This window comes from Engystomops pustulosus, chromosome 3 (genome assembly GCF_040894005.1).
Source record: "Engystomops pustulosus chromosome 3, aEngPut4.maternal, whole genome shotgun sequence".
In the NCBI taxonomy this organism is placed as follows: domain Eukaryota; kingdom Metazoa; phylum Chordata; class Amphibia; order Anura; family Leptodactylidae; genus Engystomops; species Engystomops pustulosus.
In genome coordinates this window covers 25,085,128-25,211,485 of record NC_092413.1, presented here as the reverse complement: position 1 = coordinate 25,211,485, position 126,358 = coordinate 25,085,128, and the positions used below count along the sequence as shown (strand labels likewise).

Here is a 126,358-nt window from a genome sequence, read left to right as displayed (position 1 = left end):
TTCCATTTGCAGTCTTGGAGCTTTTTCTAAATAACATGCTTTGTGATCATTTATGCCTTTAGGGTTATAGCAGGATTTGCACAGATGAAATCTATAGCATTTTATTGTTTTCTCATTATAGCAGGGAGAATTCTGGTCACACTAATCATGAAAAATTGTCTTTGCAGGTTACCTCAATTGGCCGCCTTACACCGCATGTTGATTTCCATTATATCATGTTTGGTGCATAGGTCTGAAAATAATTCCTCGAGCCGAGATCTCTGCTTGTCGAGAGGCAGAAATAAGACTGCAGCAGCTCAGAGCACAGAGGCGTTAGGGCAGTACTAATGCTGCAGAACTTAGCGCTTATTATCTGTGCTTTCAGCTGCTCTCTACTCTTTTATGCTGTGGGATTATGGGAAATTACCTAGAACTGCAGTTGTTTATTATAAGGAATAGATCATCCAAATTTCAAAGTTTAGACTTTTTGTTTGTTTTTTAGCAGTTTTGCTAAATAAAATATACAAAAAGTACTGAATTTTACAACACACAGCAGATGCGTTTAACAAGGTTCCAAATTCCGCTATGAGTGAATTATTTGCTTTGGCATTTGAAAACATGTAGCTGACGTTTAGTTTAAAGAGGACCTGTCACCTATAAAAACAGCACTAAAGTGAGCAGCTCCTATTGCTAAAACGGATGCAGCAGTGTTACACTGCTAGCATTATCGGGACCCTCTGCTACCGCTAACAAAGACTGCTGCGGAGTACAACAGAAATGCCGGGGGGTGGGTTTAGGGGCGGTGACTGCCACTTGATGCCTATGGAGTGGGTGGGGTGTTCCGGGGAAGAGGCAGTGCCTCGGACCACCCCCTTATGAATACGCCGGACCGCTTCCAGCACGGTCCGACATTTCTAGTATACATCGCAGCAGTGTTTTCTAGTGTTAACGGAGGTTTCCGATAACACTATCATTGTAACACTGCTGCAACTGTTTTAGAACTCCTAGTGTCGTTTTTATAGGTGAAATGTCCTATTCAAAGAGGTTTTCGATCTTATCCATAGGATAGGTCCTCAATGTCAAACACTTGAACCTCAACCAATCAGCAAAACACATCTCCCCTCCATTTTGAAAATATAGAGATTAAACAAATCGTCTAAGATTTGATTTGTAGAATCATCTTCAAATTTTTCTAAATATTTGGTTCAGGTCCTAATTGAGTAAGTACGAACCAAGGTTCCCCCAATTATCCTAAACCAAGGGTCCCCCCAATTATCCTGAACCAAGGGTCCCCCCAATCATCTTGAACCAAGGGTCCCCCCAATCAACCTGAACCAAGGGTCTCCCAATTATCCTAAACCAAGGATCCCCCCAATCATTCTGAACCAAGGATCCTCCCAATCATTCTGAACCAAGGGTCCCCCCAATCATCCTGAACCAAGGGTCCCCCCAATCATCCTGAACCAAGGGTCTCCCAATCATCCTGAACCAAGGGTCTCCCAATTATCCTAAACCAAGGGTCTCCCAATTATCCCGAACCAAGTGTCCCCCAATTATATTAATTATATCAATTCTTTGAATTGATTATTCTGGATCAGTTGAATTCTCTTGGCTCTTATTTCTGGTTACCCTGACTTTTGCCTTTTTCCAGACAATTTTTTGCTGATGTTTTACTTCGCCACTATTTTTGTTCTAACCTGGCTAGTTTGACATTGCCTTTGTTCTCACTTCTGACGCTGTGGACTTACCAGTGTAGAAAACACCGTCCAGTTAGGGTTGGCAAGTGGGCAGGGACAAATTTTTCATCCCTGTCGTGGCAAAAAACTACTTTTGTCCCATGAAACATTTTTTTCATACAAATTACCTCTCATATCTCATTTGATACTTTCTTTACAATTTTTTAAATTATCAATCACCTCTCCTAACTCCCTAAACTCTGGGATGAATGTCAGTATTATCGGTAGCCAGCATTTTGAAAGATTAATTCAAAACTGATCACAAAAGACCTGGATTCAATTCAGTATCCTTAAACTGGCTCATCTAATCTATGAGCCAACACTTAGATTCCTGACCCGCCCCCACCCCCCTAAGGCATATTGGACTCTTACTGCACTTGTTACATCTGTGTTCCTGTCTATGTTTTTGATTTTCTTTTTTGTTTGCTACATACCGGAGCTAAGTTCTCCGCAGTTGAACACCACAGGGATGAATAAAAGCTTTATTATCAATTATTGTATTGTAATAATTCCTTTATTTATATAGCGCACACAGATTATGCAGCGCTGTGCAGAGCTTGCCACATCAATCCCTGTCCCCAATGGGGCTCACAATCCAATTAGCCTACCAGTATGTTTTGGAGAGTGTGAGGAAATGGGAGAACCCGGAGGAAACCCACATAAACACGGAGAGAACATACAGACTCTTTGCTGATGTTGACCCTGGGATTGAAACCAAGCATCCCAGCGCTGCAAGACTGTAGTGATCACCACTAAGCCACTGAGATGCCCTGTATTCTAGAGTCTCTCATCTCTACATAGGAAATTTATATGCATAAAATGTTCATACTATTTTGATGATCTTTAAAGCAAATCTACTACTTCATCAAAGTACCAAACACCCACTCACCTGTCCTCCTATTAATCTTGATCCCAGCACAGGTCTTCACGCAGGGATCACTTAGAAAAGAGACTTATAAAAAGCAGGCCAGAGAGCAGGGACAAGATGTCCGAGACTCCAAGCTGCTAATTATGCACGCCTCATGCATGTTGTCACCTCCCTCTCCAACATGGGAGAGGGAGGCATCTATCACGCAGGAGGCGTGAATTCATGCCTTTTATGTGATGGCACCTCCTTCTACCAGCATGGGAGAGGGAGATGCAAGAGGTTTGCATAGTTAGCAGAATTGTGAATTGATTTTTCTAGATCATATGAATTCTCCTCGTTCCTCTTGATACTCTGCTTACTATTTCTGGTTATTGTGACTTTTGCCTGTTTCCAACATTTTTTTCCTTGCTGATTTAATAACTGGAAGGGGAAAATAAAAAACATTAAAAAATGGGAAGTTGTCACGGTTTTTAAAGGGTTAAATTGCTATGTTGAAAACTAAGCCACCAGTCCATAAGGGGTTTTAGTGTCCCAAACACCCTGGCATCTCCCTCTAAAAGTTCTTGTACGGCATTAGAAAAACATGTGCAACATCCCCCACCGGGGCATAGCCTTTTCTTGGAGCCTGGAGACAGCCGGGGCCCGCAGTACCTGAGCGGCTGGCGGTTGCGGCCTAGGCACGCTAGTGTCACGGTACTTGGTATGGGGACCGGAGGGCTGTCCTACAGCCTGGCAGGCCTCCAGCAGGGTGGTGTTGGCAAGAAATGATGAGGGAGAGGCTGCTATGGCGGTTCTCCGTGGGGCAACCCTTTGGGGTCTGGAATATGAGTCCCAGTGTGGTGGATAGGGTGCCTGTGATGATGGCAGCCGTAGTAGCAGGGACCAGACGGAGGCAGAGGTTGAACAAAAATAACTTACAGTTCTTTATTGGAACCGACAGGAACAGTAGCAACGTGCCTTGACAAATGGTAGAACGCTGGAGATGCAGTTGGAGGGAGCCACCGGAGTAGATCATCAGCCTGGATGCAATGGCAGGCTGGGAGATAGCTTGCCATATAACACATGTGATTGGTTGCTGGAATTGCATCACATAAAATACTTAACTCCTGCCTTACCAGGCAGACTCTACCGCTGCAGTGTTCATCTGTGTTATGTAGTGACATGCTGTGGGGTTGATCAGACCCTTCACAGGCTGCAAGCTACATGGTGGGACGTATTCACAACAACCCCTCTGCCTTGCATCGGCGAGGGTGTTGCACATGGCTGCTTTTTTTCTTTGAGGTCATGTGCGGAATTGCACTTGTCCAAAACTGCTTCTTTAGCACTGGACCAGAGTATTTGCGATGCACAAAAGGAAAGATCTACATCCCGACTATATGCAAGTAAGAGCGAGGCAATTATGTGACTTGGCACACGTCGGATGTGTGTAATTTAGGAATTATATCAGGCAACAGCCATTACTTCCAGAACGGATTCCCTTACCTAATGCAGGCCATTCAACCTTGTATGATTTCTTGTTTTACACCATTTCACATTTATCCTGTGCGGAAATTGAACGCTGGTTAACACCCATATCTCCTGTTAATGAGGGAAATAATATGCGACTTATGAAAGCGCCTCACGCCCCCTCACTTATCCGAGCGCCAGGCTAATTTCTATGTAACAAAGCCTGGTTATTACCACATTGTTCATGCCAATCACTTATTGTTTGCTTGATAAAGTGCCTGTTCTTACTTTGATGGCTTTTTTCACTAACTATCGAACATGCACTCGATAAGGCGAGAGAGTGAATACTAAATACGTCGAGAGCATTCCCCAGGCACATTGGTCTCCAAGCAAAATGAAGCTGACAGGGAAGTATGTCCTTCAGATTCCAATTTCCCTCTATCGGTTTGTCAAGCGCCTCTTACTGTAGTAGCTTACTCGTCTTTCCGAACCTGCGGCAGGAAAATACACCGGCTTTGTGCGTGTGTCTGAATATCGGACAACATTAGACATGCCATTACCTCACAGCACATACATAGACGCTACATGGCTTCACAGGTGATACGTTGACATTGACTGGTAAAATCAGCTATAAAATAACGCATAACACGCAGTGGGGTCACTACAGTCTTTTGGGCCCCGGGAAAAAAAAATTGAAAGCGGTGAAACTAGTGAAAAAAACGTGGATTTTACCAGTGGGTGTTTGCTACATTATGCAGCAAAACACCCGACTTGTGTGAAGAGAACTCATCCCGTGCACCCTCTTCATACTCCCTTAACCCCTTCACGCTCCGTGGCGGATATATCCGCCACGGAGAGCAGTGACTTAGCGCTCAGTGGCGGATATATCCCCCACGGCGCTTATGCCGGCTCGGCTCTGGATCAGAGGGTGCCGGCTGTAACTAATAGCCGGCACCCCAGTGTAACACCCGCGATCGGAGTTGTCTCCGTTCGCGGGTGCTTAACCCGTTAAATGCCGCGGTCAGCGCGACCGCGGCATCTAACATGCATCTGGGGGGTCTTCCCCCCACGATCGGCCCCCCCGAACCGTTTTCGGGGGGCGCCGATCGTTGCTATAGCAACTCTGGGGTCCGATCTGGACCCCAGAGTTACTTGCAAGAATTGCCAGTAAGATGGCGTCTGTGACGTCATCTTACTGGCACAGTGCCAGCCTATGCAAGTGTATAGGCTGACACTGATAATACTCTGCAATACATCAGTATTGCAGAATATTATCATGAAGAAGCAATCAGAAGATTGCTTATTCATGTCCCATGGTATAAAAGTGAAAAAGTAAAAAAAAAAAAGTTATTCAATAAAAAAATAAAGTCATAAATCACTAAAAATGCCCCAAACTCCCAAAACATATAAAGAGACATATAACTCAAAAAAAGTCTAAATCATAACATCATAACACAAACCCCACATATATAGTATCACCGCGTCCGTAACAACCCATAGAATAAAAGTAAATCATTATTGAACCCCCACGATAAACGCCGTAAAAAAAAACTGTTATAAACCCTCCAAAAATTATGATTTTTACCTTTTCAATCCCACAAAAAATGCTATAAAATGCGATCAAAAAACCATATGTACTCCGACATGATACTGGTGCAAATTACAACATGTCCCGCAAAAAATAAGCCATCAACCAGCTCCGTAGCCAAAAAAGTAACAATGTTATGCCACTTGGAAGATGGCAATACATAAATGATAGATTTTTCCCCACATTAGGGTTTTGTTTGACAAATTTAGTAAAACGTAAGAAAATATATTCATGTCTGGTATCCCCGTAATCGTATCGACCCATAGAATAAAGATAACATGATTATTAGTCTATACGGTGAACACCAAAAAAAAAAAGAGTAAAAAATCCAGTACAGAATTGATGCTTTTCTACTCCTGCCCTCAAAAAAAGTTCCTAAATTTTCAACAATAGGTGATACCAACCCCAAAATGGTAACAATGGAAAAAGCATCTCATCCCGCAAAAAAAATGCCGTCACATGGCCCCAATAACGAAAAAGCGAAAATTTTATAGCCTTCAAAAGGGGCCAATGAGGAAACTAAAATCCTGGCAGCTGCAGCGCCCTCCTTCCCTTCTGCACCTCGCTGTGCGCCCATAAAACAAGTAACGGCCACATGTGGGGGGTCGCTGCACTCAGGAGAAATTGCAGAACAAATTGTATGGTGGGTTTTCTCTTTTTATATTTTGGAAATGTGTAAATTTTAGTGCTAAATGAACGTATAAGGGAACAATATGACCATTCTAAATTTCACCTCCATTTTGATTCAATTACTATGAAGATCTCAAGGGGTTAACAATCTTCGTAAAAGCTGTTTCTGATAGCTTGAGGGGTGCAGATTTGAAAATGGGTTGGTTATATGGGGGGTTTTGATGCTAAATATGTAAAATTTCATTCAAAACTGTATTTATCCCCAAAATAGTCAATTCTGAAAATCCGGAAAAGCGATATTCTATTTGTAAGCCGCGTGACATCAAAATAAATTATCCAGACATTTCAGAAATTATGAAAATGTAAAGTAGACAAATGGGAAATGTTATTCTGCAACTTATTTAGGTGGTAAATCTATCTGCCTGAAAACGCAATGATTTAGAATTTCGAAAACGGCAAATTTTTCAAAAAATGTATCATATTTTCTTTTTTTTTGTAAATAAACGCAAAACTTATCTGCCAAAATTTACCACTAAAATGAAGCACAACATGTGGGGAAAAAACAATCTCAGAATCATTTTGATAAGTAACAGTGTTCAAAAGTTATAACCATATAAAGCGAAGCAAGTCCGAATCCAAAAAATCGGGCTGAGCCTTAAGCTACAAAATGGCTGCGTCCTTAAGGGGTTAACTGACTTGTATTAAAATCTCACAAGTTGTTAAGGGGTTAAAAAAAATCCCTAATCCCAATTTTGTCACTACTCTTATTTAATGCACCCTCTTTCGCCCCCCCTACTTTATTAATGCCCTTTCTTTTTCCCCATGTTCCAATTCATAGGGGTTCATTTACTAAGGGTCCGAATTGCGTGTTTACGTTGTTTTACAAGAATTTGACCAATTTGCGCCGTTTTTCCCTGAATTGCCCCAGGATTTTTGCGCACGCGATCGGATTGTGGCCGTCGGAAAACTCGTCGGATTCGGAGAAACTGCCGTATTTTTTTTTAAAAATGTGTCGCTGTACACGCGCTTACCTGCACCCGGCCAGGCTTGGTGAAGTTCAGTGCACTCCGAGGGAATTCAACGAAGCAGCGACACCTGGTGGACATCGGGGGAACTGCGTTAGTGAATCCCGGCAGAACCCGAATCCTCCACACAGAACGCGCCACTGGATCGCGAATGGACCGGGTAAGTAAATCTGCCCCATAATACCCCCTCTCATTTTGTCCCTGCTCATTATGTCCTTGCCCTCTCTGATTTTGCCCCCTCTTATTATGCCCCGCTAATTTGCCCCTCTCATTGTGACCCCTTTTATTATGTTCCACTCATTTCCCCCCATTTCTGGTTGTTGTTGCAACTATATGTGTTGAATACAAAAGATTAAAAGCTGATCGATTGTGGCAATCAATTTCTGAGACAATTCTGGTCTTCTTTGCCTTGGCCTTCAACCAATATGGGGGTTTTCAAGATGGCAGCCAGGACATAGCCTAAAATATAGGCCCTCCCCTATTACTTTCTGGGGTATTCAGACCTCTCATTTTCCTGCTCATTTCTGAAATAAAAGGGAGTCCTGGGACTATTCTTTCACGCCGAAGTGTAATTGTGAAATAATTATGGCCACTGAGGCACAAGGCATACCAGCTATAATGGGACCAGTAGGCTCAGGGATCTCTAATACACATTAGAAAGAGTCTGAGGTTAGTGATTTAAATTGATGATGAAATAAAGAGAGGAAAGTGGGTTCAGTTAAAGAAATTTAGCACTGAATTACCTAATGGTCAATGAGTCCAATGAAGAGACACAATGGACAATAGAAAGGTCATAAAAATCACAAATGTTATTTTTTTTACTCATTAAAATTGATGTTAATGACAGCAGTTGTAGTTACGACCAAACACATAACTTAACTCTAAATCTTCTTTTATGTCTGGTAGTCTATGTAACGTAATATCACAGTCTATGGCAGTGATGGCGAACCTTTTAGTGGCCGAGTGCCCAAACTGCAACCCAAAACCCCCCTTATTTATTGTGAGGTGCCAACCAAATATTAAAGCAGTAACTTATTGCTCCCTGTTCTTCAACAACGTTTGATCATATTGACCTCCTGTGGACAAGATGGAAAATTTGCATCATTTAGCTTCTTTCCAGTGTACACAGAATTTTGGGGCCAGCAGAAGGTCTTCCAAAGATAATTCGGCCCTGTCTACTCATTCTCCCTCTTCATACATACCCAAGTAGCAAAGTAAGTATCACTTTAATATATGACTGAAAGCAACATCTTTTAAGTTGCTTGGAACTGCAGGAAGATTCTTTAAATCCTGTCTGGTGTGCTGGGGGGATGGCCCGGGTGCTCACAGGAAGGGCTCTGAGTGCCACCTCTGGCACCCGTGCCATAGGTTCGCCACCACTGGTCTATGGGAATAGTCCATTAGGACTAAAGTCTGTGGACTTCCTGGACCACCGCGGGAGATAAAGATGACAGCCGCAACCCGGGAGCAGAGTCTAAGTGAACTCCTGGTCTTCGCCAGAGCCCGCCGCAAAGCGGGATGGATTTGCTGCGGCGGGGAGCCACCAGGTCGCTCCACGGGTGCGACTAGGCCCGCGGTGGCAGCCAAGGTAGGGACATGGGGCAGGCAGGACCACGGGAAGGCAGGACCACGGGAAGGCAGGACCTGGGAATGCCAGAGCCAATAAGGAGGACGCTGGCCCTTTAAGGCTGGGAGAAGTCCGCGCACGCCCCCTCTAGTGGCAGGAGCACGCAACTGCAGGGAAGAAGCATGCGGCCTACACGCCAGGAGAGGTAAGTGAGGGCAAGGGGAGCGGGGACCGCGGCAGCAGGCATGGGTGCACCCGCGATCCGTACCAGGGATCACGGGTGTAACCGTGACACGTAAATCCTTTCCCTTGCTCTCTGCACTGAGATTTATGATATACAGGCTGCCTTTTTTTTAGACAATGGCACCTGAACCTCACTGCTTTTGCTGCATCAACTGGCCTTATAATGACGCTGAAAGAAAAAAAGCAAATACATTTGAAGCTTCGTCACTGCTTGCCTTAGATTTCATCATGGTAGGATGGTATTCGTAATACAAATGTCCATACGGAGGGACTTATGGATAAATGTGATGGGGCATTGCACCACAATCAGGGTATTCAATGATAAGTTTATGTATATTTTCCACACCTTTACCCAAATATCGAGTCCAAGAATGCACCTTGGTTCTGACAGCAGGTCATGTGTATGACATCTTTGTTCTCCCTCCTCTTTCCTGCCATGCAATACAGAGGAATTGTTAGTGGTCTCCATAAAAAAGCTATACAGCCACCCTCTCAGTAGACCAATGTATAGACTGTGCTAACCTCTGGAGAATCCCTAAAATCCAGCGAGTCAATAGTGAACCTCAATTTATGTGCTATCCTGCAGATATGCACACAGAACATCACAACTTCCCATCGAAGAATGGGATGGCACCAATATTTGACTAATAGACTCGTATCCCGAGGGCACAGAAACATTCTGTCCGCGGCTGGGAACAAACAAAAAGGATTTATTCTCTATTTCCCTAAAGCAAATGTCTCTGGGTCTTTAATGAAGTGTCTGTAGCCAGCTCCAAACAATATTTCCAAATTGACAGATTTTAGCTGACTTTCTTCTTCCGAACCTATGCACTTACTCAAATAAAGAAAAAAAATCATCATCCGTCTTCCAGTGAAATTACAAGGCGGCAGAGAGAATGGGAATGGGATTCTGCTGAATTAGTTCCAATTGCACAAAGCATATGCAACATCCGGGAGGGTATCTCCTTCAGCTACACAGCACAAGAAAGTTGTCACACTTTTTTTTATGGAAGACAAAGTGCAATTTCCATCTATTCTTGCAGGAAAGGTTGGAGGTGTCTGTCTATGTAAGGACAAATTAGTAATAATTAGCATGTGGGTCAATGTGGCTAACAATGAGTTAAAAAAAGGAAGCAATACTTCCCTTTATTAATTCTATTTTGCCCAGTTCCCTTTCTAAAGACCATGGGGGTTATTTATCATTGCTTTTCCTGGGCTTTTTTCGCCGTAAAAAAGTCTCAAAATCAATCTTTTTGAGAATTTCCCCTCTAAAAAGTCTCCTACTTAAGAACATCCGACTTACAGACGACCCCTGGTTACAAACAGAACTCTGGATGTTGGTAACTTACTGTACTTTAGCCTTAGGCTACAATAAACAGCTGTAACAGTTATCAGAGGTGTCTGTAATGAAGCTTTATTGTTATTCCTGGTTCTTATGACAATCCAATATTTTTAAAATCCAATCGTCATAGAGACCAAAAAAATTTTGACTGGGGTTACAATGATAAAATATACAGCTCTGACTTACATTCAAATTCAACTTGCCTGTCCACCTCTTCATTAATCTGGCCTAAAGATAGAACTACTGCCAGTGCAACCCCCCGTGCAAAGCCAGAATTTTAGTGACCAGAGCCAGGCGGCTGCTGCTAAAGCAAATAAAATTATGGGATGTATCAAGAGAGGAATAGATTCTCATGATAAAGACATAGTTTTGCCCTTATACAAATCCCTGGTCAGACCACACATGGAATATTGTGTACAGTTTTGGGCACCAGTGTATAAAAAGAATATAGTAGAGCTGGAACGGGTGCAACCAGGATTATTAGGGGAATGGGGGGATTAGAATACACTGACAGATTACAACATTTGGGATTATTCAGTTTAGAAAAAAAGACGACTGAGGGGAGACCTCATTACAATGTACAAATACCTGAACGGACAGTACAAGGATCTCTCCAAAGATCTTTTTATACCTAGGCCTGTGACCAGGACAAGGGGGCATCCTCTACACCTAGAGGAGAGGCGTTCTACCATCACCATAGACAGGGGGCATCCTCTACACCTAGAGGAGAGGCGATTCTACCATCACCGTAGACAGGGGGCATCCTCTACACCTAGAGGAGAGGCTGTTCTACCATCACCATAGACAGGGGGCATCCTCTACACCTAGAGGAGAGGCGATTCTACCATCACCATAGACAGGGGGCATCCTCTACGCCTAGAGAAGAGGCGATTCTACCATCACCATAGACAAAGGTTCTTTACTGTAAGAGCAGTGAGACTATGGAACTCTCTGCCGCAGGAGGTTGTTATGGCGGACTCTATGTACATGTTCAAGAGAGGCCTGGATGACTTTCTGGAGAGAAAAAATATCACGGGTTATGGGGATAAAACATTTATTTAATTCTTAAAGGTTGGACTTGATGGACTTGCGTCTTTTTCCAGCCTTATATACTATGATACTATGAATCATGACTTGGGACTTTCGCAAAAAGTCTCATAAAGTCTCATTTTCAGACTTTTTTTGGGACTTTTTGAACAGAAAAACCCAGACAAAAAATAGACCATAAGAACATTTAATAAAAGGAAATGAGACCAGCAAACACAGACATACATAGGTACAGTATGTCTGGAAAGCTTATAAAGTGCCCTACACAACGCTGGTTTTACTTGTGTGGTAATTTGGTAGGCGGTAGACTCCCTTTAAGATATTTACCCAGATGTGGAAACGGCATCTAACAAACGTGTAATCTCTCACCACAGTATTTTGGTTGGGATTTTTTAATCTAAAATGATAAACGGGTCGAAACCAAAGAAGAGCAGATCTCTCCGTTACAAATCTTTCTGTAGTTTGTCATGTGGATGAAACCCAAAGTCTACTCCAGCCCTGCTCGTAAGAATACTATAGACCAGTGGTGGCGAACATATGGCACGGGTGCCAGAGGTGGCACTGAGCCCTTTCTGTGGGGACTCAGGCCATTGACCCCAAAATAGAGCTCACCAAACAGGACCAAATCCACCGAATCTTCCTGCAGTCCCAGGAGATGCTACAATCAGCGCTATTTTAAAGTGACACTTCATTGGCTGTTTGGAACTGCGGGAAAAGTGTGAAGGTGCTGATAGAGCTGCATTGTCTTTGTAGGTCACCCTATATTCTTACTGCACAAAGGGACCCTGGTGTGAAGCTACAATGAGAGTCTGAATGTGCCCTCCTTCTTTCAACTGTATTTGTGGCCTCAGGGGGCCGATAGGATTGATAGATGTTGAAGAGCAAGTAGCAATAAGTTACTGCTTAAAATGCAATGTTGGCACTTTGTGGTAAATGAGTGGATTTTGGTTATAGTTTGGGCACTTGGTCTCTAAAAGGTTCGCCATCACTGCTAAAGACCTATAGGTCCTAGGTTGTCCTATAGGTCCATTAGTAATTTTACATCCTCAGCCATGGCCGCAGTTGACTCATCCCCTGGTCATTTTAACCCACATTACATGATATATGAGGTCTTGAACTTTTACAATGTATTTATCTCCTCATAGTTCCCTCTGCCTATACAATAAGGACATTTTCTTATACTAAATGACAGTAAATTAAAATAGACTTTACCCTCGGGGAAGGCAGATCTGCACGTGATGCGATTTTCTCCTTAAGAGTGGGCACAATTTTTTATTTCTGCTAAGCTGTCAGAGCGGACTGTCGGTGACATTCTCGTGGTCTTATTTGTTGCGTTTGACTTCCGCCCAGAGGTTACATGCACCTGTGAGGAGCAGCACCGGGGCGTTTGATGGTTTTATCTAGCTGTCACAATACGGTCTCTTCTCCGCTAATGACTCGCACCTGCTGTTACTAATTGCTTCAAGAACAGGGAAGGACATTTTTAGAATTTCTGTAAAATTAGCGGAAGCCAATGATTCTACGCTGCTGCACACGGGAATGTACACACACGTATACATTATATAGGTTCATAAACAACAGACCGGTTCAAGAGAGTATAAAATGCTGGCGTTGTTAAGATTCCTAGTGGTCTGACCCACTACAGTACCATAGGGTCCTCCAATGGGTCAAGGACCAGTAGTGGAGGCCGAGCTGTAGACAACCCAATTTGAAGGCAATTAAAGTCTCTAAATGGTAATCCAACCAGGTCAATTTTTTCTGTGGGCCCAGAATATTTTTCTTGTTACATAATTACATTAAAGGAGTACTTCAGTCTCATTAAATAATCGCCTATCCAAACGGACCCCCACATTGAGATTGATAAGCATGGTACTAGGCTACTCCCATAGACATTCAATTCGAAGTGAGCTTATGGTTGATTTAGGGGCACAACACAACCGCCTATCTTAGAGATGGTGGTGGGTCAACCATTTGAACCCCCCATACTGTGGAGAAGGAATAATTTATCTTGACTGCAATATCCTTGGCTTTTCCCTTAATAGACATCTATAACTCAGTAGGTAATAGCCTGAAGGTGGGAAGTCAGACTGACAGAACTCCTAGATAAGGGATACTTGTCTATTGTTAGAAACCCCCTATAGGGGTTGTCCTAAATTTTCACGTAATCCACTAGTAAACTGTATAGGGGTCGACTGATTGATGAGGGTTCGACTGCTGGGACCTTCACCAATTATGAGAATGGGGTCTTGTTCTCATTCATGGATGGATTAGCAGGACAAGCATGTGTCGTGCTGCTCCGTTCAATATTATAGGAGTGTCCGCACTTGTCTGTCAATGGGACTTATTTAGGCCTAACAGACACAAACATCTCTGGGGTAAGAGGAAGTCCTTCCCTCTCCATAGGGAGCTGAGCAGCAGGAATAACGCAAAAACGGCAGGAATAGAACCTGCTGTATCTTTTTGAGGCGCTGTCCCATGCCACGATCACAGTGCACCATAAGCCTTATTGGGCCATGACCAGGCTGCAGTTTGTTTACAAAGCCTTAGACAAGGAATGGGAATGCCAGGGATATCCAAATATCGAGTTTGACACATTCTGGTCCTGCTGCTCCAACAATTAGTAAGAAAGAGACCCCCATTATCCAGATCGTTGGGAGTCCCTCAACAGTCAGTTTGTTATCCCCTTATGCTGTGGATAAGGGACAACTTAAAACTTCGGAAAGCCTTAACGTTTGAGTGCAAAAAAAACCACATTGGGGCTCATTTACTAAGGGTCCACGGACCGCACTATCGTGAGGTATTCCAAGCACTTACATGCACCAGGAAGGTGAACTCCGGTGGACCTGATCGGGGAAGCGACACATGCAGAATTTCGGGCGCACGCTGGTAGTGAATTGCGCACAATCCATGATCGTCGGACATTCCGGATCGGGGATCGCAACGTGGACAGGAAAGTAAATGTACCCCATTATTTTAAAGAGAAACTCAACCCACAACTACATTTTCCCATGTGCTTCATTATAGTATCTTATGGTCTTTTCGCTGCTGTTGCCACTTCTATACATCAGGTTGGGAAGGCCCGAGGTATCTCTAGGATAGGGGCGATTTAGAAATATCAACTTTACAATTTCTCAACCAAACTATTTACTATTACGAAAAAGAAGGAATCGGAGACAAATGATGTTTTAGTATTTTTAACATTTTTAAAAGATTTATAGGCAAAGAGAAGATTATGCAAATAAATCACCAAACAATAGGAATTATTGCTGCGTATTTGTGTGATTACGTAAAAATACATGTAAATCATATTATTGCTTTAAGTAGAATGAATGTCATCTAGTTACAAATAATAATATACATCTACTCTGATTCTTCACTGTACAAGGAAGACACAGATGTTGAATGTTTCCTGTATTTTCTGTGTAGGTTGTGCATGGTGGGAGTTATAGTTCATTGCACGGAGCACCTCGGTTTGTTACTTGTTGAGATGTGGGTTATATTTCCATACATGTTTTTACTGTGTCCGGCACTCTTTGCTCTTGTCCATATCTTCTCCATTAGCGGGGATCAATTTTCTATCAATCTCCACCTGTACGGACAAGGAACATATAAGGAGTCAGTATACAGCAGTACATGAGCATTTCTTATATGGCCCGACGTGAATTAGGAAGATTGTCCTCCAGTCAAAGAGAAAAAGAGATAGATAAGTAGATATATGGATAGATAGATAGATAGATAGATAGATAGATAGATAGATAGATATATGATGATAGATAGATAGATAGATAGATAGATATGAGATGATAGATAGATAGATAGATAGATAGATAGATAGATAGATAGATAGATATGATATAGATAGATAGATAGATAGATAGATAGATAGATAGATATGAGATAGATAGATAGATAGATAGATAGATAGATAGATAGATAGATATGAGATGATAGATAGATAGATAGATAGATATGATTGATAGATAGATAGATAGATAGATAGATAGATAGATAGATATGAGATAGATAGATAGATAGATAGATAGATAGATAGATAGATATGAGATGATAGATAGATAGATAGATAGATATGATTGATTGATAGATAGATAGATAGATAGATAGATAGATAGATAGATAGAGAGATAGATAGATATGAGATGATAGATAGATAGATAGATAGATAGATATGATTGATAGATAGATAGATAGATAGATAGATAGATAGATAGAGAGATAGATAGATAGATAGAGAGATAGATAGATATGAGATGATAGATAGATAGATATGATATGATAGATAGATAGATATAGAAGCAAAAAAGTGGCAGCACTCCAAGGAATCGTGGAAAAAAGTGTGAGGTTTATTCCATCTCTAGCAACGTTTCAGCTGTTAATCAGCCTTTGTCAAGCCTGATTAACAGCTGAAACGTTGCTAGAGATGGAATAAACCTCACACTTTTTTCCACGATTCCTTGGAGTGCTGCCACTTTTTTGCTTCTATATCTACACTCTTTGGGTAAGAGTATTGGGATAGCACCCGTCTGAACCTTTTTTTCCTGAAGGCTGTGCTGCTTTGCAATTTTTGTTTGTTTATAGATAGATAGATAGATAGATAGATAGATAGATAGATAGATAGATTGATAGATAGATAGATAACTCCAGAAAAGTAAGCAGCACTCCAAAACAGCAATGGTTAAGTGATGAAAAAAGTGTTTCTTTTATTCCATGCTTCAAAGTACAGTGAAGTACAGCGACGTTTCGGCTCCAAGGAGCCTTTTTCAAAGGAGCCGAAACGTCGCTGTACTTCACTGTACTTTGAAGCATGGAATAAAAGAAACACTTTTTTCATCACTTAACCATTGCTGTTTTGGAGTGCTGCTTACTTTTCTGGAGTTTGCTATTGAAGGACCTGGGGCCTGGTCCCTGTGAGCGTGCACCCACTGCCCCTAGTGGACTTTACTTGAAGTGTGCTGTTTTTTGCATTTCCTGAAGTAGATAGATAGATAGATATGAGATGATAGATAGATATGAGATAGATAGATAGATGGTAGATAGATAGATAGATAGATAGATAGATAGATAGATAGATAGATAGATAGATAGATGATAGATAGATAGATATGAGATGATAGATAGATAGATAGATAGATAGATAGATAGATAGGAGATAGATAGATAGATAGATAGATAGATAGATAGATAGATAGATAGATGAGATACAAAGCCGTTCAAAACCTATCCTAACCCATATAGGTATCTCTGAACTCTGAATAACGACTGACACATATTCTCCATTCCTCACAGGACGGAACTCTCTACTAAAATGTATCAGACTGTACCCCACATTCTAAACCATCAAACGTAACCTGAAAACCCACCTGTTCAGGATCACCTACAACACTCAATAACTGCACTTCTCTGCTCCCTCACCTCGTGTCTCCTTCTAGCCTCACATATAGATTGTGAGTAGAGATGAGCAAACCCCACATTCAAGATTGGGGTCGGCCGAATGTCGGGGTAGATGGCCGAAAAGCAAACTTGAACGTCGATCCGCTCATCTCTAGTTGTGAGCGCACACGGGCAGGGTCCTCCTTCCACTTGTTCCTGATCTCTGTAGTTTTGTACTTGCATTTGTTCTTGCCTCGGTGTAATGTTTGTGAACCCCTTACTGATTGTACAGCATCATAGAATTACTGCTGCTCTATAAATAAATCATAGATAATAATCCAATAATCTTATAACATTCTGGGAGGAATGTTTGAAGAACGCTATTGTTTACACTTGTCATGACACTCCCTTCCCCTGGGACAGCGTTCACTTTATTCATGACCTGGCGCAGGCCTCTTTCCAGTCTACCCCAGCATAGCAGTGGAGTACATTTTACAAGCTTTCATGTCAATGGCAATACCTTCACCATTGGTTTTCTACTTCATAAAGGAGTTTTCTTTTAATATACATTCAAAAAGAAGTGAATATCCATATTTCACGTCCATCTTTATCACATCATTAAACTTTAATTTCTTCTTATCTCTCATATCTTTCTATTTATTTATCTATCTATCCCTTTTCCATCTATAATTTATGATGATAGGAAATATGTCTATATTTATCACTGTTTCAAATCTGTCTCTATCACAAATATATTACTCATATTTGTATCTATTTTTTTTTTTAAAGGAAATCTACGGAGGGATTTGTGGAAGCTTGAGGAATTGGCAGAGAAATGGTTGATGAGGTTTAATGTAGGTAAATGTAAGGTTATGCACCTGGGCCATGGAAACAAAAAGTACAATTATGTTCTAAAGAGTCAATTACTTGGTAAAACTGCGGCTGAAAAAAGTCTGAAAAGGGGGTATTGGTGGATGGTAAACTTAAGTTTAGTGACCAGAGCCAGGCGGCTGCTTAATGGAAGGGGTGCAGTGACACTCAACTCAAAGGGCCACATTTATCACTTTTGTGCGCCTAAGTGTAGTAGTTGCACCTAAATTCTGGCGCACTGTTTTGGCAGAATTATCACAAGCTACAACCATCTGTGATAAGTATATTTCCTGCCTCTTATTAATCACTTTACTTTAAAACAGTTTTGGCGCAATGTTAGATTCGGGCACTGACATGTGATCCTGCTACAAGCTCCTCTCTGCTTCTCCCACAGCCCAGAATGAAGATAACACTCACAGCAGCACCCAGGTGTGTGACACCCTGCACCCAGTGACCTCCTCAGCAGTGGCTTCTCTTGGAGGGGATCCCCCAGTGCTGGTCTCCTGCTGCACCCCTGTAATTCTGCACAGTATCCCCCTCAGACACTGTGCAGAATTACATGGGGGACACTTGTTTGTAGTATCTGCAACATTCTGCAAACTACTGCAAACTTGTGCAAAGTTCTCCTCTCTCTTGCTGTGAGCTCAGCGTTTTGCAGAATATTTTGTAAATAGAAGGTGATGAACTGTAAATAGAGTCTGCAGCTCCTGTCTGCAGTGTATGTAATGTCTGTATTATATTTTCTAGTGTCTGCAGTGTATCTAATGTATCTGTTATATCAGTGATGGCGAACCTTTTAGAGACTGAGTGCCCAAACTACAACCAAGACCCACTTATTTATCGCAAAGTGCCAACACAGAAATTTTATTTGTGATTTATACTCCCTGCTCAGTCACAACACCTTCCCACTCCTCGAGTAGTCCCATGTAGCGCTGTCACTTTTAAATAGCTCTATGCACAGCAAGTACTGGGGTGTCTGGGACTGTAGAAAGATACCTGGAGTCCTCTCTGGTGATGGCCTGAGTGCCCACAGAAAGGGCTCTGAGTGCCACCTCCGGCACCAGTGCCATAGGTTCGCCACCACTGTGTTATATGTTCTAGTGTCTGGCTGAGCTCTGCTGCTAGAAATGAGCTGTTCTGCAAAGGGGCTCAGTTCTTTCTTTTCAGATAATGCCACCTTCGGGCTGGAGTGTTTTTGCGCCTAAATGCAAATGTTGCAAGTGATGAATATCATTAGGCTCAGCAAAACATCTGGATTGGTAAGATAGATGAGGGAAAGGTGGTTATTTTTGCTGTGCGGCTAGTTTGGCGTTTAATCGCAAAAATGGCGCAAAAACGGTGCGCCTGAATGAAAAGGCGCAAAAACAACAGAAAAAACGAGTGATACATGTGGTCCAAAGTTTACAGACTCTGCAGCGCAGTATTATTCTCTAGGGTCCATCCTGCTGTCTTATGTGGCACCACTTCACTTTTAACCCCTGGCACAGCATGTGAGATAGCAGGTCCTCAGTGGCGTAACAACCGCCATAGCAGCCGTAGCGGTTGCTACGGGGCCTGTGAGGTTAAGGGCCCGGGGATGCACGGACTCCGTGTGTCCCCATACTTTCAGTACCTGCCGGATCGTGCACCGGGCCCCTACCTCTGTGTCCACTCACCTTCCGTGAGCTGCCCGTCCCCTCCGTGAGCCGCCCGCCCCTGCACAGGAGAATGCTCACGCTATCACCGCCAACCCCCCCCCCCCCCCCGGCACAGGTGAACACTCGCCCATCCCCCTGTATGCTGGCGCCTAAGCAACTTCCCTCCCCCCCCCCCCGCCCCGGCGGCCGAACTAGGACCCGCCCAAACAACACCCCGCGCTGCCGAACAAGCAGCTGCCCGGCTCCCCCAATACTCTGCGGCTTCCCCCCCTCCGCGGTCGAACAAGCAAAGGCCCTGTCAGGCGGCAGAGCAGGAGGCAGAACGGCACCTGACCCACTCCACCAGATTACACCAACCCCCCCCCCCCTTGGGCGAACTACACTCCGCGCTGCCTAACAAGAAGCTGGCCAACTCTCCCAATACAAGCGCTAACCCCCCCCCCCACCTCCTCCCCCGCGGCCGAAAGTACAAAAGCCCCCCGGGCAGCAGAACAGACAACCGCCCGACCTCCCCCAGAGTGTGGCGCCTCACATAGCGACAAACCCCCCCCCCCCCCCCCCGCGGCTAAAAATGCAAAGGCCCCCCGGGGAGCAGAACAAGCACCCGCCCGACTCCCCCAGAGTGTACGGACCCCCCACAGGCACCCATCCGATCACCCACCTACCCGCCAGAACACCCACCTGCAGCCTCTGAAAAGGTAAGTATATACATGTATTTATCTGTGTATATATTGTGTATTATTGTATAAATGCATCTCCTGTGTATATATGTATATATTGTGTATTATTGTATATATGTATAAACTGTGTATATGTGTATATACTGTGTATATGTGTATATATGTATATATTGTGTATTATTGTATATATGTATAAACTGTGTATATGTGTATATACTGTGTATGTGTATATATTGTGTGTATGTATATATACTGTGTGTATGTGTATATACTGTGTATATGTGTATAAACTGTGTATATGTGTATATACTGTGTATATGTGTATATACTGTGTATATGTGTGTATATGTGTATATACGTGTATATGTGTATATACTGTGTATATGTGTGTGTATATGTGTATATACTGTGTATATGTGTGTATATACTGTGTATGTGTGTATATACTGTGTATGTGTATATACTGTGTGTATGTGTATATACTGTGTATATGTGTATAAACTGTGTATATGTGTATATACTGTGTATATGTGTATATACTGTGTATATGTGTGTATATGTGTATATACTGTGTATATGTGTGTATATGCTGTGTATATGTGTGTATATACTATGTATATGTGTGTATACTGTGTATAATCACAAAAATAGGCAGCACCCCAAGACGTCCAGCATTGGTGAAAAAAATGTTCTTCTTTATTCCATGTTTAAAAAGTACAACAAAGTACAGCGACATTTCGGCTCGTTAGGAGCCTTTTTCAAACATGGAATAAAGAAGAACATTTTTTTCACCTAATGCTGGACGTCATGGAGTGCTGTTTGTATACGTGATTATATATTGTGTGTGCTGTTTGTATTTTCCTTGAGTATATACTTTGTATATCTGTATATACTGTGTATATATGCATCTACTGTATTTATACACGCACATATTTATATAAGCATATATATGTGCACATTTAAATATATGCACATATATGATGTATGTGTGTTTTTGCATATGCTGTGTATATGGTATGTATGTATATGCTCTGTATATATGTATATGCTGATTGTGTGTGTGTATTTCCCATATGTGTGTATATATGCTGTATATACTGAATGTGCGTGTATTTGCTGTATGTGTGTATATTCTGTATGTATATGCAGCATGTGTGTACATGGCGTTTTTATACTGCATGTATGTGTTTATATGGTCAGTGTATACTGTATGTGAGTTTAATATATATAGTATATAATGTGTAAGCAGTATGTGTGATGTTTATATACAGTATGTGTGTATATACTTTATGAGTTTGTATATACAGTGTAACAGAGTGCATAAATGTGTGTATAAGTGTATACTTGTATGTATATAGGTGCGAGTATATGAGTGTAGAAATTTATGTGTGTGTATATAAGTATATAAATGTATGTATATAAGAGTGTAGAAATGTGTCTAATTGTATAAACATGTCTGTATAAGAGTACATTCACAATAACGTGTGAGGGATGTATATCTGTCTGCAAATTTGCTGCCGGATATACTTCCCCCATATGCGTCTATAGCGCCTGGGCTCGGTACAGTGAGCACAGCGAGTACTCACTGTTTCGAGCCGTGGCCGCAAAAGAGATAGAGCCTGAAATATGTATGGCCGTAAGAACGACAATGCGGCTCCATTCTCTGTGGAGAGGGGAGGGGTGAGCCGCTATTACCTCTCCTCCTCTCCAGCGCGCCCGACATGTGCCTGCCACGCTATAGCCGGGCGGGTACACTTTTATGTGAATGCAGCCTAAATATGTATATATTTTTTTTGGGGGGGGGGGCCCATGTAGAAATCTGCTATGGGGCCCAGCCTCTCCAAGTTACGCCACTGCAGGTCTTGCCTCCTTCTCAGCACCCTGGCCCAGCACATAATGAAGGCCTAAGATGATATGGTCCTAGGCAACTGTCGGCTCACCACCCTTCGCCTACGCTTGGGCAATAGGACTAAGGATAGCAGCCTTTACTTACTGATTTGGACTGTGCTGCTCCTTTCTTTTTTGTTTTCTATCTATCTCATATCTTCCTAGATCCCATATATCTGCCTAATATCTACCCGTCCATCTATATATCTGTATTATCAATCACACTGTGTCAATATACAATCCCAAGGACATCTGGAAGTTTCCGCCAAGGAACTTTAATCACCGGTGCCCTAATATTCTCCACTATTCATGCAGTTACGGCATGCAGTGCATAATAAATAATTCATTTCTATACTGTTTGTCATCTTTTATCCCCATTGATAAAGAATGGTCATAAGATATGGATCTGATACTACAAATCGTAAAAAAAAAATCCAAAGTTTTATTGGAGGTTCTACTTTCCTTTTGGTTAGCCACCGAGGGTTAAGCATTAACATTTCATCACATTTTAGGTCATCATTAAGCAGCTTGGGCTGAATACTCCCAACGCCAGCAGTTTTGCTGAATGATATCATCTTTCAAAAACTGATGATTCCAGCAAGTTTCCGGTGAGCGTTTCATTAGGTGAGCCGCGTTTCCTTACTCTCCCACTGTTACATTCTGTCTGGCCGGTCGTTTGCTCAGCTACCAGTCACGGGAGCTTCTATTAATAAAATGTCTTACGTTTACCTTACATGACTCTTATATAGACCTCCTAATGAATCCTATCCTTAGAAAAAGTAGGTGATATCTAGATCAAAGGCAACAGGTACTGGAACAACAGAGGAGACTGTATCTTGTATGGAAATGTAAGTGAAGAATTGCGGGATCAGACTACACTTGGTTTATTAGTAGTCTGTCACTATGGAAACATGTTGGCACAAGAGCTTCCATTAAGAATGTCTCTAATTGTCCACTTTAAAGGGAACCTGTGACCAGGGACATCATTTTTACTAAAGACAGATTGTAGAAGCCCATGACGCCTGCAGAGCAAACATGCCTCTCTGCCTTTTCTAAGCATTTGCATTACAATATAATTGTGTGTTATAACTTACTCTTGCACCCTGACAAAATCCTGGGGTAGTCACAGGGGTTGGGCTTTGGTTTGGATGCATTGCAAAAAACAACATGTGACTGCAGGCTGCCTCCATCTTTGTGCTCCTGTACAGCTCTGTCCCTCCCCCACTGATGTCCTCTCACCAGGTGGTGACCTCTGAGAAGAAGCAGGAGGTGGAGCTGTACAGGAACACAAAGGTGGGGGCTAAGCTCTGAGGAGGGAGTAACACAGACAAGTCACATGTTGTTGTTTTTTTGAAATGCATCCAAACCAAAGTCCAGCCTCTGTGACTACCACAGGATTTTGTCAGGATGCAAGGTAAGTTATAACACACAATTATATTGTAATGCAAATGCTTAGAAAAGGCAGAAAGGCAGATTTGCACTGCAGGTGTAACAAGCTTCTGCAACCCCTCTTTAGTGAAAATGAGGTTCCTGGTGACAGGTTCCCTTTAAGCACATTACAGCAAATAATTGATATTGTTTGTGAAATGAAAAGTTATAAAATTTTCCAATATACTTTCTGTATCAATTCCGCATTTTTTTCTAGATCGCTTATTGCTGTAATCCTATAGGAAACTTCCTATGTTTACTTCCTGTAGATAAACACCGGTCCATGGTCATGTGATGTCACACAGTTTTACGACTCATTAGCATCACAAAGCTGTGATTACACCACGTGTTATTATGAGCTGTGCACCTGTGTGACATCACATGACCATGGAATGGTGTTTTTTTTTTCTACAGGAAGCTTTATTGTTTACTTCCTGTAGATAAACACCGGTCCATAGTCATGTGATGTCACATTGGTGCACAGCTCGTTATAACACGCCATGTAATCAAAGCTTTGTGATACTAATGAGCCATATATCTACAGGAAGTAAACGATGAAGCTTCCTGTTGAATGACAACAAGCAGAGATCTAGGAAACTGTGAAAAATTGATAGAAAAATGTATTGGAAAACTTTTCAATGATCAAAACATATCAATTATTTGTTGGAATGTACTTAAAGTGGACAATTCCTTTAAGCCCATTTCCCACAATCGTGTTCGGTCCGAAAAACTTGCTCTGTGTTCTCGTGGGATTTCTTGGACTGGGCATAGAACCACGTAAATGCTGAGTTCTAGGTTTGGTCCGGGAAATCCTGAGTCTACGGGACTGAACTCTATGGTGGACAACAGGGCTTTACATTTATAGAGACAAACCCACTAATTTCTGCTTGGTCCAATCCAAAAAAAGGGCAGGGCTTCTGTTATGATGAGGGCAGCACTGGAGGAATCGTCAAATTTACCAGATTATGAAATACTTGACTGTGATAAATGACTTAGAAAGCTCTTTACGCACTTGGAATGGTCATACTGACATACGGTCATACAAAAATACTTCCATACTATACTAACAATGCAATACTACAATTTAGGGCGTTTACTAGGAATTTTGGGAAACCCAGAGGAGCCTGTGATAGGGATGGAAAAAAAAGTGTTTACTTTTTGCCTGCCACTGCTTCCGTGTGGCTCTGTTACTCCCATTTTTCATCTGTTACACCCAACCAAGAGTGGCCTCCTCGGACCTTGGATGTGGCTACTCATCGGTTGGGGTAGGTCCCATGATAACGTGCAACTTCATGTCAGGAACAGCAGCCAAAAAAAAAAACGAAGAGCTGGAGAGACGTGGGACCGGAAGCCAGAGCAGGGTCAGTACTCTTTTTTTAAATTTTTTACCACCGATCTCTTGACCCCTCCCCCAGAGCTCCTGGTAAACCCCTTACGTGTTCATTACACATTGATTGAACTATTTAAATGACAAACGCTGTGATCAATTGATTCCCAGTATGTTTGTTAGATTGAAGGTCGCAATTGATGTCAAACAATGTTCTAATGTCAGGAGAACGGTGGTCGGAGTATTCCTGCATACATTAGGCTTATGAGCACATTATGGATGACAGCCTGGTGAGGTTTTTACGGATTTGCTGAACTATAGGTTTTCCTCATGTTTTGAGCACAAAGAAGGCTGACACAACCATTTCAAACAGATGATAAAATGCATCTATTTATGCACGACATAAAGTAGATGGCTCGTGTTTGAGGAGCCTACATGCTCATGTCTGATGGACTCGTTTAGATGTTGCTGTCATTGAATCCCAGATGGATGTAAAATCCGCACAAGCTATAAAGTCCTGCCTCTCCGAATCTAATCAGAATGTGGAAAGTTCCATCAGGTCTTCTTATGTCCTCCGATAACAATTTATATCTAATGTAAACCATTCAACCCAAATGTGGAAATCAATAATACCTGGATGTTGTAGGAAGTCTTCTGGGTGATGTGTTTATGGGGTTGGAGATCATTCTCGACGCCCATTGATTTCACCTCTGCACCAGAGACACATGTAAACGGCATAATAAACTGCACATTGGCCGTTGGATTCCAGTTGCGAGGTATCTCCTGGTCAGAGCCCAGCTCCAGCTTACAGGATAAACTGTGTGGCTGATGAGGACCTTACAAAAGAGAAAAATGGATTACAACCTGGGTATAGGAGACCCATAAATGTTGGAGAAATACCAACTCAAGTGTGAAGTAGTTCCTAAAGTATGATCTATACATATTCCCTGCATAGATACATTGGGGCACATTTACTTACCCGGTCCCTGCACGATCCGTGCGTTGTCCGGCGAGGATGAAGTCAGCCGAAATTCACTAAGATCGTGCACCCAATATCCTGCATGCGGCGCTTTCCCGCTGAGGTCCGACGGAGTTTACCTTCTTCTTCCCGATGTATGTGAGTGCATGTCTTGCGACACAATTTGAATTTTAAATCCCGCGCTCAGTCCGAATCAGTCGAGTTGTCCGATAGCCACGCCCCCGATTTGTGTTAAATGTGGTGTTAAATGAAAATAGTTGGGAAACCCAATGGAAATGCGGTCTGCAGACCCTTAGGAAATGTGCCCCATTGAATTTATACTTAGAATATGTCTTATTCATTGACCTTTTGGGAGGAAAGGAATCCTGGGAAACTCCCTGAGGGGAGGGGGCGGGGGAAAAAACAAAAAGTGAAGTTATTTTGCTCCAGCTTCCAGTTCATTTATCAATCCTGTCTGCGACCAGAAGTATCAGGGATCATGGTACGTACTTTGCCCAATAAGAAATTAATTCCGACTAGAGGTCATCCCTTTCTCTTACCACATGGGTAGAGATGAGTGGACCGCGATTTTAAGTTAGGGTCCAGGATTTGAGTGCGTCCCTAGCAATCCAAGCGTATTTCCAGATTGGCAGCCGTGCAGCCAATCTGGCAAATTGACACCCACACCTACTAGCCATGGCTATGATTGGCCAAAGTTGTCAGCCCTGGCCAATCACAGCCATAGCTAGGAGGCAGAGGCATCAATTTGCCGGATTGGCTCCATGGCAACTAATCCGGCAATATGTCTGGGTCACCTGATGCACCCGAACTTACAAAGAATCCCGCTCATCTCTACACATAAGTGACAACAGGTGGTCGTGTGACATTTGGCACTTCTGGTTAATTGCTAAAGACTGGATTGAAAGTACTTTTTTTTTAATTTTGCCCCCTTCCCTGGCCCCTGTTGGTTTTCTAGGAATTCTGGAAATGCCCTTTAATGGTTATAAATGATCTAAGACCCCCATAGACATTAGATAAAATAATCTCCTCTGCAGATTGGATAGAGTTCGACAGAGTACAGAATACAAGTATTCCACACTTCAACAGCCTTATCCTTTAATTATGGTAAATTAAAGGGATTAACCACTTTAACTCATATTTTTGTAATGTGTGTGTGGGGAGAAAGGATATTAGGTAATTTACCAATATACATCTAGTAATAACTCTGCTCCGCTTTCTTGATATGTAAAGTGAAGTCTCCTGTCTTTTACCTCATCAGCCGGACATTCCTGACCATAAAATGGCCACAGATGGAGGGTCATGTGATCTCTATCTGTCCATGAGCAATCACCCTGCCAGGACCTTGATCTTATTTTCATGAATAATATCACAAGGTCCTGGCAGGGTCATTGTTCATGGACAGTCAGAGATCATATGACCCTCCATCTGCAGCCATTTTATGGACAGGAATGTCTGACTCGTGAGGTAAAAGACAAGAGGCTTCCCTTTAAGTATCAATAAAGCGAATAAGACATTTTAATAGATGTATATTGGTAAATTATCTAATATCCTGCCCCCCACACTTTACAAAAAATATAAGGTAAAGTGGCCATCCCCTTTAAGCTGCATGTAGAGAGGTGCTGGTAGTGGCACAAGTTGGAAGTTACAAGCAATCTCATGTGTATGGGAGCCCTAACCAATAATCTAGAGATGTAGTTGAAACTTACATTATAGGGAAATAAGCTCTGGGTTATACAAGTGACAACGTTTCCACATTCTTGCCAAGCCTGAATGACTAACATTATGGTGTTTCTTTAAAAAAAAAATTCATTAATAACAATATAATGTTAGATCACACTACAAGAACAGAAGCTAAAGAACCATTTTAGGTCATTATATACATTGAAAAATAAAATATTTACTAGAATTTTTATCGGGGAGTCGATCAATCTTCCACACAACGGCCTTGTATGCGTTCTCGTATTTTGCAGTCCCGATAGTCACTTGTATTACTGGCTCCGATTCAATTTCATATCCAGTACTGAGACAAGCTCTCCTGTTCATCTTGGTCTTCAAGGACCTCTGCCTCTGAAGACTTACAGTCCAAAGTGCTTTTACCCATTGTGCAGGAACTGGGAAGTGTATGGTAATATTTTCACAATATTTTCCTGGTGAAGGCCCCGCCATATTACTGGACATGTTTAGGAAAGCCTGGAGCTCCACGTAGGCTCCTTGTACCACAGCCAAGCTCTTTAGTGAAAACGGAAGTTCTGTCACATCACAAGGAACTTTAAACCGCATGAGCTCAAAGCGGCACGCATCCAACGGGGTAAATTTTACTATCCGGTTCTTCTCAAATTCAACGTCCTTAACACATCTGTGGAAATGATAGTCCAAAATACTGATCAGGTTTTTCTCGTTTTTCTTCTCGAAATAATTTAACTTTTTTAGTTCTATGTCGTTCAATGTTAAAAAACACTCCATCCCGCTATTAATAAAGCTTAGACAATACAACTGGCACACCAACGACTTGTCCTTTAACCTCCCATCCTTTGTAACCCGACCCCAAAAATTATCCACTATCTCCACCAACATTTCAGGTTCTTCGTAAGTTTTGGTCTGCTTCGAAACGGGCGAGAGTAACAAGAGTTCCTCCTCCATCGTTACGATGAAGTCCATCAAATCGGAATATTCAGTGGTTCCCAGTTTTAACATTTGTTCGATTTCTGCTTCGTGAACCACTTCAGGTTTCGGATGGTATTTCCTTTTTTCCACATAAGTTACATTTTCGATCTTCACAGTGTGTATTTTATCTGAAACCGCCAAGTTTTCAAGTTTTGGTTCTGAAAGTCTGCAGAATTGATGAAGCTGAAATTCTTTGAATGGTTTTTCAAGGCCCTTTTCATAATACATTTGCAGAATTCCACCAGATACAACTTTCAGGTAAATAGGTCCCCACTGCCTGGAAGACATCATATTCTTTTTTTCTGGTATTCTCAACATGAAAGGCCACCCATCTTTCCTCTGACTTCTAAAGAGGCTTTGTGGAATAAATGATGGGCTTTCACTTTCTGAGCAGGCGGGCTGATGCTTCGAGTTGTCAATCTTTAAATGCTCGAGCCTTTCACACACATAACTGAAGGAGCACTGGTTGAGACTCTTCTGGTTATTAGAGGTTTCATTTTCCGATATGTTGTGTTCCGGCTTTTTTTCCTTAGCGTAAGATTCGGCTGTGGTGCCTGGATCCTTGGAAAAACTTGTGGTATCGTTGCTCCAAAATGGGCTCGAGAAGGCACAATCATTTTGAAAGTGATCTACTTGGAAACCCGAAAAATGGCCAGAACTATTATGAGTCTTGTACGGAGAAGGAGTCTGATTTGTGTCTCGAGATGATGAAGTAGAAGTTGATGAATGATGGTAATTCGGAGGCCTCTCAGCTATAGGGGACAAGTTAGAAAGCCCTTGCTTAGGAGTACATGGTGTCGGTGGACTATCCTTTATAGGGGTACAAAGAGGAGAATTGCTTGGAGGACCAGGACTCAAGAAGAAGTCAATTATCGGAGATGTGTGAGGGGTGGTGGAGTTGGCGGAAGAAATACTCGTGTTCCGTTCATGAGAAAGGCTTAGTCTCAGTTGGCTTGGTTTAGGACTATGTACATTCTCGTGAGGAAACATCGGGGACTTTTGTGGAGACTGAAATGGATTTTCATCATCAAAAGTTACCCAGTTATCAGGATTCGCTGAAAACATCCTCCTTGAATTTTAATTGTCTGGAAAATACAAAAAAAACCCCATTTAATATTGTAGGTTTAATCCATTACCGATCCTGGTAATTTGTAATATTGTTCACATTTTTATTGTTCAATGCTTCATTAACCAAACATTATTATTACAGAATGTTAATTAATGTTCATTATCTCAAATAGAAAGCTCCGTAGATATAGCTTACAAGTAAAACTAGATTTCCAACAGGACAAGGAAAGACGTGAATTTCAACTTTCCCACCATGTCTTAATCTTAAAGACGTTGTTCCTTTCAGCAAATAATTGCTATTGTTTGTGTAATGAAAAGTTGTATAATTTTCCAATATACTTTATGTATTGATTTCTCTAAGTTTTCTATATCTCTGCTTGCTGTCATTCTACAGGAAGCTTCTATTAACTTCCTGTGGATAAACAGTCCAGTGCACGGTTCATTATGTCACACAGTTCTGATTTGTGTAATGGGATTCTTATGTGCACCTGTGTGATATCACATGACCAGGGATATAACGAGCCGTGCACCTTTGTGACATCACATGACCAGGGATATAACGAGCCATGCACCTGTGTGACATCACATGACCAGGGATATAACGAGCCGTGCACCTGTGTGACATCACATGACCAGGGATATAACGAGCCGTGCACCTTTGTGACATCACATGACCAGGGATATAACGAGCAGTGCACCTTTGTGACATCACATGACCAGGGATACAAAGAGCCATGCACCTGTGTGACATCACATGACCAGGGATATAACGAGCCGTGCACCTTTGTGACATCACATGACCAGGGATATATAACGAGCAGTGCACCTTTGTGACATCACATGACCAGGGATATAACGAGCCATGCACCTGTGTGACATCACATGACCAGTGATATAATGAGCCGTGCACCTGTGTGACATCACATGACCAGTGATATAATGAGCCGTGCACCTGTGTGACATCACATGACCAGTGATATAATGAGCCGTGCACCTGTGTGACATCACATGACCAGTGATATAATGAGCCGTGCACCTGTGTGACATCACATGACCAGGGATATAATGAGCCGTGCACCTCTGTGACATAAACAGATTTAAAATCTGTATATATAATGTTATATCTTTATGTTTGAAGCCTGACATGTGGCAAAAGGTAGAAAAGTTCAAGGGGGCCGAATACTTTCACAATGCACTGTATAATACTCAATGGCAATGTGACGATGATAATCTTCTTATGGTTGTTATTCATGGCCTCCTTCCTTTTATAATCAATTTTACAATTATGCAAATGAGCTAGAAGTGCGATAGGGTGTTACCATAGCCCCTCTGTGCCTAAACTTCACAGGCTGATGCACTGTGCAGGAGCAATTCCCCCCTCCCGCTGTGTGCTGCTACCGTGAGATTACAGCAGACAGAGGGGAAAAGTTCCAAGGTAGCCGGGGTAGTGGTGCTCCTGCACAGTGTTACAGCCTGTGAAGCAACAAAACAGTGGTACTCTGGAAACACCCCTGGAGTCTTTCTGACTTAGTATAATTTTAAAAGTTGATTTAAGAAGGAAAATAAAACAAATATAAGAAGATTACCACAGTCACGGTGCCTGGATCTATGAGTAAGGGCCCCTGGGATTTTGATATTTTTTTTAAAATCAGGGCATAACTCTTTCCACCTGGGACAGCAGTAATTTGAGATTAGGTATGAGAACGGCAAAACGGTTGGTTGTTACCCAACTTTCCAAGAAAGGGATATCATATAAAAAAGGATCTTTTACACAGCACTTTTCCAGCCTCTTATCTTTTGCCGCCCCGGATCTTCCCGCCTGAGGCAGTTTTCTCAGTCTGTCTTATTACAGGTTTGCTGCTCAGACAAAATGACTATAGCTGCTAATTTCATGCCATACAATTTAGGGCAAAGGATATCTTTGATTTTTATTGTTAATGAACAATATATTCATCCAGGAAGCCAACATCAAATTCTGTGTATAAAAGCAAATTCCGTGTGTATAGAACGTTGACTATCTCCTCTACATCTACGAGGATGCATATAATTCCCATGTAATTATATGCCTATAGCATTTAAAGGGAAATCACATTTTCTCACCAAGATTTCTCTATAGAAACTCAGAATGTATTTCAGATACAGAAATTCAAGGGAATAATTTTATGGCTCTGCTGGAGAGCGCGATTTTATGTAAACAGGAACGGGAGGGGGAGGGGAAATCCATTTACAAAAAAAAACCCGTTTATCAGTTCTTTGTAATGGAAAAGGAAGAGACACGATAATGAAATGCCCCAGACATCCCGACATCAGAAACAGCCATATGCATAAATATTAACGCAGCTAATGCCTCACCATTAATGGCCTGAAAGCCGTAATATATAATACCAAAGGGTGTCATTACTTCCACATACATAAAGTCATGAAGCTCGAGCAGGAAAGTCGCACTCGCTGCTTTATTTTACTGTTGCAAAGTGAAGCTTTCCTGCATTTATTTTTATATACAAAAATTGTGGGCTGTCAATAATTTAGACTCTTATAAATTTTACAATGACCGAATGAGGGAAGAGAGGGCACCAGGTCCTGCCGCTCGGTGCAGCTTTACACCTCTAAACAGTTTGGGAATGTTCTCCTTCTTCACAATATACATTCCTGCTGTATTATACTTCAATTATAACCATGGACAGATTAATAAAAATAATTCTTTATTTATATAGCGCCTACAGATTATGCAGCGCTGCACAAAGCATGTCAAATTGTTCCCTGTCCCCATGGGGCTCTAATCAACCTACCAGTATGTTTTGGAGTGTGGGAGAAAACCGGAAGACCCAGAGGAAATCCATGCAAACACAGAGAGAACATACAAACTCTTTGCAGATGTTGATCTGTGTGGGATTTGAACCCAGGACCCCAGCGCTGCAAGGCAGAAGTGCTACCCGCTCAGCAACCATGCCGCCCTTTCCATTTCCATGAGGCTTGTAGCATGGTGGCTCAGTGGCTAGCACTACAGCCTTTCAGTGCTGGGGTCCTGGTTCCAGTCCCATCCAGATCAACATCTGCAAAGATTTTGTATATTGTCTCCGTGGTTGGGTGGGTTTCCTCCAGGTCCTCCTGTTTCCTCCCACACTCCAAAACATGCTGGTAGGTTGATTAGATTGTGCGCCCCATGGGTACAGGGACCGATTCGGTAAGCTCTGTGCAGCGCTGCGTAATCTGTGTGCACTATATAAATAAAGGAATTATTATTATTAAAATAGCTTATGATAAAAATTTCTGCAAAGCATATACCTTGCATTGAGCTTGGTCAATTGTATAAAATTTGTGTTGCCTAAGGGGTGTGGCTGTCTTAAAGGGAGGTGTCCGTTTAACCGATAAATTCTATAAATGTATCAGGTTTTGACCTATTAACTCATGACCATGTCACCAGATGTTGACCAGATTTGAACCCAGGACCCCAGTGCTACCCACTAAGCCACCGTGCACCTTAAACCCTATTGTGTATTAAAAAATACATAAAATTCAGTTTCCTTAGTATACTATAAACTAAAGCTATTAATAGGTAGTCATGGACTAAAGTTTCATGACATCCTGTTTCTAGTCTTTAGAAGCCCAACAGCACTTTGATGCCTCCAGAGAACAGTCATAACACAATCTGAGGTCACAGCTAGATGGCAGTGTTGTACAGAATTAGAAGGCAAGGGATGGTTAGAAAACTAAGCAGAAGGTCGGTAACTAGAATCCAGATCATGCAGCATAACACCAACTAACTGGTAGTGAATCGCAGTCTCGAGTAAGCTTTATGCCTGGCTAATGCCCACTCAGGGTTCAAAACCTTGCCTTCCTCTCAGCCAAGTGTAGCCAACAGTAGACATGACACAGACAAGACTATATAGAGAGACACATTACTCTTGGTTTCCAGAGGGGTTGGGTTACATGCTTCCCATGGAAGTCTATAGGGGAGGAGCATGAGGAAGAGAGAATTCCTTGAAGGAATAGCTCAAGTACAACTGAGAATTAGAGAAAGATCCTAGAGAGGTAGCAGCGCAGAGAAGACATGAAGAGGAAGGGGTGCTGTGGTGGAATTGGCCAGTGTGGGTCACCCTGAGGTTTGGGGTGTTGCTCTTAGTGGATAGGGTTAGCGAGACATGCTCCTGCCTCATACTGTATAACATCCTGAGCCATTAATATATCTGATTCCAGCATCCACCACAAGAACACACCCTGAAGTGTCCATCATACATCATCTCAGCCGTATACAGCTGCATCCATCAAGACATCGGCAAAGGTGAGGCAGATAATTCAACTTCTGTCATCCGTACGACAATGGGGGGGCAGGAGCCAAGGAGCGGATGATGGATGACAAGACATGAGTGGATAACGCCATCCTGCGCTGTACAGCGCTATTACCAATCCTTGTGAATATCCACGTCACCTTCATTTAATACACAGTATAGTCGAAGGAGACAACAAAATGTTCCCATGGAAACAAGCACATGAGATATAGATACAGCAAATAATAGGGAGCATTACAATAGGGTGAGACATGCGACAAGCCAGGTGATACACGGCATAGACACAGTGATAACAGCGAGTTATAAAGTCATTTATTAGATACCACCATGTGTGACTGTAGGGATGGTGCCCCCGCCGTGTGACTGTGGGGATGAAGCCACCACCATGTGTGACAGTTGGGATGGTGCCCCCACCATGTGTGACAGTGGGGATGGTGCCCCCACCATGTGTGACAGTGGGGATGGTGCCCCCACCATGTGTGACAGTTGGGATGGTGCCACCACCATGTGTGACAGTTGGGATGGTGCCACCACCATGTGTGACAGTGGGGATGGTGCCCCCACCATGTGTGACAGTGGGGATGGTGCCCCCACCATGTGTGACAGTGGGGATGATGCCCCCACCATGTGTGACAGTTGGGATGGTGCCCTCACCATGTGTGACAGTTGGGATGGTGCCCCCACCGTGTGTGACAGTTGGGATGGTGCCCCCACCTATATAGTGATCCATTTATAGCCACCAGAACGCCCTTCACAAAGTTTCCCATTTCATCGGCGGCACATTACTTCCCATGCAGTAAGACGTTCTGAAAGAATGAACTGTGCTATAACAAATAACACGGCGTTACTCGCAAAGCGCATTAGTATGCACCATCCGCCGCGCTTTAATTGTAAGCCATCAGTGCTGTATAAGAATAAAGTAATAATAAGAAGAATAATTAAATCTAAATATAAAGACCTAAAATGCACAGCAGATGTTGTGACTTTGAAAACTTTGCATACAGCAACTAAAATCACAGCTCAGTGATCTTAAAGCAACAATGCGCGTAAATCAGGTTTATGGAAGAAAGGAAACACTTTACTATGAAAAATGTGATAGTAGAATTGAAAGAAAATATGTGACTTGTCGTATGTGATATGTGACTGTGTATTGACCGATTTTGACCGATATTGATAAAGAAGATACATTTCGCGACCGACCCCTGAGTAGTAGGAGGTGCAGGATGGACATGCTCTGAGCCTCCCCTGTCTATCTCTTTACATATAAAATATCATATTGAACAGTAATCTGTAGCTGTATGCATCACAGCACCTGAACTCCACAACCACCTCCCCATATAAAGCCAAACTATCTTGTTCTTCAAGAACCTTTTCACCTCTACCTCACAGGAAAGATGTGTTATGTAGGGTCAGGAATCAGACCACAAAACACTGGGCCCTGAGACTAAACCCCTTCACAGCTGTCCCTGCCTAATTGCAATTAGGCAGGGACAGCTGAGAAGGGGATTAGTGTTCCCTAAGTGGTAGGTGTCAACTGGTCAACGTTCCCTTCCTGTGCCAACAAGAAACAAGTGCAAACATGGAAGCAATGGCAATTAGGCAGGGACAGCTGAAAAGGGGATTAGTCTACCCTAACTGGAAGGTGTCAACTGGTCAACGTTCCCTTCCTGTGCCAACAAGAAACAAGTGCAAACACGGAAACAAAGGCAATTAGGCAGGGACAGCTGAGAAGGGATTTAGGCGACCCTAAGTGGTGGGTGTCAACGTTCCCTTCCTGTGCCAACAAGAAACAAGTGCAGACACGTTAACAAAGGCAATTAGGCAGGGACAGCTGAGTAGGGGATTAGTCTACCCTAAGTGGTAAGTGTCAACTGGTCAACGTTCCCTTCCTGTGCCAACAGGAAATAAGTGCAAACACGAAAACAAAGACAACACAAACAAAAAAGGAATTATGACCCAAATTTGGGTCACAATCAAGAGGCAAATGAAAAGTCAAGTATATAGCTAAAAGGTCATAGATACCAAAAAAAACAGGAGGAAGAATTAACACTAAAATACAAGACTATGGTAAGCCCATATCAATAGTCCACAAGATCTGTAGCTGTATACAACACAGTACACAGTATCTGAACTCCACAAACACCTCCCCATTTAAAGCCAAACTTTTGGAGAGCTCCCCACCCCACAGGAAAGGTACGTTATGCAGGATCAGGGAATGGAACAAAGACAGTGAGCTATGAGACTAAACCCTTTATCAGATGTCCCTGCCTAATTGCCCTGCTTACCCTAAGCGAAAGGTAACAACTGGTCAACATTCCCTTCCAGTTCCAACAGGAAACAACAGCAAACATGGAAACAAAGACAATACAAACAGAAAGAAATAGTCACCAAATCTGCATCATAACCAAGAGGTAAATGGATATGAACACTAGCTCAGTACAAGACTATAGCAAGTCTTATAAACCTTTTCTAAGATAACTGAGATCCGGTCCAGAAGATGATTGGATCAGTTCTCTGACATCAGACAGGGTCGTAATGCAAGTGGGGAGAGATTCTGTCCATCACAATGAATTAACAGTTAGTGAACCAGAGCAGAGTTCATAGGAGACAAATGGGTGTAATAGAAATCAGTCAAGGCTGTACTTTACAGAAATCCCCATTGTAGTGTTGTGTGAATGAATCATATAATATTATATTGTCCAGCATTTATACGTAGTACATAGTACAGGGAGGGGGAGGAGGAGGAGATAAGCTGTGACATCATCTATTGTCAGTAGTGATGTAATGATGGGTCAGTGTTATCTATATAGAGGTCATTGTACAGGGAGGGGGAGGAGATAAGCTGTGACATCATCTATTGTCAGTAGTGATGTAATGATGGGTCAGTGTTATCTATATAGAGGTCATTGTACAGGAGAGGGAGGAGGTAAGCTATGACATAATCTATTGTCAGTAGTGATGTAATGATGGGTCAGTGTTATCTATATAGAGGTCATTGTACGGGGAGGAGATAAGCTGTGACATCATCTTTTGTCAGTAGTGATGTAATGATGGGTCAGTGTTATCTATATAGAGGTCATTGTACAGGGAGGGGGAGGAGATAAGCTGTGACATCATCTATTGTCAGTAGTGATGTAATGATGGGTCAGTGTTATCTATATAGAGGTCATTGTACAGGGAGGGAGAGGAGATAAGCTGTGACATCATCTATTGTCAGTAGTGATGTAATGATGGGTCAGTGTTTTCTATATAGAGGTCATTGTACAGGGAGGGAGAGGAGATAAGCTGTGACATCATCTATTGTCAGTAGTGATGTAATGATGGGTCAGTGTTATGTATATAGAGGTCATTGTACAGGGAGGAGGAGGAGATAAGCTGTGACATCATCTATTGTCATTAGTGATGTAATGATGGGTCAGTGTTATCTATATAGAGGTCATTGTACAGGGAGGGGGAGGAGATAAGCTGTGACATCATCTATTGTCAGTAGTGATGTAATGATGGGTCAGTGTTATCTATATAGAGGTCATTGTACAGGGAGGAGGAGGAGATAAGCTGTGACATCATCTATTGTCAGTAGTGATGTAATGATGGGTCAGTGTTATCTATATAGAGGTTATTGTACAGGGAGGGGGAGGAGATAAGCTATGACATAATCTATTGTCAGTAGTGATGTAATGATGGGTCAGTGTTATCTATATAGAGGTCATTGTACAGGGACGGGGAGTAGATAAGCTGTAACATCATCTATTGTCAGTAGTGATGTAATGATGGGTCAGTGTTATCAATATAGAAGGCATTGTACAGGGACGGGGAGTAGATAAGCTGTAACATCATCTATTGTCAGTAGTGATGTAATGATGGGTCAGTGTTATCTATATAGAAGGCATTGTACAGGGACGGGGAGTAGATAAGCTGTGACATCATCTATTGTCAGTAGTGATGTAATGATGGGTCAGTGTTATCTATATAGAGGTCATTGTACAGGGAGGGGGAGGAGATAAGCTGTGACATCATCTATTGTCAGTAGTGATGTAATGATGGGTCAGTGTTATCTATATAGAAGTTTTTGTACAGGGAGGGGGAGGAGATAAGCTGTGACATCATCTATTGTCAGTAGTGATGTAATGATGGGTCAGTGTTATCTATATAGAGGTCATTGTACAGGGAGGGGGAGGAGATAAGCTGTGACATCATCTATTGTCAGTAGTGATGTAATGATGGGTCAGTGTTATCTATATAGAAGTTTTTGTACAGGGAGGGGGAGGAGATAAGCTGTGACATCATCTATTGTCAGTAGTGATGTAATGATGGGTCAGTGTTATCTATATAGAGGTCATTGTACAGGGAGGAGGAGGAGATAAGCTGTGACATCATCTATTGTCAGTAGTGATGTTATGATGGGTCAGTGTTATCTATATAGAGGTCATTGTACAGGGAGGGGGAGGAGATAAGCTGTGACATCAACTATTGTCAGTAGTGATGTAATGATGGGTCAGTGTTATCTATATAGAGGTCATTGTACAGGGAGGAGGAGGAGATAAGCTGTGACATCATCTATTGTCAGTAGTGATGTAATGATGGGTTAATGGTGACATCTATACTGAGGTCAATGTGAAGAGGTAATATTCTGACATATGCTTAGTGTTTGATACTGGTATTAAAATGGCAGATTTATACAATGTTATGTATGTTATGTTATATCGGTGCCTACTGATCCAGCGCTGCATCTCATCCACATCAACAACTTACTATGTTCTCCTCCTAATGGAAGAGTCACATAATGACATGATAATCCAAAATCTTATCCTCAAAATGAAGTCGTTTTTCAATATTCTATTCATTTCATTCTGTCATTTTTGTTTTTATTGTTTTATTCTATTTTGTCTTTTGTTTCTTTTTCATCCCGTAGAATTTTAGTGCAGCACTCCACTGCCAGCTAGTGGCCAGAAGAGGAACAACAAGACTTCCTGGCTATACTGTATGTGATGATGATGAAGTCTAAGAATCTGGAGAAATACAAATGCAAGAATAATCCCCAAATATACATTACATTTGGTCTTTTGTATGACATATGTAAGAAGTGCAGGCCACATGGCTCAGCATGAAGAAGGTTGTGACCTCTGCAAAGATGTGAAACACATGTAATAAGGAGCATAACTAGAATTCAATGGTCCCCAGACAGTGTGAGAAGCAGCGGGTGGCGCTGCATGTAGACGATAGAAGCCATGTTTTTCTAGGTTCATACAATCTCTATAACTAATAGACTGCAGAAAGCTGTGATCATAGCAGGCCAGATGTCAGTTGTTAAAGGGGGTCGTCCTAGACTCACATCTCATCACAAAAGCTCAGGATAGGTATCACTTGGGGGTCTATGGTTGGAACCCCCCTTACTAGTTAAAGTGGTAACTGGTCCAAAGAACCCCAATCGAAGGGACGCTCTATTTGACTTCTCCTAATAATCCTATGGACGCTAAATATTTCACAATAATAATTGCATTGAGTTATGAGACGCATATATCACACATGTCAAAAATATACAAGATAGGAAAGACCCTTTAAACGAAATCTAGAATCAAAATCCAGTATGATAAATCAGGGACACTTACTCCATGACAGTGGAAAACTTATTATATTTGTTATCCATGGCTTCCTTCCTTTTAAAATTATGCAAATTCGCCGGAATGGCTTTGGAATGGCGTTACCAGAGCCCCTCCGTGCTGTAGCTCTGCAGGCAGTTACAATGACTCACCCTCCCTTCGGCTCCATCAGCTCTTCCCTCCCTCTCTCTGCTTGCACACACAGTGGGAGGGGAGGAAATGCTTGTGCACAGTGTAACAGCCTGTGAAGCTACAGCACTGAGGAGCTTTGGTTGTGCCCTCAGACCCTTTCAGGCTTATTAGAATATATATAAAAGTTGATTTTAGAAGGAAGAAGACCATGGATAATAAATATAAGAAGATTAGCCTGGATCTATGAGTAAGTGCCCCTGGTTTATCATGATAAATTTGGATGGTAGATTTGGGACAACCAAATGAGCAGCGTATCCTGCTGGGGTTTAGGACCCTAAATCTGGTTATGGCATCTGTTTAACCATCCGGATTCATCTGTGGGGAATTTCCCATTTTCATAGTAGGCAGAAAACCCCTGTAATATTGTATTCTCCATATATTGATCCATTTCCTAGGGAAGCATAGTGTAGTACACATGATAAGCTTTTCAGAAATACCTTTCCCATTTCCCAGTGGATCTGTCTTCTTACAGAAAATGTTTTTTTTAAGCAAATGAGCTTCTCAGTGCACTAGGGGCGGGGCTATTCCTTTAAGTGTCACTTTTTTCACTGAGCACAACAACCCAGTACTGGCCCTTCTTATAATTCTTGAAAAAATCTCATAGAAAGAAGGATAAATTGAGGAAACAGGTGCTTCAGCAGAAAGGACTCCGCCCCTGGTGCACTGGAGAGCTCATTTACATAAATATAAAAACAGAATTTTCTCTAAAATTACAGATTATTGGGAAACTGCAAAGATATGTCTGGAAAGCTCACAATGTGCTTTATGTAGTGCTGATTTTATTTGTGCGGTGGTTTGGGAACCATCAAACACCCTTTAAATTTTATTTTTTTTTGCTCCACAGGCAGAATAAAGGCAGTCCCCGGGTTACGTACAGGACAGGTTCTGTAGGTTTGTTCTTAAGTTGAATTTGTATGTAAGTCGGAACTGTATATTTTATAATTGTAACCTCCAGCCAAAATATTTTTTGGTCTCTGTGACAATTGGATTTTAAAAATGTTGGGTTGTCATAAGAACCAGGATTAACACTAAAGCTTCATTACAGACGCCTGTGATAACTGTTATAGCTGATCATTGTAGCCTAAGGCTAAAGTACAATAAATTAGCAACATCCAGAGATCTGTCTGTAACTAGGGGTCGTCTGTAAGTCGGGTGTTCTTAAGTAGGGGACCGCCTGTCTTTCCAATTATAGTATAAAATAAATTTCTGTGCTGGTTAATGCTTCTCTTCTATAAAATCTGAGGTTTGAGGAGGATTTCAATTAAGACTTTCTATACAGATTGGGAAACTTCATGTGACCCATTCACAACCACATCACATTTTATTATGGACTTTAGGAATTAGTCTGATTTCTGATTAATTTCCTCTGTTTGCACAGCTCCTACACTCCCAGATCAGTTTGATAATTGAAATGTTTCAGAGACTTGTTTATTTCCGGATAATCGCATAAAAGTTGACAAAGAATGTTTTTAAAAATTTTTCTAAAAATACTGACGTCCAGTTCATTAAAGTTCCATTTCTGGGAGATTTACATCTGAAGTTCTGGTCCTGGAGCCTAAATCTTCTCCATGTTCCCATTTTTTACCATCTAATCACAAACATGTGTGGTATTCGGTAGAGAAATGAGGACAGGAAATTCCATTTACTCAGCCCGAGAAAAAAAAATTAAGAAAAAAGAACGTGGTCCCAGAATATATCCAGATCCTATTAATAGGAATGTAAACACATGAAAAATATGGAGACTTCATGGCTTTTCTAGTTCATGAAAAATTGTAATGTCAGAGCTGAGCAGTGTATATAGTGTCCTATCTGCAGGCAGCATGTTATAGAGCAGGAGGGGCTGAACAGATTGTATATAGTGTCTTATTTGCAGACAGCATTTTATAGAGCAAGAGGAGCTGAGCAGATAGGATGCTGCGTACAATCTGCAGGCAGTATGTTATAGAGCAGGAGGAGCTGAGCAGATTGTACATAGTGTCCTATCTGCAGGCAGCATGTTATAGAGCAGGAGGAGCTGAGCAGATTGTACATAGAGTCCTATCTGCAGGCAGCATATTATAGAGCAGGGACAGCTCAACAGGTTGTACATTGTATTCTATCTGCAGGCAGCATGTTATAGAGCAGGAGGAGCTGAGCAGAGTGTATACAGTGTCCTATCTGCGGGCAGCATGTTATAGAGCAGGAGGAGCTGAGCACATTGTACATAGTGTCCTATCTGCAGGCAGCATGTTATAGAGCAGGAGGAGCTGAGCACATTGTACATAGTGTCCTATCTGCAGGCAGCATGTTATAGAGCAGGAGGAGCTGAGCACATTGTATATAGTGTCCTATCTGCAGGCAGCATGTTATAGAGCAGGAGGAGCTGAGCACATTGTACATAGTGTCCTATCTGCAGACAGCATGTTATAGAGCAGGAGGAGCTGAGCACATTGTACATAGTGTACTATCTGCAGGCTGCATGTTATAGAGCAGGAGGAGCTGAGCACATTGTACATAGTGTCCTATCTGCAGGCAGCATGTTATAGAGCACATTCTGCTATAAAACATGCTTCCTGACTTCCCTCCATATGGTTCATAGGTATCTGTTCACTTTAACACCTGAATTAGACAGGTTCTTAAAGTTCTGTCCTGTTTAACACATTCTGAGCTGCACTTTTTTCTGGATTTTGAGCCCTATGGTTACGTTCATACAGACAGTGGGGGGGGGGGGGGGGGGTAAGACCAGATTTTGTCCATCTGTTATATTTAGTACAGTGACACATGAACTAAATTACATGTAGATTCCACTGTTAAAAATGGAAAAGAAGCCCAAAAAAAACATTACAGATCATCCCAGACTCTGAACTAATGATCTGTCCACAGCTAAGAAACTGCACGCAACGCCACAGTCACAGTCCTCTGTCTGTACTGAGTCTCCTACGGGGATCACCCTCCATGACATCCACGTGCCCTAACAGAACCTAAAACTATAGGAGGCAGCTGTGCATTTCCGATGCTCCAATCTAAGATTAAAGCTGTATTCCCACAAAGACAAGATTCTTAAATATACTCAGGATAACAAAATAACACATTCTACAATTCGCTGGTATTAACAAGAATACAGTAATTCACAGATATAATTCCAAACTGTCTCTATCTGTCCTGGTGTTTACAATTTTGGTTGTCCCTGGGTCTAACCATACATTTTTTGACTATGGTCAGATTCTTCTCATGAATAGCTTCTCTTGTCTGCACGATAAAGTGCTCTCTGCCTCCTGCCCCTCCCCCCTGCATTACCAGACTAGCTCAGACACAGGCATTTCCTGCTGGCAAGAAGCAGTGTGCAAAGACTTCCTCTACAAGTTACAGACAAGATAAGGTCAATTTATTCAAGGGGATGGAAGCATAGCAGAGCTGACTGTGTAGGTGAGATATTTGAGCTGGAGTGTGTCATTGGGGCAGATTTACTTACCCGGTCCATTCGCGATCCTTCCGGCGATTCACTACCTCAGTTCCTCCGACGTCCACCAGATGTCGTTGCTGCGCTGAAGAGTATCGGAACGCACTGGAGTACACCGAGCCGTGCTGAGTGAAGGTAAGCGCGTGCCGAGCGACACTTTTTTTTTTTTAAATGCGGCGGTTTTTTCCGAATCCGTCAGGTTTTCGTTCGGCCACGCCCTCCGATTTCCGTCGTGGAAATATTTGGGTAACACGTTGGGAAAACGTGAATCGGGCCCTTAGTAAATGACCCCCAATGTGTTTTATATCCATCTCATGACTCCGATCTGTCTCTTTTTCTATGTGTCAGATACTAGTGAATATTCAGAACCTAAATAAAAGTGTAGATAAACCTTGTACCCTGATAATCTAAGCACATTGTCAGGACACAGAATCTCACAGCACAGAGGAATCATGAAGTGTCTGCTTAGAGAGTCCCCGCTCACACTTTGGAATATTACACTTTTAGTGATAGGAGCTAAAATTAAACTGTTTGGAAATAATGGCCTATGATTGGCTGCTGTATGACATATGTAGCTGAGAAGGGCAGGCACAGTCCATATGGCTCAGCATGAAAAATGTTGTGACCTCTGACCTCTGAGTATTTCCTGAGTGATGTCACTGTCCTCATATGGACAATGAGATCATTGGAGACCTCCCTGAGCGTATGCTCATCGGAGGCTGGGGATGGATGCAATACTTTGCATCCATCCCCCACAGACAAATATGGCCTCAGCTGAGTGTATACATTGCTCAGCATGAGGGAGTCAAAAAGGATGCTTTTCAGGCATTATGCTGAACATATCCTAAAATGTAATGTGAATATACCCTAAAATAGATACTAATATTGCCAAAAAAAGGACCATTAGCATGGAACCAACTAGGTTCAGGCCACATAGAGCCCGTTATTGTCACAAGAGCTGGAGAGGGAAACATATCACCAGTATTACTAATCCATTGTTTTTACTAGAACAAACTCCAATTATTTCACCATTGTTGCATTTCCCCAAATGTTTCCATGTTAATTGGCTATAAAATGACTTAAGCTCTTCGAGGACATTTTGTTGAATCGGTGGGAGTGAAACAAGGAAAGTTTCCATGGTGTTTTGCAGGGTAATTAATGTGTGACGGCCTTTGTTTCGCTAGACACAAGGACCGGCAAAGCCGAACATTCATTGAAATCCCACACAGTGCAAACATTTCTAAATCCACTTGTGTATACAGAAACGTGCGGCCAATTAGCTGCGTCAGCTCAAGTGGGGAGACTTTCACTCTGCATACAATATAATGCTAACAAGTAGGGGGATAAACACCGCGGCTGCACCTAGGTGGAAACCCCTTGTAAGCTGCTAATAGAGATACAGACTCGGGGATCAGGGGCAGTCACATTGGGGCACATTTACTTACCCGTCCCGTCGCGATCCCCGCCGTGCGTTGTCTATCGAGGATTCGGAGCTGCCGCGATTCACTAAGATCGTGCGTCCAATTTCCTGAATCCGTTGCTTTCGCGCCGAGGTCCGACGGAGTTCACCTGCTTATTCCTGGTGCATGTGAGTGCTTGATCTTGCGACACAATTCCTTTTTTAAATTCTGCGGTTTGTCCGAATCCGTCGGGGTGTCCGACGGGCTGCCCCCCCCCCATTTCTGTTGCGTGCATGCCGGCGCCAAAATCAAATCGTGTGTGCCAAAATCCTGGGGCAATTCCGTGCAAAACAAAAATATTCGGGAAACCCGAGGAAAGTGTGGCGTTCAGACCCTTAGTAAATGAGACCCCAATACGACAATGGGGCACATCCGAATAAGATTCGAGTCTCCCGGGATTCCCTAACATCGTGCGCCCGAGTTCCGGCAGGTGTCGCTGCTGCGCCGAGGTCCGCCAGAGTTCACCTTCTTCTTCCCGGTGCATTTGAGTGCTTGATCTTGCAACACAATTCGTTTTTTAAATACCACGTTTTTTCCGAATCCATCGGGTTGTCCGAGGGCCACACACCCCCATTTCTGTCGCGTGCAAGCCGGCACCGACGCGCCACAATGCAATCGCGAGCGCCAAAATCCCGGGGCAATTCGACGCAAAACGAAAAATTTGGGAAACCCAGATGAAAGTGCAGCGTTCGGACCCTTAGTAAATGAGCCCCAATATGTCTGGGTCATGTGGAACGCACACGAACTGAGACTTCTGGTCTGCTCATCTCCAATTCTAATCTTTAAAGGGTATCTACCATCAGGATTATGGATTATAAACCAAATACACTTACATGCTAGAATGTGCCCCCTTTATCAGGATCTGCTCTTCTTTCAAGTTCTTATGCCCTTTATTCTTAAAGAAAAATGCTTTAAAAACTATTTAAATGAGCCTGAGGGGCTCCAGTCTCCATTCTACGGGGAACAGAGTGCTTCAGGCTCATTTGCATAATTTTTTAAGCCTTTTTTTGTTAAAAAAAAAGGCATAAAAAGCTAAAAGTAGAGCGGATCCTGACAAAGGGGCCACACATCAGCATGTAAGTATACTTGGTTTATAATCCATAATCCTGATGGTAGATGTCCTTTAATATGATTTATCTTTAATATGATACCAGAACCATGATTCTAGCGGTTACAGAACCCAAGATATAGGCCTATGAATTGACATCAACCAAAATGATTCATCGAAGACAATCATCTCATTTCCATATGACTTGTGGGGAATTTTTATTGGTAAATGAGCAAGATTTACCATAAGAGGGAATGCTGGAAAGGATATATCATAACTTACCTGAGGGGGGTTGGTAGTTTAGTGGGGTAAGAGTTGGTGACAAAACGTGAACACTATCGACCATTATCACTCATCATCTACAGTCGGCTCCATCTCAACAACATTCCCGTATTGTATAATGGTCAGTAGGTTGTTACTCGCTGTGCCACCAGACTAGGTTCGCCTTGGGACTAATCTGAGTAGTGTTATCTAAGTGACCGTGTTATTGTTCTTCTCATTCCCATACAAGGAACAAGATACTGAGAAAGGAGATAATATCAGAGCAAAGAACCATGGGTTCAGGCTGGGGAAAGGCCAAGGTCAGGAAAGGCGGATATCCAAGAACTCATAGGATTTTAAGTTGCAAAAGTAGACAATTCTTTTTTGGTGGCTTATATGGTGTAACGTTTCGGCCCACTAAAGACCTTTTTCAAACACCAATGCCCCCAATAAGAAAATATGTGTAGATACACATGAATGGGAGTAGAACAATAGTAATATGGTGCCTTCTTTTGGTGAGTGGCACAGGGAGTGAAAAACCAAGGTTTAGGGACAAGCAGCAAGAATCCAAAGGTCATGCTGGGTCGTAAAGGAGAGTCAACAGTCCCGAAACGCGAAGCCAACTTTAAGTGGGGGAAGGTGGTCTTTAGCACCGATAGAGATTATGGGTGCAGAGGGTAACAGGTGCCCAGCAGCAAATCATTGTATATTGTCAATTATGAACTTTACCTACAGATCACCATGGATTATGTCTCCTTCAAAGCCATAATACAGATTTAATGTTTCCTCATAACTCAACATCTCCGACTACATCGCTCATTCCTCATATCGATTCCTCCATTCCCTCTTCCTTCCCTCTTCCTTCTTACTTCACTATTCAATTGACCTTGGCTGAATTAAGAAACTGAACCTGAAAAGATGGTTAAAATCAATTATTTCTTTCCGTCCAGGTTAATTCAGATGGGAAACAAGTGGGGAAATTGAGAGCGGAGCCACGGGGGGTTCCAGGTGAGCGCGGTCTTATGGGCCATAATACTGGATCACATCTGACTATTCAGACATTGAGGTCATGATGTAAATCTATACATGTATCTCCTGCATTGTCAACCTGAGGTGCAGACGTAATGTAGGAGCAGAAAGCGTGAACATGTTTTAATTACTAATAGGAGCAATTGTTCCCTATTGCTTGTAAACTGGGATATAACTGTAATTGGATTACATGGTACAACGCCCGACAAATTGGGTTGATAAAACATACATATAAAAACACCTCGAAGAATAGAAAAGTGATATAAACACAAAGCTCTAAGGCTACATTCTCACGTTGTATGCCCCCCGTACTACATACATCAGCGTCGGGGAGAGGAGGAGGGGAAGAGCGCCGCTACCTGCTCCTCTCCATAGAGTAACATAGGGCCCGGCGCCATATTCTGTCGAAAGATAGGGCATGACCTATCCTTCTACGGGCTACGGAACGGTACGGTGCCACATGTGTGCTGCACCTTACCGCTCCTGTACGGTGCCGTGATGCCATTGCGATGCATATATACAGTACGTTCCCCATACGTTCGTGTGAATCTAACCTAAAGGTGATTATACACACATATATTACCGATATATATGTATAAATATTCTTTGGGTGTATTCACACAAATACTTATTCTCCGCCAAGAGTCAATCCATTTGATTTATTTATCCGTTTATTATCATGGAGTCAAATACTTTCCATAGGTTAATTGGGTCACCTATAGACATGAGCGGACCTGATGTTCCTGTTCGGGTTCGTCCCATGCAACCCGTACTTATCACCGGATTACATGCAACAAATTGATGTCCCTAGCAACTAACCATGGGGTCCCCTGCCTAATCATAGCCATGGGTATTAGCTATGGGCGTCAGACCAGGCCAAACAATAACGGAAACATCAGGTCCGCTCTTCTCTAGTCACCTATCCATGAAAGATTTTCCGACGTTTTCAGGTTTTGCGTGGCGGTGACAGATATTTAACAGGGGATTGTGTTGCACACGATTGGATTGAATCCTATTTTTTTTAATTTTCTAACGTGTCTGTAGGGGGATACAAATAAATAAGGTCATCCTGAGCATCCTGGTTCATCTAAATTACCCTAGAATTACACAACAGTAACACTTTCAGGGTGATGAGATGATTGAGCAGCTTCTAAGCAGAGCATAGTATAGTACAGTACAGGCGGTCCCCTACTTAAGAACACCTGACTTACATACGACCGCTAGTTACAAACGTACCTCTGGATGTTGGTAATTTACTGTACTTTAGCCCCAGGCTACAATGATCAGCTGTAACAGTTATCACAGGCGTCTGTAATAAAGATTTATTGTTATTCCTGGTTCTTCTGACAACCCAACATTTTTAAAATCCAATTGTCACAGAGACCAAAAAAATTTTGACTGGGGTTACAATAAAAAAGTATACGGTTCCGACTTACATACAAACTCAACTTAAGAACAAACCTACAGAACCTATCTTGTACGTATAGGAGACCAAGAAATTTACAGGCAATCTACCACATGGGATGCAGTGTTTCTAAGCCAAGTACACTTACATGCTGGGTTGGTCCTCCTGAAACAAAACAGTTCTTCTTTTTGCTTCTAATGGCTTAGTTTTTGAGAAAACCATCTTTTAAAATTATGCAAATGAGCATCAGGGGCTCTTGAATAGATTACATAAGCCTTGTCTGGCTCCGTCGTCTGTTAATAATTCATGTCTCTTATTCAGCATTTCTGTCTGACTCCTTCCTCTGCACCCAGAGAGAAGGGAGGGGAGAATAATTAGGAGATGACGGAGCCAGAAGAGGTTTCTGTGACATAGTCAGGAGCCCCTGAGGCTCATTTGAATACATTTGAAATATGTTTTTTTTTCCCCAAAAACTAAGCAAACAGAACGGATCCTGTGTCAGGAGGCACACCAGCATGTAAGTGTACTTGGTTAAGAAGCACTGCACCCATGGGAGAGATTCCCTTTAATATTTTTTTTTTATTCTATCCGTATCTGCATATAAATGATTTGCATTCAGAAACTCTTAATGCGACATGGATCACGAACCCAGTTATTAAGCAACCACAACAAACCAGCTGTCAGTCAGCACATTCCTCATTGTCTGGACGAGAGCTGGGAACGTGCTGCCGGGGGAACGTTCCAACAATAGATCCCCAGCCAAATCACATGAGCCGCGGAAATCACATCCTGGCCTTATTAATCACTTCTCCATCTCTATATATTAATATATTATGTAACATATGTGTAAGGAATGACATGATATGATCTGTATGTATGTGCAGATGTGGCTACAGGACTCATGGGATTATGTCCGGGAACAGACACACAGATAAGATAAGAGACAAAATTACTGGAATTCCACAGAAAAGTTACAAGTTACAGGTTGCATTCCACTTTAGGACAAAACCCTTTAACGTTCACCCCTGTCCTCATGAACCGGACGGAATAAGTGAGCATTTACTCAGGACACTCCTCTCCTTATGCTGTGATCATCAATAAGAGGTGCTGCATAGATCAATCCCTATTATAGACATCCAGGTCCCCACTAAATATCCATATATACTTTCCAAAGAAGTCACTGATTGCTGCAAGACCAACACATTTAGGTTCTGCTGCTGCCAGCTCTACCTGTTCGCTTTGATTATCCTGCTACATATTAGTGATGGGTCGTTCGCAAACGAGCCGGCACAAAGAGCCGGCTCATTCGCGTGAACGACGTGAGCCAGTTACCGATGGCTCACTAAACCCCGCCCTATAAGGCTCACCACACCCCCTTTAACCCGATAAAATCAGGTTAAAAGTGGAGTGGTGTGGTGTGGGGTGACTGATTGGCCTGTGGCTCCCTATTATATATTTAATAGGGAGACGTTCAGGAGCCAGAAGAGCCGGCTCTTCTTAGTGAGCGGAGCCTAATGAGCCAGCTCACTAAGAAGAGCCAGAATTCTTATCACTACTACATACTGTGTATCTCCATTCTACTTAACAAGTGCAAACAAGTGATCCGGTCACTTTCTCCTGCTAGATCAACATAGTCTTATGTTACTGTTTTCATCATTCTCATAATAAGAGCTTTACCTGTTCATTTTGATTGTCCTTCTACATACAAACCTATTCTTTCCAATAAGTGATCAGGTCACTTTCTCCTGCTAGATCAACATACTCTTATGCTACTGTTTGCATCATTTCAATAATAACAGCTTTACCTATTCATTTTTATTGTCCTTCTACTTACCTATTCTTCTTAACAAGTGATCAGGTCACTTTCTCCAGCTAGATCAACATACTCCTATGTAACTTTTCCTTATTAACATCCTGACAGATTTCCATCCTCACTTTTTATCATAGTCAAACAAATGATGATGTCGCTTTCTTCTGCTAGATCAACATACTTTTATGTTACTGTTTTTATCATTCACTTACCCAAAGGTTTATCTTCGTAATTTAATCCTCTTGCTCCATATACTGTATATTATGTCCCTATTTTTCCTAATATATTCACATCAAGTCACTTTCTCCTGCAAAATCAACATACTTTTATGTTACTGTTTTTATCATCCACAGATTTATCTTCTTAATTTAATCCTCCTGCTCCAAATATATTAAGTCCCTATTTTCCTAACATATTCACATCAAGTCACTTTCTCCTGCAAAATCAACATACTCTTATATCAATGTTTACATCATTTACAAACAGACTTGTTATAACTTGATCATTACCTGCTCATGTCAATCGTCACATTCTCCCACATCCAGGCCTATTTATATTAGGATAGTAAAAAGGTCACTTTTCCTTGCTAGGTAAACACTCTCCTATTCCGCTGCTTTCATCATTCACATACTGACTAGTCTCAAGCTGTTCTTTACCAGTCATCTTTAACCCCTTCGTGACTGAGGGTCATTGGTGCCTGAACATCCAGGTCAATTTCTGCAGTTCTGTTCTGCGCTTCTTTAAATGATGATATATTTGGAAATTTATCGTCAAATTGGAAATTGTTTTTTCAAGACATGTGAGACTTGTAAGTTGATTGGACAGTTTTATTAATTTATTATTTTCTCTATAAAATTAGCCAATAAATGACAAATGTGAAAAAATAAGCTGTCATTTTGAATATTTTTTAATAAATAGTAAAACGGAATACATTTTTCATGAAAATATGTTATAAATATATAAAGCATCATTCCATCATCTTTTACCCAAATCCAACTTACAGTTTGCAGAATTGCAGAAGTACATGCACCCTCTACATTTGGAGCTAAGTTTGGAAAATGGCAAATTTCAAACACCTATAACTCTGTAATCCTGGCACCTAGAAAAACAATTCTTGTGTCATATTAAACATGAGAATACCTTTAATATAATATAAGAAATGTGTATGGTTGCTACACAGAAGCAGAGATATACACTCTTAAAGTTACAGTCGGAAGTCTCAGAAATAAAAAGCTGTATGTAATTTTTTACTACAACTTTAAGAGTGGATATCACTGTTTCTGTAAAGCAAATATTCCATGAATGGTAGCTTACATATTGGCCATAATAGCCCCACACCTGAATCAGTACATATTTCAACCATCAAGAAAGTGTGTAAAACAACTAGCAAAAATCTATGCCAAAAAGTAATAATACAAAAGTTTATTGGATATGCTTTAAAAAACTCTAAAACAAAGATCCTGTGTGGAGAGATACCCAATTTCACATCATTCATAGGGCAATATTTGGATTCAATCTACAGCTATCTTCACACCTTCCTGACCGCATGACAACATGCACCAAGTGTCAGGCCCCCGCAACGGATCTCTACCATGGTTTATGGGAGTGGTCTAATACACAGCTTTTCTGGGAAGATATCCAGAAACTAGGGGTGGAGATTTGGGGGAGGAAAGACATGAGGGTGTCGGTAGTTTATCTATTACACTATGATCAAGGACAGGAGGGGGAGAAGACTAACACACATGAGATGGGCCTGCCCAAACTGTTTCATACAGTGAGCATAGTGCCAAAAAGATGTCTGTTGCAACGGTGGCTTGACCCCCAGATTCCTACACAAGAGGATTTGGTGACACAAATGAAAAAAATTATTTTATCTTGAAAAACTGGAGGCTAAATGGAGGAAATTCTGTTCAATATGACACAAGGATTGTGTTTCTAGGTGCCAGGGTTCAGGAGATATATAGACGTTTAAAGTTGACTGTCATGATGTTTATCAACGTCCTTTCTGCACGGAGCGTGTGCAAATAGGACGTATATAGCTGTATAGCAGTCATGAAGGGGTTAATCTGCTTACACCAAACCGTTTTTAGATATAGTTAGGTCTGTGGAAAGGCCATTTTTTTACCGAATCAGTCGACTCATATTCTGCTGCTCTGCTCGTTCACATTCTTTGACTTTTCAAAGATGACTTTTTTTACATACCTACTTTATGCAACCTTCACATGTTCCCTTTTTACGGAAATGATGTGGGCGGTCACTGCCCCTTCAAAATCAGTACACTCATCCGCCGCTGTCATCATTTCCATTACATTTTGTAGACAGATCTCATAGGGAAAATATTTTTACAGTCTTTTTCCTGAATTAAGTGGATCCCGAGTTTATGTTTGTCCACCATATATGTGTACTAGACCTCAATGGCCTCTCGTATCATCACAGACGCCCCATCATTCCAGCGGATGAACTTCAAACCTCACAAAATAATTAACTTTAATCAGCAAATATTAATTACCAGACGCCAGGTCATCCTTTCCCTCCCATATGCTAAAGGCCACTAATCCTATTACAGCTCCGAGTTTTCACTAATGAATAGAAAATCGAACAACTGCTGGGACAGACATGAAATAACCAAACACCTGGGAACCTCAGAAAAGGATGGAAACACCACGGAAATGGACAGGAAACAGCAGGGGCAGCATGCATGGATGCCTCTGAGGCTGCTTAATCGCACCATTATGCCAAAATTATGGGCAACAGCATGGCCATGACAGAGTGACAGAATGAAGCTAGATAGCATCTAAAACATGCAATAATTGACCCTGACACTATAGGGGACGGCATGCAGAGGCAGCGGCAGCAGGCTAGAGAGTGGCATGGCGACATACCCTAAATGGACTCAGGCTTCAAACCAATGGGTGGCAGAGAGGAACCAAAGGAGGTGAGCAAGAAGCGCTCAAATAATATCGGTACATGATAAAAGTTTGCCAGTATATTTTGTGGATTACACAGCAGGGTGGCGACAAAGTTAACATGGAAGCCATGAAAACAACCCAAAATTCTGCCTGACACAGCTCGTTTGATAAGGGGACCATGTATGGAGGCAGTGAACTAGTAGTAGATTAAAGGTTCTGCAGTTAAAACTATGTTAGTTGGATCTTGGCATGGAGTTGGCGCTCCGCTGCCAGGCGAGCTTTCGCCAATCCAAGCCCCTGTCTCTAGGCTACTCCCCAAACAGCACTTCTAAGAACCTTTTGTATAAGATCAAGTGTAGTAGCGTTCTTATAAGTTTAGGATATGGCGGGTGAGGGGAATGTAAACAGATGCGCAAGAAGCGCTGAAATAATATTGGTAAATGATAAAAGTTTATTAGTATATTTTGTGGATAACACAGCTGGGTGGCGACAAAGTTAACAACTTTGATGTGGAATCCATGAAAACAACCCAAATTTCTGCCTGACACACCTCGATTGATAAAGGGACGATGTATGGAGGCAGCTATATGGATGACTTTTGGAGGTAGCAATGGAGACAACGTGTGGAGGCTGCTATGGAGACAATTTAATTTGGATAGTGCCTGTATGTGGCAGTCCCAAAAATTTTTCAAACCAGAGGAGCAGGTAGGTGGCCCTCCAGAAAAATAGAATAGATTGAGTGCCTGTATGTGGCAGTCCCAAAAAGTTTTCAAACCAGAGGAGCAGGTAGGTGGCCCTCCAGAAAAATTGAATAGATTGAGTGCCTGTATGTGGCAGTCCCAAAAAGTTTTCAAACCAGAGGAGCAGGTAGGTGGCCCTCCAGAAAAATTGAATAGATTGAGTGCCTGTATGTGGCAGTCCCAAAAAGTTTTCAAACCAGAGGAGCAGGTAGGTGGCCCTCCAGAAAAATAGAATAGATTGAGTGCCTGTATGTGGCAGTCCCAAAAAGTTTTCAAACCAGAGGAGCAGGTAGGTGGCCCTCCAGAAAAATGGAATCGATTGAGTGCCTGTATGTGGCAGTCCCAAAAAGTTTTCAAACCAGAGGAGCAGGTAGGTGGCCCTCCAGAAAAATAGAATAGATTGAGTGCCTGTATGTGGCACTCCCAAAAATTGTTTAAAACAGAGGAACGGGTCGGTGGCCCTCCAGAAAAATTGAATAGATTGAGTGCCTGTATGTGGCACTCCCAAAAATTGTTTAAAACAGAGGACCGGGTCGGTGGCCCTCCAGAAAAATTAAATGCATAAAGTACTATAGCAAGAGCCAGTGGGCCCTGTCAAAAAATAGCCAGTTTCCTCTGCTTTACTGTACAAAGAGGAGGAGAAGGAGGAAAATGAGGAGGAGGAGGAGTGGATCAATTATTCAGGTTGAGCTTCCTTCACCTGGTGGAGATTGGAAATTATGAGAAATCCAGGCTTTATTCATCTTAATAAGCGTCAGCCTGTCAGCGCTGTCAGTCGACAGGCGTGTACGCTTATCGGTGATGATGCCACCAGCTGCACTGAAAACCCGCTCGGACAAGACGCTAGCGGCAGGGCAGGCAAGAACCTCCAAGGCGTACAGCGCCAGTTCGTGCCACATGTCCAGCTTTGAAACCCAGTAGTTGTAGGGAGCTGTGTGATCATTTAGGACGATGGTATGGTCAGCTACGTACTCCCTCACCATCTTTCTGTAAAGATCAGCCCTACTCTGCCGAGACTGGGGACAGGTGACAGTGTCTTGCTGGGGTGACATAAAGCTGGCAAAAGCCTTGTAAAGCGTACCCTTGCCAGTGCTGGACAAGCTGCCTGCTCGCCTACTCTCCCTCGCTACTTGTCCCGCAGAACTACGCACTCTGCCGCTAGCGCTGTCAGAAGGGAAATACTGTTTCAGCTTGTGCACCAGGGCCTGCTGGTATTCATGCATTCTCACACTCCTTTCCTCTGCAGGGATGAGAGTGGAAAGATTTTGCTTGTACCGTGGGTCCAGGAGAGTGAACACCCAGTAATCGGTGCTGGAATAAATTCTTTGAACGCGAGGGTCACGGGATAGGCAGCCTAGCATGAAATCTGCCATATGCGCCAGAGTACCAACGCGTAAGAATTCACTCCCCTCACTGGCCTGACTGTCCATTTCCTCCTCCTCCAACTCCTCCAACTCCTCTTCTTCTGCCCATACACGCTGAACAGTAAAGGACTCAACAATGGTCCCCTCTTGTGTCTCGCCAACATTCTCCTCCTCTTCCTCCTCATCCTCCTCCACCTCCACCTCCTCCGATATGCGCTGAGAAACAGACCTGAGGGTGCTTTGGCTATCAACAAGGGAATCTTCTTCCCCCGTCTCTTGTGACGAGCGCAAAGCTTCCGACTTCATGCTGATCAGAGAGTTTTTCAACAGGCCAAGCAGCGGGATGGTGAGGCTGATGATGGCGGCATCGCCACTGACCATCTGTGTTGACTCCTCAAAGTTACTCAGCACCTGACAGATATCAGACATCCACGTCCACTCCTCATTGTAGACTTGAGGAAGCTGACTGACCTGACTACCAGTTCTGGTGGAAGTTGACATCTGGCAGTCTACAATGGCTCGGCGCTGCTGGTAAACTCTGGATAACATGGTCAGTGTTGAATTCCACCTCGTGGGCACGTCGCACAACAGTCGGTGAGCGGGCAGTTGGAGGCGGCGCTGCGCTGCCCTGAGAGTGGCAGCATCTGTGCTGGACTTCCTGAAATGCGCACAGATGCGGCGCACCTTCGTGAGCAAATCAGACAGATTGGGGTATGTCTTGAGGAAACGCTGAACTATCAGATTTAACACATGGGCCAGGCATGGCACATGTGTCAGTCTGCCGAGTTGCAGAGCCGCCACCAGGTTACGGCCGTTGTCACACACAACCATGCCTGGCTTCAGGTTCAGCGGTGCCAGCCACAGATCAGTCTGCGCCGTGATGCCCTGTTATAGCTCTTGGGCGGTGTGCCTTTTATCGCCTAGGCTCAGCAGTTTGAGCACCGCCTGCTGTCGCTTAGCAACGGCACTGCTGCTGTGCCTAGAGCTACCGACTGATGGCGCCGTGCCCACGGATGGTAGTTCGGAGGAGGAGGTGGAGGAGGGGTGGGAGGAGGAGGAGGCATAGTAGGCCTGAAACACCTGGACCGAGGTAGGCCCCGCAATCCTCGGCGTCGGCAGTATATGACCAGCCCCAGGGTCAGACTCGGTCCCAGCCTCCACCAAGTTAACCCAATGTGCCGTCAGCGATATATAGTGGCCCTGCCCGGCAGCACTCGTCCACGTGTCCGTGGTCAGGTGGACCTTGTCAGAAACGGCGTTGGTCAGGGCACGGGTGATGTTGTCTGACACGTGCTGGTGCAGGGCTGGGACGGCACATCGGGAAAAGTAGTGGCGGCTGGGGACCGAATACCGAGGGGCGGCCGCCGCCATGAGGTTGCGAAAGGCCTCGGTCTCTACTAGCCTATAGGGCAGCATCTCCAGGCTAAGCAATCTGGAGATGTGCACATTAAGGGCTTGGGCGTGCGGGTGGGTTGCACTATATTTGCGTTTCCGCTCCAGCGTCTGGGGTATGGAGAGCTGAACGCTGGTGGATGCTGTGGAGGATCGTGGAGGGCAGGGGGCTGACTATCAGCTGACACAGGGGAAGGAGCAGTGGTGTGCACGGCCGGAGGTGAACGGGCTTGTTGCCACTGAGTGGGGTGTTTAGCATTCATATGCCTGCGCATACTGGTGGTAGTTAAGCTAGTAGTGGTGGAACCCCTGCTGAGCCTGGTTTGGCAAATGTTGCACACCACAGTCCGTCGGTCATCCGGTGTTTCCTTAAAGAACCTCCAGACTTCTGAAGATCTAGCCCTCGCCGCAAGAGCCCTCGCCACGGGAGCTTCACTAGTTGACACATTTGGCGCTGATGCACCAGCTCTGGCCCTGCCTCTCCGTCTGGCCCCACCACTGCCTCTTCCAACCTGTTCTGGTCGAGGACTCTCCTCCGTCTCAGAAGCACTGTGTTCACCCGGCCTCTCAACCCAGCTTGGGTCTGTCACCTCATCATCCTCCGATCCCTCAGTCTGCTCCCCCCTCGGACTTCCTGCCCTGACAACAACTTCCCCACTGTCTGACAACCGTGTCTCCTCATCGTCGGACACCTCTTTACACACTTCCACTACGTCAAGAAGGTCATCATCACCCACAGACTGTGACTGGTGGAAAACCTGGGCATCGGAAAATTGCTCAGCAGCAACCGGACAAGTGGTTTGTGACTGTGGGAAGGGTCCAGAAAACAGTTCCTCAGAGTATGCCGGTTCAAATGCCAAATTTTCCTGGGAGGGGGCAGACTGGGGGGGAGGAGGCTGAGGTGCAGGAGCTGGAGGAGTGGCGATTTCGGTGACATGGGTGGACTGCGTGGAAGACTGACTGGTGGACAAATTGCTCGAAGCATTGTCAGCAATCCACGACATCACCTGTTCGCACTGTTCTGGCCTCAACAGTGCTCTACCACGAGTCCCAGTAACTTCAGACATGAACCTAGGGAGTGTAGCTCTGCGGCGTTCCCCTGCTCCCTCATAAGCAGGTGGTGTCTCACCCCGGCCAGGACCACGGCCTCTGACCCCTGCAGTAGTTGGACGCCCACGTCCCCGCCCTCGTCCTCTACCCCTAGCCCTCGGGTTAAACATTTTTAAAATGAGAGTTATAGCTTTAATTTTTTTTTTACTTTTTTTTGTGTTTTTTTTTTTTTTTTTGTGTTTTTGAGTTTTTAAAACCAAACAATGCTATCCTATTGCTATGGCTATTTTCTAGCCAAGTATGAAAGCACACTACTATGCCAGATGAGATGACACCGAGTTATTAAACAAAATAAATGTAAAATAAAAAAGGACAAATGGCAGACTGTGCCTAATTGAAATCCAACCCCTACTAAATTTTCCCACTTCGGTCTTTGCAATGGATATGTGCGTCACTAAGCGCAAAACACAGCGGTCGCAAGTCTCACTACAAATTGCTCACAATTGGCTAGTAGATGCACTGCAGCAAGTACAGCCACCAGCAGATCAACCAGAAATCAAATATATAGAACGCTACTGTAGGCGTAAGCCGTTTGGATTCTCCTATGGCTATTTTCTAGCCAAGTATGAAAGCACACTACTATGCCAGATGAGATGACGCTGAGTTATTAAACAAAATAAACGTAAAATAAAAAAGGACAAATGGCAGACTGTGCCTAATTGAAATCCAACCCCTACTAAATTTTCCCACTTTGGTGTTTGAGGTGGATATGTGTGCCACTAAGAGCTAAACACAACGGTAGCAAGTCCCCCTGCTAATTCCTCACAAAATGGTACTAGATGCAAATAAAAAAAAAAAAAAGTAGAACGTTATTGTAGCCCTAAGAAGGGCTGTTGGGTTCTTGGAGAATCACTCCTGCCTAACAGTAAGCTAATAGAACACCCTAACGCTTTCCCTGACCAGCAGCAGCTCTCTCCCTAGCGGCATCCAGACACAGAATGATCCGAGCAGCGCGGGCAGCGGCTAGTCTATCCCAGGGTCACCTGATCTGGCCAGCCAACCACTGCTATCGACGTGTAAGGGTACCACGTCATGCTGGGTGGAGTGCAGAGTCTCCTGGCTTGTGATTGGCTCTGTTTCTGGCCGCCAAAAAGCAAAACGGCGGGAGCTGCCATTTTCTCGAGCGGGCGAAGTATTCGTCCGAGCAACGAGCAGTTTCGAGTACGCTAATGCTCGAACGAGCATCAAGCTCGGACGAGCATGTTCGCTCATCTCTAGTTAAGATATGTCTTCTTATCCCGACGCAGAACTATAAGCCACGTCCTGCTCAACCGACCCCGTTTTCTGATCTATCCCTTGTAGGGCCGTGTACATGGCCCCAGCTCCAATACAAAGCATCATACCGCACCTCTATGTGCCGAGAATTATATATAGAAATATTCTCTCATGGAATTATGCAGAATGTGTGATACAAAAAAATCATGATATCTTCTCACATGTACTTTATTACTGATGTATTCTCACCTAAATATATCGCTCCCAGGGAAAAATATGGTGCCGCACTGTGATACCATATGGCAGGAGATGACGTGCCTACTGGACTGTGATAGCGAAACCTGTGTGTCATTTGCTAGGTGTTTGGACCCTAAGGGGCTCAATTGCATTATGGAGTTTTGGCTCCTTCCAGCGCTTGGTACTGGATCAGCTCTGGTCGCTTTTGTCATTTATCCAGTGTGAAAAAGTACAAGAAATAAACTGGTAACAAGTCATTTTTCAGTATCTAATCAACACAAAACTCAGAACCAACCAACCCATAGCATCGACAGAATATCATGACATATATAGGTGTTGTATAGCTACGTTCCCACTGGACGGTACCAACTCAACTCAAGACATACAGTATAACGTCCATGAAGCTTTAGTCTTTGGAACCTATAGGTAGTCTATGTCTGGCATCAGATTGGAGGCTTCAATAATGTAATTTAGCTTCTACACTATACGGCCTGGTTTGGGGTCTGAATTTTGGAGTCTGGTTTCAGGTTTTTCCAGGAATTGTGGGGGAATTTTGCACTTATGCAGCCATTATCTCCTCTGCATATAGAGGCATTTTAAGGGTGAAATTTTAGACCATCTAACCCCTCAAGCTTGGTCAATGATAGGTCTTGCTACATGACATTGATGTTTTGTAATGGCCCAGTCACAGCTGATGCCGTGGATGGCCACCTTCACTTCCACCACAACTGGTGAAGGCGCAAAGGGAGTCAGGAGAGTATTAGAGGGGTAGGTAGGAGCAGCCTGGGGGAACACAGCCATCAGTAATGAGGGGGAGAGGTGGCTAGTGAAGCTAGTGAGACGTCATCAAAGTGGAAAGAGCTGTGGAAGAGGAGACCTCAGCCGGATGGACCTTTCTGTATTTGGCTTGAGAAACTGCTGTTGAGCGCGAAACGGTCTGTCGCCAAGGCTTGCATGAAACACCCCCCCTTCCTGCATGTCTCCCTTATAAATAAAGGACGTTCTTATTTGCTTCATCTAAGTTGGTGAGTGCCGTTACTTTCATCTACAATCTTGCTATTGAGCACTACGTATGGTGACTGAGCACCACCACATAGTCCTATACCGTGGGCATTGGTCTCCTTCTGGATCCATATCCTGTGGTGTCTATGAAGGGATTGCCGGAGTTAGGATAGTGCCCACCAGATTCTTGCTTCCACGTTCCTTTCCGCTTGTAGGTTTCGATGAATCAGACATGGTGAGATAGCAAAAACACAATCTAGAAAGAGGGCCGGTGTCCTGCTGCACTTAGTATTTAAGCTTGCACTCACCCACAATTCTAGCTTTGCCCATAGCTAACTCAGCCCAGAACAAAAAGTGGAGAAGAGGCAAATCCTCTGATTAAAGAGGCCACTCAAAATTTCCATATTCTGACCACTTTGAGCAGAACATTAACTCAACGGTTATACATCTCCGGGCTTTCAAGACCTCAATCCAATGGAAATGCTACGACGGAATGAGAACTGTGCTAATAAACCTCAATGAGCTACATTTTAGAGAAGAGTGGACCAAAATTTTTGAAGTACAATGCTAGAGACTTATTTGTTGTTGATCAAAGCTGGTATTCAGGGTCTGAGCAGAGTACAAGAGGATCCTCCGTCGGGTCGAGGCTCTAACACATTAATGTTTTGAAGGCTACAAAAGTCTATTTTCTCAAGCTGGATAGAAAGTTGGTTCCCACAATTACTTTCTTTGGTGGAAGCCCCAATACAACAAATTTACCTAATTTTGAAACCGAACAGAGCCCAGCAGGTTCTATAACTTGAGGTTTTGCAGAGGGTGCAGTCACATTTAGTTCCAGAAGTCTTCGGAGGCCCAGAAGATTTCTATTCCCCATATAAGGACCCTAGTGCTACAACATGAAATTAAAGTAGGCGGGTTGGTAAAGGTTTTGCATTGGTACTCGGCAGTTTCAAACACCTCTGGGACCTTTTTTTTAATTATGTCCTGATACATAAAACCATGAACTCCAAGAGATTTTTTTTTTTTGGTGGGGGGGGGTGGGGGGTGTTTGATAAATTCACACTACATCTGAGGCAGCAGTCCAATTTTAAGGGGAGGGGGGAGTGCAGAGATTGCATTTGTATCTGGGCTATGAGGAAATTAGGACTATAAGCAATACTTCATAGTTAGGGGTCTGGTACAGATTAGTATTGGGGGCCCAGCAGCTTGAAGTTCTGCTCCCGATCCGTGGTTACTGTTACAGGCAATACTCTTTCTATATACAAGCAGACCCCGGATTACGTACAAGACAGGTTCTGTAGGTTTGTTCTGAAAGAGGACCTATCACCCATAATTTCGCCACTAGGAGCTGCTTACTAAATTAAGCAGCTCCTAGTGCTTGAACAAATGACGGAAACCTCCAGAAACGATATCTAACACTGCGGCGCAGTACAATGTGATCATCGGACCACTCACAAAGCGGTCCGATATATTCATGAGGGGGCGGGGTTAGGGGTAGTGGCTGCCACATGATGCGCGACAGTCACCTCCGGCCTATGGAGCGAGCGGGGCGGTCCAGGGAAGAGGCACCGACGATTACATTGTACTGCGTCGTAGTGTTAGATAGCGTAGGTTTCCGGTAACGCTATCCTTCTAACACTGCGGCGTTTGTTTAAGCACTAGGAGCTGCTTACTCCAGTAAGCAGCTCCTAGTGCCGAAATTATGGGTGACAGGTCCTCTTTAAGTTGAATTTGTATGTAAGTCGGAACTGTATATTTTATAACTGTAACCCCAGCCAAATTTTTTTGGTATCTGTGACAATTGGATTTAAGAAATGTTGGGTTGTCATCAGAACCAGAATTACCAATAAAGCTTCATTACAGACACCTGTGATAACTCCTACAGCGGATTATTGTAGCCTAAGGATAAAGTACAGTAAATTACCAACATCCAGAGGTCCGTTTGTAACTAGGGGTCGTCTGTAAGTCGGGTGTTCTTAAGTAGGGGACTGTCTGTACTGTTCTCATTGTAGGTGTATTCTGGCACATCCTGTAGGATATGTTCAGAATATCTCTGCTGCGGACATGTCCAATCTGCAGAAACAACCCCATTCATATGTATGAGCCGCTCACGGCAGCAGGAAATTAAAAGGTGTCATCATTACACCATTTTCCAATAACAAAATCTGAGTCCGTAGCTCCGGGCATGAGAGGCTATCCTTCACTTTATCTCTGGATATTTTTATTTATATTTTTGTGCTACCAAATTGAACAAAAAGGCAAAAAAGAAAATAACCCACAACAAAAGACTTTTATAACCACCAATAAAACCTTCCGGGCCGATTTCCTAAACAAACCGTAATCCCAAAGTGGATTTCACAGCCATCTGTTTAGGAACTAGGCTTGAAAAATGTTTTGTTTTTTTTAAAATCATTTACACTACAATCTGGAATCCCGTCATCCCTTCTACTCGTTCCAGGTAGGTTGTTATAGTCTATTTATAACATGGGTGACCGAATCGGATGAGGAAACAGCAGTGCTGATTATGATATATTATACCTGGTGATAACTCTTCATAATAGTAACTTAGGGAAAGTGATTTAAAGGGAACCCGTCAGGAGGTTTGAAGTCCTTCATGCAGCTGGGGTTTAAGGTTGTTGACCTTTGTGTGTTAAAGGGATTGGGGGATGGGGGAGTTTGGTGACTTCGGTCCGCTTCAGACCCCCGCACATGTGTACAGAACATAGTGAAGCTTTGGTCAGTATCAACTTATGCCACACAGGTGCACGGCTCATTATATCCCTGCCCATGTGATGTCACATAGGTGCACAGCTCATTATACCCCTGGTCATATGATATCACACAGGTGCACAGCTCATTATATTCCTGCCCATGTGATGTCACACAGGTGCACAGCCATTGCATCCCTGCCCATGTGATGTCACACAGGTGCACGGATCCTTATATTCCTGGTCATATGATGTCACACAGGTCATAGCTTATTATATCCCTGGTCATGTGATGTCACACAGGTGCACGGCTCGTTATATCCCTGGACAAACACAGCTCCGCTATGCCGCAGTTACACAGTAGATTTTTTCTTATTAAGACATCAAAAGGGAATAGTTGTCTAAAATCCTTAACTTTGCTGCATTAAACAAATCCAAGCATCTGATATGAATAAGACATCGGTAAAAACGAGGGAAAAAAAATGGGCTTCCGAACTTACACAAGCATTTAATTTGCATGCACTCACTTCCAGTAAAAATGTTCAGCCCTGTGGATACAAGACTTCGCCAGCTGTGACCGTGAATCACATAAACAGCGCAGCTTCGTAAAATGGCAAAAGGAACAGGAGTTTTATCAGCGAGCTAAATCAGGCAGAAAGGCTGCACCAGTGGGAAGGTCATCTTAGGCCTTGGGGCTATAAAGCACTGCCAGGCGTTAGTGGTGAGCCTCACATTACCCAGTGTGCATGGATTAATCCATGCCTCTCGTTTGCGAGCCATCGACGCTCCCAGTAGATACACACTTCATTAAATCTCTCACTTCTCCAAATCCTTCATATTTATAGTGTTTTCAATACACACAATATGATACCCACAAAAATTAGATAACTGCTCTCAGGCTCTTCACGACCCTGAATTCATTTAACAGCCCCCCCCCCCCCCTCTCAAAATAGCCTTGTGTCCACAACACAAAAAGGCAGTTTTAGAAATTAAATTTTTATCGACTTCAAATAGGAACTTCAACCTCCCAAACGATAAAACCACACATCAGGTTTATCACTATTCTATGTTGAATTGTCGTGCCAAGTTTTCCCGCTCTTGGAGATCCGTTTTAATGTCCTTGACTAGTAATTGTTGTAGCAGTTATGTGCAAAAGAGTTTAACGGGTTTCAAAAATAGAGCAAGATTTTTTTTTTCCATAAATAGCGCCATAGCTGTCCTCTGGTTGTGTGTGGTATTACAGCTCTACTCCTTTTACTTCAATGGAGCTGAATGGCAGTGCCACACATAGCCGATGGACTAGCATCGCAAATGGGTTTCAGATCCTCTAGGCAGCAGGAGGCTTACTGTTAAAAACATTGGGGCTCATTTACTAAGGGTCCGAGGACCGCACAAACGTCGGATATTCCGCCGATTACCGATTTGCACTGCATTTAAAAGGGTATTGTGGCGCACGCGATCGGATTTTAGCACAATCGCACCCGGCTTTCATGCAACACAAATCAGGGGACGTGCCGTCGGGCGACCTGACGGATCCGGACTACGCGCGGGATTTAACATTTAAATTGTGTCACATGACAATGCACTTACATGCACCGAGAAGAAGATGGTGAACTCCGGCAGACCTGATTGGGGAAGCGACACAAGCAGGAAATCAGACGCACGATGTTAGTGAATCGTGCCGGAGTCCGTGATCGTCGGACAACGCACAGCGGGGATCACAACAGGACTGGGTAAGTAAATGTGCCCCAATAACTTTATTAATGATATCACAGTTATTGTGCTCATTAGCATCATTTTAACAGTTGATTTTAGAAGGCAGGAAGCCGTGGATAACAAATATAAGAAGATGACCACAGTCACGGTGCCTGGATCTATGGGTAAGGTCCCTGGTTTATCATGATGGATTTTGATGGTAGGTTTTCTTTAATGCAGATAAATGTACAGTAAGAGGCCAGAAATTCAACATTCGAGTATGTTTAAAACAGTAGATAAAATTTGAAAAATAAAGAAGACTTGGGGATATTTATGGGCAGTAAATTAAGAGGGGTTTTCCCAGATTGCTGGGGGCTGGGACAAGCATACTTTCCTCCCAGTTCCAGCATTATGGTGGTCTCTCGTTCTTACTCAACAGATGGGGCTGGGTTCAGGGGTCCCTGAGATGTCACTCCCTCTATATTACAAATGAAGTCTATGGGCGTTGCTTTGGCCTCTGATTCGCTAAACTGGATCCTACTTTCCTTCCTAACGGAGATGCAGAAGATCAGGTGACCATCCAAAAGTAATCCAAACTTGCATCTCATGCAGTGGCAGATTAAGTGTTCAATGGGCCCCAGGCTGTTCAAATTACTAGGGCCCCCCAAGTGTCCCAACCATCCCCGAGGTGCATTGTCTGACAAGGATGAAGCCCGGCGCAATTCACTAAGATCGTGCGTCCATTTTCCTGCATGTGTCGTTTCCCCGCTGAGGTCCACCGGAGTTCACCTTCTTCTTCCCGGTGCATGTAAGTGCATGGCTTGCGACACAATTTGAATGTTAAATCCTGCGCTCAGTTCGAATCAGTCGGGTTGTCTGACAGCCACACCCCCCGATATGTGTTGCATGAAAGTCGGTGCAATTGCGGCAAAATCCGATCATGTGCGCCCAAAACCCATGTTAAATGCGGCGCAAATCGGAAATAGTCGGGAAACCCAGCGGAAATGTGTCCGCGGACCCTTAGTAAATGTGCCCCTTTATGCTCTATATCCTCTATATACTCTATACGCTTAATTTTGTACTGTTCATAAAAGTAATTTAACAATGAACTACAATCGTGCTCTTATAACCCATCTATTTAGGAAAGCCGATCACAATCACAATCCACCCCGACTGCCGTCCAGACCAGATCTCCCAGTGTCGGAGATGCGGACTCCTACCCCTGGCTGCCCCCCCCCCCCCCTCATACTGTAATCGCTTATAAGCCGAGGCTCCTACTTTTACCACAATAGAAAAAAAAATGGGAGAAGCTATTGGGGCACATTTACTTACCCTGTCCCTGTGCGATCCCCGATCCGGACTGTCTGACGAGGATAAACTCTGCCGCGATTCATGAAGATTTTGCGCCCGATATCCTGCATGTGTCACTTCCCCACTCAGGTCCAACAGAGTTCACCTTCTTCTTCCCGATGCATGTAAGTGCTTGGCTTGCAACACAATTTTTAAGTTAAATCCGTGGTTTATCCGAATCCATTGGATCGTCTGGCGGTCTGCCCCCCGATTTTTGTTGCATGAAAGCCGTCACGATTGCGCCAAAATCTGATCATGTGCGCCAAAAACCCCTTTTAAATCCCTGTCCCAGCGGTGCAAAACAGAAATCGTCGGGATGTCTGATGAAAGTGCGGTCCGCAGGACCCTTAGTAAATAAGCCCCATTGAGGAAATAAGCCCCATTGGGAAATGCAGTCGCTACTCTAATAAAATGTCCAGCTGCAGCCGCACCTGATTAATAAATGTCCACAGAAGAGGCCCCCGTCGCGTCCTTGGCAGCCACTACCATTAATGTGTGCAGCACCGGGGCGAGTCATACCAAGCCTGCCATGCTCTGGTGTGCACATCATGGATGAGAAGCGTAATTTTTAGCGCTTACTGTCGCATGCGCGGTGCACCTGTGGAGCCTGCTGGGAACACCGACTGCAAACTTTCAGACGCACTCTGCATGTAATTTAAATAGAGATACTGAGGGGCGGGGTGGAGGGGCAGGGGTCGATCAAGGCTCAAGGCTTCCAGGGGGCCCATGACTACTTGATCCAATCGCTAAGTGTGATACTGCCCTGTAGACCTAATAAAGACAAAGACCTCCAGTCATGAATTCCTCATGCTTTCAACACATAATTTTACAAGGGTCCATCCAGGAGCTTTGAAGGTCCTCCAAAGGTCCACAAACTGCAGACCTAAAAGTGAACTGAAGGGAGCCCCCTTCTTTTCCCAAGTAAATGCGATTAAAAAGCCAACAATATTTCTACAGCTCAGGGCCCATCATCATCTTAATCCCCCCTGATAAGTACAAGGTGACAGGTTCCCTTTAAGAAAATCCTGTTTGTTTTTTCCGAAGGTTATGGGAATATCCAGTCAGGAATTCTTTTTTTTCTCACTATGTTATTATGCAAAAATGAAGAGATGGCACATCATAAGGTCTAGACACATGACCCTCACTTACATCTCTATCCACAGTGACAGAACTAGGACCCGTACAGACCCATATAACTTTTTACATTAAATAGAAATAGGAACTTCAACCTCCCAAACGATAAAACTACACATCATGTTTATCACTATTCTATGTTGCCCATTTTTCACCTTACTGCCCCTGACTAGTAATAGATACAGGGGATGAATTAGCATCGCCTTATGTGTAAAGGAATTGGAATGGCCTTAAAAATAGAACAAGATTTTCTTCAGAAATAGCGCCACAGCTGTCCTCAGGTTGTGTGTGGTACTACAGCTCTACTTATTTTCCTTTAATGGAGCTGAATGGCAATACCATACACAGAACATGGACAGGGGTGGTGTTGATTTACAAAAGGGTTTCAGATCCCTTAGTCTCACAATTGAAAGGGTTCCTGTCGTCAGTGACCTAATTTTCACTAAAGACAGGTTACAGAAGCCCATTACAGCTGCAGTGCAAATATGTCTTTCTGCCTTTCATAAGCATTTGCATCACACTATTATTGTGTGTTATAACTTATCTTGCATCCTGGCAGAATCCTCTGGGTAGTCCCAGGGGTTGGGGTTTGGTTTGGGTGCATTTCAAAAAACAACATGTGACTTGGCTGTGCTGCAGACTCCTCAGCTCTCGGCCCCCACCTTTGTGCTCCTGTACAGCTCCTCCCTCCTGCTCCTTCACAGAGGTCACAGCCGGGTGAGCTGACATCAGTGGGGGAGGGAGAAGCTGTACAGGAGCACAAAGGTGAGAGTCACATATTTTTTTAAAGCAACCAAACCAAAGCCCAACCCCTGGGACTACACAGAAGATTCATGGTGCAAGGTATGTAATAAAACACAATTATATTGTAATGGTTAAAAAAGGCAGAAAGGCAGATTTGCACTGCATGTGTGATGGGCTTCTGCAACCTGTCTTTAGTGAAAATTACCGTAGGTCACTGGTGCCAGGTTCCCTTTAAACCAGTGACTTCATTAGACATCAATGAGATGATCGGAATCGATGTTCCCGATCGGTTCGGGGATGAGGTTCATCTCCATGACCTGGACATATTTCTGGATTGCCGGCTGAATTGCCAATCCGACAAATTAATGCCCCTAGCAACTAGCAAAGACTATGATTTTTACTAAAATGAGCAATCCTGTCTATTCACATATTGTCTATGCATATTGTAATCTCTTTTTTTTTGCATATATACCTGTATTTCGGTGCTTTTCCATATTCTAAATATTATCCACATGATGTCCATTATGCGGATACCTGTGTGAGTGACAGCTACTCCGCAACATTTAGTCCTGCTAATTGCTCCACTCGTCTGTGAAACATGAGCAGCCGTGCAAAAAATAGGCCCATTCCGTCATTAAATAAGAGGAATTGGCTCCCACACGGCAGGTTTGCATATTTCCACATTTATAACTAATCCCTATTGTCTCCTAAAAATGTCTGGGTCCTAAATTCACCTGAAGCATCTTCAAAATGGGAGTTTCATCCATCGGGGGGATAAGCAGCCTGGTTACAGTCAGATGAGATTCTCTGGCTGAGCTCAGTCGTCTGTGTATGTTATAGTAATGCACATCAAATCTTATGTAGACTGTCCTTTATGTATACTAAATGGACTAATGTATTGGGCCACGTACACATTGGGGCACATTTACTTACCCGATCCTGTCGCGATCCTGCGGTGCGTTGTCCGACGAGTATTCGGGTCTGCCACGATTCACTAAGGTCATGCGTCCGATTTCCTGCATCTGTTGCTTCTGCGCCGAGGTCCGCCGCAGTTCACCTACTGCTTCCTGGTGAATGTGAGTGCTTGATCTTGTGACACAATTCTTTTCTAAATTCCGTGATTTGTCTGAATCCATCGGGTTGTCCGACGGCCACTTCCCCCGATTTCTGTTTCGTGCAAGCCGGCGCCAATGCGCCAAAATCCGATCGCGTGCACCAAAATCCCGGGGCAATTCGGTGCAGAACGGAAATCGCCGGGAAACGACAATGAAAATGCGTCCGACGGACCCTTAGTGAATGAGCCCCATTGTATCTAGAGAAGCTTTTTTGATAAGGCCGAAGACTTCCTGTGACATCCTGTGTCCTTCTGGCTTCGAGGGGATGGAGGAGGAGAGGCAGTCATTTCGGTTTTAAACACCCTCTCCATCATAAACACTCCCAGTGCCTGGATGGTTGTGCCGCAGACATTATGACAGAGGAGGTATACAGAAAGTAATAAATGTATGGCCTCCTCCATCTCCCGAAAGCTCAGCAGGACACATGAAGTCAAAGGAAGCGTTAAGTCCTGCTGCCCTGGGGTCAGTGACCTGTGGCTCCTGGTAGCGTTTCTAAAATTTTACCAGGGTAAATATAATTTGTGTGACCCTGTTAAGGTTTAGCATTAATGGCCAACCCCTTTAATCTAGGTTCTTTCTCACCAAACTCCCATGCCTTTCTGGGCCTTTCTTTTTGCCCTGCAGAACAATCATACATATACGGCATATAGTGTATATCAGATAAACAGAAATTATATTTCCCATATTATACGCACACATTTGGAAGCTCAGGTCCTAAATGTAAGAATATTATCCTTACACTTGGACTGCGCTGAATGCAGAAGCTATGAGGGCCCTATAGACGTCTATGGTACCTCGTCACCGTCTGGTGAACACACTATGGGGCTTATTAACTAAGGCTCTGTGGATCGCATTCTAGTCGGATTCCCCGACGTTTTCAGGATTTGTCCCGCTGTGACAGGTAATTAACGGGGGATTGTGTCGCATGCAATCGGATTTTGGCACAGTGGGGCCTCCTATGCACTTACATGCACCAGGAAGAAGAAGGTGAACTCCGGTGGACCTGAGCGGGGAAGCGGCACATCGAGCGATATCGGTGCACGATCTTCATGAATCGTGGCACAGTGCATTGTAATAGGACAATGCACTTTCGGGAACTCTGAGGGACCGGGTAAGTAAATGTGCCCCAATGTCTCAACATGTCCTATATTATTCCGTATTACGGTGGCTGCTGTTCAGCTTTCAATGGAAAGGGGAAGGCGAGTATATCTTCATGTGCATGAGGCCTTTTACCCCTATAACACCTTTCAGGCTGGCTTACAGTTGACGTTCTCCTGAAATTGACCGAACTGTGCTCCTGCTGCTCTGTAACTTTCCCCAGTCTGCTCCAGGCAACTGATTTGTTATTGAGATTCCCAGTGACAATTTATGGTGGAATTTATTGAAAGGGAAGAAATTTCAATGAAAAAAATAAAACGCTAACGATGACAGACAATATATGGATAGCCTTTTCTCCATCTACTTTTCTGCAGAATCATTTGAATCAAAGCCAAAGCCTTAGTCACCAATTTTGGAAAGTTTCTTGTCTTTAGTGTTAGCTCAGAGGAGAAGAAACAGGGGGTAGTGGTACAAAATAAATTTTTTTTATCTGGATTTTGTGTATACTTTTTATGGTTGAGACCCAGGGCTCTGATCTTGGGTACCCATGCTTGAGTAGGGTAGGAGGAGCAGATGGACATGGACACATGGACAAGCATGAGTAAACAAACAGGACTTCAGATTTCAGCAATGGTCCCCAATATCAGAAATTTCATCTCCACGATGGATATATCAGTAGTTTAGACTAATACTTAATTATATCATCCAAGCTGTGATACAACTGTCTGTTCTGCATCAAAAGCTAATATCTTGTCTCATACACGTCGGGAGGATCTCTAATTTGCTGTGTCTCTGCCACCCAGATACATTGACTTCACAAAGTGACAGCAATTCCCAGCCCGCGGAGCTCTTCACAGCTTGTTGGTACAGAGACATGTCTGCTACATGACAAGAGCTCATTTTCTAAATCTAGATATTTCCAAAAAAAAAACTTTCCAAAATGCTAATGAAGATGATGAGACATTACGATCTACATTGTGGCCCTGTCTGATGCTCTGCCATAAAAGAGCCGGCAGCAACTGCCAAAACCAATATGGGGCATATTCTCATTACTTGCTGCTGGTCCATGAAAATCTCATCATTTCCAGCAATATCACAGCAGATTATAATACAGTAGATTACTGCAAAATATACCCAGTATATCACTAGTAATACATGCCAACAAGGCACGACACACTGACCATGGCTGCCAAATGAGCAGGACATGTTGTTTTTAAGTCTCGTACAAATATAAATGTAGATTCTGAAATCCGGATATCTAGGGAAGTTCTTCAGGAGGCTTCTTGCCCCACGTACAACGTATTGGGGGTCATTTACTAAGGGCCCGATTCGCGTTTTCCCGACGTGTTACCCAAATATTTCCGATTTGCGCCGATTGTACCTGAATTGCCCCGGGATTTTGGCGCACGCGATCAGATTGTGGCGCATTGGCGCTGGCATGCACGCGACGGAAATCAGGGGGCGTGGCCGAACTAAAACCTGACGGATTCGGAAAAACCGCCGCATTTAAAAAAGGAAATTGTGTCGCAGAGCTTGCACTTACCTTCATCCAGGATAGGATCGTGTACTTCAGTGCATTTCAGGGAACTTCAGCGCAGCAGCACCACCTGGTGGACGTCGGAGGAACTGCCTTCATGAATCCCGGCCGGACCCGAATCCAGCGCAGAGAACGCGCCGCTGGATCGCAAACGGACTGGGTAAGTAAATCTGCCCCATTAAGTTTTACCATTTAGTAACCTGCAGACTGTTGCTGGCCTCTGGACAAGTGACTATGAACCACCTTTAGATTAGGGTTACACAATGTATTGAACACTTGGTTCTTGTTCAATACTTTTATACTCAATACCAGATTCTGTCATTTTTGGTACTAAATGACTTTCTACAGACTCATTGGGAATGGAATGCTTGAATAGATGTGTCGGGTCGGGGAATCCTTTGAGTACATGTGTCGGGTCAGGGAATCCTTTGAATAGATGTGTTGGACCAGCGGCAGAGCAGGAGCCATGTCAACGAAATATCATGAACTGTCCATATATGACGTTTCTACATCTCCCAGGGCTCCACTCGTCGGTACCGGACATAGAAAGCCTCTATCCACTAGACTATGGGCAGGTCGGGCATGCATCATGCCCTCCCATTCAATATTATGGGAGTGTCTGAAATTGCCAAATACTATCTCCAGCATAACACTGTGGTTACAGCTTATTCATTGAATAATACATGGTCCAGGGCCTAAAGGGTGTAGCAGGATTTTCATGGAACTTGATTTCCGTTGTATTCCTAGAACCTTGCTAGAACCTTGAAGTCCTGCTCCTCCCTCCAGGCCCTGCACAAGGTACAATTCAATGAATTACCTTTGACTGGAGCGTTCCTTTAATCACTGCAAAGAATAGTCAGTAATTACACTATGGACACTGAGGCAGATTTACTTTCCCGGTCCTGTCGCAATCCCCGAGGTGCGTTCTCCGACGAGGATGAAGTCCAGCGCGATTCTTCCAGATCATGCGTTCATTTTCCTGCATCTGTCTCTTCCCCGCTGAGGTCAACCGGAGTTCACCTTCTTCTTCCCAGTGCATTGTCTTGAGACACAATTTGAATTGTAAATTCGGCGGTTTGTCCGAATCAGTCGGGTTGTCCAATATACACGTCCCCCGATTTGTGTCGCATGCAAGTCGGCGTGATTGCGCCAAAATCCGATCGCGTGCGCCAAAAACCCCACTTAAATGCGTCGCAAATAGTCGGGAAACCCGACGAAAATGCGCTGTGTGGACCCTTAGTAAATGTGCCCCTGTGTGCCCTTAAAAAATCTGAAAAGGCCTATTCTGCACATCTTTTGTGTAAGGTCAAATGAAGTAACATAAATATTTAGTCTTTTGCATATTTGGCACAAAAAGTTTTTTGACTGATTTTCGATTGCTAACAGCAAGGGAGCATAGACTGGTAATAGTAGTGTATACAGGCAGTCCCAGGGTTACGTACAAGATCAGTTCTGCAGGTTTGTTCTTAAGTTGAATTTGTAAGTAAGTCGGAACTGTATATTTTATAGTTGTAACCCCAGAAATTGGATTTTAAGAATGTTGGATTGTCATAAGAACCAGGATCAACTATAAATCTTCTTTACAGCCACATTTGATAACTATTACAGCTGATTATTGCAGCCTAAGGCTAAATTACAGTAAATTAACAACATCCAGAGGTCCGTTTGTAACTAGGGGTCGTCTGTAAGTAGGGGACTGCTTGTATAGTCACTTTCTCTACACAACGGTTTTCATTTGACGTGTTTTTGTGGTGATTATCCACTAAACTTTTTAACTTTTCCTGCAACAGTTTGTGTGACACGAATTTACATTTTCGTAACTATGTATTTATTTTTCATTGTATCCTCGCCAAAACCGTCCATGTGTGCAGAAGGTCTTTTTCACTGACAGAACTGGCACAAAGAGGTGGAAAACATCAACAGAAAGTAAACTTTCCCATGAAGTAAGGTCAGGACACATTCTCAGCTGTATGAATACTGGATGAAGCTAGAACACATAATATCTCCGAAGCAAAAAAAGCTGAAAACTCAAACTTTTTTTTTTTTCAATGAGAATAAATTCTCCGATAATATGGCATTCTGTAAACGGCCAATTGCTAAAACTGCTAAAAAAATAGTTAAGAACTGAAAAGTTAAGGTGAGCAGGAGGGTCCGCTGCACTAGGAAACACGGAGATACTCTGATTGGCTATAAAGAAAAGGAATTCTCACTGTGAGGGTCTTCAGATTGAAGAATTCACTGCTCAATGTGTTATGTGGTCATGGAAGACTTACTTTAAAAGGACTAGACAGTAAATTACATGAGAACGCCCAAAACAGGAAGCTCGATAGATTGCCATATGTTGACCAGGAGGAGGCATTTACGTCTTTGATACTGAGTTGGAAGATGCCTCATTGGGGATCCTGCTTAGTCTCCCTCCTTAGTGTAGGAGCAGTGGTCCCTGGCTTTTTGGTCCATGGACCTTTAGAGAACATGTTAGTTTTCCCAGAGATGGATTGGAGAGTTGGTACTAAATCACCTGTCTGCCTAATTCAGCTTTCATGGACTGGAACCCAACATTCAACCTTTTTTCGTGATACAGTTGGGATCCCCACTAATCCACAACCTATTAACAACTCTACCCGTGAGGATAAATTGTCCTCCTTTTTCCATTAAGAAGCTATCTACTTGCACCCACAAAATGGACACCACAATGAAACCCAACTGACACCAATATGGGTCAATAAGATAAGATGTTTGGTGGATTGGCATCCATTGTACCACAGATCTGTTCTTGTTTTATGTTAAAAAGATTCACCATGACTTAAATTATATTAAACTTAACCTGGCACCTTGCCAGCTTTCTTCCTTGAGTCCCAGGGGCGGGTATTCAAAGGAGCAGAGTCTTCCCTCCCTATGGAAAATGCTCATCCTCAATGTTTAAATTCACCCTCCCTCTTCCCCTCCACTCTCTCCCCCTCCCTTGTTTCTCGCTGACCAGGGCGAGCAAATCTTGTGCAGCTAATACTTGACATGCGCAAATAGTGAAGACGGGCTGACCGACACCCCGGGACAGGTTGCTAGGCAGGGAGCTGAGTACACAAGGGTTCACTGACTAGCCTCCCTGTTGCCGCTCTTTGAATTGAATGTGGAGGATGACAAGCGTTTTCCGGAGAGGGTTGGGGACAAGGGGCCTCTGTGGGCCCCTTTGCAATGAACTCACTTGGCAGCATTAAAAATTGCGAAACTAAAACAGACTCCTCTTCCCTAAAATATTCCCTAGTTTATCATACCAAACAGCCCCCTCTTGGTTATTTTATATACAGCCCCCTCATGGTTATTTTTATATAAGCCCCCCTCACCACCTATGGATTCATTAGATACAGTTCCTATGACCCCCATGAATCCTAATTTACAGCCTTATGTGGACCCCTCTCCCCCCCCCCAGCAGCTTTGGGCCCCGACACTTGCCCGGGTATGCCTAGTGCTGGCACTGGGCATGGTGGGGGACTCTGTTCCTTGAGTGAAAGCACGTAATATGTTCAAATTACAAGACTCTGCTCCTTTCAACACACACCCCTGGGACTCAAGGAAGATATCTAGCAGGGAGCCAGGCAAAGTTTTTAACATAACTTTTACGGTTAGTGAAAAAAATCATCTATTTTATCAAATCTGTTTTGGATTATGCTTTACTAGGTCTGTGTGAACCTGGGCACTACTATACACGTGGGCATCACCTATATACGTGGAGGGTCCTATCACTTGTGAGGTTATGGCTCGGCAGATGCTTTAAGAGCCCATAGTCTAACGCATCGTCCTGCTTACACAGCACAAGGAATGGTTTTGCCTCTGTCCAGGGAATGTATCAGGATAGATTTTAATTAACAAGTTCAATAGGAACCCACCAAACGACTGCACATAAAGTAACATTTTATGAAGAAAACTTATTAAACCAATTTGTTTAAAACGCACACACCGATTCCTTCCCCTTATACTGTCTGGGGAGTGCTCAGTTTGCTGCTGATCTCGTGTACTAGTCCGAGGATAATTCTGCAGACCGCAACCTTGTAAAATTCAGGTCAGAAAATTGCTGAGGACCTCTGCTATGAAGGGGAGGTGGCAGCTCGAAGTCAGGCAGACAGACAGATGGGTGAAGAGAGACACCATTGTTTAAAAAATGGTGATGCTTCATGGGAAAAAAACATGCAAATTAGCTAAGGCACCACAGAGCAGGTCATTTGCTATTGTTAATTAGCATTAGGGCACAACTTATTCAAGGAGGAATCTCCCTATAAAGAGACCTATCCTCTAACATTACATTAGACGTGGGGGGCCCATCTACAAAAATTTCCACTGCGGCCCTGTAGCTTTACAAGTTATCCCTTTGTGTACTAAAGTATAAAAACTTTGAGGGAGATTTATCAGAAGCGTCTGAGGTAAAACTGTTCTAGTTGCCTGTGGAAACCAATCAGAGCTCAGCTTTCATTTTAGAAACAGCTGTGGGAAAATGAATGCTATGCTCTGATTGGTTGCCATGGGCAACTACAACAGTTCTCCTCTCAGACACTTACGATAAATCTCCCCTAAATGTATGCAAATTAGCTTATATCAGCAAAACCAGGGTACTGATGAGGGGCAACCTACACTGACCGGCATTATATTAATTCTTCAATAAGTAGAGGCTCTAGGCCAGGTTTCTGTTTTGCAGTTTCCATTTAAAGCAGATGAATAATGGATCCGTTTTTACCCACAGATCTCAATAGACTCAATAGACTTGCATTAGTATCCATTTTTACATCTCCCGTTATTTTATCGGATACTAGCAGAAAGCAAAGTATCCTTTTTTTATAGATGCATTAAAGAGGACCCATCACACTAAAAAAACGCTCTAGCAGCTGCTTAAAGTAAGCCGCTCCTAGCCCTACCCCAGGTGTAGCAGTGTTAAACTGCTAGCTTTATCGGAAATAATACACATCACATATACACACATATAGTATATACACACACCATACACCAGATACACATAACAGACACACACATAACCAGCATTTATACATCACATATATGTTATACACATATTGGGGCTCATTTACTAAGGGTCTGAACGCTGCACTTTCATAGGGTTTCCCGAATATTTCCGTTTTGCGCCGAATCGCCCCAGGCCCACGTCAGAAATCGGGGGGCGTGGCCGTCGGACAACTCGACGGATTCAGACAAACCGCAGAATTTAAAAAAAGGGTTTGTGTGGCAAGATCAGCACTCACATGCACCGGGAAGAAGAAGGTGAACTCCGGCGGACCTCGGCGCAGAAGCGACACATGCAGGAACTCGGACACACGATGTTAGTGAATCTCGCCGGAACCGAATCCTCGTCGGACAATGCACCAGGGGATAGCGACGGGACCAGATAAGTAAATCTTCCCCATTATGCTGTACAATGAGCAACATGATAAAATGAGTGTAAGGTCAGATGACGGGGCCCCCTGACACTGAGGGCTGCTACCACAGTAGTTATGTCCCTGAGTTTAAAAACTAATACTTTGCTATTAATATATTTGTATCTTTGAATTACTAACCATTTTTAAAAAAAACGGAACTGGAAAACGGAAGGCCGAAACGTAGATGTGAACTGGCCCTAAAAGAGGTATGATGGTATTAGTAATGTCTCCACTACATAGAGGTGGTATCACAAAAACAGGCAAAATTATGTGGGGTAGGGGAGTTCCTAGGGCTGCCAACAGGGCGGGGGGGGGGGGGCTGTGTAAAGGGGCCCCAATGAGTAGTATTGGCCCATGTCCCTCCTCCCTTTCTAGGTGCAGAGAGCTCACTGTGTACACGGATGGATGATCATTCTGTAGAAGGCCCACAAAATTTGCCAGTCAGGGGTCCCGGACTTCCTAGTGGCGGTCCTGGGAGTTCCCATCTGTTCCAAATGGGCTGTGTCGAAGGAGACCACACCACCACCCAGAGGTACGAATGACTCAAAGAGAAGCCTATTCTCATCTGTGAACAGCTTAGGATGAAATTCAAACAGGATTTTCCTTAATTACTCTTTTTTTGGGAATCTTTTCATAACAAATATTTTATCCAAAGTCCGATTCAAATGAGCTTTCACTCTGTTAGAACTTTCAGGCCATGTTCTATAATAAGGAGTCCATTATAGTTTCGGAGCCAGGGTCTCCATCTTCTAGTACTTTGGTGGACCAGCCTTACCCTGTATGCGCTCTTGTCACTATGATTTGTAGGGACTGTAAAATTAAAGGCTCCCCACACAGCGAGGCTCATACATTCAGCTGGTATCGGGCAGCGGACAGGAAATGTGAAGAACATTAAGTTGCTCGGATTGAAGACAGCTGCTTTCCTGTCACAATGACTTGTCCTGTATTGTAAGAACGGCCTGATGAGCGATAGTATATAGCAAGTGAAGACATCCTGACAACAGCCGAGTAATAATAGTAGGAATGATTAGCAACGCTTTCCTATGAAGAAAATTACTTCCCTTTATAAAAAATGCATCATCTATCCCACTGGTAAAAAAAAAAATAGCCGGGGGTGAGGATGACTCTGAAGCCATAATGTTGTTATTGTGTCCTTCAGAAGACATTGTGGAGACAGGACGAGCCCCGGGAAGAGTTAAAGGAAACCTACCACTTGAAGTGGCAGGTTTCAGAAGAAAACACCGAGCACCAGCTCAGGGTGAGCTGGTGTCGGAGCTTATTTTCGTTAGTGTTTTAAATTGCGGTATCGCGGTTTAAAACACTTTTTAAACTGTTTAGCCGGCGCAGGGAGGTACGCGCTCGGCGCTTACCATGCGCGCGGCTCTCCTTCACTTCCTATGTAGCCGCGCGCATGGTAAGCGCCGAGCGCGTACCTCCCTGCGCCGGCTATACAGTTTAAAAAGTGTTTTAAACCGCGATACCGCGATTTAAAACACTAACGAAAATAAGCTCCGGCACCAGCTCAGCCTCACCCTTTAAGGGTGAAGCAGTAGCATTTGTATGAAAAAAAAAAAACAGTAGGAGTTTATATGGAGGATTGGAGGGAATTCACTTCTAGAATTCAATAAATGTATCAAAAAAATTCTAAAAGTTCACCTGTTGTCACATGGCAGTGATGGCGAACAGTTTAGAGACCGTGGGGGAGATTTATCAGAAGTGTCTGAGGTAAAACTGTTCTAGTTGCCCATGGCCACCAATCAGAGCTCAGCTTTCAATTTCCCCCAATTTCCCCCAAATAAAAGCTGAGCTCTGATTGGTTTCCATGGGCAACTACAGTTTTACCTCAGAGACTTCTGATTAATCTCCTTCCGAGTGTCCAAACTACAACCAATAACCACTTATTTATCACAAACTGGCAGGTTAGGCAGTAACTTATTGTTCCATGTTCTGTCACAGCTTTCAATCGTATCGGTGCCCTGAGGACACCAATACAGTAGAAAAAAAGTTGAGACATTCAGTGAATTATTATAACTTAGTTTAGATGAAGTTCACAACACTAAGACATTGCAGCTTAGGGAAACGGGAAACAGGAATTTCCAGGAATCATATATAAGGAGCAGTGGGAAGGACAGAATACATACGGGTAGAAATAAGCGGACCCAATGTTGGATTGAGGTTCGGCATTCGGGCTCGGCCTCCTGACCCGGACATGGCTAGTTGCTCGAGGCTTCAATTTACTGGATTGACTGTTCAGCCGTAAATCCCGCAATATGTCCGGGGCAGTTGGCCAAATCAAAACTCATTGGGTCGGCTCATCTCTACATAAGGGATCCCCAGCACCCATCTTTGTACTTTTTTCACATCCTCAAGTAGAGGAGGAAAATATTTTGCCACAACCAAACCTACATGCTGAACACAAACAAACTATTTAACATTTTTGCTTTTATCTATTCCTTATACATGAATATCTAGCTAATGCCAGATATAAGCTGTAGGGAAGGGATTCCAGGGAAGAGGCTGAAGGACCTTGTTAGATTTTCCTTGTTTTTCAGACATCTCTCAGTCCCCACCTATTGTAAATTTTGACTTGTTACCCAAGACGAGATGTTATATTTTACTACCATAATCATTACTAGTCTATTTTAATCTACCTCCCACTATTTTCCTGTACATTATTGCTTAATCTACCGCTCACTGGTTACAGTCACCGGGCAGCGAATTGATTAATCTACCACCCACCGGACTCCGTGCATCACAGATATCTACCCCCCTTCTACTTGTCAATAATTTACTGATCTGGATAATCAACCTCAAGCTTTGCAATGATCCTAAAGCTGCACCGCTTCTACCCTCCTGCCCGTACAAGAGTACAACGTGTACCATGACCCTTTCCATTGGTGACATTTAGATTTCTAGTGTATTACCATGAAGATGTGGAAGAGGAAACATATATCTATACGGATCAGTTGTAACATTAAAATCAACTACTCCCTAATTCCCAAATATCTGACCAATATATGGGCACCACAACAACTTTGGATCTATGAAAGTGTTCTGTCATATATGACAACAAGACATTAGGTCCAATAAGTCCAATATGGTGGAACCTCTGTGGATCAAATCAAGGAAAAATATCTTACCGAATAAGACCATATACTGCTGCCATGTAGGGGTGTACTTAGTGTGCACAGTTTTTTGGCAGTAGGTCCATGCCAAAGAAACATCTAGATGAACACCGTGGCCCAATGTTTCTCAGCAGAACATTGCCCAAAGTATCACACTGCTTCCGCCAGTATCCCTTCTTCCCATAGTAACTTGCCCAACCACCTTCTGATGTTAAAGACAACCTGATTCACTTGACAAGTCCCTCAGTTTTCAGTACTTTGCATTTTGATGGCCATGTGCCCATTATTGGCACTTTTGGCAGAGGGGTGAGTTAAGCCTATTACCTCAGGTTTACCCCCTGTAGCAAGATGGGGGGCAGCATCATGGGCACAATCACCTGCTATAATGCAGGACCCGACAACTACAATAGTGTATCGTCAACCGATGCCAACATTTGTGTGAGACACTACATGGAGAACCGACTTTCTAAAAAAATAACCTGATATATTACTTCTGGTGGGGTGGAGGGGGCACCGTTTTATAGCTCAACTCAGGCAGCAGAGACTTCAGATTCATCCCTGACATTTGGCCATGGGTAGGGGTCTATTTGGGCAGGGTGACCGGTCTTCTGCAAGCTGCAATGAACTGTGTTTTTCAGGAATACTGGGGAAAAGCCCTTGGAGCTGGGGCAGGATTGACAAAAATTCAAAAAGTGCTTTACCCTGCTCTCCTCCCGTCAGTTTCCCTGGAAGTTTGTCGGAAAAGTACCTGGTTTGGCCAATCAGTCACCTTTCTAGACCAGGGTCTTCACTTTTCCTTACATCATAAGTGAGATCCAGTGTTTCCCTGAAACAACTGATTGGCCAAAGTTGGTCCCTTGCCTGGCTGGCACTTCCGGGAACTGTGCCTAAGACCAGAGGACTGGAATCGGGAGACAGATGAGAGAGAGGACATATTGTTTGTCCCCCATGTCCCAACCCCCAGGGTTTTTGTTCAGGAATCCTGGATATTCTTTTTTCCACAATTTGTACTACAGTTGCAACTTTCCTTCCCTCCTCCTTGTGCGTCAATGAGCCCTAGATGCCTAAAACCCTTTCACTAATTCACCAGTTGTCCTTCCTTGGACCACATTAAGTAGGTACCAACCACTGCATACCAGAAACATCATACAAGACCCGCTGTTTTGAAGATGTTGACTACAATCTGACCCTTCATTCAAGTTCCTTCTGTTGCCAATTTTTCGTGTTTCAAGCAACAACAACAAGAACTGACCTTCACTTGCTGTCCAATATATCCTAATTGTTGACATCAATGGTATTCATTTAACCGGCCACTGAATTACCTATCCAGTAAAACACCTATTTTGCTTAGTACATGGTAAATTTAAAGGGGGTCCTATATCCATATCTATCTCTAGGAAGCTTCTTCCCACTCCAAATCAATCCCGTTTTCCCATTCGGCTGTATCTTTAAATAGGCAGATTATTTATTCAAGCTGGTCAAGACCCCGGTCCACATTATGTGCCATGGGTGGTCCTCATGTGATGGGTTCAAGATCTGATCTCATGTCTTGTGCTTTCAGAAAGAGTTTGCTTATTTGCTTTCACGCCTTGCTCGCTCATCCAGACAGCTTGTCTGTGCAGATACAATGCACCATAGAAATCCGCCAAAACAGCTCCACCATGGGTTCATGGGAGCAGGGTTCATGGGGTGTCAGTAAAGAGTGACACAAAATTTAGATGCGTTTTTGGCTTCTGACGGCAGTTGGGATCAATCAGATGGTCTATGAGAAGCCACAGTGTAGCTCTGGTCCTATAACATATGAAGGATATGGATATTATATCCATAGGATAGGTCACCAACATGTGATCGGTGGAGGTAAAACCCTCTACTCCCCGTCCCATCATCTGTATGATGTTTCAGCAGCATCTACTATAATGTAGATAGATTTTATTTGGACCTAGTCATATAAGGGCTTGTTTCTTGTAGGACAGGCAGCATTGGTACCATTCCCGCTCTATATAATGTATTGAGAAGCTTCTCAAATACGTAAAACAGGGATTAAAAACAATACAGTGCAGGCATTGCTTTTGAAAGGTTTTTGGGATATTAACTGTGTCATAGGTTTAGCATCCTATCATGAACAGCAGATGTTGAAAGGGGGTTAAAATCACATTTAACACAACTAAAGCCGATAAAAGTTTTGCTCAGTTGTTAAAAGTTAAACTTTGTATTTTTTGTTTAAGTAAATAAATATATGTAAATAAAAAAAAAATATATAATAGGTCCCCGGGTTCTGTAGGTTTGTTCTTAAGTTGAATTTGTATGTAAGTCGGAACTGTATACTTTATAATTGTAGCCCTAGACAGAATATTTTTCGTCTCTGTGACAATTGGATTTTAAAAATGTTGGGTTGAACCAGGATTAACAATAAAGCTTCATTACAGACACCTGTGATAACTGTTATAGATGATTATTGTTGCCTAAGGCTAATGTACAGTAAGTTACCAATTACCAGAGGTCTGTTTGTAACTAGGGGTCGTCTGTAAGTCAGGTGTTCTTAAGTAAGGGGACCGCCTGTATATAGGCTCCGAAAAATAAAATATTACATTGGTCATTCAACTCTTCGGAGTGCATTGTACATTGTATGGAGTTTTACTGCAGTCCTATGTAAAATGACAGTAAATTTACCATTATCTTTATAACCTTCAACAAGTGACGACTTCAGATTTGCTATGGTTGTTGCTCTTGATGTCTCGTAACTCATGTACTGAATATTTCGATAATTGAGATAACTGCACAGAGTTAAAACAATCCAGTAAGTTTACCTGCAGTCCTATGTAAACCACAGAACGTCACATAATGATGCGCTTTACCAAGTCGCACACTCAGCATTTAGTATGACAACTTAAGAGCGTTGAGTGCTGCATTAATTCTGCATAGAACATACTGTAATATTGTTGATTTACCTGCAGTCCCATGTAAAAGTGCAGACGTCACATGATAATATCATAAAGCGTACAGCCAGATACCTCCGCATAATACCTCAGGACTCAGAGTGCATATGGGACATGGGGCAAAGGAAAGAGTGGCACTCACTTGTTGTTAGCCGGTGGCTCCGGATGAGCAGGAGACGGGCCAGGACTTGGTGATCCGGATGCGGGATGCCTTAGTACATCAGTAGTTGTTGGGTGCTGTGCTCTACGCCCTCAGGGACCGGGTGATGCTGGAGCTCCTGTCTGTGATGCGGAGGGGGAGGCTGCATCTGACAGAGGAAGTTCTGCTCTACAACAACAAGAGAAAGGGAGAGGAAAAAAACTTAGGAGCCTGGAGCGGCCAGTGCAGGAAGCCGAGACTTTCCAGGAGCAGAGTGATGTCAGCCCAGGCCCAGGCTCATGTTCCCCCTCAGCTGAGAGCTCTGGAGAGGAAAGCGTTAATAGGACATCAGTAATGAGGACTCCTCCCTGAGCACAAGCTCTCAGGGGCGACTGGGAGAGGGGGGGTTAATTTTTAACACTGTCATCTCCAGACTGCACAGATTGCAAAGAGCAGGCTGCAGCGATATAATCCCACCAGTATATAGTCCCACCAGTATATAGTCCTACTAGTATATAGTCCCACCAGTATATAGTCCTACTAGTATATAGTCCCACCAGTATATAGTCCCACCTGTACATAGTCCTACCAATATATAGTCCTACTAGTATATAGTCCCACCTATATATATAGTTCCACCTATATATAGTCCCACCCGTATATAGTCCCACCTATATATATATATATATATATATATATATATATATATATAGTTCTATCTATATATAGTCCCACCAGTATATAGTCCTACCAGTATATAGTCCCACCTACATATATATACACACACCGGCCACTTTATTAGGTACACCATGCTAGTAACGGGTTGGACCCCCTTTTGCCTTCAGAACTGCCTCAATTCTTCCTGGCATAGATACAACAAGCTGCTGGAAGCTCCTCAGAGATTTTGGTCCATATTGACATGATGGCATCACACAGTTGCCGCAGATTTGTCGGCTGCACATCCATGATGCGAATCTCCCGTTCCACCACATCCCAAAGATGCTCTATTGGATTGAGATCTGGTGACTGTGGAGGCCATTTGAGTACAGTGACCTCATTGTCATGTTCAAGAAACCGGTCTGAGATGATTCCAGCTTTATGACATGGCGCATTATCCTGCTGAAAGTAGCCATCAGATGTTACAGGGTACATTGTGCTCATAAAGGGATGGACATGGTCAGCAACAATACTCAGGTAGGCTGTGGCGTTGCAACGATGCTCAATTGGTACCAAGGGGCCCAAAGAGTGCCAAGAAAATATTCCCCACACCATGACACCACCACCACCAGCCTGAGCCGTTGATACAAGGCAGGATGGATCCATGCTTTCATGGTGTTGACGCCAAATTCTGACCCTACCATCCGAATGTCGCAGCAGAAATCGAGACTCATCAGACCAGGCAACGTTTTTCCAATCTTCTACTGTCCAATTTCGATGAGCTTGTGCAAATTGTAGCCTCATTTTCCTGTTCTTAGCTGAAAGGAGTGGAACCCGGTGTGGTCTTCTGCTGCTGTAGCCCATCTGCCTCAAAGTTCGACGTACTGTGCGTTCAGAGATGCTCTTCTGCCTACCTTGGTTGTAACGGGTGGTGATTTGAGTCACTGTTGCCTTTCTATCAGCTCGAACCAGTCTGCCCATTCTCCTCTGACCTCTGGCATCAACAAGGCATTTCCGCCCACAGAACTGCCGCTCACTGGATGTTTTTTCTTTTTCGGACCATTCTCTGTAAACCCTAGAGATGGTTGTGCGTGAAAATCCCAGTAGATCATCAGTTTCTGAAATACTCAGACCAGCCCTTCTGGCACCAACAACCATGCCACGTTCAAAGGCCTCAAATCACCTTTCTTCCCCATACTGATGCTCGGTTTGCCCTGCAGGAGATTGTCTTGACCATGTCTACATGCCTAAATGCACTGAGTTGCCGCCATGTGATTGGCTGATTAGAAATTAAGTGTTAACGAGCAGTTGGGCAGGTGTACCTAATAAAGTGGTCGGTGAGTGTATATATATAGTTCCACCATTATATAGTCTCACCTATATATAGTCCTACCAGTATATAGTCCCACCTATATATAATCCCACCAGTATATAGTCCCACCAGTATATAGTCCTACCAATATATAGTCCCACCAGTACATAGTCCCACCAGTATATAGTCCCACCTGTATATAGTCCCACCTGTATATAGTCCCACCAGTATATAGTCCCACCTGTATATAGTCCCACCAGTATATAGTCCCACCTATATATAGTCCCACCAGTATATAGTCCCACCTGTATATAGTCCCACCTGTATATAGTCCTACCAGTATTTACCGTAGTCCTACCAGTATTCTACGTATTCCCCTATCTCTCTAGGTTATCGCCCTCATATCTCAACACCCCAAATTCTCTATGTAGCTCCTCCTTTTCTCTCTGCTGCCCCCCGTCAACTTATCTCTTGCATTTATATTGCCTCCTCCTCTCCACACCCCCATCTCTGTTCCTTCCCCCAATTCTCTCAAGCAGCTTCCTGGAAGAAGGGGCGATGACATTAGGGGTGGAGCTAACATCCACATTCCCAAATTTTTAGATGTAATGGACTGAGGATAATATCCTAGCTCTGGTGCTAGCTCTGATCGACCATTAGGTGATATATATGGGAGATAGACAGCTGTGAGATATAGATAAGGGCACATTTACCCCCCAGCAACTATTTCATTGCTTGTACATATTTAGTTAGACAAGAGTGAATATATATATATATATATATATATATATATATATATATATATATATATTATCTATTGTAAGTTCCAGGGTCAGTATCTGCTAAGAATTTGTAAGTTCTCTCCTTGTTTACGTGGGTTTTCTCCGGGGCCTCCAGTTTCCTCCCACACTCCAAAACATACTGGGGATAGGAACCGATTTGGCAAGCTCTGTGCAGCGCTACAGAATCTGTGTGCGCTATATAAATAATTATTGTTATTATTCCAACCATCTTATATTTTCTCCGATGTATCAAATTTGTAACACAAAGTTTTGGATAAAACTCATCCAACCTAATATCAGCTAGAAAATAACAGTGAAAGGTAGAAGAGACGATTTGTTATTCACAGATGTGCACCGGAGCTGTGAACTCAAAACGACAGCTGCTTTGTTTTGCTTTAGATTTTTTACGGTAATTTATGCTCACGCATAGAATCCTCTGTAGATAGCGGCGCAGTTCATCGGATGTAATGAAGTGCTCCTCTCATTCATGTGTGGACCTCACCCATGGATTCAGTGTTGGGTTATAAATCAACATCCATTGCAGATGATTACATTATACAGGGAAATACATCTTCAAGGTAATACACAGCGGCCAAATAAATGACATTTACCGCACAATTTGTCAAAAGCCACCATTACATGCCGCCATCATTCTCATGCATCATGTACTGGATTCCCTCTTGCCCCGGTAAAGCTCTTCTAAGCATTTTGCGTTGACAATAAGATGCAATAGATAAGTCGAGAGGCTTCTACGTTCTGATTTTCGTCACCCTAAGCAGTACTATTGTGTAAGAAGACTGTGTGCACTGGAGGATTCATGTCAATGGGTTCCACATAAGACCAAATTTCTCCAAGTGGAGTATCTTTTGAGTTTGGTGACCACCAGAGGTTTTTAGATCTTGTGACCTCCAAGTCATCAGTTGGAGAAGGACTTATCCGGGAATTGATGACCACTGACATGGACTGTCCAAGGTTTAAGTGGTTATCCTGGGCATTAAAAATTCCAGAACAGGGATTTACTGTCATTGGAACCACAACTTTCAAGGTCGGACCCACCTCTTTTTCTCTCTGATATCCTTGTCTACATAAAATAGTTGGCCCAGTGTCTGACTGCAGTTTCTTGGAGCTTACTGAACATTGTGGGTTTTGGGTGGCGTCCCCAAACCTGGACTTTAGCTAGAGGTTCGGTGTTCGCACTGGTACTCTTTAAATGCTGCTTCGGGTTTGGATGAGTTTGGCCAAACCCCAACATCAAGGTTCTGTTGGAGTTCGGGTACTGAATCCGAACTCCTTTGAACGCATTTGAATGTTGGCCATATGTGTGCGTTTCCATTTTCCCAAGGATGAACACTTCAGGTGATGTCATTCGGGAGCGTTGATCCTTGGGAAAATGGCAGTGCGCATGCACTATCAGCATTTAAATGCCGCTGAAGGTGAACCCCAACAGAACCTTCAGGTTACGGTATGGCCATATTCGACTGGACCTGAAAATTAACAGGTCCACTCATCTCTACCCACTAGATAAATTGCTTATCATTCCCCAGAAAATAGAGGTTTCTAGACTCCAAATTGGGTTATCTTCTGCTGTATTTCTGCTATGATATCTTCATATCATGGGACCACTGGAGGATAAGCTGGTATCTGGTGGTCCTGTTCTACACTGAGCCTGAAGAATGTTAACTTAGTGCCCTGAATAAGCCCTTTTTATAATAATTTATCGATTCACCACCAACGTGTAGATAACAGTCGACCACTACACCGCTCTGTATATATGTTGCGGTGGTAGTGAACTGGAATATACTAACATGACTGCTCTGCCGTCATTGGTCTCATGCCCTATACACAGGCATTACTGCTGGGGCCAGTGATTTTCTGAGCATGACATTGAGACAGGATAATCAACAAAGACCAGCAAGGACTACCAGAGCATTGGAGAGGCAGAGGACCCCTATAAGAATGGAACAAAAAAAGCCAAGTACGTTGTTATGGTATCTTCATCAGTCTCATGAACTGGCAGCGGGGAGACCCCTGGCAATCAAGTTAATAATCCGTGCTACTACTTTTCTGTAAGCAGCAGAATTTAGGCAATTTACGAGGGTGGAGTATCATATCATTAATCCAAATCTGTGTGGGACATTAGGTATTTTCTGCAAAGTAAACACTCGGCTCCTCTCTGACCCTAATTTTCCCGGAAAACAGTTTATCATGACTGTTCCTCTGCCGGCTGGCAGGATTTCTCACACAGATCTGGACGGGAAGCCGGCCCAAGGCTGAGCGAGTGTTAATCTGATAGCTCACCATGCCTGCAACAGGAAAAAACATTGATACAGGACTAGATGAAATAAAAAAAAAAAAGAAAAACATGAAAAAAAAATCACCGTATAATAATAATAATCTTTCTTTCTATGGCGCCATTATATTCCAAGATTAATGGGGTGAAGGAAAGTGAAAGACCTGCCTAAAGAGATGGGTTTTAAGAGTTTGATGCTATGAAGGTTGGGTATTAGTCTGATAGTCCAGGGTAAGGCATTCCAGAGAATTGGTGCAGCTCTAGAGAAGTCCTGAAAAGGTGAGTGGTAGGAAGGTGCACACAATGGGGCAAATTTACTTACCTGGTCCTGTCGCGATCCCTGATCCGGACAGTCAGACGAAGATGAAGTCCAGCGTGATTTACGTAGCTCATGCGCTCGATTTCCTGCATCTGTTGCTTCCCCGCCGAGGTCCGCCAGAGTTCACCTTCTTCTTCCCGATGCTTGTAAGTGCAAGTCTTGCAACACAATTTCCCATGTTAACTCCCGCGCGTTGTCCGAATCCGTCGGATCGTCTGATGGCCCTCCCCCCGATTTGTGTAACATGAAAGCCGGCGCCGATGCACCAAAATCCGATCGCGTGCGCCAAAATCCCCTGTTAAATGCGGCGCAACTCGAAAATGCGCTCCACGGACCCTTAGTAAATGAGCCCCAATGTGTAGAGATTTGTGGATGAGGAAAACTTTGCAGAAGGACACATAAGTCAATGAAATCATCCTACGACTTCAACAAACCTCAATGATGCTGGAGATCACTGGACAGCAATCATATGCTCTTATATCATTGTTAAAAACTTGCCACTTTACCTATAAAACAAAATGTTCACCTCCAAAGCCATATGCAAATGAGCAGAGAAGAGTAACTTTTTACCTGAGATGAGTCACCTTTAGAGTCTAAAGGGCGAGTGTCACTTCAGATGCCCCGATCGGTGGCTCCATAGTAACTAGAACCATCTCATCTTTTAAATCCCATCAGAATTGTGGTTCTGTCAGCTGCTAGTAGTTAAAATATAAGGGAATGAGATTTTTATCTGCTGATGAGATGGAGGTGTCTACATTTACACCCCCTTTTTTCCAGCCTCTAACTTTGACTCTTCTCCGCTTATTTTTATATGAATTTGGGTGAGATTGAATACAAAAGAGAGGATGGGGGTCATTTACTAAGAGCACGATTTGCGTTTTCCCGACGTGTTACCCGAATATTTCCGATTTGCGCCGATTTTCCCTGAATTGCCCCGGGTTTTTGGCGCACACGATCAGATTGTGGCGCATCGGCGCCGGCATGCACGCGACGGAAATCGGGGGGCGTGGCCGAGCGAAAACCCAACGGATTCAGAAAAACCACCGAATTTAAAAAAAGAAATGTGTCGCTTGGGACGCGCTTACCTTCACTTGGTCCGGGTCGGTGAACTCCAGTGCGTTCAGATGCTTTTCAGCGCAGCAGCGCCACCTGGTGGACGGCGGAGGAACTACCTTGATGAATCCCGACCGGACCCGAATCCACCGCAGAGAACGCGCCGCTGGATCGCGAACGGACCGGGTAAGTAAATCTGCCCCGATATTTCATTTAGTTAGTGTTATAAAGACTGCAACAGGTCCCCTTTCAATATGGTCCAGCATGTCAAGATGATTGTAGAAAGACTCTTCTTGCGACTATAGAATATCTGTGTCTGCCCTGGGTACACTCCTCTAAAAGGCACCAGACTAAGGCTCCATGTACACTACCGTTGTGCGGACATATATACGGTAAAAATACAGTAGAAAAATCTAAAAAAAAACGTAAAATGCAGACCATGTGGACCCTCTGAATCACTGTACAGTTCCCTTATTATGAGGGTCTGTAGGTCATTGCAGGGAAACCACCAGGTCACTACCTCTTGGAGAAATCTTTGTTCAGGTGATCCAGAAGGGTTTGGAGCCACCAATGTAAGGGAACAGGCTGAGACAAAGTCAGGACAGAGATAATTATATGAATCCTGTATGCAAGGAATGGATTAGGGAAGGGATTCTTTGCAGTTTTCTAATTAACGCCCAAATTTAACATATATACCTAAGATGTGGCACTGGGGTCCTTGATTCAAGTCCCATCCAGGTCATCATCTGCAAAGAGTTTGTATGGTCTCTCCGTGTTTGCCTGGGTTTCCTCAGGGTCCTCCGGTTTCCTCCCACGCTCCAAAACATACTGGTAGGTTGATTAGATTGTGAGCCCCATTGGGGACAGGGACTGATTTGGCAAGTTCTGTGCAGCGCTGCGTAATCTGTGTATAAATGAAGAATAATTATTATTATTTATTATCCTGCAGTAGCAGCTTATAATATAGGTGGTTTGGACAAGGGGGCCATGGACACCCAAATTTTATTCTTAGTAGGACTGTCACCCACAAAATCCTGATAAATCTGTGCACGCTCTGAATACACATGTTCAGAACCTTTTAAGGTCCTACAAAGGTCCTGAAACCACAGATTGAAAGCAGGCAGAAGGGACGCCTCCTCCATTCCCCAAGAAGCTGATTCTAGTACCAGATGTAGCAAGTGATTCCAGACATAATATTCCTACAGCCCAGGGTCCTTGGTGGTCTTAATCCGCCCCTGCTATCCTGTCCACCATAGGACCAGGACATATATTGATGATATCCTGCACGGCTATGAGATGTATGGACACAGATAGAAGGACCATGTGATATTTCCTACATGAAATGCATTTACTAATGTGGCCATTAATACTGGAGCGGATTTCCATATGTATTTGTGGATATTGTATATTATAAGGAGACTAATGGGTGACTCGAGGGTGATTACATGCAAATACTGCAGACCGATGAGCCGGGGTCTGGCGCTATGTAAGATGGGTTTAATAATCTGTAATTCAGAATACACGACGCAGGGGCGAAGTCATGACGGAAGACAAATGGACATCCCAAAAGTCATATTATTCATCCGGATCTACATTGTGTTCAGGTCTCATTCATCAGAATGTAAATTAATAAACGACACCCAGCATGCAAAAAACTATGGACGAATAGGATGTTATTGAGAGTCTACATTAAAAGGGAGTGAATAATATGAATTAAAATTGAATTACTTTACAAAATTTGGAATTTTTTTCAATCCCCCCCCCCCACCAATATGCAAATTAGGCTGACAAGTGGGCCGTCCTAGGCTGAATCAGACATCCTAGTCCCGCCCACATGACAACCTTATTAGCATGTAGCTGTGTCACTTTTTGATTGATTTATCGAATTTATTAATCTTTGAGGATTTGAGTGCACCCCCCTCTGTAATAATATATTGGGGTACCCCATGGCAGTATTCCTTTAGTAACAATCATGTGTTATAGTGTATCATCAGAGTTTCACTTATTAATGTTTCCGAAAGCCAAGGGTGAATAAATTTGACAATATTTGGACTGAAAGTACATACAGTACAATCCCAATATATATAAAAAGGTAAAAAAAAATTCTATATATAGTTATAAGTCCCAGTAAATGGACAAAATACATTTTTATAGAATCCCCAGAGATAACCAGAAATATATTCATCCCGGACAATCCTAGACCGAGTTCTAATCACGAGAATGGACTTTATGTCGTTTCCGTAGAATTTCATGTACTTCATATATGAGATTATTACATAAAATGAAAGCTCTGGGTCCAGAGGCAAATGTATGGCAGATTATAAATGGCTGAGGGATCATGGGATTAACGTTATCTGTGGAATGGTCAAGGAATCTGTCCCGGTCAGTAATCTCTTCCACTGTCCTCATACATAAATCCCATCATCTTGTGCCTATAGTTCTGATCTGACATGTTCAGCACATATTCCATGCTGCAATGTAGATTGAAAATGCCATGTATAAGCAAAGAGTTAACTACTTGTTGTAACAATGCAAGTTAGGATTGTCTGAATGTCCATAAGTTATGTAACTGCACACGAATGATGCAATATGTTGCTATATAAGCTCTTAAAGGCTATAGACAGGGCCGGCGTTAGGGGGCAGCAAACTAGGCATTAGCCCAGGGCCCCCCTGTCCTAAAGGGGCCCCCTGCATGTGGACTTTTGTGGCCAGAGGATGTATTGCTCTTTTAATACCCCTATAATCTATTTGTCTAGTTACTTATCTCCTATAATTTGTCTGTTTCTATAAAATAGTCCCATATTACAGATTGCCTTACTATACTACTGTTCATAAGATATATTTTGTGGCCCCACTTTTAGTTTTGCCCAGAGTCTCACTTTATCTAAAACCAGCCCTGGCTATAGGTGGGCTCTTGACTATGCTTAAAGGGGTTGTCTGGTTACTACAATGTTTCCCAAATCAACTGCATAAGGGATAACTTGCTGATCAGTGGGGGGGTCACAGTGGTAGGACCCCTATAAATCTTGAAAATGAGGGTCTATTGTACTGTAAATGAATGGAGTTGTATCTGAGATAAGAACTCTATGGCAGCCTGTGAAGCTTTAGCACAGTGGGGCTCTGGTAACGCCCCTCATAGCCCTTCTGGCTCATTAGCATATCTGTAAAAGTTGATTTTAGAAGGAAGAAGGCCACGGATAACAAATATAAGAAGATTACCACAGGGATCTATGAGTAAGTGCCCTTATCATGATGGATTTCCATGGTAGATTTTCTTTAACTGCCTGTATCTTTGCTTCTGTTGCAGAGTCAGAACCACAAACCTGTTGCAATCTGACAGATATCTTTATAAGCTCCCAAACACACAGTTCAAGGTACTAAAAATCCCTTTATAGGGGAATGTGACGTGACAATTTCTCTCCAGCCTCTAAAATTGACTCATCTCATGCAAAAAGTGGCTTTTCTGAGCTCATTTGCATATAACTTTAGAGATCATTTTTTTATAGGGTAACAAGTGAGTTTTTACCTAAAAGAGGGAATTCTAGAAAGGAGATTTCATACCGTATATGAGGAGGCTGGTGGATTAGTGGTGTAAAAGCTGGTGACAGTGCCCCTTTAAAGCTTTGTGTGTAAGATATTGCTGTTGTTTGTTGGTTTTTTATGTTGGTCTTTGCCTGGTTCCTATTTTTGGGGAAATCACGAATTCCGGACAGAATTCTGTGTACACAGGATTCACAGAAATACTAAAATAATGGGTTTCTATAAGAAGAATCAGTAAGAAGATAAGGAGACTAATTCCTAAGTCAACGACTTGTTCCTGGAAGGAAGTTCTCAGTATTTTACTGATCATATCTCATAACAATATTATTCATTATTAAATTTTAGAGTCATCAGGATTGGGGACATAATCTACATTTTAGACAATGGGGCAGATTTATCAAGTGTCTGAAAGTCAGAATATTTCCAGCTCCCCTTTAAAATATTCATGAGCACTGGTAAAATGAAAGCTGAGCTGTGATTGGCTGCCATGGGCAACTAAGAATATTCTGACTTTTAGACAACTAAATCTGCCCCTATGTGGTCAAAAAGGGTTAAAAAAGTGCACGGGACAAGCTGGGTAGATTCTGTGAGAACCCAGTCACATAAACAGCAAAGCAAGTGGAAAATAGGAAAAGAAAACAAGGTTTGTGGTAAAAAGGGGAACATGACATGAGGAAGCGCTTACTCAGCGAGTGGGAAGACACTCGTCCTCTGTGTAACTGTGGCCGCATAATAATCCCAATGTGCTATTACAGGTCACAGCGGGATATTACTCTATGTATAAATGGCAGCAGGATTATAGGGCTAAAAAAGACAACCTAGAGTGAATATATCAAAAGGTTTAGAGCAGGGGTCTCAAACTCAATTTACCTGGGGGCCGCTGGAGGTAGATTCTGGGTAAGGCTGGGCCGCATCAAGTTTTCCACACAAAATGCACTTACAAAATATCATTATTCAGATTCAAATGTCATGGCGTCTCCCAGCGCAAGGAAAGCCCCAAGCTGGGAGACGTGTTTTCTCTATGAACGCGTCCTGTGTACCGAGGGGTCCCAAGCTCCTACCGCACTGAGCCCAGTCAGGGACACTCCACCCCCCCCCCCACCCCCTCCCCCACCCGGTACTTGTCTCCCCATGTCCCTCCCATCGAAGAAGATGAAGTCGCCGCTCTGACCTGCACCAAGTGCGTTCAGAGCGGCGACTTCATCTTCTTCAAGTACCGGAGGGAAGGGGATTAACCGGTTACGGGCCCTTTCCTGTTTTTTCATGTCCATTTTTCACTCCCCACCTTCAAAAATCTATAACTTTTTTATTTTTACACGTAAAGAGCTGTGTGACGGCTTGTTTTCTGCGTAACAAATTGCACTTCATAGTGATGGTATTTAATATTCCATGCCATGTACTTGGAAGCGGGAAAAAAATTCCAAATGCAATGAAAATGGTGAAAAAACGCATTTGCGCCATTTTCTTGTGGGCTTGGATATTGCATCTTTCACTGAGCGCTCCAAATGACTTGTCTACTTTATTCTTTGGGTCGGTACGATTAAGGGGATACCAAATTTGTTATAGGTTTATAATGTTTTTTACAAAAATTAAAACCTCCTGTACTAAAATTATTTTTTTGATTTTGCCAACTTCTGGCGCTAATAACTTTTTCATACTTTAGTGTACGGAGCTGTGGGTGGTGTCATTTTTTGCGAAATTTGATAATATTTTCAATGATATCATTTTTAGGACTGTACGACCTTTTGATCACTTTTTATAGATTTTTTATATTTTTCAAAATGGCAAAAAAGTGGCATTTTCGACTTTGGGCGCTATTTTCCGTTACGGGGTTAAACGCATTGAAAAACCATTATCATATTTTGATAGATCGGGCATTTTCGGACACGTCGATACCTGATGTGTTTATGATTTTTACTGTTTATTTATATTTATGTCAGTTCTAGGGAAAGGGGGGTGATTTGAAATTTTAGGTTTTTTTATTATAATTTTTTTTTTTTAAACTTTTTTGTATTTTTATTTATACTATTTTTCAGACTCCCTAGGGTACTTTAACCCTAGGTTGTCTTATACTACAGTATGGCAGTATATGGAGATTTTCCTCCTCATTCATTACAATGTGCTATCAGCACATTGTAATGAAGGGGTTAAAACGAAATAGCCTCGGGTCTTCGGAAGACCCGAGGCTACCATGGAGACGGATCGCCGCCCCCCGATGACGTCACGGGGAGCGGCGATCCCAGGTAAGATGGCGGCACCCATGCGCCGCTATCTTTTTGAGGCTGCTGGCAGCTTTGCCGGCAGCTATCGCTGTGCAAACACCCGCGATCGGTGCTAGCACCGATCGCGGGTGTTACCGGTAAGCCTTTGCTGCAATATGCAGAAAAGACTTACCGGCTATGGAGAGGGCTCAGCCCGTGAGCCCTCTCCATGCAGCGTGACCCGACCGCCGCCGTGAATACACGGCGGGCGGTGCTTTTCCAGGTGGGGGCCGCAAAATATTGTCCCGCGGGCCACAGTTGGCCCGCGGGCCGCGAGTTTGAGACCCCTGGTTTAGAGTAAAGGAGTGTCATAACCTTTAAACTTAAAGGAAATCTACCACCAGGATCTTGGACTGTAAACCAAGCGCACTTACATGGAGATGAGTGTTCCCTCTGGCAAAGTCTGCCCTTCTTTTAGCTCCTTATGCCCTTGTTTTAACAAAAAAAAAAATTTAAATATTATGCAAATGAGCCTGAGGGGCTCCAGACTCCATAGCTGTTAATTGAGCTGGAGCCCCTTAGGTTTATTGCATCATTTTTTTTTCTTAAAAACAAGGGCATAAGGAGCTAAAAGAAGAGCGGTTCCTGCCTGAGTGGGCACACACCAGTACGTCGGTGTGCTTGGTTCACAGTACAGGCGGTCCCCTACTTAAGGACACCCAATTTACAGACAACCCATAGTTACAGACAGACCCCTCTGACCTCTGGTGAAGCTTTCTGAATGCTTTACTATAGTCCCAGACTGCAATAATCAGCTGTAATGTGTCTGTAATGAAGTTTTATTGATAATCCTTGGTCCCATTACAGCAAAAAATGTTTAAACTCCAATTGTCACTGGGGCCAAAATTTTTTTTTTTTGCCTGGAACTACAATTATAAAATATACAGTTTCGACTTACATACAAATTCAACTTAAGAACAAACCTCCGGACCCTATCTTGTACGTAACCTGGGGATTGCCTGTACTTGCTGTAACCTAAGCCAAATTTTTTTTTGGTCTCTGTGACAATTGGATTTTAACCCCTTATCACCGACACTAGTTTTCAGCTCAATGACCAGACTCGATTTTTCAAATCTGACATGTCTCACGATAATTGGTTATAACTTCGGAACGCTTTAACATATCCGGGTGATTTTGAGAATGTTTTCTCGTGACACATTGTACTTCATGTTAGTTATAAAATTTAAGTGATAAGTTTTGCGTTTCGTTCTGAAAAAAAGTGAAAATTTGGCAAAAGTTTGTAAAAATTCTTCATTTTCCAAATTTGAAATGTTCTGGTTTCCAGACAAGATGTAAAACTACCCAAAAAGCTTGATAAATTACATTTACAGAATATCTGCTTTATGTTGGGATGATATTTTATGCATCCTCTCACTTTTCTAGGATGTTATGAGGTGCAGAACTTTAGGTGCGATGTTTCTTATTTTCATGGAAATTGCCAAAACTCACATTTTGAGGGAAAACTCAGCTTCCAAGTGACTTTGTAAGGCCTAAATAATAGTAAAACCCCATAAATTACCCCACTATACAAAGTTCACCCCTCAACGTATGTAAAACAACTTCTATTAAGTCTATTAACCCTTTAAGTGTTTCACATGGGTTAAAAAATATGGACTTGCGATTTAGAAACTATAGAATTTTTTTGGAAATACATTCATTTAGGCCAAACTGACAGTTTCAGAATAAATTAAATGATGAAACGCACTGCAACGCTTGATGCCCAATTCCTCCCGAGTGTACTGATACCCCATATGTGGTGGTGACTGCTGTATGGGCGCACAGCCGAGTATAGAATGAATGGAGGCACCATTCACAGCAGATTTGTATTGTCACATTGTACAACCTATACATTTTAATTTTTTTTGGTAATGAAAACATATGAGGGCTTATTATGTATGGGATGAGATATAATGTATAGATCATTTATTTTGGGAGTCTAAAGCTTATTCATGAGATTTTATTAACTATTTCAAGGGGGACACAAACAAAATCATCAATTTTTATTTGGGATTTTTAGCATTTTTTTTTCCCCGCTCACCGTAACGTAAAAATAATATTTTATCTTTATTCTCTGGTTCACTGCGATTGCGGTGTTACCTCATTTATATAGTTTTTCTTATTTTTGCTCAATTTTCCTGAGCAAAACCAATATTGGAGAAAATCGCATTGTTTTTACTATTGACAACTTTTCAGGGCCATAACTTCTGTATTTTTCTGTTGTCAGATCTGGTTGAGGGCTTATTTTTTGCGAAAAGAGTTGTTCTATTCAGTCGTATCATATTAGGGAACGTAGCTTTTTTTGATCACTTTTTAGAACAATTTTTGTGATGGTGTTTGATGAAAAATTGTATATTATGGGAAGTTTTTCGAGTTTTTTTTTTACGTAGTTCATCGCGCGGGTTCAATATTAATTTATGTTTTATTGTACAGATTAATACGGACGCGGTGATACCAAATATGTACGTGTTTTTGTGTTTTACTTACTTTATTTGCATTTTATGTGTTACTGGGGAGATTATGGGACTTTTATTTATTTATTTAATTATATTATAAAAAGATTTAATTTTTTTTTTTAACTTTTTTACATTTTCTACTTCTTGGCTTGAATAAGCGATCATCCGATCACTTATTCAAGCCTCTACACTGCAATACACTTGTATTGCAGTGTATAGTGTAAGTAACTGAGCATGCCGCGCATGCTCAGTTACTGGGGTCATGTGATGGCATTGTTTTTGCGGGATGAGATGCTTTTTCCAGTGCTACCATTTTGGGGTTGGTATCCCCTATTGTTGAAAATGTAGGAACTTTTTTTTAGGGCAGGAGTAGAAAAGCATCAATTCTGTACTGGATATTTTACTTTTTCTTTTTTGGTGTTCACCGTATAGCCTAATAATCATGTTATCTTTATTCCATGGGTCAATAAGATTACTAAGCGGTTAAATAATTATACATATTTGTTATTTAAACTCTAAATATCACAAAATTAGTTTTTTTTTTCTAAAGGTGACACACCACCCGAGTTACGCTCGTTTTTTTGGGCGAATTTTGACACGCCAAGCTCAAAAGGTTGCCCATCACTGGCCTAGTGCTAAAGTACAGTAAATAACCAACGTCAAGGGGTCTGTTTGTAACTAGGGGTGGTCTGTAAGTCAGGTGTTTTTAAGTAGAGGATCGTCTCAGACAGTCCCCGGGTTACGTACAAGATAGGTTCTGTAGGTTTGTTGTTAAGTCGAATTTGTATGTAAGTCGGAACTGTATATTTTATCATTGTAGCTCCAGACAAATTTTTTTGGTCTCTGTGACAATTGGATTTTAAAAATGTTGGGTTGTCAGAAGAACCAGGATTATCAATAAATCTTCATTATTAACCTGTGATAACTGTTACAGCTGATTATTGTAGCCTAAGGATAAAGTAAAGTAATTACCAACATCCAGATGTCCGTTTGTAACTAGGGGTCGTCTGTAAGTCGGGTGTTCTTAAGTAGGGGACTGCCTGTATATCAAAGATATCAGAGGTAAAAGGATCTGTACCAAGTGAATGAATAGAAGATAAAGGAGGACGTTGCTATGAGGGCAAAAAGATTAAACGCTCAGCAACTCCTTCCTCAGCACAAATCATCGGACCTGCTCTCAATCAAGCACATTACTTCCCTGACCTATGTGCAGACAATGACAAGCCGGAGCTTAGTGGGGATCCGCGAATCCTAATGATCATTTTGTCATCTCTTCTGACATCTATCATCATCGTGGAGCAGTGTTGGGCTACAGAGCGTTATCAAGGAGAGTCAGAGTCATCAATGATCAGCAAGGGAATTATTCAAGTGACTGTCACACGAGCAAAGTCAGAACTTAGAGGATAACTTATAGAGCCAAGAAGGGGCCCCAAAAGAGTTCTACATGATGCCTAACATAGACACCCAACGGAGGAGCTCACGTGGTAGGTTCATGTACAGCCAGTCCCCAGGTTACGTACAAACATCCAAATATACTTTCTGTATCAATTCCTCACGGTTTTCTAGATCTCTGCTTGCTGTCCTGCTATGGAATGGTTCTACATATGACACATGAAACATTTTGTAACTTGACTTTGAATTCTGGAAGATTTGGATGTAGCGAGGCACATCTCATATCCCAAAACATCTGTGAACAGCCAGATCTCTTCCCTCAGTTTAATATGACCTCTAAGACACATAAATTATAATCAGTAAAACAAAATTTCCTGCCCAAAGTTCACAAATTCCTAAAAGAAAATCTACTACGAAAATCCATCCTGATAAACCAGGAACACTTACTCATAGATCCAAGCACCGGGACTATGGTAATCTACTAATATTTCTTATGTATGACCCCCTTCTGACTAAAATCCACTTTTATGTTAATGTGCCAAAAAGGGCTTTCGGAAGAGCGTTTCCAGAGCACCTCCATGCTGCAGCTTTACAGACTGTTACACTGTGCATGAGCACTTCCCCTCTCCAACTTTGTGAGATTACAGGGGGGGGCTTAGTGAATCCCGGCAGAACCCGAATCAGCGCCGGAGAACGCGCCGCTGGATCACGACTGGACCGGGTAAGTAAATGTGCATCAGTGGGGCTTATTTACTAAGGGTCCACGGGCCGCGATTCCATCGAGTTTCCCGAATATTTATTTTTTGTGCCGAATTGCCCCGGGTTTTTGGCGCACGCGATCGGAATGTGGCGCATCAGCGCCGGCTTGCATGTGAACGATATCGGGGGGCGTGCCGTCAGACCACCTGACGGATTCGGACAAACCGTGGAATTTAAAAAAACCGAATTGTGTCGCAAGATCAGCACTGACATGCACCAGGAGGAAGAAGGTGAACTCTGGTGGATCTCAGTGCAGAAGCGACACATGCAGGAAATTGGACGCACGATCTTAGTGAATCGTGGCAGACCCGAATCCTCATCGGACAACGCACCATGGTAGTATTATGGGGTCATTGTATGGTGCAATCATTATAACTGGGTCCATATTGAAGATGTGATAGAGATAAGTGAATTGATTCTTTGATTTGAATATTCATAGTTTCATAGTTTATACGGTTGAAAAAAGACACTTGTCCATCAAGTTCAACCAAGGAAGGGAAGGGATTGGATGAGGAAGGGATTTAGGGGAAACCATTCTATATAACATAACCATCAATGTTATTTGGTATAAATCTGCAGATTTTCCAGCACCAAATCAAATTCAAATTTTTTTCGGATTTTCTTTTAACAAATCGATGTTTCTCCAACTGTCCTGGAAATTCGTAAGAAGCTATATAGGACCTTTATATTACAAAAATGGGGTTTTAGAGGACTAGAGGGGGTTGCATATCAATTTCCAAATCCACTGAAGTAACATTGGTTTGGCATAGCTCTGAACCGTCCCGGATTCGGCAGGACAGTCCCGGTTATTCAGGGCTATCCCGCCATCCCAGACAGTTGGGAGATTTTCCAGCTTTCCACGGTTTGTCCCACACATCTTTTCTGCGTCCCGTCTCCTGGTCCCAGCAATAATCGCTCATCGGGACCAGGAGACAGAAGGCCAATAAGAGGAGCTCCAGGGGGCGCTCAATAGCTGCAGGGAGGGCTCAGTAAAGGGAGCTGCTGGGGGGCTCAGCAAGGGAAGCTGCTGGGGGCTCAGTTAGGGGAGCTGTTGGGAGGGCTCAGCAAGGGAAGCTGCTGGGGGGGCTCAGCAAGGGAAGCTGCTGGGGGGCTCAGCAAGGGAAGCTCAGTGAGGAAAGCTTCTTGCCTCAGGCGGCACCAACTGCAGCAAAATGGGGGGGGGGGGCATAAGGGGTGCAGCTACCTGCTACAAAGTAGAACATGACACTTCAGTATGGGGAGCTGCTGGGGGGCTCAGCAAGGAAAGCTGCTGGGGGGGGGCTCAGCAAGGGAAGCTGCTGGGGGCTCAGTTAGGGGAGCTGTTGGGAGGGCTCAGCAAGGGGAGCTGTTGGGAGGGCTCAGCAAGGGAAGCTGCTGGGGGGCTCAGCAAGGGAAGCTCAGTGAGGAAAGCTTCTTGCCTCAGGCGGCACCAACTGCAGCAAAATGGGGGGGGGGCATAAGGGGTGCAGCTACCTGCTACAAAGTAGAACATGCCACTTAAAAAGACACCAAATGTCAGCATGGGTGTGAGTCACTGCATGGAGAATCCACATACTAAAAAAATAACCTGGATGGGGTGGAAGGGGCGCCGTTCTTTTGCTCATCTCAGGTACCAGAAACTTTAGGTTAACTCCTGATAGCAACTACTTCATATTGGAAATCATAGTAAACCTTCAAGACTGCACCAGTATAGTACATAGAGGGAATTCATGAGATGGACAGGACTTGTACTAGAGGCGATGGTAAGTACCGTGTTGTTGGAGTGTAATGCAGCGCGGCAGAGACACTTCTCTATCTAACCTTATCTTGCCAATCATCCATCCCCAGCTACACAGGAGGCTCTTCACGCCCGTTCTCCCGCCATGGGAATAGTTCATTGTTGACTCAGCTGTCTGAGGATAACTTTGTACTCCCCTCCTTGGCCCCTGTAGCAAAATACTCTTTATCCTTACTGTGCGCCTTGAAATTTTTTTTTCCTCCGCTGCTAAGGAACCGGTAGCGACTGCGGTCGTGTACAGAACAGACAAACCCAGTGTCTTATCACACGTAAACAGCTCAAGCTGTACTGTACTTCTGGTTATCACAACAAATGAATGACCTTTCTATGTTTATGACGGGGAGTAAGAAAAAATTTGGACATGCCGAGAATATTTTTTGCAAAACTTGGCAACTGATAAAGTGAGGAAAAAAATTGAAGAGCAAAAAAACATAAAAAAAAAATTTTGTGAAATATTTTACTGGCAGAATAACGTTACAGAGGAATGTATAATATTGTGCTAGAGCAAAGGTCAGACCGTGGAGATGCTGCAAGGGTGCGTTCCTCAAGTTCGCTTTAGTAAGTTTCATTGGTTTTGTAATGTAAATAATTGCCTTGTTTTATGGTCCCATGAAGCAGAACTAGTATGTCACAGAGACACAGCCCTGCGCTCTGAAAAAGCTACAATATGATATATACCACAGTATGCCTAAAATATACTCCATAGACCTCATTGAGTCATCTCCCTAGGTAAGTGTCTACCCTGAATCTAAGTCCACCCTGAGTCTATCCTGACTCTGTCTATCATGACTCCCAGTATATGCTTAGTCCAGGTCTAGGTCTACCCTGGCTGTAAGGCTATCCTGAGTCTAAGTCCCTGAGTCAATGTCAACCCTAGGTCTAAGTCTAAGTCTATCCTGAGTCACAGTATACCCTTAGTCTAAGTCTACTCTGGGTCTAAGTCTACTCTGGGTCTAAGGCTATCCTGAGTCTAAGGTCACCCTGAGTCTAAGTCCAACCCAAGTCCATGTCAACCCTAGGTCTGAGTCTCAGTCTATCCTGAGTCTAAATGAAAAGTTTAAGTCTATCCTGACTCTAAGTCTATCATGAGTCCCAGTATACGCTTAGTCCAGGTCTAAGTCTACCCTGGGTCTAAGTCTACCTTGGCTCTAAGGCTATCCTGAGTCTAAGTTCACCCTAAGTCTAAGTCCCTGAGTCTATGTCAACCCTAGGTCTGAGTCTAAGTGTATCCTGAGTCTGAGTCCATCCTGAGTCTGAGTCTAAGTCTAGTAAAAAAGTTGAATGGACCCTAAGTAAGAATCTACCCTGAATCTAAGTCTGAGTGTACTTCCACCCTGGGTCTAAATCCATCCTGAGTTTAAGTCTATCCTGACTCTACGTCTATCATGAGTCCCAGTATATCCTTAGTCCAAGTCTAAGTCTACCCTGGGTCTAAGTCTACCCTGGGTCTACGGTTATCCTGAGTCTAAGTTCACCCTGAGTCTAAGTCCAACCCGAGTCAATGTCAACCCTAGGTCTAAGTCTAAGTGTATCCTGAGTCTAAGTCCAACCTGAGTCTGATTTTAAGTCTAGCCTAAGGAATAACCCAAGATTCCTAAATCAGTGCTTTTTGTAGTATGTGCCATTAAAGCTGCAAAATTAGGTGTTACGAATTACACTCACGTGATCCCCTCTCTGTCGTAACCACTCCTGTATCAATGGTTGTCATAACCCTCTCCGTATTAGTGTTAGTGTGTCGGCAGGACATGGGACGTCACAGGAATAGTAGTTCCACAGGGTTACAGCATTTAAAGGGAACCTGTCAGGTCCAAAATGTCTCCTAAAGCGTCTAATAGTGTCATGAAGTGGCCTTTGATAGGAGTTCATATATACCTCTGTAGCAACAAACAAATAAACCAAGGCATGGATATGCAAATCAACCAACAAGTGCACTGGAGGCGGGGCTGATAGTCCAGATTTACAGACAAGCTGCGATAAAAATAGAGGTTGAAAATGTCAAGGGACAGCACTGGGCAATTATTGAAGAGGAGGTCCAAATTTCTGTAAAACGTCGAAATCTGTTCCGCCCCCAGTCCTCTTACTAAACCTCTCCATAAAAAAGTAATAATACCTGCTCCCAAAATCTTTTAAAGAGCGTCTAATACTTATTTGCTCTGCTGAATTTTGCTCATTGCAATAACTATAACTGGTACATGGTGGGTGGGGACCCTGATACAGATTATATTGGGGTCCAGGAGCTGTGCCTCTGGGGTCCAGTGCCTCTACTATAATAATAATTCCTTTATTTATATAGCGCACACAGATTACGCAGCACTGCACAGAGTTTGCCAAATCAGTCTCTGTCCCCATGGGGATCACAATCTAATCAACCTACCAGTATGTTTTGGAGTGTGGGAGGAAACCAGAGGACCCGGAGGAAACCCACGCAAACATGGAGAGAAATTACAAATTCTTTGCAGATGTTGACCCTGGGTCCCCAGTGCTGCAAGGCTGTAATGCAAACCACTGAGCCGCCTTCTTCTGGGCAGAACGTGTGATTTCTTTTATTGGTATGTAGCTGTAACAATCCTTAATGAGGGTAAATTCCCGAACAATCAACAATTCCCGAGTCCAGCGTTTCCCAGTGAATCCATCATCCAAATCTAAGAGACTGAATGAAATGTGGCTTTAAGGAACATGTAACGAGGATCAGACGTAGCGAGAAGGCGCGGAGCTGACAGAACGCAGCCCGTGTACAGGGAACAGCAGATGTTGCTGCATCCACTCACAGATATTTTATGTTCTGCTTCTCGGTCGCCTGCGGTTCTGTCTCTCGACGCGTTATAGATAGGGAACATAAGGAGTGACAGTCTGTTCCTCTTTTACAAAACTAATTTTATGAATCTTACTTTGTGAGGAGTATTTATGCTCCTTCTTATGGTGTCTGGACCAGGACCTGCAGTGGGGGATGATAATCCTCGCGAAGATGGATAATGGATAAAGAAGGTGCAGCTTTAGAGACCGCTGGGAACAGGGTTAAAGGGGTAATACCAGTGAATACCAAAAGATAGGTCATAGCGTGCAGGTCAGCGGGGGTCCCAGTGGGTTATATGTATCTCCTAGCTGTGAACGGAGGGGTAAATCGTACATGCACATCACCACTTCATCCATTCTCTAGGAACAACACAGTTGGCCATCAACTCCATCCGTCCTATAGAGAGAGAGAGCGGCAACGCATCCATGATTTGTTGCCCCATTCACAGGATGGAGACAGGATCCCATTGTCATGGATCATGGAGGTCTCAGCAAAATCTGGTTCCGGAGATGACGTTTAGTAGTATCCCGGGGTCAGGTGTTATCATTTTTTTTTTACCCAAGTGATCTACAGCAGGGGAAATGAATCAGAAATTATATCTCACTCCTCAGGCTATGAGTTACGCTCCATGTAGACAAACGTATGGGGGTCAATGACATGGCCGCACAATTTGTGGCTGCATCACGGCCCTCATAAAGGTCTAAGACTCGGGGTCACGTTGCTGTCTCAATGCACCATGAGCAAGCCGGGTTTACCTGCTACCAGTGAGTTGCTAGAAACCATATTTTGTGCCTGGCCTGTGCCTGTGCCTGGAAGGAGAGAGCCAAAGAGTGAGCCGAGCACTTGGGGCTGTTTGTATTTATGGTCTGGGCCGTGACACGGCCGCCATTGTGGTGGCACCGTGGCTTCTATGTAATTAGTGTAGGAGGAGGTGCCAACAAACTGCTCTTAATTTCCTCGCCCAATCGAGAAAAGGTTTGTGCTCATGCTCCTCTTACCTATGATACATTACTTCAACCGGTCGTAAAGGGGGGAATGGAGAGGTCGGACAGACTGAACCCTCAATATACAAGGCAGGTGTCTGCTGTATTTTAAGGCAGGTGTCTGCCACTAATTGTCACGAGCGGTGTTGGCTAATTTTTGAATAAAAAGTGATTAAAGGTTGTACAGTTCCCAAAATTGTATCTATTAAAACCTCATTTTTAATAGGAAATGGTCGTTTTCCAGAAATTTTACTTGTCGTTTCTCATGTCCTTAGAAAGTTACAGATGACAATTCTTTAGTTATATATCGCACACAGATTATGCAGCGCTACACAGAGCTTTCCAGATCAGTCCCTGTCCCCAATGGGGCTCACAATCTAATCAACCTACCAGTATGTTTTGGAGTGTGGGAGGAAACCGGAGGACCCAGAGGAAACCCACGCAAACACGGAGAGAACATACAAACTCTTTGCAGATGTTGACCCTTGGACTTGAACCCAGGTCCCCAGCGCTGCAAGGTTATAATGCTAACCACTGAGCCACCGTGCTGCTGTGGCAACTGAAAGTTGTCAATTTGTTGATACATTTATTTTTTCTAAAAGTTGTCTTGCTATTCTTTCCCCGTCATTTATATTCAGGACAGTGATTTGTTCACCTATTTCCCGGGTGGCAATAATATCCCTTTTATTAGTTTGCTAAGAATCAAACATGTTTTCTGCTGCTCTGCAAATCTCTGACAGCTACCAGATAAATACAGAAAGCAAGAAGCTTCAGACAGAATATAAAGGTGATGAAAGTCTAGAGATCCCTGGAGGGAAAGTGATTTTGTTTATTTGCTGGCATTTATAGAGCCCTGGCATAGACCCCAGCCCGAATGTGCTCGCCCACGTCAGAGCCTGTACACACTGGGCAAGGGTGCAGCATACAAACATACAGGCGCATTGTTTACAAGGAAAATCTGTTTCTTCAGAACAGGATGATAGCTTTTGGGCTGAAATTTATTTCACTCCTTTTCAGTAGGCAGATATAATGTACAGAGAAGCCAAAAATACCTACAAGTATAAAACATGCTGATCAACATCAATTTGAGATTAGTATGCAGTAAACTTATGAGCTCCCTCTAGTGGTGACTGCAGGATGTCTAAAATTTCAATAAAGAACAAAGTGGATGATCCAGCAGCTTGCAAAAACACTATGACATTTTATTAATCACAAATGTGCGTCTACAGAGTACAAGTCCAAATAAAACAATGGGGATCATTTACTAAGGGTCCGATTCGCGTTTTCCCGACGTGTTACCCGAATATTTCCGATTTGCGCCGATTTTCCCTGTATTGGCCCGGGTTTTTGGCGCACGCGAACGGATTGTGGCGCATCGGCACCGGCATGCACGCGACGGAAATCGGGGGGCGTGGCCGAAAGATAACCCGACGAATTCTGAGAAACCGCCGCATTTTTTAAAAAAAGTGTGCTTACCTGCACCCAGCAATGGATCGTGAACTCCAGTGCGTTCCGATGCTCTTCAGCGCAGCAGGTGGACGTCGGAGGAACTGCCTTAGTGAATCGCCGGAAGACCCGAATCCACCGCAGAGAACGCGCCGCTGGATCACGAATGGACCGGGTAAGTAAATCTGCCCCAATGTGTTTTAGGTCTTAAATTTCAGCAAAATAGTACAAACGGTTTGAATAGGCAGTATCCATTTCGATTGCTTGCAAAGTCTAAGCCAAACTGGACTTCCTGTGGATGTGTCTGATCAGCCAATCACTTGACGAAGTGGTCCGCTGCCAGACATTGGCTTAGAAGGCATTGTTAGAAATTTAGACCATTTAAGCTTAAATAAGACGGTGGTAGGAAATCAACCTATCTATTAAAAAAATCATAATAATAATACCTTTAGAGAATATAATTAGAACGGCCAGCAGTCACCACTAGATGGAGAGAACCAAAAAGATGGGGGAACCCAGTTTGATACAACAGTATATCACTACAACTCTCAACCAATATCTGATCTACAACCCAAAAGAGAGACAAAAAAAGCCATCAAAAAATAAAATTCATAATGGGCCACATTTATCACTTTTGTGCGCCTAAGTGTAGTAGTTGCGCCTAAATTCTGGTGCACTGTTTTGCCAGAATTATCACAAGCTACAACCATCTGTGATAAGTTCATTTTCTGCCTCTTATTAATCACTTTACTTTAAAACAGTTTTGGCGCAATGTTAGATTCAGGCAGTTACATGTGATCCTGCTACAAGCTCCTCTCTGCTTCTCCCACAGCCCAGAATGAAGATAACACTCACAGCAGCACCCAGGTGTGTGACACCCAGCACCCAGTGACCTCCTCAGCAGGGGCTTCTCCTGGATGGGATCCCCCAGTGCTGGTCTTCTGCTGCACCCCTGTAATTCTGCACAGTATCCCCCTCAGACACGCTGGTGATACTGTGCAGAATTACATGGGGGACACTTGTCTGTAGTATCTGCAAAATTCTGCAAAGTTCTCTTGCTCTTGCTCTGAGCTCAGGAGTTTGCAGAATGTTTTGTAAATAGAAGGTGATGAAGTGTAAATAGAGTCTGCAGCTCCTGTCTGCAATGTATCTAATGTATCTATTATGTGTTCTAGTGTCTGGCTGAGCTTTGCTGCTAGAAATGAGCTGTTCTGCACAGGGGCTCAGTGCTTTCTTCTCAGACAACGCTACCTTCGGGCTGGTGTGTTTTTGCGCCCGTTTTTGCGCCTAAATGAAAACGTTGCAAGTGATGAATATCATTAGGCGCAGCAAAACATCTGGATTCGTAAGATAGATGAGGGAAAGCTGGTTATTTTTGCTGTGCGGCTAGTTTGGCGTTTAATTGCAAAAATGGTGCAAAAATGGTGCGCCTGAATGAAAAGGCGCAAAAACAACAGAAAAAACGAGCGATACATGTGGCCCAATATATTTTATTAGAATGATAATACACAGAATACAAAATACCACGTAATAGGGAAAGAAATAGGGGGAAACAAATAGCCCCTGATGGAGATTGGGGCAACCACGAAAAACATAAGCGCCCTAAAGGTAAGTAAATAGTAATACAGACTACAAAGTCTGATACATAGTAAATAGTGCAGACGGGAATGTAAACAGAAGAGTATATCCTCACTTCAGTCGTATGTGAAGTGGGGACCGGAGGTACCTTCCGACACCCACTGTACACAAAATCAATTAGTGCTTACCCGTAAGCATGGTGATAGGTTCGATGGGGGATCCTAGGAGGCCAATGAACTACACCCCGACGCGCGTTTCGCTGATGCTTCGTCACCACTAGATGGAGCTTTGATTCTTACCGCATACTGTTTTATTATCGAGTATCGAGTGTAAACTAAAAAAAAACTCCTCCTGGTGGTGGCTGCAGGTAATGCTATAAAGATACATTAAGAAATGAATCAACATGATGGGGCACATTTACTTACCCGGCCCATTCGCGATCCAGCGGCGCATTCTCTGCACAGGATTCTGGTCCGGCCGGGATTTATGATGGTAGTTCCTCCGCCGTCCACCAGGTGGCGCTGCTGCGCTGAAAATCATCTCAACGCGCCGGAATGCACCACCTCGGACCAGGTGAAGGTAAGCGCTTCCCGAGCTACACTTTTTCGGTTTTTAAATGCGGCGGTTTTTCCGAATCCGTCGGGTTTTTGTTCGGCCACGCCCCCCCTATTTCCGTCGCGCGCATGCCGGCGCCGATGCGCCACAATCCGTTCGCGTGCGCCAAATTCCCGGGGCAATTCAGGTACAATCGGCGCAAATCGGAAATATTCGGGTAACACGTCGGGAAAACGCGAATCGGGCCCTTAGTAAATGACCCCCGATATGTTGGTTATAGGGTGACAAAATTTGAGTATTCACTAACCATTAATAGTGTGGATAAATGGAACCAGTCATCAGACATTGGCCTATTAAACCACTACCAGTATGTTGTCAAGAAGGTTCTAGGCCTTGTTTCTTACATGGCCCAGTTTGGTGGCAGCATCCAGAAAATCAACTTTGAAGTGAAATGTAAATTTGTTGTATAAAGTCAGGGAGGCGGAGAGTTTAACACTGAAGTCAAGCTTCTGAACACCTCCTCCTTTGTGATTGACATCATGCGCTGGACTTCAGGAGATCTGATCTATGATGTCCCGGGGCGCAGGACCATCAGTTACAGTGAAACCGGCGTTCTGAGGCAAGGAAAGCTTGACTTCAGTATCACACTCTCCTCCCTCTTGACTTCGTAAAAACCAATTTACATTGCACTTCAAAGTTGATTTTCTGATGCCACCAAACCAGCTTATGAAAGATCAATTTCTGATGACAGGTTCCCTTTAAAAACCCCCAGAACCCACCCACAGCCCCAGAAGGTCAAATTCTCCTTAAAGTAAATATAATAATTATCGTAACTGTAAAAGTTACCACAAAAAAAATAGCATTTTCTTCCCAGTGACTTGAAGTTTCTGCCTTCTCGAGGGAGTTGGAAAAGTTCTAAGAAGGTAAATTGGCTTTGTGTGGAGATGAATTTGTGAATATATTAAGTAATCCAAGTCCTGGTCTTGTAACGATTAACATTCTGCTTTACAATTTATGTATTTGTTACTTTATTGGCAGACGTGCGCCGGATGCTAATGACTGGGCGCCACGAGGATGTCGTACGGAGCGGATATAATCTGTGGAGGATGGGGGGGGGTCATGGCGAGAGGAACTCCGATCTATGAGGCTATTAAAGGGGAGTTCCACCATTATTAAAATTGCATAATTGAATAGTAATATTATTATATTACTGTATTATACTGTACTCTATTATACATTAATGTATGGTTATTATTGTGACTCCTCCGCCATTAGTGGGTCTTCTCTTGGGACCTAATTTTATCCTTTCTAAAAAGTTGTCTTCCTATGATGTCCCAACTGTTTGCACCTTAGCTCTCCCCACCAGTCATTGCTCTGTGGAATCCTGTCCCTTTAAGAGAATTTGGACTTTGTAGTCTATCTCCTTGGTATCACTTGGTTTTACTGTCTTTCCTGTATATACCAACACTGAACTACTAGACCTGACCCATCACTTTCTTACTAGACTCAACAAATTCTGTCTGCCCTGACCTCAGATTGTCCACTGACCAAGTCTCATTTTGCCCCTCTGGTACCACTACCACACATGGGTGTCTCCTGACTCATTCAGTAGATCTATAACAAAGAAGAGACTACTACTGGAGCAGGGCGTAACGAGTAGAAACAGGGCCCCATAGATGACTTTTGATTGTGTGTCATGTTGGATGCTGGGGCCCCCTGACACTGTCGGCCCCAAAGCAGCTGCTGTGACCGCCAATGCTGTAGTTATGCCCCTGTGCTGGCGGTAGCCACTTGGTGGTTTCCCATCAGAAAACATAAAATGTGGGAGAGAGTGAAAACTTGGAACCATGTCTTATCTGTACAGGGCTCACAGTCGTGTGGTTACATCATGTAGGTACTTAGAGATAACCTGAAAACACGTCATGCAATGATATTGGTAGAAAGTCATTATTTCATGGTTCTCTTATAGGAGAAGACTAATAAAAACATAAAGGAATTTACCAAAAGGTTTGGGGCACTAAACCGTCAAACACCAGGTAACATCTGCCCCATCTGTCCCTATATTTAATACTGTTAAGAGGGATTTTCCCATGTAGGAAGCTTATCCCCTATCCTCTGGTTTATGATCGGTGAAGGACCACTTAGACCTCCATCGATGAGATGAAAGGAGGGACTAAAAGTCCACCAGGTAGTGGAGCGCTGGTCACACATAGGAACCTCTATGGACTTCTGTCTGGCTGTGCAGGATTATTGTCACCCATAAACACCAACACCTCATTCTCACTCCCATTTACAGGGGTCACAGCAGACGGACCCCCAGCAAAGTGTAATCACAGTAATAGAATATTCAAAATAATTAGGACAAGAGTCCCCTCTTCCTGCCTTGTCCAGACCTGAGGGCATCTCTCTCTGTGGAGGACCTGTACTCTCCTGAATCTCTCTGTGGAGGACCTGTACTCTCCTGAATCTCTCTGTGGAGGACCTGTACTCTCCTGAATCTCTCTGTGGAGGACCTGTACTCTCCTGAATCTCTCTGTGGAGGACCTGTACTCTCCTGAATCTCTCTGTGGAGGACCTGTACTCTCCTGAATCTCTCTGTGGAGGACCGTTACTCTCCTGAATCTCTCTGTGGAGGACCTGTATTCTCCTGAATCTCTCTGTGTAGGACCTGTACTGTCCTGAATCTCTCTGTGTAGGACCTGTACTGTCCTGAATCTCTCTGTGGAGGACCTGTACTCTCCTGAATCTCTTTGTGGAGGACCTGTACTCTCCTGAATCTCTCTGTGGAGGACCTGTACTCTCCTGAATCTCTCTGTGGAGGACCGGTACTCTTCTGAATCTCTCTGTGGAGGACCGGTACTCTCCTGAATCTCTCTGTGGAGGACCTGTACTCTCCTGAAACTCTCTGTGGAGGACCTGTACTCTCCTGAATCTCTCTGTGGAGGACCTGTACTCTCCTGAATCTCTCTGTGGAGGACCTGTACTCTCCTGAATCTCTCTGTGGAGGACCTGCACTCTCCTGAATCTCTCTGTAGAGGACCTGTACTCTCCTGAATCTCTCTGTGGAGGACCGTTACTCTCCTGAATCTCTCTGTGGAGGACCTGTATTCTCCTGAATCTCTCTGTGTAGGACCTGTACTGTCCTGAATCTCTCTGTGTAGGACCTGTACTGTCCTGAATCTCTCTGTGGAGGACCTGTACTCTCCTGAATCTCTTTGTGGAGGACCTGTACTCTCCTGAATCTCTCTGTGGAGGACCTGTACTCTCCTGAATCTCTCTGTGGAGGACCTGTACTCTTCTGAATCTCTCTGTGGAGGACCGGTACTCTCCTGAATCTCTCTGTGGAGGACCTGTACTCTCCTGAAACTCTCTGTGGAGGACCTGTACTCTCCTGAATCTCTCTGTGGAGGACCTGTACTCTCCTGAATCTCTCTGTGGAGGACCTGTACTCTCCTGAATCTCTCTGTGGAGGACCTGCACTCTCCTGAATCTCTCTGTGGAGGACCTGTACTCTCTTGAATCTCTCTGTGGAGGACCTGTGCTCTCCTGAATTACACTTGTGTTCCTGGTTTTCTCACTGTGCAATGCTTGAATTGTCCTGTGGGGGCACTGCAGGGAAACTGAACATTTAGAGCCAGATTATAGCTAATGGCTTGTCTAGCGCAAACGATTGGCACCCTCTCACTGCTCACAGTCACTGCACTTTGTAGTCTCTTTATGGTTCTGAGAACTTAGCAGCCTATTTCCAGCTTTCCCTCATAGACTATTTAAGGTATCATCAAGATTCCTAGAGTGTTATTGTGCTACAAAGGTATATTTTCTTGATTTTGTTCTGCCTGTACTGTATATTCCAACACTGGGTTATTCCAACATCCAGTTACTGTAGTTGTGTCAACATTGAGGTTTTATATGGCCTCCTTCACAATACAATCTACTTTTATAAGAAGAAATATGCTAATAAGTCTCAGGGGCTATGGGGGTTGTTGCCAAAGCCCCTTCAAGCTGTAGCTCCATAGGCTGTTCCATTCTGCATTAGCCATTCCTCCCACTATGTGCTAAAACTCCTTGTAAGACTACATCAGGCAGAGGGAGGGGGAAAGGCAAAAGGAGAAGAGGGGAGAGGATGAAACAGTGTAACAGCCTGTGAAGCTACAGCACAGAGGGGTTCTGGTAGTTCTTCTGATTCATTAGCATAATTTTAAAAGTTGATTTTAGTACCACATTCTATGAATGTGAAGTGTCCCTGGTTTGTCATGCTGGATTCTGAAGGTAGATTTCTTTAAAATGTTGTTTCCATGAACATTAAAAAAATATATTTTTTCTTTTTTTTCCAGATTTTGTGGAATAAGAAGCGCTGAATAATACATGTGTTTGTGCATCTAGCGCACTTTAGGGCATTGAATAGGAATAAGTAAAATCCCTGTCATTACCTGAGGATTTAATGCGTGCACTTACTCACTGACAAACACCTACGTGCACATTCTTCTCAGGAGAACATTGCAGCCTAATGCTGTGCAGCCGTCGCTGTACCCGGGTTATCAGACACGCCAGAGCGGGCAGCACTGCTATTAAATGTAAATATATCTAAATAGCCGAAACTGGGATAAGGAGAGCGAGCTCCGGGGCGATGGGCGACTGCGACACGGCATGTAATTATCATACGCTTTATTATAAATTGCCAGACGGATTTCATTACATTGTAAAAGATTTTCTATTCTTCTCCTCCTTCCTCCTCTGCTTTTACTCTCTTCTCCTTCACAACCATATGAGTAGGTGTGATATAAATAGTATACATACAACACTAAGGAGCAGGCCCGGCGCCAGCACCCGGCTAACCCGGGCAAGTGCCGGGGCCCCGGGGTACTGGAGGGGCCCACGGATCTCCCCGGGTCAGCAGGACATCTGCCCCGCTGCCCGGGAGATTCCTTTCCTCTCTCATGGCGATCTGTGTCCTCCGGACACAGATCGCGATGTGAGCATTTGCACTCACTGCTGAAGGCTGAAGGACCTTTGATGATGTCATGGTCACATGACATGCCGGGGAAAGCAGTAACAACACGGAGAGAGCTGCATCAGGTGAGGGGGAGACATGACAGGGGCCAGGGAGGGGGTCAGTGTGTATACAGGAGGGGGGCAGTGTGTATACAGGAGGGGGGCAGTGTGTATACAGGAGGGGAGGCAGTGTGTATACAGGAGGAGGGGGGGTCAGTGTGTATACAGGAGGGGGGCAGTGTGTATACAGGAGGGGGCAGTGTGTATACAGGAGGGGAGGCAGTGTGTATACAGGAGGAGGGGGGGGGTCAGTGTGTATACAGGAGGGGGTCAGTGTGTATACAGGAGGGGGTCAGTGTGTATACAGGAGGGGTTCAGTGTATATACAGGAGGGGAGGCAGTGTGTATACAGGAGGAGGGGGGGCAGTGTGTATACAGGAGGGGGGGCAGTGTGTATACAAGAGGAGGTCAGTGTGTATACAAGAGGGGGTCAGTGTGTATACAGGAGGGGGTCAGTGTGTATACAGGGGGCATTGTGTATACAGGAGGGGGGGGAGTGTGTATACCGGAGGGGGGGCAGTGTGTATACAGGAAGGGGGTCAGTGTGTATACAGGAGGGGGTCAGTGTGTATACAGGAGGGGGTCAGTGTGTATACAGGAGGGGAGGCAGTGTGTATACAGGAGGCGGGGGGGCAGTGTGTATACAGGAGGGGGGGCAGTGTGTATACAGGAAGGGGGGCAGTGTGTATACAGGAGGGGGGCAGTGTGTATACAGGAGGGGGCAGTGTGTATACAGGAGGGGGCAGTGTGTATATAGGAGGGGGGCAGTGTGTATATAGGAGGGGGCAGTGTGTATACAGGAGGGGGGGCAGTGTGTATACAGGAGGGGGGCAGTGTGTATACAGGAGGGGGCAGTGTGTATACAGGAGGGGGCAGTGTGTATATAGGAGGGGGGCAGTGTGTATACAGGAGGGGGCAGTGTGTATACAGGAGGGGGCAGTGTGTATACAGGAGGGGGGGCAGTGTGTATACAGGAGGGGGGGCAGTGTGTATACAGGAGGGGGGCAGTGTGTATACAGGAGGGGGCAGTGTGTATACAGGAGGGGGCAGTGTGTATATAGGAGGGGGGCAGTGTGTATACAGGAGGGGGGGCAGTGTGTATACAGGAGGGGGGGCAGTGTGTATACAGGAAGGGGGGCAGTGTGTATACAGGAGGGGGGCAGTGTGTATACATGAGGGGGCAGTGTGTATACAGGAGGAGGGGAGGAATGTGTACACGGGGATGGGGGGGCAGTGTGACTACTGGAGGGCGGCCCATAAAGGGGCCCACTAGGGCTCTGTCGCCCAGGGGCCCACTAAAACCTGGAGCCGGCCCTGCTAAGGAGGATCTGCCTTTAGGAATGCTATGAAAGTCTCCTAACTTTTATTCGTTTTCCAGTGTGGGGGCTTGTTTTTTGTGGGATGTGTTAACATTTTTGATACTTTTAGATCACTTTTTGTTCCATTTTTTTGTTAGCTGGGAGACGCACAAAGAAAAAAAACACCAGTTTTAGCACATTTCAGATTTTTTGGGGTTTACTAGGCAGGTCCTTGAAGATGTAGAAATTCCATAGAGGTAAGTGGACTTGTACAACTCACCAAACAGCCACCAGACCACAGCTGATCTTCATTGGAAAGTCTTCTGATGCGCGGGTTTGTTGATCCCAGCGTCACAATAAAAAATCCTTGATTTAATACATGTTGAAAAAACGAACAGGTTGGTATGGCCATGCATACTGGCTGACATGTTTTGGGCAAATTAAACAAACTGTGTTCCCTTAGTCATAGGTTATGACTAAGGGCACACAATTTAAGTAGCCAGGTCTTTGTAGATGTTGGGGGAGGATTTATCAATGTACTGCCATATAAGCCTTGATATAGTCACAATTCCTGGCACACTGCCAGGAATTGTGATTATTTCCCCCTTATGCCACCAACACATCAAGTAGGCATGGAGGGTCATGGCTATAGAGGCCAGGGGTGGATTAAGACTGCCCTGTACCCTGGGCTGTATGAATATTATAGACCCTACAAGTCTGGAATCACTTCCTACATCTGGTACTAGAATCAGCTTCTTGGGGAATGGAGGATGTGTCCCTTCTGTCTGCTTTCAATCTGCTGTGTCAGGACCCTTGGAGGACCTTCAAAGGTCCTGAGAAAGTTCTTGTGTACATTGAGAGAATAGTGGGTGAAGATCCTTCTCAGTTTAAAATTTGGTAGGTGGTTTGGGTGACCCTGGTCTATGGCCCATAATGCCTACATTATAATCCACTTCTGGTAGAAGCCTACGCGCAAACTATTGACTGTTCCTGTTGTAGTTCCGCTTGCTTACAGGCAAGACCTGATGTAGGAATCGTCCGGTAGCGTCCCATCGATTATATCAGGAGGCCTGCTTTTTTAAAATCTATTTTTAACATGATAATGTCACGTCTGCGCCTGCTGTCTCCTCTTTCCGTGCTGGTAGGATTAGGAGACACCGAGTTTTGTGTCATCCTGCGGTCTGAACTACGCTCTAGTGGCTGTCTGACCTGATGTCTGCCACACCCCTCCGTCTGATTCAGTCTTGCAAGAGTTAACACTGTGGACCGGTAATTGCTTACTCCTTCCACCTGTGGCAGGGCTAGGTTCCCTATAAGTATTCAGTTTAGCCTTGACTCCTTGCTGGTCACACTGGTATCTTGCTTTGTCCACTAGCTCGTTGTATTCTCTAGTTTCTGATCTCTTGGCTGTGTCTTGACTACTCTATTTGGATTGTGATTTGGTTGTTGATATTCCCCGCTGGTGCCAACTCGGATTGTATACCGAAACCTTATTGTGTTTGTTTGTCTGTATTGTTACGTGTTCACACCTTACCCAGGGAGGGAACGTAGCCCAGTTATTGGCCTCCGTTTAGGGGGGGACCCAATAAGTAGGTAGGGACAGATTGGGGGTCTCAGTGTCAGGACTCACTGTCCTTGTTTGTGTCCTGCCATTAGAGATAAAGCTTTTTATCTTATTGTTACGCTTAATTTTAACACTTTCTGTGAATGTACTGGGGCTTGATCTTTCTAGAGTAACATGGTAGGCTTACTGGAAAACTCCACATGCAGTTCTGTCACATTTATAGATCTGCTCTCGTTATGCAGGGGGTGTAAAGTTGCTTTTCCCCCACTTAAATGCACTCAGAGGCTACTTTTGGGTAGTGTACCTCTTGCCTATACAATGCAAATGAAAATATAGCCTGAAGTGACAGACGTTAAAAGTGTATAATAGGAGAGATAGAGGAAGGTCATTTCGACAAATCGTCCACAATCAAGACCATTCCGAGCTGTTAGTTGAAAAACGGAACCTTCTTTTATGTTGTTTAACCATTACATTTACAAGGTTTATGGACATCTCTTTTAAAAGAAATCTACCACCAGGATGAAGGATAGTAAACAAAGCACACTGACATACTGGTGTGTGCCCCCTCTGCCAGGATATGCTCTTCTTTTAGCTTCTTATGTTCTTGTTTTTACCAAACAAGGCTTTAAACATTATGCAAATGAGCCTGAGGAGCTCTGGGTTCCATGGGTTTCAGAGCCCCTAAGGTTCATTTGCATACATTTTAAAGCCTTTTTTGGTAAAAACAAGTGCATAAGAAACTAAAAGAAGAGCGGATTCTGCCAGAGGGGGCACACACCAGTATGTCAGTGTGCTTGGTTTACAATCCTTCATCCTGGTGGTAGATTTCCTTTAAGGAAAGTTAAAGGAACTTCTATAAAGGCTTCTCATATGGCTGCTCTGTAAGTCAACATGACTTGGATATTTGCTAAACTTGAACTCCCATGTCCTAAAATTGCTTTTTTTTATTATTATTCTTTAATGGAGGTTAGGACTGTAAAAATAGCTGCAGCCAAAGAGACAACTGAAGCAATTTTCCAGAAATCGTATTAACCGCTTGTAATCTAATCATACAAGGAGATCGGTGGTGCAGACGGTTCACCTCATACCGTGCGTAGGACACAGACAATAAGAGGGTAATATCTTAAATTCAATGAGCGACAGCTAAAATAACAGCATTCTCTCTATAGACAAGAAAACTACATAAGATACATAAAAATAGATAACAGGAGAAAGGATCCAAAATGGACTCACAATATCTAGTGTTATGTATGAGGGGCATGCAGGGGCGGCTCAACAGGAAGTCTGGGTGGTCAATCTTTAGCCAATAGCTGCAGAGTGATGTCAGAGGAGGCGGGGCATTTTGACAACTTTTGCTGTACAACCCAGTAACAGGAAGCGGTAGTTGGTCTTTTGCCTATCCTGACTTACAATATCATTGTTCTGTTTTGCCACCTCTGGGTTGTTTTCTGAATGGAAATATTGTCGCTTTTGTTTGCTGGAATTTTGTTTGTAGAAACAATTTTGTGGCAGTTGTAGAAATTAGAATCCCACATTTACCAAAAAGAGGCACATGAGAGGTTACAGACTACACGTGTACAGCAGAATGCGTCTGCAACATTACCCCAAGGGGACCTGACTGCAGTGTGGGGGTGGCTGGATTCCCAGGGACTGGAGTGGCTCGCTGTAGTGCGGTCTAGCACCAGGAGATGTCACAGTGGATTGGTCCACAGGAGCAGGCTTCATCTGCGACCGTAGGGGCCAGCAAGGAGAAGCAAGAAGTATAGTGAAGTGAGCCCCTGGTGTGTGTTGCAATGGACCCCAAGGCAGGAGGTGAAGTGAGGCCCCTTGGTGTTAGCGGCAGGCCAGGGAGCACACTGGAGACTGGAATCTTGAAATGACTCACAGTTTCTTAATGGCATGTAGTCCGAAACAACAGAAGGCAACAAGCTGGGTAAAACAGTCCTTCCTGCAGGCAAACACAAGGCTTGGGTTGGTTGGTTGTTGATATAATTCCATTGTAGAATAGGAATTTGGGAGTGTCTCAGCCCTTGTCCCTTAGTCAGAGGGCTGTCTAGCTGGAGCCAGATTGGCTCTGCTGTTTGGGCAGCAGGATGGCAGTCTGTGTGAAATCTGTGTACATAGACACAAACTAATAACGCACTAAAAGCACTGCCAAAAGACTGACAAAACTGACCCAGATCCTTGGAATGAGATCCTATTTATAAACTTTTGCATAGCTAATTCCAAAGCATGCTGAGCCACTAACCAATCACCAGCCAGGATTCTGCAAGAAAGATAACAAATGTTTCAACATAACACAAACATCACACCTTCAGAAGGCGTAGGCATAATATACTATAGTGATGGGATGTCCGGCTCTTCTTAGTGAGCTGGCTCATTAGGCTCCACTCACTAAGAAGAGCCGGCTCTTCTGGCTCCTGAACGGCTCCCTATTAAATATATAATAGGGAGCCGCAGGCCTGTCAATTACCCCACGCCACTCCACTTTTAACCCAATTGTATCAAGTTAAAGGGGGCGTGGTAACCCGGTTAGGGGTGGTGTTAACTGAGGTGAGCCAGCTCAGGTCGTTCGCGAACGACACATCACTAAGGCATTTTACACTCACCGGCCACTTTATTAGATACACCTGTCCAACTGCTCGTTAACACTTAATTTCTAATCAGCCAATCACATGGCGGCAACTCAGTGCATTTAGGCATGTAGACATGGTCAAGACAATCTCCTGCAGTTCAAACCGAGCATCAGTATGGGGAAGAAAGGTGATTTGAGGCCTTTGAACGTGGCATGGTTGTTGGTGCTATAAGGGCTGGTCTGAGTATTTCAGAAACTGCTGATCTACTGGGATTTTCACGCACAACCATCTCTAGGGTTTACAGAGAATGGTCCGAAAAAGAAAAAACATCCAGTGAGCGGCAGTTCTGTGGGCGGAAATGCCTTGTTGATGCCAGAGGTCAGAGGAGAATGGGCAGACTGGTTCGAGCTGATAGAAAGGCAACAGTGACTCAAATCGCCACCCGTTACAACCAAGGTAGGCAGAAGAGCATCTCTGAACGCACAGTACGTCGAACTTTGAGGCAGATGGGCTACAGCAGCAGAAGACCACACCGGGTGCCACTCCTTTCAGCTAAGAACAGGAAACTGAGGCTACAATTTGCACAAGCTCATCGAAATTGGACAGTAGAAGATTGGAAAAACGTTGCCTGGTCTGATGAGTCTCGATTTCTGCTGCGACATTCGGATGGTAGGGTCAGAATTTGGCATCAACAACATGAAAGCATGGATCCATCCTACCTTGTATCAACGGTTCAGGCTGGTGGTGGTGGTGTCATGGTGTGGGGAATATTTTCTTGGCACTCTTTGGGCCCCTTGGTACCAATTGAGCATCGTTGCAACGCCACAGCCTACCTGAGTATTGTTGCTGACCATGTCCATCCCTTTATGACCACAATGTACCCTGTAACATCTGATGGCTACTTTCAGCAGGATAATGCGCCATGTCATAAAGCTGGAAGCATCTCAGACTGGTTTCTTGAACATGACAATGAGGTCACTGGACTCAAATGGCCTCCACAGTCACCAGATCTCAATCCAATAGAGCGTCTTTGGGATGTGGTGGAACGGGAGATTCGCATCATGGATGTGCAGCCGACAAATCTGCGGCAACTGTGTGATGCCATCATGTCAATATGGGCCAAAATCTGAGGCAGTTCTGAAGGCAAAAGGGGGTCCAACCCGTTACTAGCATGGTGTACCTAATAAAGTGGCCGGTGAGTGTATACTGTAGATGTCAATACTACATTTGACATTAGAGCTGGCCAAATCCTCTCCAGCATATCAAGGGCTTAACTGGAGCTTAATTTAGTGATGACCCATTCAGCGGGACATTACACATGTCACAGGCTGATAGAGATGATTGTAGGAGAGAACATGCAAATTAATTTTTGCACATTGTGACACAATTAAACCTTGCTATTTAACCTTAGCCACTCCCATTATTACCAACAATCCCAGACTCCAGATGGACTCACAGTTTGGTTGCCATTCCACTTTTCCGTGTAGTGGTAGTTTACGGACTTCAACGTCATGGCCCACATTTAGTAAGGCCCTTATGCCATACTTTGTATGTTATTTCATGGGCAGATTGCTTACACATGTATTAAAGAAGTGTCCACACCACATATGTGTTGCATGTGTTGCGGGTGCACTATACCTGATGCAACACAAATTTCTTTGGACTTTGCACGTTCCGGTGCACAGTTGAACCTCAGAGTCTGACAGAAGTGTGCCACACGCCCCATGTTAAAGGTGCGCAAAAAAAAGTTGGTTCACTCTGTTGGAGCAGTGGAGGGGGCATCTGAAATCCTGAATCTGGCGCCCCCTGCACACTACACAGACAAACTGCACATAGTACAGACTGCACTGTTTTTGATAAATGTGGGCCCATATGTTTCTCCAAGAGGGGGTCTAAAAGAAGAGCATTGTACAGTTGGAGAACAATGGGCTTTATACAGGAAAGGGGCATAAGAGCGAGTATCTATGTAACCACAGTGTGAGTGTGTAGCAGCAGGATTGTGAAAAGCTCATTTTTAATCCAGGTTTGAAGTTCCTGAAAGTGCTCTGGGCAGAGTCTTTCAGCCTGAAGAGCTTTCTGCTCTGTGCTATGAACAGCCCCTCCCCTCTGGTCTCAGTGACTTCTGTAAGTATCCAACCAGAATCCTGCAACAGCTCCTATTCTTAGCAGAGGGGAGCGGGTTCTGGGGCTGCACAGTGCAGAGAGCAGAAAGCTCTTCAGGCTGATAGACCCGCCCAGAGCCCTGTCATATAGATAAATGGATGAGATTTTACTTATAAGAGGGAATACTAGGATGGACATTTCATTCCCTACCCGAGGAGACCAGTAGGTAAAACCTAATGACAGGTTCCCTTTAAGACAATTTAATTTCCCTCGCTGGAGTTTGGCTTGAATTGTATGAGGTTATAGGACGCAGTTATAAGGCGTGTGATGAGCTGCAAACTGCAGTCCAAGCAGATTAAGTTGCAAAACCCTCCTGGATTCATTAATTTTCCAATTTTGTTCATTTCAAAGCCGTGTTTTTTTATCCTCCCGCATTAACAAACAATTCCGTTTCGAGAAAGACTCCCTTTAAATGAGCCGCACACCAATTATAGGAATGATTTATGAGCGGGGGCTGTAGGCAGATAAGACTTGTAATGGAAACATTGCAGCCTCCTGCCGCACAGATCCCGCGCCATTGTCACCGCGCCATTGTCACCGCTGGGCCACCTCCTGGAACTCACAGACATTTAAGGAGCCAAAGACATAATTATAGTCACTAGAGCCGGGGAATTGTATAGAAAGAATGACCGAGGACAAAATCCGCTATATTCCCCTGGAGAATGGAGCTTTAACACCTCAACACCCTCCACTTGTCACCACATTTATAGCATTTTCCACACTATTGACACCTGATCTCCTGCCATTTCAGATCATATAGAGGGAAACGCACACAGGATAGGCCTGAATACGTATGGACAGATCTATTCATCACAATTCACGGCAGTGCGTTGCTGCCGCAACCAGCGAGAAATAAAGATTAGATAGAGAGAAATATGTGACAGAATAATTGACTGATTGATTGATAGAGATTGATAAATATTAGACAAATTCTGTATATGAATGGATACTTACATAGGTATGATAGATAAACGGATAGATGGGAGGATAGATATAGAGGTAGATTGGTAGATAGATGATAGATAGATAGATAGATAGATAGATAGATAGATAGATAGATAGATAGATAGATAGATATGAGATAGAAAGATAGATATGAGATAGATAGAAAGATAGATAGATAGATATGAGATAGAAAGATAGATATGAGATAGATAGATAGATAGATAGATAGATAGATAGATAGATATGAGATAGATAGATAGATAGATATGAGATAGATAGATATGAGATAGATAGATAGATAGATAGATAGATAGATAGATAGATAGATAGATATGAGATAGATAGATAAATAGATATGAGATAGATATGATGGATAGATAGATAGATAAATAGATATGAGATAGATAGATTTATAGATGATAGATAGATATGAGATAGATAGATAGATAGATAGATAGATAGATAGATAGATAGATAGATAGATTTATAGATGATAGATAGATATGAGATAGATAGATAGATAGATTTATAGATGATAGATAGATAGATATCAGATAGATAGATAAACCACTGCCAGTATATTGTTAAGCAGCATAGTTATTGTTTCTTCCCTGGTCCAGGGTGGTGGCATCAGCCAGATAATCAACTTTGAAGTGAGACGTAAATTGATTGTGTAAAGTCAGGGAGGCGGAGATTTTAAACACCGAAGTCATGGTGGGAAGCTCTGATTGTCTCCTCCTCTGTGAGTGACATCATGAATCGCACTTCAGGAGATCTGATTAGTGATGTGTCTGGATGCAGGACCATCTCTTACAGTGTATGGGGCGTTCTGAGGAAGAGAGAGCTTGACTTCAGTGTTAAAATCTCCACCTCCTTGACTTTATACAACCAGCTTACATTTTACTTCAAAGCTGATTTTGATGCCACCACACAGGCAGAAGGTGTTCAGCTACTTGGCAACATACAGGAAGAGATTTATTAGGTCGATTTCTGCTGACAGGTTACCTTTAAGTAATTTTTTTCTTTTTTTTTTTTGGTGTACAAGCCCTGAATTATAGCCAGGAATTGCACTCATTTCCCCTCCATACAACACCCCAAAGCCAAGTGGGCGTGGAGGGTTGTGAAGGGGCGGAGCCAGTTTGTGCACTACTCATACCCTGTGTCAGAACCTGCTATAGAATTTCCCGAGGCGCAACCCTTTCCTCGATTTATCTGAAGGCCTGAGCCTCCTGATAGATTCTGCAGGTAATATTCTATTACATTTCTCCTGTTCCAGACAAATGAATAGTTAGAGACAGACAATGAGACATACTGAAAGATGATAAAGATCAAACAGACATATAGACATAAATAAAAAATAAATTTTTCCATCTGATACATTTTTTTTTATAGGGCATCTACCGCCAGGATGAAGGAATGTATGCAAATGAGCCTAAGGGGCTCCAGGCTCCATGGATGTTAATGGAGCCTGGAGCCCCTCAGGCTCATTTGCATACAGTCTTTCATCCTGTTGGTAGATGCCCTTTAATTCCACCTGCTACAATTAGATAGACGGAGAAAAATAAAGATAGATATAGGATAGATAGATAGACAGACAGCTGGAGAAAATGATAGATAGAACTATGAGAGAGAAAGAAAACTAGATAGCATTGTCCCTTAGTACCAGGAGCCGTATACATTATTCTATTTAATTTCTCCTGTTCCAAACTACTCAGTAGATCCAATTCTCATGAATATTAGAATATGAATATTGAATGGAGGCCTCTGCAGTCTGTGATGACAGGTACCAAGACTTTACCCAGGTAATGGCCTAATTTAATGTGAAATTTAGTAATGTAGATGGAATTTTTTTTTCTTCATTCAAAGCTAATCACCAATTTCTGAGATGTATAAATGGATGCCCTTTTATTCCGTTCACCTGCACAATGGAGATACCAACGGTAGAGCAAGGTTTATTAACCCCTGGTATGCAGTTTACTTTCTAGAGAAAAGTCAGTGGGGCAGATTTACTTACTCGGTCCATTCGCGATCCAGCGGCGCGTTCGGGTCCGGCCGGGATTCACTAAGGTAGTTACTCCGACGTCCACCAGGTGTCGCTGCTGCGCTGAAGTTCCCCGAGGCCCGCCGGAATGCACTGAAGTTCACCGGCCTATTCCTAGTGAAGGTAAGCGCGAGTCCAGCGACACTTTTTTTTTTTTTTTAATGCTCCGGTTTTTCCAAATCCGCCGATGCGCCACAATCCGATCGTGTGCGCCAAAATCCCGGGGCAATACAGGGAAAATCGGAAATATTCGGGTAACACGTCGGGAAAACGCGAATCGGGCCCTTAGTAAATGACCCCCAGTGTTCCAGGGTTCTGTGTTGTTTAGTCTCTCATCATCATGACCATTTCCTGGAGGACACTCTGAGGGCCAGTGCCAGCACTGGGCATACCTGGGCAATTGCCAGGGGCCCAAAGCTGCTGGCGGCCCATATAAGGAATCCATGAGGGTGAGGGAGGCTGTATCTATTTTATCCATAGAGAGAGAGGGGGGGGGGTATATAAAATAACCATCAGGTGGCTGTTTGAGATGATAAACTAGGGTATATTTTAGGAAACAGGAGACTGGTTTAGTTTCTGAATTTTAAAGCCACCATCTGATTTCACTGCAAAGGGGCCTACTGAGGCTCTGTCGCCCAGGGGCCTTCTGTGCATAAATGAACAAACTGGGGGCAGCTTCTCTCACAGGAAACTGCCTGAGCCATGATTAGTGTGAGGGCATCTCCTGCTGTTGTTCATCTGTTTTCTGACTTTTCTGGATCCGCTCTCCCAGCCCTGACCTTGTATTGCTTACTGACTACATCTTATCTTCCTTTGGTATCTCTTGTCCATCAGGGTCAGATATCAGAGAGGTAGCAAACTTGTGTTGTTCTTGTCGTCACAGAAAAGTCTATGGGGGAGATTTATCAGAAATGTCTGAGGTAAAACTGATCTAGTTGCTCACAGAAACCAATCAGAGCTCAGATTTCATTTTCCAACAGCAGTTTCTAAAACTAAAGCTGAGCTCTGATTGGTTTCCACGCGTAACTAGAACAGTTTTACCTCAGACTTTTATTATTAACTCATATACAGAGATATAAGGAGATTTATCAGAAGTGTCTGAGGTAAAACTGTTCTAGTTGCACATGGAAACCAATCAGAGCTCCGCTTTCATTGTATAAACAGCTGTTGGAAAATGAAAGCAGAGCTCCGATTGGCTGCTATGGGCAAATAGAACAGTTTTACCTCAGACATTTCTGATAAATCTCCCCATATATGGGTTAAAGGGCAAATACACAATAGGACACTTGCATGACTCCCTTAGGCTGCATTCACACGACCGCAAGGGGGACGTATATACGGCCGATATACTTCCCCCATAGAGGGCAATGGGCGCGCGGCGCCCTACGGGAGCGGTATGGCGTGAAAAAATAGGACATGTCCTATTTTTTCATGGCATACGGCGCCGTGCGCCATGTATCCCTATGGAGAGGGGCAGGGGTGAGCAGCTCTCTCCCCCTCCTCTCCCCGCGCACGTGTCGTGTGAATCCAGCCTTAGAATAAGCCTAAAGCGGTTCTGTTGAGATAGTGGGTCCACATCTGCTGCTTTACATAAGGTCCAAACTAAATGGCAGCTGTGACCCACAGAATCAAAAAAGAGCCGTCAGACACCCTCTTTCCGTCCACGAAACGTGGAGTATATTTTGTCCGTATTTCTCAGACCGAAACCTGTGTGAGGACCCAGATCAACAGAGTTGAAGAGTCACTACCTCCCTGCAACTAGTTCCTAATGGTTTCCCACTTCCATTGGCCAAAGCACCACTGAACTTGATCCGGGTCTGGATTAATCTACCCAAACCTGGAACAGCAGAACTACACGGCCGATAAATC

At 43.6% G+C, this 126,358-nt stretch overlaps 1 protein-coding gene and 1 long non-coding RNA gene across 6 annotated transcripts; one reads left to right on the top strand and one right to left on the bottom strand.

Annotated features, from left to right (window-relative positions):
• Nucleotides 1–14,690: 14,690 nt before the first annotated feature.
• On the bottom strand, nt 14,691–83,220 carry STON1 (stonin 1). Of its 5 annotated transcripts, none has more exons than XM_072140323.1 (5): nt 82,903–83,220; nt 82,495–82,598; nt 27,569–29,416; nt 25,322–25,524; nt 14,691–15,060 (listed from the first exon to the last, which is right to left on the bottom strand). In XM_072140323.1, exons 3-5 carry the CDS (start codon nt 29,394–29,396, stop codon nt 14,986–14,988), a joined length of 2,106 nt encoding a protein of 701 aa, XP_071996424.1. In that variant the 5' UTR covers nt 29,397–29,416; nt 82,495–82,598; nt 82,903–83,220; the 3' UTR covers nt 14,691–14,985. The 5 variants fall into 5 exon arrangements, with proteins under 5 accessions (XP_071996424.1, XP_071996423.1, XP_071996422.1 ...); XM_072140322.1 differs by lacking the exon at nt 82,495–82,598 and adding an exon at nt 50,145–50,239; XM_072140321.1 differs by lacking the exon at nt 82,495–82,598.
• Nucleotides 33,103–38,801, top strand: LOC140120427 (uncharacterized). The gene is made up of 3 exons (XR_011853782.1): nt 33,103–33,186; nt 33,597–33,681; nt 38,601–38,801. It is a non-coding gene; the product is annotated as an uncharacterized lncRNA (long non-coding RNA).
• Nucleotides 83,221–126,358: the final 43,138 nt, after the last annotated feature.

Bases quoted from the DNA above. Each gene is read 5' to 3' on its own strand.
- STON1 (XM_072140323.1), bottom strand. From the start codon at position 29,396: ATGTTTTCAGCGAATCCTGATAACTGGGTAACTTTTGATGATGAAAAT. The intron at 25,525-27,568 runs GTAAATATTTTA...CTCTTTTGTAAG, and splicing joins ACTCCCCGATAAAAATTCTA to GTCCTCATCAGCCACACAGT. The intron at 15,061-25,321 runs GTATTATTGATT...TTGTCCGTACAG, and splicing joins AGACTTCCTACAACATCCAG to GTGGAGATTGATAGAAAATT.